Source organism: Urocampus carinirostris, chromosome 17 (assembly GCF_059441175.1).
Source record: "Urocampus carinirostris isolate Australia breed hairy pipefish chromosome 17, RoL_Ucar_1.0, whole genome shotgun sequence".
Classification (NCBI taxonomy): domain Eukaryota; kingdom Metazoa; phylum Chordata; class Actinopteri; order Syngnathiformes; family Syngnathidae; genus Urocampus; species Urocampus carinirostris.
Window position 1 is genome coordinate 15,337,844 of NC_142365.1, and position 141,103 is coordinate 15,478,946.

General features: G+C 40.9%; 9 protein-coding genes across 20 annotated transcripts in view; 5 read left to right on the top strand and 4 right to left on the bottom strand.

Moving 5' to 3' along the window:
• The first annotated feature begins 574 nt into the window (after positions 1–574).
• LOC148349321 (rap1 GTPase-activating protein 2-like) lies at positions 575–36,421 on the top strand. Of its 8 annotated transcripts, none has more exons than XM_088320402.1 (24): positions 575–811; positions 9,630–9,665; positions 18,856–18,940; positions 19,089–19,124; positions 20,106–20,153; positions 21,245–21,277; positions 21,400–21,612; positions 21,794–21,897; positions 22,418–22,496; positions 22,649–22,702; positions 22,777–22,860; positions 23,338–23,438; positions 23,563–23,692; positions 24,416–24,571; positions 24,650–24,721; positions 25,777–25,863; positions 25,939–26,085; positions 26,767–27,035; positions 27,103–27,207; positions 29,075–29,162; positions 30,825–30,891; positions 31,003–31,073; positions 31,141–31,172; positions 34,829–36,421. In XM_088320402.1, exons 1-23 carry the CDS (start codon positions 768–770, stop codon positions 31,150–31,152), a joined length of 2,121 nt encoding a protein of 706 aa, XP_088176528.1. In that variant the 5' UTR covers positions 575–767; the 3' UTR covers positions 31,153–31,172; positions 34,829–36,421. The 8 variants fall into 8 exon arrangements, with proteins under 8 accessions (XP_088176528.1, XP_088176527.1, XP_088176522.1 ...); XM_088320401.1 differs by lacking the exon at positions 31,141–31,172 and having other exon boundaries at positions 26,767–26,871; positions 26,944–27,035; XM_088320396.1 differs by lacking the exon at positions 31,141–31,172.
• Positions 36,422–37,280: 859 nt separating this feature from the next.
• ncbp3 (nuclear cap binding subunit 3) lies at positions 37,281–48,198 on the top strand. Its single transcript, XM_088321421.1, has 13 exons — positions 37,281–37,511; positions 39,642–39,707; positions 39,781–39,886; positions 39,979–40,104; positions 40,194–40,301; positions 40,375–40,502; positions 41,553–41,661; positions 41,729–41,828; positions 43,104–43,210; positions 43,277–43,580; positions 44,668–44,816; positions 44,996–45,172; positions 46,795–48,198. Exons 1-13 carry the CDS (start codon positions 37,326–37,328, stop codon positions 47,091–47,093), a joined length of 1,965 nt encoding a protein of 654 aa, XP_088177547.1. The 5' UTR covers positions 37,281–37,325; the 3' UTR covers positions 47,094–48,198.
• Positions 48,199–50,539: 2,341 nt separating this feature from the next.
• On the top strand, positions 50,540–61,444 carry pcf11 (PCF11 cleavage and polyadenylation factor subunit). The gene is made up of 17 exons (XM_088320973.1): positions 50,540–50,875; positions 53,839–53,964; positions 54,163–54,345; positions 54,463–54,630; positions 55,157–56,157; positions 56,219–56,390; positions 56,483–56,786; positions 56,867–56,998; positions 57,070–58,280; positions 58,353–58,410; positions 58,496–58,597; positions 58,663–58,771; positions 58,840–59,023; positions 59,113–59,268; positions 60,599–60,691; positions 60,776–60,811; positions 60,883–61,444. Exons 1-17 carry the CDS (start codon positions 50,651–50,653, stop codon positions 61,102–61,104), a joined length of 4,482 nt encoding a protein of 1,493 aa, XP_088177099.1. The 5' UTR covers positions 50,540–50,650; the 3' UTR covers positions 61,105–61,444.
• A 1,374-nt stretch (positions 61,445–62,818) lies between these two features.
• ccdc90b (coiled-coil domain containing 90B) lies at positions 62,819–70,081 on the bottom strand. Of its 2 annotated transcripts, none has more exons than XM_088320925.1 (9): positions 69,814–70,081; positions 69,627–69,746; positions 68,239–68,342; positions 66,452–66,553; positions 66,339–66,377; positions 64,504–64,575; positions 64,386–64,439; positions 63,208–63,322; positions 62,819–62,983 (listed from the first exon to the last, which is right to left on the bottom strand). In XM_088320925.1, exons 1-9 carry the CDS (start codon positions 69,863–69,865, stop codon positions 62,928–62,930), a joined length of 714 nt encoding a protein of 237 aa, XP_088177051.1. In that variant the 5' UTR covers positions 69,866–70,081; the 3' UTR covers positions 62,819–62,927. The 2 variants fall into 2 exon arrangements, with proteins under 2 accessions (XP_088177051.1, XP_088177050.1); XM_088320924.1 differs by having other exon boundaries at positions 66,339–66,380.
• A 739-nt stretch (positions 70,082–70,820) lies between these two features.
• On the top strand, positions 70,821–85,364 carry alg8 (ALG8 alpha-1,3-glucosyltransferase). Of its 3 annotated transcripts, XM_088320805.1 has the most exons (13): positions 70,821–70,968; positions 71,347–71,425; positions 74,506–74,699; positions 74,765–74,874; positions 76,714–76,781; positions 76,847–76,973; positions 77,874–77,977; positions 78,057–78,177; positions 79,424–79,563; positions 80,250–80,389; positions 82,000–82,097; positions 82,225–82,297; positions 85,056–85,364. In XM_088320805.1, the coding sequence occupies exons 1-13, from the start codon at positions 70,880–70,882 to the stop codon at positions 85,282–85,284; spliced, it is 1,572 nt and encodes a 523-aa protein (XP_088176931.1). In that variant the 5' UTR covers positions 70,821–70,879; the 3' UTR covers positions 85,285–85,364. The 3 variants fall into 3 exon arrangements, with proteins under 3 accessions (XP_088176931.1, XP_088176929.1, XP_088176930.1); XM_088320803.1 differs by lacking the exon at positions 85,056–85,364 and having other exon boundaries at positions 78,063–78,177; positions 82,225–83,269; XM_088320804.1 differs by lacking the exons at positions 70,821–70,968; positions 71,347–71,425; positions 85,056–85,364 and adding an exon at positions 72,998–73,091 and having other exon boundaries at positions 82,225–83,279.
• Positions 85,365–86,947: 1,583 nt separating this feature from the next.
• On the bottom strand, positions 86,948–94,654 carry guca1d (guanylate cyclase activator 1d). The gene is made up of 4 exons (XM_088321296.1): positions 94,187–94,654; positions 92,814–92,963; positions 88,901–88,988; positions 86,948–88,834 (listed from the first exon to the last, which is right to left on the bottom strand). Exons 1-4 carry the CDS (start codon positions 94,379–94,381, stop codon positions 88,710–88,712), a joined length of 558 nt encoding a protein of 185 aa, XP_088177422.1. The 5' UTR covers positions 94,382–94,654; the 3' UTR covers positions 86,948–88,709.
• Positions 94,655–96,026: 1,372 nt separating this feature from the next.
• On the bottom strand, positions 96,027–105,242 carry dub (duboraya). The gene is made up of 7 exons (XM_088321313.1): positions 105,066–105,242; positions 103,087–103,170; positions 100,760–100,828; positions 99,661–99,726; positions 99,362–99,598; positions 97,319–97,688; positions 96,027–97,248 (listed from the first exon to the last, which is right to left on the bottom strand). The coding sequence occupies exons 1-6, from the start codon at positions 105,093–105,095 to the stop codon at positions 97,365–97,367; spliced, it is 810 nt and encodes a 269-aa protein (XP_088177439.1). The 5' UTR covers positions 105,096–105,242; the 3' UTR covers positions 96,027–97,248; positions 97,319–97,364.
• A 5,414-nt stretch (positions 105,243–110,656) lies between these two features.
• On the bottom strand, positions 110,657–132,158 carry LOC148349328 (stromal interaction molecule 1-like). Its single transcript, XM_088321312.1, has 14 exons — positions 132,014–132,158; positions 129,662–129,769; positions 126,276–126,406; positions 126,097–126,211; positions 125,914–126,025; positions 124,772–124,887; positions 123,990–124,164; positions 121,768–121,945; positions 119,751–119,918; positions 119,535–119,635; positions 118,355–118,590; positions 115,678–115,764; positions 115,502–115,565; positions 110,657–113,505 (listed from the first exon to the last, which is right to left on the bottom strand). Exons 2-14 carry the CDS (start codon positions 129,765–129,767, stop codon positions 113,130–113,132), a joined length of 1,965 nt encoding a protein of 654 aa, XP_088177438.1. The 5' UTR covers positions 129,768–129,769; positions 132,014–132,158; the 3' UTR covers positions 110,657–113,129.
• Positions 132,159–133,952: 1,794 nt separating this feature from the next.
• The window catches only part of rhogb (ras homolog family member Gb), an 11,804-nt gene continuing 4,653 nt past the window's right edge, over positions 133,953–141,103 (top strand). Inside the window, exons 1-3 of one of the 2 annotated variants that reach the window (XM_088321635.1) lie at positions 133,953–134,100; positions 138,393–138,473; positions 138,541–138,681. In XM_088321635.1, the coding sequence (XP_088177761.1) occupies positions 138,553–138,681 (129 nt within the window). In that variant the 5' untranslated portion in view covers positions 133,953–134,100; positions 138,393–138,473; positions 138,541–138,552. Of the gene's footprint in view, positions 134,101–135,413; positions 135,545–138,392; positions 138,474–138,540; positions 138,682–141,103 lie in introns of those variants that run through there. The other variant, XM_088321636.1, reaches the window with a different exon arrangement.

The following is a 141,103-nucleotide window of genomic DNA, read 5'->3' on the forward strand; positions in this document are numbered from 1 at the left end:
AAGTCAAAGAGGTGAAAAAGATTTCTGTAGCTCGTTTTTCGGTTGCACTACACTACACCATACAGTGGCATCTAGTAGTTAAATAATACACTCTGTCCCTTTAACTCAGTCACAAGGCATATATTCATGAAAAAAAACAACAATGTTATTTAAGATATTTTGATTGAAATCAAATATAAATGTAGTTTTGCCAGCCAGACTCAACAACTCATACATAGGTTTTTGAGTTCTTCCTTGCCCTATTGCGGGTTTCAGATCAGGGGATGTTGTAATAGTAGCCTGTGCAGCCCTTTGAGACTTTTTGAGATCCAGGGCTCTACAAATAAACATAAGTTGACTTGACTTCAAATGTGTTTGGTTGAAAGTTAAATGGGTGAAAAGGATTTTTGTAGACAACCCCCCTTCCCAAAAAAACAAAAAACAAAAAAAAACCTTGACTTATTTATGTCTGAGAGAAAAGTTCTCGCAGCATCTCTGCTGCTATTCTGCTTAGTCAGGGCGGGTCAAGAGAGAAGGAAAAAAGCTTCCACTTGTCTCTTTGTGTCTCTCCCTCCATTCCCTCCTCCCTCCTCTCGTCTCTCTCTGCTTTTCTCTCCAGGCTTCGTGCTGTGAATTGAAGTGAAAGAAACATTAACGGCGGGTGGAGACTCGGCTGAAAGTGTGAAGGAGGGCTTTTCTGCGGGTATTTAAAGCCTGGCGGGACGAGGAGATGGGACGATAGATGGTAGCTGCAGGACACCATTGCAGAAAAAGAGGACAAAGAGACGATGCTGAGGAGGAAGAGAAGCGTCTCATTTGGAGGATTCGGCTGGTGAGTGGAATGTTTTGGGTTATTTGGGCCTTGTTTTGGTAAAATTTGGGGTCTTTGAGTTCATTTCCAGGATGAGTTGTGCTGCAGTGACATCACTGTGACATCACAACACAACATCTTGGGTCGGGTATGCCCCACAATCTCATATCCATCCCTGCCTCTTTCAACACAAACTAAGGATCCAAACGAGTTTGGATTTCATCGTCAGGAGCTTTGCTGTTCTTTATGAATAATTCAGCAGATGTACTCATTTATTACACCACCTGCCATGTATGGAAGCCCACGAGTGCCAAAATACAATAAACAGGAGCTAAGTGATTATTTGTGTAGCCATTAATCTCAAGAAGTCTTAACAGGCTGCACATACTACCTACTTGAAACCAAGGAAAATCTCTAAAACCTCAGGAAGAGGAAAATGAAGAAACTTTGAGTAGGTATGAGGTAATCCCCAATCCTGGATGACCAGATATTAAACAGACATTAGCATTAACTCTAAGAGCTAAAAACATTTAGCTCAATAACATTGGAATGCCCGTAGTGCCAAAAGATAATAAAAAAGAGCTTTTCATTTCAAAAACATTATTCTAATAGCCACAAATGCTAACATTATGCTTTTGACATGAACGCTAATTATGCGAATAGCCACAAATGCTAATATTATGCTTTTGACATGAAAAGCTCTTTTTATCTTTTTAGTAAAAAAAATAAACATTTAGTTATTCAGCGCAGTGTTTTTTTACATTAAAAGCTGATTTTTTTATGTATTTGCACTCTTGAGAATCCATAATTCCATCGATCCATTTTTTGCAAAGCTTATCCTCATTAGGTTCTCTATGGAAGCCCGAGAGTGACAATATGCAAACAAAATAGGTGATTTTTATTGATTTTGCTAAATAACTTTGGAAGCCCATGAGTGCAAAAATATATTTAAAAATTAGCCCCTTTTTAAGTATATTCTGGCTTTCTTGGGCTTCCATAATTGTTAAGCGAATTGTTATTGACCTGAAAAGCTCCTTTTTTGAAGTGCAAGAGTAGCAAAGTGCAACAAACAAAACAAGTTAATCTATGTCAGAAACATTTTGCTTAGTAACCATAGCAAAAAACGATGGAAACGCAAGAGTGCTAAAATAATATTTTTGCCAAATAATACTGCATTTTAATTGATGAGATCCTTTTCAATGTATTTTGTCTATTTTGGGCTTCCATAAATGTTAAGCAAAATATTTTCAACCTAAAACACTCCTTTATTGCTTTAGTTTGGCACTCTTGGCTTTCTGTGTTAATATGTACGGCTAAGCTAAGCATTTATTAAACTTGATGGAATGTCACGCATATATTTACAAATTTGCTAAGTATGTAACTTAGGAAAATGTGTTTTACTTGAAAAGCTCCTTTTTATTTGGATTTTGAAATTCAAAAGCCCAAGGTAACCGAAATACATTAAAAAAAGTATTTTATCAATCAAAGAACAGTTTGCTAAAAAACCATGGAAGCACTACACAGCCAAAATGCAATACAGAAGGATCTTATGAACAAAAAACCCTTTTTTAAAAATGAATATGGAAACACCAGAGTGCCAAAATACTGTACGTGAACAAAATGATCTTATTAAGTAAAAATATATTTTTTTAATAAATATGGAAGATTAGGACTGCCAAAATAAGACACCTTTTATAAAAACAAATTCCTAATATACAGGAAATTTGTCATTTTTTCCCCCTCAAATATATCATTTAAAATGTATCAAAATTAAATGTTTCCTAATGTTGATATTTAAAAACATGATACTATTTATTATTATGTTTTTTATTTAAATTAAAATAAATATATATTAAAGAAAATGAATACGTATTTTATAATAGCGACACTCAAATTAGCCTTTTGGATGGTATTTTCAAGTAAAAAATCTTTGCTGGGTAAAAGTCAATTGACATCATTTTTAAAATACAACATGATTGTTATGACATGTTGTCTTAAAATTATAAAACATTCAATTTTGATGATTCTTCTAATTAATAAAAATAAAAGAAAATAAGTACTGTACACATTTCCTGTGAATTAGAAAGATGTTTTCAAAAGGTTTCTTTTGTTTTGGCACTTTTGGGCTTCCATACTAATCAGGTAACATGGTTATTCAGCTTTAAAAAAAGTGTAATTATTATGAAATATATAAATTGTCCCTAGGTGTGAATGAGCGAGCGGGTTGTCTGTCCATGTGTGCCCTGCGACTGGCTGGCAACCAGTTCAGGGTGTCCCCTACCCACTGCCAGAATATAACTGGGATGGGCTCCAGAACCCCTGCAACCCTACTGAGGATAAACGGTGCAGATAATGGATGGATGGAAGTTGTTTTTATTAGTAGAGTTTTGAAAGCTTTTTTAATGGAAATAAAATTATTATCTATAATTATAAAATACCTGAGTAATGCTCACTTTAAGAGGTTGTGAAGTCCCACATTTGTTAATGTCAAATGTACACAGATTTTATGTTCCTACCTGCCACTAAAAACCACTTTTTTAAAAATTCCGGAAAGGCCAGTGTCAAAAATTAAAACGTTAAAGTTTCTGTACATTTTTCAGCTAACTCTTGAATTGTAAAGACATTTTTATCATAGAACGAATTTCACACAGCTGGACTGTGGGCGACTTCACATGTGGAAAAATGTGTAAATAAACAGCTTCGAGCAATCATTTGCATGTTTACTAAAGTGTTCTATTGAAAGCTTTGCACATGGAAAAAAAGACGCTTTTGTGGTTAATGAGCAACTTAATTTTTTTGGAAGGTGAGACTGAAGGACTGTTGCTTCCAGTCTCTACATTTTCTCCCTTGTTATAAAAAATACAGAGCGTTTTCCTCTCAGAACACCTCGGAGGTAATCGAGCCACTTTATTGAATAATCCAGGAGCGGCTTCGGGGAAACTGCTCACGGCAAAAAGTCGATTTGGAACGCCACTACAGCTCAATTTTAAATTCCTCTACAGCACTTTTCGTCAGTAAAGAGTGTTGTTCGAATTCTAATATGCATTGAAAGGAAAAATCTTGAAAAATTAACAGTAAAAGCCACAATGTGTATAATATGGTGACCCTTAGTGGTGTAAAAATACTTCCTTCATTTGGAAAAAATCCTATTGATTCAAATAATAAGCTACTATCTGTTATGTTTTTGGCTGGTGGACCCAAACACTGAGAAGCAGGAGGCTGCTCGAAAAACAGATTAGGTTTGACGGCAAAACACGAAAACAAAGTAACAAACAAATGGTAAAAAATAAAACTTTCCGAACTATAAACAAAAAACAAAGCTCAAAAACCAGGATGGTATTGGTAACGTTGCGTTGGAAATGTTAATGATAACCCGACCCAGTATTCTGTCCAACGACTTAATACAGGGTCTGGGTAATCACAACCAGGTATGGAGAGATTAGGCACAGGTTGTCAGAACCTGAACAGATAGTAGACCCAAACGCGTAACGTTTCACACAAAGCTTTATTGGAGAATCGAGCAAGTCAGGTGCGGGGAAACAAACAACAGCGATCTGGTGCTTGCTGGGCAGGAAGAGCCAGGAGCTCACGGGATCGGAGCGTGGTCGATGTGCAAAAATGGGTCAAGTAGCCGGAGGGGAAGATCAGAGTGTGGTCGGTGGGCAAAAACAGGTCAAATGGCCGGAGCGGGAGATCAGAGCGTGGTCGATGGACAGAACGGGTCAAGTAGCCGGAGACGATCGGAAAGTCAGGGACAGACGAACAGGATACAGTTGAGGGTGGGGCAGACGGGAGCCAGAGTCAAATTGGGCTTGCCTTGCGTATGCAGAGGTTCGTTGACGGAATGACAAGGAGTGAATGGAGAACTGAGTTTAAATAGGAGGGGAACCAATCAGGCAACGAGCAACAGCTGTCGCCAAACGAGTGGGCACAGGTGAGGGCAATGGGTAATCATGACACAGGTGTGTTTTGTTTAGCATTCGGTTAACAGGGGAAGACGGTGTGCCATGTGCAGACAATCTCATTTCTATCTCACTTATTTCTCACTGTTTCCTTCTTTGGCCACTCATATCAGCCACTAGACTTCAGGCTATGGCTCGCTGCTAGACCCTATTGTTATTATTAACAGCTCTGTATCACTCAAGCTTGCTTCATCCTTCAGTGTTAGCGACCCTTAGTGGTGTATATTTTGTATTAATTTTAATAATATATTCATAAGTCAATCAAGGAGCAAACCACATGGCTGGCTGCTAGCTGCTATTGTTAATGTCAGCTGCTCCTGCTTTGTCCTTCAGCAGTCACTCGCTTTCAAAGCTGCCTTTGCAAGCAAATGTTGCTGAGTTTCCTAATCCAGGCATCTTCTATTGCTCCTAGAAGCAAAAATTGCCTAGTTCATTGATTCAGGCATATTCTCCCACTTTTTTTCAAATGTTTCCTTCTCTAGACACACTCACATTAGCTACCTGGCTGCAGGCTATGGTCCAACACTAGCTGCGGTTGTTATTGTAAACTATTTTGTGAAAATAAAGCTTGCTCTTGCAATCTTTTGCTGGTCTGCTTATAAGTTTCTTACGATAGTTTCTAAAGTTAGCCACTTCCACCTCCTCTGAAGAACCCCAGGTATAGAGGGCTCCGCGCTTTGTGCTAAAAATAGTAACACGGCTTCGTGCCGCCATCTTGGAAGTCTGTCGATTACAAGCGGTGATAGCGAGAGGAGCAAATATTTACTCAGTTTGTCCATTTATTTACTCAACTAGCTTCGTTTGTGTACGGATTTTGTCCATCAACACTATGGAAAACTACGTGGAGAGTTTAAACAAGCAAGCACGCGAGCGGTACGCTGCGAAGTTGCATTTTATGGGAAAATTGGATCCCTACAAAATTAAAAACAAAGACTGGAAGTCTGATCCCGATTTGTTGCCGTGTGTGACTTACATCGAACTTGTTAACTATCTTATTTTCCACCCAAGTCCCTTTTGTGAACTGAAGGATTTTCAAAATTAGTATGGAAGCCTACGACAGATTTGTGTCTGGTTGGGTTCGGGATGTGTCTGTGCACACAAGCGAAGGTGATGAAAACAAGACTGTGAAAGGGAAAGTTCTACATTCTCAGAGTTTGTCTCAGCCAAGTTTACAACCATGGATCATTGTTGACAAGTCATCATCGATTCTGTGTGCCCCTTGCAACTGTGTTGCAGGTTTAGGGGAATGTTGTTCTCATGTTGCTTCCCTTTTGTTCTATGTTGAACAACCCGGGAAAGGCAACGCTTCTCCGAACGGCGCACCGGTGGCTAAGTTAGCTTAGCTTTCGGGGGCTTTAAATCCTCTATTCACGCGAGTTGACTGAGGAAAGGAGACTCTCTTTCCCTGAAACCGCGTTGAATTTCTCCACCAAAATAGTGTACGAATGAGAAACAGAGTTTTGTTCGGTTTTTAAATGTCGTTTTCGGCGAAATACCTCACATATATGTTATAAAAGTAGTTTGGGGTCGTCGAGCTGTTGTCATGAAGTACACATGTCCCATAACCTTTTTAAAATTTATTTCTACATCATAAATAATTCAATTTACCTGTCAGAAAGTGGTCAGAACAAACACAAACCCAGTCAAGCTTTGGCAAATTCGACCGGTTGATAGCTGCCAGCCACATTCGTCTTCGCCGTTCACTTTTCTCCTGAACTTCAATCCCCTGATCGTAAACACACTTCGGAAGTCTAAAGAAGCCCTTCCCACCCTTTTCCCCTCGGCTACAACAGCCAACAATAACGCACGTATTCGGCATTACAATGTAGAATATAACTGGTTCGCTGAACAATAACAATGAAGTGAAAAGCTTTGTAGACTTCCAAAATGGGCGCCAGCAATGCATTGTGGGTAATCTTAGGACCTCGAAGCACTCTATTGTTTCTTTTCAGCAGCTCCGGGTGGATCAAGCTGGCTTGGTCTTTTGTTGTCGCTAGCAGGGTTTAACACGATCTTTCATGTTCTGTTGCCCACTAGAATTATCTTTGCTCTCACAATCAAATCTATCCTTTGTGTTTCCATCGTGTTGCTCCATTCTTAACTACAACGACCTCTAGTGGTGAATTATTACATACTGTCACTTTGAGTGATTTGTTCTTGAAAAACTTTATTGATAATATCTATTTAGAGTTGGCTTGTACGGTTCCATATGTGGCAAAACAATTTTTGTCTTTGCTAATGCAAAACAAAAGTGTTAATAGGTACAACCAAGTTAAACATCCAACACCTTCTGGAGATTTTGACACTTTATGGAAGCTCGCGAAATGTCCCGCATGTTACCAAAACCATGTAAGAATTCCCACGTGCATCTCAGTTTTCCTTACATGTTTTCAACAAGCACCTTAAAGTATTTATGGAGATTTTGTAATCAAACATATGTTTTTAGTCTACCTCAGCACACTCTATGTTAAATGTCCACACAACATATAAACCTGTCGATTATACAAATAATGCAGCTAATTCAGCTAGTTAGCTAGCTTGCTATTTTGCAAGAAAACTACTGTAGCTGCCAACTAGCTAAGCATTTTGATCAATCAATGGTTCAATTAATTGATTTCAATACAAATGTAAGAAATCAAGAGTTTGTAGCGTAATGTTGCTTTAATAATATGTAAAATATAAAACTTTACAGATATTCATCTGAACTGAAATCTCGATATAGTTAAGGGAAATTTTATTTGCATTTATCTTATGCATTATTTAAAGTTTTTCTCTTTTTTAGCTCTCTAAGAACAATAAGAATAAAGTATTTACAGGCATCTAATATATAAAAGTTACTAGCTAGACAGAAGCTATTTAGATGTTGGGTTAGCAAGCCAGTTATATGGCTGGATAACTAGCTAGTTAGCTAGCTAGTTTGATTTTTTTCAATGAACTCATTTCTAGACAAACGTGAGAAACTAAAATGTCATGTAGCTTTAAAAACTATTTTGCTAATAAAATAAACGTGTAGTCCAGCGGTGTCAAACTCATTTTAACTCGGGGGCCACATTTAGAACAAACATTCTCTCAGGGGCCAGACTAGTAGATTAGAGAGAAAGAAAAAAAGAAACAAATAAGAGAAAGAGAGGGAGAGAAAATTAGAGAGGGTGGGACAAAGAAAGAGAGAGAGAGAGATAAAAGAGCGAGAGAGGGAGCATGTGAAACAAGAGGTAAACAGAGAAATAGTGAGAGGGGGGAGAAAGAGAAAGAATGAAATCCACAGAAAAATAGAAAGAGAGAAGATAAAAGAGGAGAGAATGAAAGAAATAGTGAAGGAGAAAGCAAGAGAGAGAGAGAAAAGAGAGAGAAAATGAAAAAAGGATGAGAGGGCAAAAGAAGGTAAAAAGACACAGAGAGATAGAGACAAAAAGGAAGAAAAAAGAGAAAAAGAGACACAGAGAGAGTGAAAGAGAGAGAGATAGAAAGTGAGAGAAAAAGGGAGGAAGAGAGAAAATGAGAGAGAGAGAAAGAAATACAAGTAGAGCATTTGTGAGAGGCACCTGGTTTTGGCAACATCAAGTGGATATATTTCAACCTGCACCTCTTTTTTCTCTTGCGCTTCTCTGAGCATTCTCGCGCGGGCCGGATTCAATCCCTTAGCGGGCCTAATCCGTCCCGCGGGCCACCTGTTTGACACCCCTGGTGTAGTCAGTACTTTATATGCATTTATTTATTTTTTTTGCAATTTTTTTGTCTAGCTCACTAATAATGTATTCAGAGACATCTCGTATATTAAAGCTAATGTAAATTTTGCTAACTAGTTCCTTATAACTAGCTAGGTAGCTAGCTATGCTCATCAATTCATTAATCAATAAATTGATTTTTATACAGAGGTGAAAAATTAGAGTGTGTGTAATTATTCATCTTGAATATAAAACATGAAAAATTAATCTCAAGATAATCAAGGGACTGTAAGTTGCTGCTGCTCCTTCAGCCAACCAAAACTGTCCTTCAAGCTAACGTTGCTGAGTTGCCACTTTTTCCACTTTTTCCTTTTCTGGCCACTCACTTTAGCCGCCTAGCTGCCGGCTATGGCCCGCTGCAAGACGCTATTGTCATTGTTAGTAGCTCCGTGTAAATAAAGCTTGCTCTTGCAATCTTTAACTAGCCTCTTTAGTAGTTTAGTTCATATAATAATAAGAGACATCAAGTATGTTAGAGCTAATAGATATTTTGCTAGCTAGGTCCTTATCTAGATAACGAGCTTGTTAGCTAGCTCGTTTTATCAATTCATTTATCAATCAATTGTGAGAAATAAAAGTTTGTACTCCTTTAGTTTTAAAAACTATATTAGTAATAAAACAAGTAGTCTCTACTTTGAAGATTTAATCTCAAGATAATCGAGGGACTACATTATTTCTTTTTTTAATTTTACAAGCACACATTAAATAAATCAAGGAATGAATGTAACATTCTTAAAATTTATATATATATATATATATATATATATATATATATATATATATATATATATATATATATATATATACAGTATATATGTGTGTGTGATTGTGTTATATTTTAAGACCAAATGTGTGAATATGAAAATAAACCACACACAAAAAAAAGAAAAGAAATCTTGATGTGACTTTCTTCTTGTGTTGTTTTGGGCTATCTTCGGGATGTTGTTTAGTAGAGAGAATCACTCGAATAAATAGTTCCTTTCATTGCCTGGCGCCTCCACAATCGCACTTCTCCTCCACTTTGCTGCTAAGGTTAATCGAGTATGTGTGGACGTCAACGCGTCCTTCACACTTCAGGACCGGTCTTAATGGACATCCTTCCGAGTGTTTGAGTGCAATTGACTTTACTTGCATGTCTTTTTCTCTCTGCAGGATCGACAAGTCTTCCGTCAGCGCACTCAGAGCTCGGTGAGTGGCATGTTTTTCCTAAGAAAATTGAGTATTTTTGAAAGTCTTGCAGTCTTTCTATGTCATATACTGCAAAAAACTTACATAATACAGTCATCCCTTGTATTTTACAGGGTTGCGTTCCATAGACGTCCCGCGATACTCAATCCCCGTGAAAAAGAACCCTTTATTAATTTATTCTATTTTTTATTTATTCGTTTATTACGTAACAACAAACCAAGTGTGCAGGCTCAGGTATTTGTTTAAGAAATAAACGTACTGTACTTTAAGCAGTACAGTAAACCTACAAATAACTTGTTTACGGTCAAATTATGATTTAAAAAAAAACATTGCTGTTTTATTGCACAAATGTATGAATTAAAGGACACAATCCACTTTACTTTACGTGATACTTTTCCGCAATCAAATGGACGTTATGGAAAACTGCATTTACAATTTGGTTCTGTCCTATTGAAACCATATATTCTTCTTTTATCAAACACTAGGGAGCACCAAAGACCCGCATGTGACTACAGACTAAGTTCAGCGGGTCGAAAAGTCCAACTTTGTTGGCAATAGAAAGCATCATTCTCTGTTTGGCAAATTGATAATAATTCAATTTATTTGGTCGCTTTAGAGAAATGCGTTTTCATCGACTGTATTTGAGGGGTACAGTCAGTGCTGTCACAGCAGAGCGTGCCCCAAATGACCTTTTTACAGCACCTGGTATTCCCAGGCGGTCTCCCATATTAGTATTAACCGGGCCTGACCCTGCTTAGCTTCCCAAGACCAGGCTTTCTCAAGGTGGTATTGTCGTAAACAGGTCAATAATAATGCAGAAGGCATGATAAAAATCCGCAAAGTAGCGAAACAGCGATAAGTAAACTGCAATACAGCTGGGGATTTCTGTTCTGGCATCCAAGCGCAAGCTTTTTGTAGTTCAGCCTCCAAACCTCCAGGGGTCACTGTGTATTTCCTTCTTGAAGTGATTTTCATCAGTGGTTCCAGAGAGGGACATTTTTCTTTTCGTCACAAAAATGTTGTCATCATAAAAAAGCAATATCAGAGCAAGTTAACTATCACAAAAAAATTAAATGCTATTTTGTTATTTACTCTCAACTTTTTCTGGTATTTTGTCTCGGAAAGGCCGTCTGAAGTTAATCATTTTGCGGATTGATTTGGATTTGCATCTGTTGCTTGTAATTCAATTTGGCGGCCGTTTCAAGGGTCACGTGACCCGCGTAAGTCTCTCTTCAGGTGTTGAAAATAATACAGTTTTCATTGCACAATATTTTCTCTCTCAATAAGTATGGACCGTTTAGGTGCTGAGTTATTTCCATATTGGAGTCGGTTAGTTGTTCCTTCCATGTTTTCTTCAGTTAAAGTTAGTTGGTTAGAGTTCCAATAGATCCTGGGTTGTAATCCTTTCGTGTTTTGTTCAGTTGAAGTCAGTTTATTTTTTTTAATGATGTTTCATGGTCTCGTTGTTTTGGTACTCTTGTTATTGTTCTATCCACATGCTGGAATGTTTCCTGTGTTGCCTCTTTTTCAAATAATGTTCATTTAAAGTAAGTTAGTGCTTCAACAGATGTTGCGTTGTCTAAATTTCATGTTTTGCTCAGTTAGAGCCACTGAAAGTCCCAACATCATCGTCTTAGCACCCTTGTTATTTTTCCATCCATGTGTGGAAATGTTTCTTGTGTTACCTTGTTTCATGTCTTGTTCAGTTACCGTTTTTTAGTATTCCAACATGTCCTGTGTTGACTTCCTTTCATGTTTTGGTTCAGTTAGAGGCAGTTAGGATGTCAAAATATTTCATGGTCTCGTCGTTTGCGCACTCTTGTTATTGATCTATGCAGGTGTGAGTACACATACTTCTTCTTTACTTTCATGTTTTGTTCAGTTAGAACTAGTTGGAGTACCTGCAGTGTATTCCATGGTCTCGTTGTCATGACACTTCTATCCACGTGTGGGAAGGTTTCTTGTGTTGACATCCTTTCATGTTTTATTCTGTTAGAGCTGCTCCGTGTCGGAACATTATATAGTTCTATCTATCCGTGTGTCCCCTAAATCTCGTTTCTTTCATGTTTTTTGTAGAATTCCACCATATCTTGTGTCGTCTTCTTTTCAGGTCTTGTCCATTTAGATCTAATCTGTGTCGGAAGCACTTCCTTCTTGTAAATGATCAATGTGATGTCATTATTTGCAACTGGTCACTAAAAGAAAGCAATAGAGGGAGAGAGAGAGTGAGAGAAAGAGAGAGAGGGAAAGAGAAAGGGAGGGAGGAGGTAAGCTGCATCTCATCCGAGAGGGATGCTCAGTTACCGATGGCAACAGAACAATGCTGCATGACCACTGGTGAGTCTGGCATGAGTCCTCGTTTCCCATCTGCGGACATTTGTGTTCTTGCTTACATCTAACAGAAAATGTATTTTGAGCATGTGTGGTGCAAGAGCTTTTTAGTATTGTATGCAATATAAAAACTTTAGGGTGTGTCTAACTACAAAGCAGTGTTTTTTCCCTGCATCTTTTGTTATTCAGCAATTCTTTTGCATGTTTTTAACTGAAATATTTAATTTTGGACCTTAACAATCCCAACAAAGACCCCAAACGGTAAATAAAGACAGAAGGCGGGCACGTCACGCCTGCAGGTGTATCAGATTTACTACGGCTGAGTGTTGAACGTGCGTGGCCGTGCTCCAAAAGTGACATAATTTTCTGTGCACGTGTATGCGCACATGTGATGCTTGACTAATTTGAGGAGAGGGAAAAAAGTAAATCATAAGGAGCAAAAATATCTGGCGTAAACATTCTTATGGCTGTATAGTGGAAAGGATTTCGGGGGCGGTTGGATTTATCCTTAAATGCATGACCTTTATCATGCTTTTATTTTTGTGTAATGTTGTAGAGCTTATATTTTATGTTACTGAACGCGTCATGCGTGAGAATGAGACCTTTAAATACAATCGGACATCTGAATGATGTCATTACTTTTTTGCTTTAATCTTGTATATTAATAGATATTTGACTACATTCTTCGTCCACGACCAGTTTTTTTTAGGAGCAGTCAATTCATAAGTAACTTTATTGCCTACGAAAAAAAAAAATATATTGAAGTATTCCCAAGAGAGATAGGCAGGTACAGAGAAAAAGAGATAGATAGTTGGACAGACACAGACTGACAGACAGACTATTGACCCTTTATTACTGTTTTAGTCTGACAAAATAGCGTGCTGCCTTTTAGTAGTTACTATAAAAATTACACCCAAAAATAAACAAAAGGCAAAATTGATTGGAGTTATAACTGTATTACAAAATTGAAGTTAGCCAGTTGTTGTTTATGATATTGAACAAAGGTCATGATCTTGGTCGAGAGGCCTTCAGGAAAATTTTGACATCCCGTTAACACGTGAAGTCGTTCGAACATGACGCGATTGGCTGTGACACGCGGCTGTCAACGGAAATAATGAGACATGACTTTAACGTGATTTTAATCGTGATATCTCCAACACTAAAGCTGGTTCCGAGGAGACTTAATGGTTGTTGGAACTACCTGATCAAGTTTTCTGTCGAAGTGAACATAAAACAGAGTGTGTTGAAAAAGAAGGTCAACCCACAAATTGTGGGATTATATTTTTTACAAATTATTCAAAATAAAATTAAATAATTGTCCTGCTGTGTGTCTATTTCCTGCATTGCCGGAGAAGCGAATCCCATAAGACAAAATATAATTTCATAAAAGGATTTATTTACAGAATTGGAATAAGTATTTCATAGTACAAAGAAACAGAACAATGAAATTTACTAGGATCTTGAGAATTCAAAAACATCAAAAGCTACTCCAACACAGGCTTGACTACACATCCCTGCTACGTCATATAAAAACCCTAACTAAATCTAACAGAACAAAACATAAAAGTTGGACGACGCAGTGTAACGTGGAAAACAAACTGGTTGTAGCGCAACAAAACACAAAAAGGACACAGTGGACAAAACTGGATAAAACAACTACTTGATGTTCTATCACAAACCAGCTCGAGCAAAACATTACAAAAAAACACTAAACATTCAGAATGACGAGCGTGCCATGACATCAAGACCATGAGACATCATGCGGGCACTTTAAGAAGCTATAACTGAACAAGACATGAAAAGCAGACTACACAAGAAACATTACCACACGTAGATAGAACAATATCAAGATTCCCATGACAACAAGACCATTAAACACAATATAAGAACACTAACTGTCTCTAACTGAAAACAAAATACATAAAAGGAAGACAACATAAGATATGTTAGAACACTAACTAACTTAAAAAAACATGAAAGTGAGACAACACAAGAAACTTTCCCATTTTTGGACAGACAATAGAGTGCGTTTTCAACCACTGTGACGCGGCACAGTAGTGTGCCGTGAGAGACCGTCAGGTGTGCCGTGAGAAATTATCCAATGTCACTTTTTAAAATTATAAATTTTATAAAACATTATGAATCATTTTCTGCAAATATTATGTCATTGTCAAGTGTCTGTGCTGTAAAAACAGGGGGTATTATAAATTATATTGTAATTAAACATACTGTTCAGTGCCATTTTATAACATTTTTGGTTAGTGGTGTGCTGCGAAATGTTTCCAATGTAAAAAACGTGCCCTGGCTCAAAAAAGGTTGAAAAACACTGGCCTAGATGACGAGAGACATAATGAGACATCATGAGAATAACCGGACATAAACATAAAAGGAGGATGCCGCAGGACAAAACCAACGGAACCAAACATTAAAGTCTACACAGGATATGCTGGAAAACTAACTACCTACTACTTAACAGAAATATGTAAGGAAAACAACACAGGATATTTTGGAACACTAACTTTAACTGAACAAAATATGAAAAAGAGAACACCACTAGAAACATTGCCACTGTTGGACAGAACAATAATGAGAGTGCCAAGACGACAAGACCATGAAACATAATGTTGGAACGATAACTGGCTCTTCCTGAACAAAAACAATGTTATTAACCATCTAAAAATAATGATCAAGTATTAAATGACTTAAATGAATAAATCCCCTTATTTCTTTAATTTAAAAATAGGTTTCTTTAAGGATTTTGATTTTTTTTTGCTGCTCCAGACATATTTGTTTTTTTGGTCGTTATGGCTCTTTCAACGTTTTGGGTTGCCGACCCCCAGTTGTTCATTTAATTACTAACTGAACCAAAACATGTGAAGGACAACACAGGATATGTTGGAACATTAACTATCCTTAACTGAGCAAAACATAAAAGACAACACTGGATATGCTACGACAGTCAAACATGAAAGAATGACAAAGCAAGATGTATGCAGCTCTAACTAGTTCTAACTGAACAAAATGAAAGACTTATCTGTTTAAGTCTGATCGGGGGTGTAACTATAGAAATGGCTGATGTGTAAGTGACACAAAGAGCATCTGAAACTGGACTTGTCTCGGAAAGTGTCAAAACAAATCCTGCGGTGTCCTTTTGGAGCGCCTCACCATGCCTGACCTTTTCTCTCCTCATGTCTCCACGGTTGCCTCCCAATGACCTTTTTCTCATTATATTTTGAAGTCGTCCTGATCCTAATCGGTCATACTGTCTCTCTATGAGATACATGTCTTAACATATATACATGTATTTAGATATATATTTACATATATATTTTTCTCTCCATTTTTTTAAACTCATGCTTACGTCTCTTGGTTACTCTCATATTTTGTCCAGTTAGAGTAGTGCTTATAAACCAATTTCTGCCACGCCCCCCTCGGAAGAAGAAATGCTCTCGCCCCCCACCCCCTTTCGCAGTACCCCCCCTCATCCCGGTTAGTTATTATTTGATGGGGTCACTTCGTGCTCAATGGTTTTACTCTGTGCCATATGCACGGAGTGGAGGTTAAATGTCAACAAAACACTGCCAATGAGAGCGCCATTGCCTTAGTATAAGAGTGTTCTCTTGTGGTTAACATGTAAATTGTTTGTTGCTAAAATTTATTTTAGTGGTGAAACCAGTGTCTGAAACTCATGACAAAAGCCATAAAGTTGCCCGCCATTTTTCACAAGAAACAGAATAAGACGATTAATCGCAAAAAAAAATATTATTGCAAAGTATTAAGGATTGATAATCAGAATATATAACAGACCAATTAAAATTAAGTTAATTATAAATCTACTTATAACATTCATTCCATGTTTATGACATTGCTGTTTTCCATCTGCCATCAGTATGTACCTGTATTCACTCATCTTGATTTATGCAATGTTTGCGTTGCGTCGTCTGCTACAAGCCACGTGAACTCTTCTTTCCACGATGCTTTTAATGGACGTTTATGTTTTGTAGCATCATAAATTGTGTTAGCTTCTTTTGAATCTTTCTTCTGGGGCTGAGGTTTTGGCTTGATTCCTAACCACTTCTCCATTTTTCTTGTGTTCTCTGTGCGTCTACTTTGGAAAATGATATACAAATGCACGACCTTATAACGCTCGGGAGAGTCCGGAAGCACGAAGTTATTCTATGCAGGCTTCTGATTGACTGCCGAGTATGCAAATTGCCAAACAAACCGAAATTCTGAAATTTCCAAACCGAACGAACATTTCAAAATCAGAATAAAACAAAGGTTTGATTTGAAAAAAAAAAAAAAATTTTCTTGAAAAAGTTGTCCGCCACCTGGGCAAAGACGTTTTGTAAGTTGTACGCCCGACGTAAAAGATACACGCCACGGCGTCCCAGAAGACGTTATTTCAGACACTGGTGAAACCAGATGTCCATCCATTCATCATGTGCCCCGCTTATACTGACCAGAGTCGCAGGGGTGCTGGAGCCCATCTCAGCTTTTTTCGGGCAGTGGACAGGGGACACCCTGAACTGGTTGCCAGCCATTCGCGGGGCACACATGGAGACTGACAACTCACTCGCTCATTCATACCTAGGGACAATTTGAACTGGCCAATTAACCTGACATGCATGTTTTTAGAAGGTGGGAGATAACTGGAGTGCCAGGGCGAAAACCACACCAGGCACGGGGAGAACATGAAAACTGCGCACAGGGGGGGTTGAACCTATGACCTTAGAACTGTGCCGTGGACGTGGTCACCACTCGTCTGCCGTGCAGCCTGAAGCCATATCATAACATTTTATGTTCTATGAAATAAATCATAAAATCAATTTTTTTTCCAATTAATATATTAACATGAAATAGCAGTGATGCATCGTCCAGCGTGTGTTGGAGTAGCTTTGATGTGTTCAAATTCTAACGATCCTAGTAAACCTTCTTGTTCCGTTTCTGTACAGTATAAATAAATCTTTTAAAAATAATTTATTATGAATCTGCTCTTGTATACAGAATCTATTGTTGAAAAAAAACTAGTAATCGAATCCATGCATGACCTGAAAAAAGGGGGTTGGCAATTAGTCGGCCTTTCAGTTGAAAAAGTCCTAATAAGTAGATGGTCCTTCTGGCTGGTCGGAGGACTTGATTACACCTTTTTGTGTGTGAGAGTATGAAATTATCCGCAGTTGACTCTCTGGGACAGATTGAGACACGATCTTCAGACACACTCATTGGTCCAATGTGACAAGCATAACAATGATGTGAAACGCTCCGATAAATCGGGAGAAATTGGAACTTCTACATTCTAACAAAAGAAAAATAGATTTGTGCTTTTGAAGGTCTGCTTTTTTTACCTTTAAAGCTGTCCATAGCAGGAACTCTACAACGGATCTTTGACATCTGGCAGTAGGTGGAATGTAGGGTGGGTTCATTGCAATGACGTCATGCTCGTCTCCACGTTTTTTCACGGTTTGCTGGGGTGCTTGAAATCCTTGAAAATGCTTGAACTGTTGATAAACAAATCCGGTCTGCACGATGTCGACAGTCACTGAAATATGTCATACCACATATCATTGGAAATCTTTAACTCTTGGGATTCAAAATATTATTTTCACAGAAACATCACAGATCGTGGGTGTCGCTGCAAGAACAAGAAATATAAATTACAGTGTTCACAGATCTCTCAAAAAATAAAAAAACAAAACGCAAGCATTTTTAGATTTTACACACTAAACCGATTTAAAGTCGAACAACAACACAAAAATCCTGAAAATGCAAAACAAAATATACATGAAAATATTAACTTTTCGGTGCAATCAAAAAGTGCTTGAATGCAAAAATGGAAAACTATTTAATTCTTCAGATATTCTGTAAAACACAAAAAATATAGATTAAAATAGTGTGACTGGATAAGTGTGAAGCACATTGTAAAGCGCTATGGGAGGTCCTCAGTGACTTGAAAAGCGCTCTATAAATGCAGACCATCTATAGCTGCCAATGGGAGCTTAACTAAAATGGATCTTTGACGTCCAAAGTCGTTTATGGCCGCCTAGCTTAATTGGATCTTTGGTGTCTAAAGCTGTCTAGGGCAGTCCAGCAAAAAATTATCTTCTACATCTAAAAACATAAATGCAAGCCCAACAAAAATGGATCTTTGACGTCCATAGTCATCCATGGCAGCCGAGCTAGAATAGCGCATATGCATCTAAAGCTGTTCATTGCAGCCCAGGTAGATAAATCTTTTATGTCTAAAGCTGTCTATGGCAGAATAGAAAAAACGTTACTTTGACGTCCATAACGGTTAATGGCAGTCTGGCTAGATTGAATTTTTGGCGTCTAAAGCCGCCTATGGCAGCATAGCTAGAGTAGATCTTTGACATCGAAAGTTGTCTATGGTAGCCTAGCTGGAATGGATTTTCTGGCAGCCAAGCTAGAATGAATCTTTGCTGTCTAAAGCGCTCTTAGGCATCCAAGCAAAAATTCATCTTTGACATTTTTGAGTGTTTATGGCAGCCAAGCTAGAATGGGCCAATGACATCTGAAGTCTATGGATGTTTGACATCTAGAGCCATCTGAAGCAGCCTAATGAAAATTGATCTTTGATAGCTGCTTATGGCCACCTAGGTAGATTGGATCTTTGATGTCTAACGCTCTCATTGGCAGCTTAGGTCTAATGGATCTACAGTATGATGTCCATAACCGTCCGTCCATGGCAGCCTGGCTACAAGTTTTTTTTTACATTTATGTCTGTCATTTTACTATTTTCTTTTTTTCCAAAATTACCAAAAATAGAATCAAGTTACGTGTTTTTCACATGACCGCAAAGATGATAGAAATACCTAAAAGCAGCTGATCTATGTTTCAGCAAAGAGCAACACCAAGCTGACGCCAATGGAGCCAAAGGCGACTGCCCCCCTTCGCCCCCACGCACTGCGCCCCCCACCACCAAGGTAAAACGTTCCCCCAGGTCCCATAATTATAAATGTCCCCTCAGAAAAGAAAAATGGACACGAGTTGCCATGGCGACGGGGGACAAGGGAGCATTTTGTCACCGAGGAAAATGACGATAAAATCGATCGTGTTTTTTTGTGTCCTCAGTCAGCCCATTTCTTTGACATGATGGACAAAATGGAGGTAAGCGTCGCAATTTCATTATGTTTTTGATGCTACGTAGTATTGAGACTTCCAGTAATCGTCGAACCTGTTTGTAAATGTGCAAATGTACTTGAATTATTTTTTTATTCATGCAGTTGTTTTTCTGGAAACTTAAAATAAGAATTGGTGACAAAAAAGTAAAAAATTATGAGAGGCCATTTGAAAAGCAAATCATACTTGCTCTCCCATGTAACCTCCTACTCTCACATTGCACAACTATACTCTCATACAGACATAGTCATACCCATGCACAAGCACCACTATATTCTCTGATACACACCACTCAATTCTCTCACACATACTATTATACTCTCATATTCACACTACTATGCTTTTACACACATTCTACTATTCTCTCACACATACTGCTATACTTTTATACACACATTCCTATGCTTTCACACACATCCTACTGTACTCCCATACTCACACGTTATTATAGACTCACTCACACAATTTTATCCTCACTCACACACACTTATATACTCCCACACACTCACTACTATAGACTCTCTCACAGGTATTATACTCTCATACACACACTACTATATTGTCTCTAAACATATTACCATACTCTCATAGACACACCACTATGATTTCACACACATACTATACTCTCATACACGTACTATTATAGTTTCCTAGACACATTCCATTGTTTTCACACACATGCTACTATACTTCCAAACACACGCTACGATAGACTCATTGACACACTTTTATACTCTCTCACACAACAACTTTCCCACTCACTCACTTATATAGACTCTTACACACACACACACACACACACTATTATACTTTCTCAAACACACACATTCGTCTGAGCGGCACCATTTATAAACACTTATCATTTCACATAATTGTTGAATAAAGTGGGACAGGGTTTGGGAAATAACAGGCGGCAGAGTTTATTTCAAAAGAATTATCAGCTAAAAAAAGCTGTGGTCTTTGATGCAGCAGGTTCCAGAAGCTGCCGAGCTGAAGGCCGTTCCTCCCAGGTTCAAGGCACGTCTCTCCGTCTGTTTCTTTAATTTTTTTCTGTTTTGTTTTTTTATGTTTCATTTTTTACATTTTTATTTTCAACTTGTTTTTCTTTTTTTTCACTCATTTGTCGATTATTCCGTCCAGTTTATATGTATCTTCAGGACAGAGGCAGGACATAAACAGGACATTAAAATGATTTCGTCTCATCACATCTCATGATTTTTTAAGAGGATTATTTGAGCCTCTATGACCTATTTTTTGTTGTCATCATTATATACTTTAAGCCAGGCATGTCAAACTCCGTTTAGTTCGGGGGCCGGATCCAGACTTTGGGATCTCAGGTGATTTTCATGTTTGGCATTGATTTTTTTTGTTTAAATTGTTTGTGTATCACAGTCTAATAGATGCAGCTTTACACATGAACCAACTTACCACTCAAACTCAAGTGGAAATAAGCTTGCCTCAATTGCCATACTGCTTTGAAATAAATAGAAATAAATACAAAATTAGAACTGTAGTAGCGAACGAGAAAGAACATTAGATACAACTACTAGGCTGGGCCTACTGAAGCTAAGAAAATACTGCACAATACTGTCTTTAACATGAAAACAGGTCAATCTCATTTTTAATGATCTGTGCAAACAATGTTGTGCCATCAGACCTTTCCCCCTCCCTTATTGCACTCCTGCTGCTGTTAGCTCCTGAAACTTGGCATCTTTTTGCCTTTCATGTTTCAAATGAGTAGCAGCAAATTTAACAATGTCACTCAAGTGTTCGTTAACTTTGAGCACTCTTTGTTTTATGACTGTTCATCAAAGAGAACATCTGTTCCCAAAGATAAGTAGTTTCAAACCTGGATAGAATATTTGCTGGACATCAGCTCTTTTACACCTTTACTGCCCTTTAGCGGCCAGAAGTAACATTTGGTTGTAGTTATATAATAATAAATCATAACTTTTAATAGAAAAAAGCTAGAGACTCGCCGGATCCATCCAACGGACCATATGTTTGACATGCCTGCTGTAAACCATGATAAAATATCAGATTGTTGCAATCTAAGACACAATAAATCTCACAAATTAAATGTATAATCTCCCTTTGGTCTCAAACAGGACGACTACATCCCGTACCCAAGGATTGAGGAGGTGAGAACATATAAATTCCTATTTTTTGAAGAAATAAGACTGCTCCCCATTTTGGTGGGCCACCCTTGTATCAGCCAAACAGCTCTTGTGAACTTTTTTAACTCAATAATTTGTTTCTTAAGGTGTTGGAGAAAGGAGGCCCTTACCCACAGGTCATCCTACCTCAGTTTGGAGGTTACTGGATTGAGGAGCCTCCTCCGCCTGCACCGCCCCCAGCTGGCCAGGAGGCCTGTGGTGGAGAAAAAGATGAAGGACCTGCCTGGCAGGACTGCCAATATCGGCTGGAGGAGACCAACGAGGCCGCTCGGGCTTATAGAAAATACTTCTTGGGGAAGGTGAGCTGCAGCAGTCACACTCTATATCTAGATTAAGTAGTGCTTTAAAACGTTGAAAGTAATCCTAATTTGTTCAACGTGTAAAATGTGAGGAAATACTACATGGAGGACTTCCACATACTGTACAGTGCATTTTGGAAATATTTATTCACATTTTCTTATAATTTACATTTTTTTTCAGGAGCATTTAAACTTCTCTTGCCCGTCCAGTAGTGTCGGAAATGTCTTATTGTCTGTGAGGCATGAAGAGGAGAACCAGCAGGAACATCTCCATGTCATCGTCAGGTACATTAAAAGGCTTGACGTCAAGTTATTCACTCCTGCAAGAAAAAATCACTAATAATCCTCCAATTTAGTTCTTGAAGGGCTTGACGTTAGATTCTTCAGTTCTTAGGGAACATGCTGCCAAAAGCATTAGAAATGTTCTTGAAGGGGTGGGCGTTAGGTTCTTTAGTCTTACAGGAAAAGCCCTGATTCAAGTTCTTCAGTCCTTTGCTCAGAGTCATCCAAGATGTTCTTTAAGAGCATGACTTTAGTTTCTTCATTCTTTCAGGAAAATGCCTGAATTCAGGTTTTTAAGTCTTTTGGCGGAACACCACTCAAAATCATCCAGGATGGTCTTGAAGGGCATAAGTTAGATTCTTCAATCCTTCAGGAACAGCCCTGATGTCATGTTCTTCAGTTCCAAGAGAAAATACTGCTCAAATTCACCCAAAATGTTCTTGAATAGCCTGACGTCACGTTCTCTAGTTTTTCAGGAATAATGATTTAATACATAAGCCTGAACCTTCTTTTCTGTCTTTAGGTCCCGTGTGAAGACAATCTACCAGCGACTGTCCGTCACAGACCTCCCCGATATACCAAGCGTACAAGAGTTAGCTAAGGTGTGGTCTCTTCTGAAGGTTTTGGGGAATTTTTCCTTCACCCACATTTTCGTTTGACATCAGGGGATGATCCTACAATTTTAACTGCAGTTTTATGTGATTGATTACACGTGACTTGACTCTTGTGTCCATGTTCTTGCCTGATCCTGCAGCTACTGTGCGATGACGCAGCTGCTCTTCGTTTCAGCCCTGTCCTCTACCCTAAGGTAAAACATGCTGGGCACTCCAGTTTTTGATTGACAGGACTGAGGGATTTTGTATTTTGCTGTCCTATCTCAAGGCGTCTCAACTCATCGTCAACTACGACGAACACGAGGTCAACAGCACCTTCAAATTTGGAGTCATCTTCCAATGTTTTGGACAGGTAAAAAGATGGAATCGCTCAGTACAGACAATTTGACTCATGAAATGATCTGCATTTATATAGCGCTTTTCAAGTCAATGACTTCCCAAAGCGCTTTACAGTGTGCTTCACATTTCCCAATAGTGGCCGTGATCTGTGCAGCCATGTAAGGCGCTAACCAAACTCGTCTCTCATCCACTTTAAACTCATCCACTTTATTTTGTCCTTCGAATCTCGTCTTCCTGCTGTAGAGAATTTTGTGGTGAATAGTTGATTGGTTAAATAAACTGAATAGACAAATTCATTATTTCTATTGAGATCGTCTTGTGTTTCAGAACACCACATCCATTTTTAGATCAATCTTCAGGTGACCCCATTCTGGGGGGCCTCAGGATTTCCTAAAGTTGAGGGCAGTTACGAGAGTAGACCAGTTAAAGATGGTGTTTTGTGAACACTCTACACCGGCGTACACTTAACACTGCATAAATAATCTTTTAGGTGTCTGAGGAGGAGCTGTTCAGAAACAACGAAGAAACGCCGGCGTTCCAGGAGTTCCTGAAGCTGCTGGGTGACACAGTGGAGCTGCAGGACTTTAAAGGGTCACTTGAGCTCTCGTTTTGGACTATTTTGTCCAAGGGTGGCCAACCTGGTTCCATAGGACATGTGGCTCTTGAGTACCGGGTTGGCCAGTGATTCTTTCACTTGGAACTGCCTCTGTCACAGGTTTCGAGGAGGTCTAGACGTGCTCCATGGCCAGACTGGTTCCCAGTCGGTCTACACTGTCCACAGAGAGCAGGAAGTCATGTTCCATGTCTCCACCAAGCTGCCATTCACTGAGGGAGACACTCAGCAGGTATTGACAACCGAATCCAAAGTCGTATATTTTATCTCAGTAACATTAGAGCCACTAGACTAGAGCATGGGTGTCCAAACTTTTCAGAAAGCGGGCCAGGTTTGGTAAGCTGAAAATGTGTGAGGGCCGACTATTAAGCCTGGCATTCTTTGAACGGACTTTAATAAGTTCACCCTCCGTGAAAGGTTTGCACTGCTTGGCGATTAGCGTGGTGACCTTGTAGCTCGCCTTTGTTCATTTTCATTGACTCACAGGTTCACGTAAAAAATGCGCTGCCGTTAAAACAGCTTCCTGTTGCTTCAACTTTTCACAGCATTTGTTTCCAGTTAGCTTTTTGTCATCAGCATGTTTTCTGTGGAAGTCCCTTTTGATATTATATTATTTGAAAAAAGCCACAGTCTCTTTGCAAATTAGGCAGACGCGGTTGTTTTGAATTTCCGTAAAAAAGTACTCCAGTATCCACTTGCCCTGGAAGCGGAGGCCCTTTCAGTCAACTTTTCTTGTTTTTACTTCCAGTCGCCATGTCGGAAATGTCGTGGGCTAAAATTCTCACATCTCTTGAACACCTGTTGAGAACTAAAAGCAGTACTAGGACAAGCTAGTTTGGCAATATCTGTATTAGCAAGATTGACCCCAGACAAAGCTACTGTACATTCTCAAAGGGTGACTGAAGTTGAAAAATAATCACAAATTTCCCCCATCTTGTGGTTTCTCTAACTTCAGCTCCAGAGGAAGCGTCACATAGGGAACGACATTGTCGCTGTGGTGTTTCAGGAGGAGGCCACGCCCTTCGTGCCGGACATGATAGCATCCAACTTTCTCCATGCTTTTGTGTTAGTGCAGGTGGAGGATCCGTGTTCGGAGAACACCTCCTACAAAGTAAAGCCAAGTAGCTCAAATCATTTTTTTTCTGTGACAAAAAAAAGTACATTTGTTTTTCGACAATGTGATTGACAGGTGTCCGTTACTGCCCGAGAGGATGTACCGTCATTTGGCCCGCCTCTTCCGAATCCAGCTGTGTTCAAGAAGGTGAAAATATAACAACAATGGCCTCCAACTGTTCAATTGTGGGAAATTTGGGACCTGCTGCCATTTAACATTTGAGAACTGCTCAACATTGCTTATGCGGTGCAGTAATCAATGAGAGACCTCCAAATATTTCATATTTATTACAATTTGTTTTCAGTTAAATGTTTTGCATTTTTGAGTCAGGTAGATCATTTTGAGTCATTTTTTAAGAGGCTTGCATGCTAAAAAAGTGTAAGTAGCTCATATATTAAGTAGCTCAAATTATTGTCAGCATTCAATTGCGCTACATGATTTTTAATGCTAGACTTCATTTACATTTTCATTCCTTGTAGTATTTTTTTCTCGATATTATGCATTTTTAAGGTAGGTTAATAATTTAGCTGTAGATTTTTTGGGGAGTAGCTTACAAAAAGGGAGAGCACCCCTGAATTATGGACTGTACCAAGAATCCTTAAAACATTCAAACATAATAAGAGGTTTTTCTTCCTATTGTGTGGGTAGATTGCTTTGACTCAGTTAATTTTAAGTACCGGGTAGCTTGCATTCTGATAAAGCGTGTGCACCTCTGAATTAAAAAAAGTCCAAATAATCTATAAAAAATGTAATCATAATGAGATGCCTTTTTTTGTGGTAGCTGAGTCGATCATTTTGACCTGCTTACTTAGTATTTACCCTGCTTAATCTAAATAATTTTCACCAGGTCATTTTGTAAGTAGCTCACATTTTGAAAATGCGTGAGCCTCCCTGAATTAAAAAAAATGAACAGAGAATCCTTCAAACATTTCAAAATATAGAGATGTTTTGCACATGTTGTGGGCAGATCATTTTTACTCGGTCGTTCTTCTAAATAGCTTGCATGCCGAAAAAGTGAGAGCACCCCCGAATTAAAGAATGCACAAAAATCCTTAAAAAAATTCAAAGATAATGAGATGTTTCACCTTTTTTGTGGTAGATAAGTAGATCATTATGGACTGTTCATTTTGTAAGTTGCTCGAATGCTAAAAAAGTGTCCATATAGAAGTTGATTATGAAAACCAATTCCTTTATTGCTTCAGGGTGCAGAGTTTCGTGAGTTTCTCCTCACCAAGCTCATTAATGCCGAGCTTGCCTGTTACAAGAGCATCCGCTTTTCCCGACTAGAGGTAAATGTACTATTTTTGATTATTATAATATATTTTTCCATAGTGCTCACCTAATTTTATTTTTATTTTTTGCAGGAGCGGACCAGAGCGGCACTGCTGGACACCCTCCATGACGAGTTACAGAGACGCTCGCAGAGAATGCTAGGATTAACGTCTGTTTTTGAGGAGGAGGGGCGGGCTGAAAATGGACATGCCCATGGAGGGCTACTGGAGTCTTTAAAAGTACGTCAATGATTATCGAAATTAGAAATAAAGAGTCAATAATGATTCATTTTTAGCCATGCTTTAAAAAAGACCTAATAATGAGTCACTAGACACAACACTAGAATACTCAATCAGCGACACTGTTTTTTTTAGAAAGATTCCAAGCATTTTTGTTTCTCATTCGAACATTTTTTCAACAACTTGGTCCTTTCTCCTTACTACCGTTTCTCAATGTCAGGGAGATACTGGAGAGTCATGATAATGATTCCCTTTATTATTCAATCAGCTGATACGAATTCTTAAAAAGAATTGAAGTATTCATCATGCTCAGTAGAATATAATTGGATTTTCTATAGAAGTAACAGCACAACTTAGCCGTGTTGCATCTCTGACTCTTTTTAATGTGCATGAGGCACTGGAGAGCTCAGTCAGAAGCATGGATGTGTACTTCTTATCATTTTAATGTTCTTCATTAGAATGAATTTTGATTTTATTTGTAGAAGTAACACTTCAAATTGGTGGTGGCTCCTCTCTAACTCTTCTTAATGTAGGCGAGGCACTGGAGAGCTCAGACATAATTAGTCGCATTGGCTCTGGATGTTTTGGTTTTGTTGTGTAAAAAGAAGTTATTGGTATCGGTTTCCAGACACAGGATTTTATTGGTAAATTTGGGACATATATGTAAATTTGTTCTCCCAGAGGGCAATGCGAGGACGAAGCGTCTCAATGGAGACAATGTCAAGAGGCGGAAGCGGTCTTCCCACCAGTTTGAGTGGAGGTGGTTTGGCACACATCAGCGCTGAGGTACGTAAAAATCCGATTCATGATCGACAATTCTCGATTTGCGACTCGATTGTCTGCATTTCTTCCTTTCAGTGTAATGTCAAATCTCCAGTGAAACGACGATCGGGTCTGTTCCCTCGATTGTTGAGTATTGACAGTCAAACGGACAAGCATGGCCACAAAAGGTAAGTGATGGTTTTCCCCCAAAATTTAAGCCTGATCGAATTTCATTAAATAAATTCCTGGAATCAGTTTCCTCGGTGACCAGAGGAGCTTCGATGGCTGCCAGACAATGTTGGAGGTGAAATCTGAGCTGCCGTCCAATCCCAGCTCTCCAGAGGCGGGGCATCGGGACAGGTTTTTCTGTCTTTGTAATATACCCCAAAAAATGCCACTTGATGAGAATGAATAATCTATTTATTTCCAACCAGGTCATGTGTGACTTTCAGTGTTGGAGCACTTGTATCATGTTTACAAGTGATGTAAAGTTTTGAGGGTGGACTCATATGGGGGCGAGGGAGGCAGGAAACTGAGGCAGGAGTCCTCAAAAAGAGGGATGGTATTTATTAACAAAACCAGGAACAATAACAAACAAACAAGGGGGCACAAAACAAATGACATGTCCAAACAAAATCAAACTTGGCAAAGCCCAAACCAGAAACAAAGAACAAACTGGAAATGGAGATGAAAGTAACAAGTGGGCACTGAACAACTAAGAAAATGTCCATGAGTTAAAGTCAATCATTATTAAAACCATTTCGTGGCCATATTTACACAAATAAAATACATATATATTGTTAAAATCTAATCATACCCAAGAGCAGATTTTACTCACGTCCTCCATGTGATGTTGATAAGAAGGGAAAGAGACCGCCCCCAGGGGGGCGTGGTTTATTTCACGTCAGTTTAAACATTAAACACATGAACACGACTTTAAAATAAAAGAATATAAGATTGATAAACGTACAAGAGATGCAATTAGACTGATTATTGAAACGTTACTTCATGTGTGTGTGTGTGTGTGTGTGTGAAAGATTGTTTTTATATTTTGGAATATAAAAACAAGTTATATTCACACAGTGAATTCTGAGAAATATTACAACAAAACGACCAACCTATCACCTTGTCACTTGATATCAGACAGACCCAAACACAAGACACAAGGAGTCCAAAAATGTGGATGCAATCAAACCCCAACAGGAGGCATTTATTTATGAACAATATGAGGCTCACCAAAGCAAGGAAGAGCGGGACCGGGACTACGGAGGAGGGGAATCTTGGGACAGTAACTTGGGGAAGTTGTCTTGGGGGAGAGGTCTTGAGAATAATATTTTTAAGAAAATGAGGAATATCTTGAGGACAATACCTGGGAAAGGATATCTTGGGATGAAGTCATTGTTGTCTTGGAGAGGGAGTATCATTAGATGAGTACAATGACGAACCAGCAACATGGAGTGGGAGACCGGGGTATTTGTAGCTGATGGTGGCAAACATTTATGTACCACATCCAAGAATCCGCAACAGCAATTCTTCGTCACAAAAAAAACGAAATGAAGGCCTGGATATCTCCGAACATCATCACGCCCGTCAGTCAAACTCAAGCCTTTAATAATAGCGACATCAACTACAAGCAACTACGTCGCCAATCAGTGCGGTCAGCCTGTCTAGACTGGAATAAATATTGGTCAGAAATCGTGACTTAAATGGAGCAAGTCGCTGAAGTAGGGGACTCTCAGAAACTCTACTAACTTCTCAAAGCCTCATCCAAAGGTTCAAAAGGACTGAGCAAATCCCCACTCGACAAACAGGGCAACTTGATTACCAAACTCGACAACCGCACAGATAGGTGGAAGAAGCATTTCGAGAACCTGCTAAACCATGACCATCCTATCAATCGCCCCTCTAACTTTAGTTGCTTCGTGCCTTCTTATTTATTTGTCAGTTTGTTGATTGAATTTCCATTTAAGGTTTAGGTCTTTGTTTCTGGTTTGGATTCTGTCAGGTATGGTTTTGTTCGTACATTTTTTTGTTTTCTGACCACTTGTTTGTTTCCTACTTTGTACCTCCTTTTGTTATCAAATACCATTCTTATTTTGAGCACCCCTGTCTCATTCCTGCTTCCCCCTTAGGGGCCACCCTTAAAACATAAGAGTTGTATTTTCACATTATTATCAATGTGCACTTTCTTACCTGATTTTTTTGTCTTCTATGTTTACATTTACAGAATTTGCATGAAGAAGGATTGCAGTAAAATATCCAGATCCACCTCCAGTACATGTAGTTTTAGCCTTCCCACGGATGACACTCACTTGGTGAGTCTTAACATTATCTTTCGTCAAATAAACTACTTGCATACCTGCAAACCCTGATTGTGGGTGTGGATCCCTTAACCACTGGGTCGTAGGGGCACCATTTCCTGTGGTGTCTCTAGGGCAAGTACAGCCTGGTGGCGCCCATCCCTCTCCAGGCTAACAAATTATCTACCCGGTCTTGAAGTAACATGTGCAAAAGTCGAGCTTAAAAATAGTATTTTTCTAAATACTATTTTAAAGGTATACCTTTAAAATCAACTAGAACAAATTATATCTGCAAGGACCTTTTACCCAAAATGTCTGCAAGGACGCACTAAAGACTAACAAATCCAAAGACAGATGTCACTTTCTTTTCAAGAAAATAATGAATACAGAACTTTTAGATGAAGAACTGGCATACTTAATGATTTTGTACAAACACAAAAAGAGTTAAACCAGAGAGTCTGAAATGTGCTGTGGCACTCATGTCACCACTTCCACAAGACTAAATGATGCGCATGTCTGAAGGAATAGCAGGGACATCATCAAGTTCTCTCTTAAAGGCACGGTATGTTTAAGAGCAAGGAAATCTGCACGGTTGTCGATTAAATAATTCACAGAAGAACTATGAGATGAAGAACTAAAATACTTAATGATTTAGTTACACACAAAAAGAGTTAAACCAGAGTCTGAAATGTGCTGTGGCACTCATGTCACCACATCTGCAAGACTAAACGATGCGCATGTCTGAAGAAATAGCAGTGACATCATCAAGTTCTCTCTTAAAAGCACAGCATGTTTAAGAGCAAGGAAATCTGCACGGTTTTTGAGAAAAGAATTCACACAAGAACTATGAGATGAAGAACTAGCATACTTTAAAACTCAATTACGGACAAAAAAGATCGAAAGCACAGAGTCTGAGAGGTGCTGTCACGACTTCCGCAAAACTGAATGATGTGCGTATCTAACTGGACAGCAGTGACAGTATCAAGTCTTCTCTTAAATGCACAGCATGTTTAAGACCAAGGAAATGAGCTTGGTCTTAAATCAAATAATTCACACAGGTGTTTGAGATGAAGAAGTAGCGTCGAGAATCAAGATAAATGAGTTAGAACCAAGAGACTGTGACGTACTGTGTCACTTGCATCACGACTTCCGCAAGACTGGATATGGCAAGAAACAGTGTGCGTGTCTAAAGGAAAAAAATGATTAAAAAAGGGATCAATTGATTTTTGGGACTGTTTCACAAAACCCACCCAGCTGTTTGCCTTGTTCTATAAAAAAATAAGACCCAGACTATTTAGCTTAAAAGGAACCGGTTCTGAGAGCGTTATTTTAAACAATGACTTGTTTTGCAGAATTTCTTCGTACAAAGAGAGGAAAACATTACACAAATATTGTGTTTTCTTCTGCAAAACAATATCAAACCAATGATCACGCTGTCACTTTCTCAACTTGAACTTGATCGTGTGACATCATCAATTTTTCCCTTAAAGGAACAGTGGTTTAAGTCAAGGGTAAATCAGCACAATATGCAATTAAATAAACAAAATAATGAAATAAATGAAAACAGTATTAATTCTTTCATATGTTTGTATTGAAATATTTTTGCAAAAAGTCATACTAGAAGACTTTGCCTTTGAACATACTCGATTTCTTTCAAATGTTCCTTTTTTTCTGCAGCTTGTCCATCCTCCGACGATAGAAATTCAAGGTTCACCTTCGCTCTCTGTCTGCCGAAGCCCGACAGGTCGACAAACCTCAATTTTTCTGCTCTGTCTCCAATTTTTTGCGCATCCTTGCCTTTAATCTCATTGTTTCCATGGAGACTTTGAATTTTTTCCCATCTTCTTTGTTTCAGAGATGAAAAACAAAAACTCCCCGCGATCCAACCTCAGGTTTCGCTTTGACAAGCTGAGCCAATCTGCAGCGGTAGGTCCGATTTTAGAGCATCTGTTGACTTTTATTGATGTTATTTTGTTTTCATCTTCGCTGTTAGCAAGGACACTAGACGGGGAGATTAAGGGAAAGGTAGGCCAAAATTTATAGTCACTGTATTTTGATTTTTTTTAATAGGAACAGTGCCTGGCAAAAGTATTGGGTCTCAATAACTTTATAGTTTAGGCTTCAAACTTAAAGCTAAAAAGCTGAAAAAACTTTTCAAGAATCAACAACATGTGAGAGACAATTGTGAAAACAAACCAATTTTATTTGAATTAAGCATATTTTTACTTTATCCTGGACCTGTCTGGTTGGTTCTTTGGTCTTCATAATGCTATCTGTTCTCCGGTGTCTCCTTTCACAGACCTCTGCGCACATCACAGAGCCTGTGCATTCAAACACGGGTGAACTCTGTCATTGTTAGTCATTTAGGTCAACATTGGATAATTCATAAGTCATCAGCGACCCTCTGGAGCTAAGAAAACAAGGGGCTGCATTTTTGCAACACCTACGTTTCAGTTTTTATGTTGTAAATATAATAAATAAGTAAAGTGTTGAAATCATTTGAAATGGGCAAATATTTCTGTTTCAAGATGTGCAAAATTTATAGACATACCCAAAAAGGCTTGTGGCTGTGATTACATCAGGGGTCAATATCTTTGCAACATCCACTTTTCATTTTTTTTTGTTAGCAGAATATAAAGTGTTGAATACATTCGGTTTCTTTTCACAATTGTTTCTCACATGCTGTTGATTCTTAGAAAAATACGTTTTTTATCTATAAATTTGAAGCATGAAATTTGGCAATATGTCAAAAGATTCTTGAGGAGCCAATACTTTTGCAAGGCACCTTATGTGTCCTATTGTACATATGTAATGTAGAAGATAATACACATTAGGGATGCACGATAGCTGTTTTTCCTATAGATACTAACCGTTTTAGTCTGCTACAGTGGACCAAAAACATTTTAATTTTAACTGCATGCAATTGTTCAGACATGTCAAAAATACGGCCTGCGGGCTGGATTCGACCCATTGAATGATTCAATCTGGCCCTGAATCAAATGTACATTTCTGAGTATGTAAAAAAAAAAAAAGCAAGTCTCTAGTTCATTTCCGTCACAAGTTATACTATTTTAAAATAATACGAACCAAAGTACTAAAAAACAAAGCTAAATGTTTGACCTTGTCATTTTTTTTACTGAGCCGGCCCACCTGAGAACAGACAGTCTGGATCCGGACCATAAAGCCTGAGGGGCCAATACTTTTACAAGGCACTTTATGTATCCTATTATACATATGTAATGTAGAATATAATCCGCATTAGGGATGCACGATAACAATTTTTTCCTACAAATACTAATCGTTTCAGTCTGCTTCAGGAGACCGTTACCGAAAACATTTTATTTCAACTGCATGTTATAACAATTATGTGACTATTATCGTTAGTATTATTAGTATTATTGGTATCCAAATAATGTAAATGAGCAGAAGCCTTATACAGTCAATAGATGGGTCAAGCTAATAATTAAGCTTATTATTGTTGCAACGACTTTCATGACTATTATGTTTATTGTAGTTGTTGTTATTATTATTATTATCAACTAAATGTCTATTCTTATTGCTATTGTTAAACATTGTTATTATACAACTGTTGCCATCATATTATGGAAATCTATCACAATCTGGACCTAAATATGGTGGATGGTGGAAAACAAACAGAAACTAAATAAATGGGGATAAAATCACATCGATATACATCTTAAGAATAACATAAAACATGTTCTGCATTTTGTCTGAATTTATATAGCACTTTTCAAGTCAATGAAGAACTCCCAAAGTGATTTACACTTTTCTTCTTACACAAACTAACTAACCGATAATTAGTTAGTTTGCATAGCCATGCAAGGGAACTATCAGCTCATGGGGGCATTGGGGATTCAAGGACACTTAGACATACAACATGGAGAAGCCGTGAATCAAACCTGTGACCTCTCGATCCCAAGACGAGCACTTCATCTCCTGAGCTACTACCGACCCATATTTCATATGTAGCAGACATAGTCTGAACATCTCATAGTTAGGGCAGACAAGTTGGAGCTTGATGCTGGAGGCATCTGGCTCATGCTCCTGTACCTTGTCTTTTAAATGCACTCAAGAATGGTGGTCCTGCTGCCTGGGTGCAGACCCCTAAGGTAGCAGGTCTAAAGATACTTGTATGACAGAAAACACAACCAATAGCAGTCAATTTCACCATGACCACCAAGGAGAACTATGTTACCATAATAGATACTCTTATTATACAGTATGCTGAAAATGTACGGAGACAGAATGATGATAATGATGGTGGTAAAAAACAAGTAATGTTTTTTTGTATTTATATTTCAACACGTGAATAGTTGGACATTGTTTGATCTCGTCTTGTAAATTGTTCCAAAGTTTGACTCCACACACAGACACCCACATACTTTTCCTGGTGGTTCTCACCTTTGGGATTTTGAATTTACTACAGCCCCTTAAGTTATAATTTCCATCTTTCCGAGTGAATAATTTTTGGTTGTTTTCTGTCACTGTGTTTTTGTTGACCTTAAATAGCAGTTGTGAAGAGAAAAAAATGACTAAATTTTAATAATTTGGACTGCAAGAATAAAATTAGTATGATCCCGATATCCAGCCTGAAGAGACTGTGTATCCACAGAGCCAATATAAATATGTATATTCATGAGGTGCTCGTTATGTGTGAAGGAAGTTGGTGGGTAGGATTTAATAAAAAATATGCTTCTTCCCACTCCCTTTCGAACATGTACATTTATTAACATCTTTTGTGTGTTTTATGTTATTTTTTTGATTTGTTGTTTAGTTTTTGTTTTGTCATGTTGGAAATAAAAGTTTCATTCATTCATTCAAAGCTGACTTATAAATACTATTGAAAAGGCATTTGATGATGGGTGTGTAAATGTATCACTTCTAAACATGATGCTAATAATCCATGTCAGGACCAGAACGGAGTCAGGACCCAATTGCGTAATGTTTACCAGAAGTTTTATTGAAAGAAAGAGGAAGGGCTGCGCCCACGATCCGGTGTTTGCTGGACGCGGGAAGCAAGTCGCTCTCGCACTCGGATTGTGATCCGAATACGGAAGTAGATCTTCCGTAACGGGCGATGGCGGTGTCACGGACGGAAAACTGGTCGGTAGCCAGGACAAGGAGAGCAAAAACGTGGTCGGGTCGGAAATGAGTCGTAAGCCAGGACGGGAGAGTAGACGTAGTCGGGATCAAAAATAGGTCGTAAGCCGGGACAGGGTAGCAGACGTGGTCGGGATCAAAACAGGTCTTAGCCGGAGACAAACGGGAGCAAAAACAGGACAGGCGGGAGTCAGGGTCAAAAAAGGCTTGCCTTGTATCAACAGAGGTTCGCAGACGAACCGACAACCGGAGAGTGACAGGACTGGGTTTGAATAGGGACAGGGAGCCAATCACAGCCCGCAGCGGTTGGCGCCAAATAATCGGGCAAAGGTGATTCACATCGGTTATCATGACAATCCAGTTCCGAACGGCACACATGCCTTGGCGTTCTTATCAGTTGGTATTTGCTTAGCTGCTACTTGTATGCACGAATACACCCCCCACACTGTACATATTAATACCTATAATAAATAAAAATAAATTGGTCCGGTATTTATCGTGCATCCCTATTACACATAGTTATTGGGATTTTTTATTTACTTTATTTTCTCCAATTTCAGATCATGGAGAGGGATCGTCAGCAAGAACTGAAGACTTCAGCTTCATGGCTTCAATCTAATACAAAGATTGTGATTCATCCCGTGGAGAATCGTGAATGAATTTGTCTGTTAAGCAGAAATAATTATCACGGCGCCACCGTTGGTTACGCAGCACTGTTTTTTTTTTTCTTTTTCAAATATATTGTACAGTCATGCCCAAGTACTGCAATACAAGCACCTTAGATAATGCAAAAAAGCGACAAATCATTTGATAAAAAATGAAGTTATGATATTAATTGATGGACAAAGTCTGTTGAATTATCAGTGATGGAAACCAATGAGAGTATATGCAAAAAAACGTTTTTTTTGTAGGAGAAATTAAAATTGAGAACCAGCACGTTCCCTTGCAATATTAATACTTATTTTTGTCACTCATATTCGACAAATTTTCCTACAATTCTTTTCCCATTTTGTTTTAATCGTGCAAAAAAATGTTAGGCTGGCATTTAAAGCTCTTGACAAAAGATTCATTGATAATTAAATTGCACTAAATATGTCATGAACCGGAACAGGAGGAGAACCCAAATGCGTGACGCTTCTCACACAAGCTTTTATTTTACGGGAAATGGGGCAGTCATGCACGTTAACCAAAACGCCAGTGATACAGCGATAGTCGGGCGGAAGACGTAAGGCAGCAGTCTGCCGTGGAATGACAGGAAGCCAGCGGCCGATGAGATCGATACCAATTGCACAAGCAGATATCGGACAAATGGGGTAGATACCGGACAGGACAGGACAGGATTGATATCAAAACTGGATATCGAAATTAAACAGGGCCAACTAGACGAGAACGATACCGGAAAGGAAACACAGGCAGGAAACCGGACAGAGTCAAAACCCCACATCTTGCGGGTGCAAAGGTTCGTTGACGGACTGACAAAGGGTGAGTGAGAGCACTCAGCTTAAATAGAAGGGAAGCCAATCCGTCAACGAGCTGCAGCCGGTGCAACACGGGCGGGGCCGACTGGGTGCCATGGCAACCATGACAAAATAAGCAAGTGGTTCTTTGCAATGCTGGTTCTAAAAAATCTAGAGTCTACAATGCAGAATCACGTTGGAACACAGAAAATCATAATAATTCATACAATTTTCCCAAACTAAAGATGATGTCAATTATTGAATCTTAATTCAAAATTAAACACGACCAATAATTGATCACAAAATCTTTTGCCAACGAACCGAGGTTGAGAGTCCCTGGTTGTGAATTTCAATGATATACAAAATTCTCTCTTTGCACTGAAAGCACCATCTTCATAAATGATGCGTTCACTTTCTCTTATGATTTTCAGATGTAGCACGTTTGTTTGTCTGGTGTCCCTTCATTCGATTTAAGATTGTTATTGTTAGTGTGTTTCCTTAAACAAATAAAGGTTTTGTGTTTTTTGTTTTCTTGTTTTTTCAAGAATACACAATGTGAAAACTGGCAATATTTGTGTGGCATTGTCTTTCTTAATCTTTTATGATCAGTGGGTAAAGAAAGAAAGAAAGAAAGAAAGAAAGAAAGACACTTTTCATTCAAGTCCCTCTTTTCCCAAAATAAAACTGTCAATGCTGCCCGAGTGTCTGCGTTTGGGTTCAACTGCCAAACTTGAGAGGAAGGAAGGAAGGGAAGAAAAAGAGAAGCAAGAAAAAATGAAAAAAATGAAAAAAGAAAGAAAAGAGGAAAAAAGATAACAAAATGAGGAAAAATGAGACGACCAAATATAAAGGAAAATGATAAAATAGAAAATCAAAGTAAGATAAAAAATGCAAAAAAGAGAATTGAGGAAAAAGCAAAACAAAAACACCAACAGTTTTTTGGCTTTTGAGGGTTCCTGTAGCAGCAAGATAGAGGCCGGTCACGTCCACCTATGAGAACGTAAAATTGCATGTTTCTATCATAGTTCATGTATTTTAATTTTTTTCAGTGTTGTTTTTAAAAAGCTCCAGTGTGTAACATTTGACCAGTAGATGGCCCTGTTGTCTAATGTGAAGGAAAACCAGGGCCACGGCATGCAACAAGACGGCAGAAAAACATGGCAGCAAACTAAGTAGGGATTCCACAGTGTAAAAGACATACACATTTTTTGAATAAAAACAAAATTTGTATGATATTTTACATATTTTGCCCAATATTAAAAGCAACGTTAGGAGGCACTGAATATTACACACTGCCCCTTTAATTTTTTTTTTTTACTACTTCGAGGTGCAAGATAACACACTGTCTCTTTAAGCTTTTGCATTAAAGCGGAGGCCTCAGACTATCATTTTGCAGGCATTTGACCCGGGGGACGGTGGACGCAAGTTTAAGACCCCTGCTATAGAACGAAGAAAGATATGCGGGGGTAAAATAAATAACGAGGAATTACGTTCCAAACCATTTGGCGCGGTAAAACGTCATCATACCCAGAAAAAAACAGCGAAGAAGAACTAGAAGAGCCAACCACATCAGCGGGAAGCTGTTGGTAGCAGAAGTGTCATGGCGGCGGCGGTGCGCAGCTTGCGGCTGGCGGAGAAATCGGACAGCGGCTCCGACCGCTCCGACTCCGCGTCCGACTCTGAGTCGGATGAAAGCGCTCGTGAAGCCGAACCCATGGAGGTGGAGGATGGCGAATTGGAGGCCGAAGACGTCTCCGTCAAGCGCTCTGTCAAGGAGCTACCGCTGGTAGGTTGTGCCGGGCTTAGGCCTCCATAGACGCGGCGCTGGCGTCTCTGTTTCCCAGGGAAGTGTGACTGCAAAGTAGGCGAGTTTTTACAATACTTGATGTTTGTTGTGACCGTATTCTCGTTTTATAGTACAGTAGAATTCCGTGATACGACGTGAATCTTTTCTGATCGGATATTGAATGGCGGGAGCCCAGGTAAAAATATTAAAACATTAAAAAAGTTCAAAGCAAGCTCTATGAAGACATGTGTAAATGATTAAAGAAACATGCAGTAAATACACATGTATCGGAAAATCAGCTGATCAAATAGGTGCTCGAAAACCTTGAGGATGCTTGAAATGTAATGATGTAGTTTTCAAGGGTTGAAAACTCCTTGAAATTTGGGGAAATTGCTTCAAATGCTTGAAATTGTCATGTGTCAAAACAAGTCTGCTTAAAAATGAAGCCAACACTGCTCCTTGGTGGCTTTGCTTCCCTCATGATGAACGGCGGATGATATTAGTTTGTATGGCATTGTCTCATGAAGGGTTATCGCTCTCTACTGGTACACCTAAAAAGGAACTACGAAAGGAGTATAAGTGGAAATATCACAAATTATCACGGGGATTTATGATGAGCAATGCAAAAAATTAAAATGGCTTTTCTCAGGGGTAAATTGTAATGGGGAAAACTTCGTGCTACTGCCATAGCTTTTCAAGTCAAGTCATGTTTATTTGTATAGCCCTTAATCACTAGGAGTCTTAAAAAGGAGATCGCTCTTGGACCTGCGGTTTTCCTCTAGGTTCTTAGAGTCATTAGTAGACCAGCATTTTCTGAGTGAAGGGTCATAGCAGGAACATAGGGTGCAATTTAATCTGAAAGATATGAAGGGGCAAGTTCATGCATAATTTTTTTCGTTACCAACAGAACCTTAAAATTACATCCCAACGGTTGGTCAACTAAAAGTTTAGTAATGTGATCAAACTTTCTCTTTTATGAAAGCTTCGCTGCAGCATTTTTATACCAGCTTCAAACTTGAAGCTTGACATCAGAAGATCAAGGGCTATATAAATTAACATGACTTTACGTGTGACGTTGAGTTGAACTGGTCGAGTAAAGTAGCAGATGGATTCAGAGGGAGAAGATGGCGAAAGCCGATTGACCATGAAACTTTTTTAAAACTTCTACTTGCGAGGGTTGTCCTGCGCTTATCAGATATCCTTGCTTTAATCACCTAATTTTTAATATTAAGCGTGATCGTCGATTGACAACGGCCATGCAACTTGACGGGAGTGGTGATTCTTGTGCCATCTTCGTATACTTTATAATTGCACACTTTGTTTCCATGGTTACGTTTTTGCTTTTTCCTTTAGCATAACTGCAAGCCTTGGACCAAAAGCATCTTATTACAGTACAAAAAAGGATCACTGATGCGCAAAGCCCTTACACTCTGAACAGAATAAATATACTGAAAGGCATGGTGGGAAGTAGTTCACCCATTAGCATATAAAGGTTATCATGATAATGATACGCAGACGGGTATTTTAATGACGTTATTTCTCATCCACACTAACACCGCAAAGTTTAAATTTGATAGGTTGTTGTTATGGTGTAGTGGGGCAGATTATGTTATTTCTATCTACCTTGGTCATATCCCTCAAGAGGGGTGACCGACAGCAAGACACACACATACAATAACAAAGAAAATAAAAGGGAAATAAATAGCATAAAAAACACACAAAAATTTTTGGACCATGGCCAACCCAATTGCCCAAACACCCAAACAAGTTAGGCACCTCGGCACCCAAGTTGGTCATGCTTTCGTCCCTCCAGATGAAACGGGACACCAGAAAGCGGCCATGTCACTCGTGTCAGCGTGACACAACACACTCTTTTGTTCAACAGCAGGGCCCGACAGCTTTCACTGGTTTACCCCTGCCGCATCATACGGGTGCCCAGCCCATCCTTAAGAACGCGTCCACAATCCCACTATCTTTTCACAACACCTCTCCACTCCTTTCTATCACCAACAAGAGCTCTAGCTTCCATTATGATGTAAAGAGGCAACAACGTCATACGGCAGGATTTTGGGGGTTAACTGTTTATTTTTGTTCCCTCTCACATCCTACCTGTCAACTTTCTGTTTGCAGGACACAGGCAGACGGTACCAAAACAAAGCTGGAGCCTTCATCACTGGGATTGATGTCAATTCAAAGGTTTGGAAAATAAAAAAGGAAAGAAATGATCAATTTTAACTTCCGATAGTTTGAAAGGTTTCATTCCCACCAGGAGGCAATCGAGCGGAAAGAGAAGCGAGCCAGGCGTTTTCACTTTCACGGAGAAGTGAGTCCAACTCAGTGCAACATCTTCCTGGATAAAGATGCTGTCAAGAAAGGTAAGCGAGACAACGGCTTTGAAAGAGGAACTAGCGTGGTTTTCATTAAAAATAATATCCAACAATATTTTGTTCATTGTACATGATTTTAGCAATCCCTAAAGTGCGCTTGGAGGCCGTCCATGTCACCGGAGTGGATGATATGAGCACACAGGACATCTTTGGCTATTTCATGGAATATCCCCCAGCGCACATTGAGTGGATCGACGACACTTCCTGTAGGATTGCTCGCCTTTTCCACCCGCTCTACGAAATGTCAGCAATCGGGGAGGCGCCTAAAACCCTCGATATTTGTCCATTTCCACAGGCAACGTGGTTTGGCTAGATGACAACACAGCCATCAGAGCGTATATTAACACCAGCCGAATGCCTGAACCTCACGCCGCCGCCACAGATGAGGAGCGGCCCAGCAAAAGTCAGTCAAGGACCGAAACCCTTTCTCTACAACTTCTGGGAGTTTTTTTTTTTTAAAGGAGCTTTGATTGCAGGTGGCCTGAGTCAAGAGTCAGACGACAACGAAGAAGTGGGTGACGTTTATGAGGACGTGAAAAAAATCAGCGAGGAAAGCACGAAAGACTGCAAAGAGGATCACATGGCGAAAGTGGAAAATAGTCAGGTAATAAAGTTCAATCACGACATGAGATTTTAACTGTTTTTCTCCTATTGATACTGATAAAATCATGCTTGGGCAGACCAATACTTAAGAATAATTACCTTTTAAAGTATATTTCAAAGAAAAAACAAATGCACAAAATCACATTATTTTATGTGTGTCTTTATTTTTGCCTATAATTAAAGTAGAATTTTACAGCTCCGGTAAACGTTTCCAAAAAGGAGTGTTGGAGAAACTATCGCTTGACTTAATCAATCGATCAATACTTGTCTGTCAGTAATACCTACAATAACAAGATGCTCTTATAAGCAACATAACACTTATGTATAGATATTGCCACAAGTGTGTATGATTATGGATGTGTTGACAATCTGAAAATAGATCACTGCAAAACATAATACAAGTGCTCTAATAGTGATTTTCAACCACTCTGTCGCGACACACTCGTGTGCCGTGAGAGATCGTCAGGTGTCCCGTGAGAAATTATCCAATGTCACTTTTTAAATTTAAAATTTTATAAAACATTTGTGAATCATTTTCTGCAAATATGATGTCATTTTCAATCGTCTGTGCTGTAAAAACTGGGGGTATTATAAATTATATTGTAATTAAACATACTGATCAGTGTCATTTTATAACATTTTTGGGTTAGTGGTGTGCCGCAAAATTTTTCCAATGTACAAAACATGCCCTGGCTCAAAAAAGGTTGAAAAATACTGCTCTAATACATATCTTGGCTAAAAAGAATCTATCACTCATTCTTATCAGGTGATATCATTTTAGCTCTACACTGTAGTAGCTTAATAAATTAAAATAAATTTACAAATGCATGTATAGTGTGACGGATCATCGGGTATCTTTTTCTAGCAGGACAATAACTATGTCATTGTTTTCTGTTAATACTTTGATAATTATCAGCCCGATCATTATTTTACATCGCGAACGATGGTTAGGCATTTGCAAAGCAGAAAAATATAAAATGTTGCTAATATTTTCTGAAACTGGATAGCAAACCGATAGATTGAATGAATATTTCTGTGGATTTGTCATCAGGGAAGGGACTTGTCTCAGGCCGAGAGAGATTCTCTGCTGAGAAATGAGCCGCGCCCGGCAATCAAACCTTTCAAAGGAAACAAGATCGTACTTCGCTTCGCTACAGAAGGTCTCCTAAACCCACACTTGACAATATTTGGCTGCTGAACTTCAACTTGAGTTTTGGTGTTCTTCAGATGACAAAAAGGAGATGGGTGCCGCTCGGCGGAGTCGCTATTACATGAAATATGGAAATCCCAACTACGGAGGCATGAAGGGAATACTCAGCAATTCCTGGTGGGTCCTCATCATCCTAGTAATGACCAGGCAAAAATTTCCTTTGCAATAGACCCTCGGGATATAGCAATGCCGCCTTAGAATGATTTCACGTTAGAGTCTGGGGTAATATGTTTTATCTGAACTCCTCTAGGACATTGTCTGCACTATTTGACCACGGAATGATTGTTGGTGCACTAAAAAAATCAAGTTTTGCAGTTCTTACGTATGATGAGGTACATCTTTTAGATGACTGCATGCAATCGTTCAACGTCATACTAAATGCCGATATGCTATTGGATGTGGATACATAATGTGACTGGAACTTAAGGGCGGACCTTGAAAGGCAGCTCAAGTTCCCAACAGAGATGACCGTCACCTCTCTGAGGCCAGACGCCATTCTGTGGTCCCCTGCTATCAAGACAGCGATCATGGCAGAGTTAACCGTTTCTTGGGAGGCACAAGTAAAGGCTGCATATGAAAGAAAGCGAGAGAACAATACAGAGCTGGTACCCAAGTGCCGAGAAGCGGGTTAGGCAACATTCATCCACGCTGTAGCGGTTGGCTGCAGGGGCTTTGTTGGAGCACCCACCCAATGCCTCCTCAGGAGGATTGGAGTGAAACTGAAAAGGGCAATAAGGGACCTGGCTGAAGAGGTGGAAAGAGCCATCATCTGGCTGTGGCTAAGAAGTAAGGACAGGTTGTGGGGGGGAAAGGGGTCCTAAGGGTAACTGCATGGGGGAGCAAAAAGACGTCCCTGCCGTTGCTCCACCACCATGTTCCGGGATGAATGGAGAAAACATCAATGAAGGGTAGCTCCCTGCTGATTACCCTGCAGATTCCCCCTGCCCCCATTTGTCATTGTCGGAGGTGCATCAGGCAGAAACCCCATGCATGTAGTAATTACTTGTGCTTTCATCTTAGCTGAACTACCTCCCACAATACATTTCTGTTTGTAAATAATTGGAGAATTGGCGATTACAATACAATATTTGGTCTCCTGTATTTATTGGGTAGGGGTCCCAAGGCTTGCAGTGATGTTAAGGTAAGAAACAAAAATGTGATAACCGTGGAAATGAAGCTCATGATTATCAAGAATTAAGAACATGGCACACAATTTGCTACCCTTGCTAAATAGCAACTCATTGACGAAAAATCTTACTGCGATTTTACTTTGCGATTCTAACCTCAGAATGAAATTATGTTGCATCCCAGGGGTCTATTGTATGGATAGTTTTTAATAAATGAAAGTTTCCAAGTCCAATCCACCTGACATCATGTTTGGTTTTCTTTTAGGAAAAGGAGGTTCCACAGCCGGCGGGTCCAGCGAGACGTCAAGAGCAAAAAGCCTCTCATTGGGGACAGCATGGGGCACACTCCACCATATACACACAGACACTCTGGTAAAAAAAAAACACGAAACAAATCTTTTAAGGTTAGGACTCACTTAAGCTTTCCACCTTTCGCAGCCGATCTGGTAAACCTGCCGGAGGAACCCATTAAGGAAGAGGAGGAAGAAGATGAGGAGGACTACGGCGATGAGGATATGGACTCCGACGACCGGTTGGTGGAATTCAAAGAGAAAGGAGAGAAAAACATCCTGTCACGGCTGTCGTCGCGGCGTAGCCGACTGGAGCGCTCTCCATCCCCGTGGTCTGAATCGGATGAGATGGATTACGATCTGGAGCTTAAGATGATCTCCACACCGTCGCCAAAGAAAAGCAAAAAGATGACCATGTATGCGGATGAGGTGGAGGGTCAGCTCAACATCAGGTTAGAACAAAAGCATCTTTTTTTATACCAGTAGGATTAGACCTTGGATGTGTTTAATCATAAATTATTTTATTAAGCTTCCCAGTGTGTATTTTCACCCTACAAAATCTGGCTTGTATTCTGAAAAGTTTGGACACCCCTTCCTTACAGTGTAAAAATACCAGTAATGAATTATTACACACTGTCATTTCAAAATTTATTTTTTCCAAAGAGGTCCCATCTGTTTAGTACTGTCCTGTTTCATTATTACCAACTACGAGCCACTTTTTTTCTACATTTTAACACTGGCTTACAATACGATAAGGTTTATTTTATTTTTTCCGTGAAGGGATGGTCGCAAGGGTGTCTGCGGCGAATTGGGGCACATGCTGGGCTCTTCTCGCAAATTACCCCAGCTGCAGTGCCTGACAGGGCCCCGGGTCGATGAGTTGGCGATGTATTATTTGGTGTGTCGCCTGGCCTAGAACTGGTGCGGACTAGGAAATTGGACTGTTCAATTTTTATAAAAAAGCATTGCAAGAGATGCAGGCGGGTGTTGGCGCAATGTGATTTCTGCCCAGTACTCTGAATGTAAAAGTGAGCACTTGTATGAAGCGTGGGTAAGCGGTATATGATTCTTTTGGTAGACAAATATTGCGTCATCTAATTAGATGCCAGCAAAAATCCTACTACACTTTTTTCACTTACCCGACGAAGCGAGAGGGAGAGCCCGGCGCTGGCTCTCTGTTCTGATTCCAAGCGCGGCGGCGGGCAGGTGAGGGGCATAAAGGTGGTGGGATAGGGGCGCAGCAGCAGCGGGAGGCACTGCACATGTACTTGTAGTTGGCATGGTGCAAAGGTATGTATACAAACGTATGCTATATTTCAGGGTAGCCATGTTTTTTTAGTTTTTTTTTTTTATTGTAAGAAACTGATGTGAATAAGTCTGTTGTTATGGCTGCGGCTTAATATCCAATTGAAAAACGAAGTTGAGTACCTTCTTTAAATTTGCATGCGGCTTTCAATCAGGAATTTACGGTATCTTTTTTTTTTAATGATTGTGAACAACATAAGTCTGTGTTGATCCAGCGTCCTCTCTTGTGAACAGAAACCGGGTGGGCCAGTCGGCATCCCAAAGCCGGGTCAAGTCCCCGTCACCCACTCGGGTAACAGACGTGCGACAGCTGCTGGAGGAGAAGAGGCTGGGGCTGACGCAACACAGGCCGCCTCCCTCAGTGGTCAAGAGTGGCAAGACTGGTAAGTCCAGTCAATCTTGCTTCAACACCAATTGCAAAATGCCCTAAGGATGGAAACATTCCGTAATTTTTTCTCAATACTTTTCCCATCACGTCCCACAAATAATAAAACACAAGCGTGAAATGTTCCCTCTGCAATAAATGTCACGACGTCAGGCTGACAAACATTTCTTTCCCTAGATGTCCGACAGCGGCTTGGGAAGAGGCGCTACTCTCCCGAAAGGGGCCGCTCTCCCTCTCCAGTCTCCCGAAAAGATTCTGCCCCTCCTGCCAGAGAGCCAATCAGTAACGTGCACCGCAGATTGGGGGTCGTAAACCGAGACAGTGGCAGCTCTAAGTCGGCTCAAGACAGAAAAAGTAAGTACATGAAATATTGGAACCTGTCCATTTTTTCCCTCTGCATGATTTTGGAATCTACAGTAACACTCTTCTCATGAGCTGAATAAATTCCAGGATCATGCTCGCAGCTCATCGCTTGTGTAACGTAGCTATAAAACACATATTCCTGATCACTAAAAACGAAAGAAAATACAGTAATAAATTAAATAAGATGATAAAGAAATAAAATGCGAGATAAATATTTGTGCGAGTGCTACTGAGGAAGGGTAGGGGATGGTTGCAGATAAAGGTCACAGAGATTGCAAACCTGTCCAGGTTTTCAGAATTTTTATCATTTCACATATACTTTCTATACCAAATTTTACACGGGATTTCTTTTTTAAAAACAGGCAGATTTCATCTTGCCTATTTTGGCTCCTATCGGGATACTATCCGTCCCTGGTAGCAGACGACAACGTCTTCATTGATTACTAATATTGTCACAGTATTCTAGTCCGTCATGCTGTGAGTAGGTGCCACATTGTCTTTGTATGGTCTATCCATCCATCCGTTCTTTGCACTGCGGGATGCCGGAGCGTTTGTGTCAGGTTGAAAAGGATGTCTAAAAGATTTAAGAAACTTTTAAGTTCTAATCAAACTTGTTTATTAAAGAAAAGCAAGCACATAGAAACAAGGCAATTTTTTGTTCTTGAATCGAAATGAAATGCTTCCGCCAACTGAAGTGTGCGCCTCTTTTTTATATGATCTTCTGAATTCTGATTGGAGGACACAGTAAGGTTTTTGATTGGTTCAGACAAGAAATGCAGTGTATAATGTCGGTCGCTAGATAGCGTGCGATTATAATCAATGAACATTTGAACTTGGGAGTCAAACTTCCACAGAACAAGAAGTACCCAGCGGCCTTTCAAGTTGGAGACGGTTAGCAAGAGAGTTCCGTGCACCTGTTTGATAACATATAGGAGTCTAACAGTGAGTGTCTGAATTGAAGCCTTTTGGCTTGGGAACCTCGTTGTCCTGACCTTGAAGGTGCCCGCTCCTGGGAACAACTTGAAAGCTTAACTGGTTTTGAGTACAATACAGAAATACCTAAACACACAAAGATATACAGACGAATAAAGATATATAAACGTATGAAGTATGTATTGGGTGTATAATATAGAATATAGTATAAAAGGCACACTAGGACCATAATTTCCCTTATAGTAAGGTCTAGTGTTGTTTTATTAATAAAAAGGAGTTTAAATAATTAATAGGAAGAGCAGTTGGAGGAGGTTGACCGGTACGAGATGGAGAGACTGTTTATGATATATAAGCACATACTTTACACCCAAGATTAAAGTTACTGTAACTTTAAACGAACGTACACATCAAAGATTTTGTAGCACTATTGCTTATTATGAATGTTCAAACTGGACAAGCTGATACTGGCGATGAGCAGTCACGAGCTGTGAGCGGTCTCTAATGGTAGCCTCTGGGACTGCTCCTCAACTGGATTTTTCTTTGGAAAAAAAAAAACCTTGTGTATCGAAATTATCCTGTTTAGAGGTGCTCGTATAAAGAGGTACCACAGTACAATACTTTTAACATGAACGTACATGGCGCACTTTTTGAGGGACTTCGAATCCTACTTCTCCTCGTAGGCAGCCTCTGGAGCCGCTTGGGCGACAAAGAAGAGAAGACTGCAGAGCGCGGGTCAAGCGGCGGCTCTTCTGGACACTCATCCTCGCGTCGCAGCCGGAAACACCGCGGAAACGAAGAGGAGAAACCGGAAGAGCGAGGCACCGAAGAGGACGACTCGGCGCTTCAGAAGGTGTGGGGCGCCATTATCAAGCAGAAACAGGAGCGCCTCAGCCACAAGTTGAAGAAAAGCCGCTTGGACAGCCTGCCTTCGCTACAGATCGAGATTAGCCGGGACAGCAGCGAGGACTCAGACGCTTGAGACGCTTTGGACTATCGTCTGGATTTTATTTTGGTGAACTGTAACGGATGACTTGCTAAGAGAATTGTGCTTTGGACCCACCTGCCGTAATGTGTTACCGTTCTTTCAATAGAAAATATCTAAAAATGGATTCAGGTCAGTTTTTTTTTTTTGAAAAATGGTCATGTGGAACATTTTTTTAAAGGAACAAGCGTGTATTATTTGGCACCTCCTAGCGGTAAAAACACCTTTTCTTTTAAATACTCAATGGTCAAAAAACATGTTCATACGAGCCTCACCGTGAGGGAGATGGCCTTGTAAGAGATGACATAATTGTCATCTTGCTGCTACAGGATCATGAAAACCTCATGAAAGGCTTAGCCCCAACAACAATCGAGGAAAAACTGGGATTTCATCACTTAAATCCTCCCTAGTTTGTATTTGTCCATGTACTTTTTAGCATCTGTTTTCAGTGGCATGGCAATACAGCAATATTTGGTTGTCAAATAATACACACTGTCCTTTTAAAAGTAATCAACAAACAGATTAAAAATAAAAATCCCACCTCTTGACTAGAAAAAGGTTTTTTCAGTCTAAAATGCTTCATTTTCTTTAGGCCTTTTTTTAATATGCAAAAGAAAGTTTGCAGTAACTTGCATTTATATTTGGAACTCATGCAAATTGCAGCTGTGTGGCTAAAACGTTTCTAATGTATCTCCCAAAAAATATCAAGATTCTAAGAATTCAAGATGCACAACGTCAATGGATTACTTACAGACATTTCTGTTCCCGTGTCACTTCTGTGTTCATTTCATTTTCTCTATGTATCAGTAAACTATTGCAGATTCCCACACGGCATTAGGACTATGGCAATGTCTTATAAGATACACTATTAGCAAACCGTTATCATTTGAGTCGAAATGTATGTAGGATTTGGAATCATTTTTACAGATTTCATGACTTGTTTATTTCATCCCCCAAAATATTTCATTTTAATTGTTATCTCCTGGACAAAAGAAACTGCTTTGACAAGGTCTTGGAATCCACTGCAGAACTACACGAGCTGTCTCTCGGTTTATGTTCTATTCTGTATTTTCTTTATGTAAATAAAAAAAAATGATCATCAGCGCTTTTTTTTAACCAAAACATTCGTGAGTGTTTCCAAATTCCATATTACTAAAGGACCAATTGCAGTTTGGGTAAAGTTATATAGTTCTAAAATAAAGCAAGATTTGAAAAAGAAATGTAAAGGTATTAAACAAAAAAATGGGAGAAAATGTTTTTTGAGGTAGAAAGAAAATACAAATTTGTGTCGTAATTCTTTATAATGCAAACGCCAAAAACATAAATTAAAGAAATAATGAAATTATTTCAAGATTCGTTGGCACATGCTACAGTATATCTTACTCGTGCCACTTCTTGCTCTTTAAAGCCCCCACACAGGTATGTGTTCTAAATAAGCCTCTGTGACGTCTTTGACAGGGGTTTAATTTTATACACGAGGAAGTGAATGGTCTGTTGAAGAGATGGGAATTCCGACTCTTATTGGATAACCGGCTTTTTCAGCTCCGCTCACTTAAAATGTTTGGTTCTTACTGCTCCCAAACGGCTCTTTAGGTTTTTGTTGTTTAATCCGTATATTACCATTTATTATGTATTAGAATGAATGATTAGGGGGGGGATTAAAATTAGCACTTAAATGATAAAACTTTTTGGGGAGGGAGGGCTGATCAGGATCATAAGGTGTGATATGCTTACACATGGTTACATCCATGTGCTGCTGCAGAAGACCAGAATTTTCCCACTATATCTCCTGCATGACAAAAGAGGCGTCTAAAAGTGGCAGAGCAAGGGGGCTGGAAATCCCCTCCTCTGAATCAACCTCCCACAACGAGTCAATGTCGCGCAGAGGGTGAAAGACTTGAGCCTCGGAGTGCTGAATGTGCGTGGTTGTAGTACAATTGAGAAAAAACGAGGTGAGATAGAAGTTTGTTTCTGAGAAGGTTGGATGTCTTGCAATTGCATTGAGGTAAACTAAGTTGAGAGGGGGTGCTTAGGTGTGTTTTGGCGATGTGGAAGGCAGAGTGTCAAATGTGAGTGAGTACAGACTGAAGAGATCTTTTCTTCCTCATGCCATGAGGCTTTTTAACTCTACCCGGCAGAGTAAAAGCCCACAGTAAACCACACCACCTTCATTGCATATTACCGAATCTTATTGCAATATGTATTCTGTGTAGCACTATTTAGTTATTCTATATAACACGCTACAGTGGGCATTTGCACGTCACACTGGGTATTTGTATATTGTATTCTTTTTGCTTTAGTATTGTATTGTTCTCAGCGAAGGGATGCTGCTGGAAATGTGAATTTCCCTTCGGGGATGAATAAAGTATCTATCTACATGGAGAGCTAGGAAAGGTATGGCTTCGTTGGTGAGTAAGAGAGTGAAAGAGAGTACTGGAATGGAAGGAGGTGTCCTTAGAATTGATGTGGGTTCAGGTAAAGTGGGGAAGGAAGATGTGGGTGTTTCTGGGTGTGTATGGTCCAGGTACTGAGGGATTTGAGGAAGAGAGGAATTAAATCTTGAGTGATTTGTCAATGTGTGAGATATAAATTAAAATATTTATAAATCAACAAAGAAAAAGACAAAATACAAAACAATTTTAACATTTTATACCCAAGAAATGCAAAGTCGGCCGCAAAGAATCCCTGAAAAAAAAATTGACCAATCATAAGAGAAAGGGGATCAGTGGATAGGAGGCTCATAAAGCTCATTTGTTCGCGAACAACCGCAAAGTCAAATGTAGGGCTCACATTTTTTGCAACGTAGCCCTCATTTGCCTTTTCTTTAAGCGCATTAGTAAATACTGTAAAAGTAATTGCTATCTAATTTTAAGTTAAGTGGTTTTTTTTAATGGTGTTATGATCTGAAAATACACGACGTAAACATCTTGAAGGGGCGGGGGGGACAGAGCAGCTGAAAACCGCCATGTGTGCAGGGGCAAGGCGCGGTTTATATTCTGCAGCCAAAGGCGTCGACACCAAATTCCCCCACGCGGTTGGCGTTAGGTGTGCGTGGGGCTCTAATGGGTGCTTCCGTGTCTGTCACAAAAAACAACCAATTACAATCGATTATTCGCTTCCTTAATAAAAAAAAGGCCAATAGGCATTCGCGGAAACATTCGCTGTTAATTTCAAAGTTTTGACAACCTAATAACTTTACAAGTAAATATATGAGAAAAATATTTTCAATACTTTTACACACAAAATTCCAAATTAATTATTTGATTACATAACTCTTTGTTTTAACATTCGTCGTCACTCATTGCGTAAGTCGCGCCACCCCTCGGTATTTTAATTGGGTTGTTGCCATGTCCGTCACGGAGCAGTAGCCAATGAAAATCATATATTTGCTTCCGTTTAAATGAAATTAACCAATAGCCACGTCTCCCAAGCTCTTTCTGTCTGAGACGTATGAAGGCCGTTAGTCCAAGACGCCATTTTCTGATCGGCGTCAACGGGCTGAAGAACGACGCCGGAAAAAAACCCGTTTTAAAATAACCTTGTCTGTGAGATTAATGGACTGCATGGTGCCTAATGCCTCCAACAAAGTGGTAGCTTCACCTTGCTTAAGGATGGCCGACAGTGCGGCGAGGAAGGACGCTTGCAGAGAGTATCAGTCGTCGCTGGAGGACCTTACCTTCAACAGCAAGCCGCACATCAACATGCTGACCATTCTGGCCGAGGAAAACGTCAACTTCGCCAAGGATATCGTCGAGATAATTGAAGCACAAATAAGCAAGGTTTCTATGATAAGAATATTCTTTTAATTTTGTTCCAAATTTCGCTTGTATTTATCAAGGTGCGGTTAGCCGCTTTGCTAGCTTAAACATGGCGTCCACGATAGCAAAATGTCGGTCGTATTTACTCGTGGTACTTTTCGTATTGTCATTTTTTTCTGTAGTTGTATATTAAAACATACATTCGTGTTTTTGTCTGTTATTCTCACGCTGATTAATAATCACTTGTTCCAACGTGAAGCAAAGTCCGACATAAAAATGACACAATTCTTTGAGAGGTTTTGGTCGAGTGACGTCGACTATCTTCAATCTACTTTTTAATAATATATATATTTTTTTAAATCCAAATTTTATTTGGCTCTGTTAATTGAACACGTATTGTTTTAAAAATATAATAAAACAAATTTGCTGACAATTTTCGACTTGCCTACGTCATCCGTTCACCTGTATATGTGACATAATGCTGCTTTTAGAATACTCTTCGTCAGTGATATCAATATTGTATGCAACGAGATTAGACCGATTGTTCTCAGTTATTTTCGATTGTTCTCAGCTTAGGGATGCTGCTGGAAACGTGAATTTCCCTTCGGGGATGAATAAAGTATCTATCTATCTATCTAGACCTGGCACTCCACGGTAAACTTGTAATATTTATTTTTAGGAGTAAAAGAGATGAGATCATCAAAATAAAGAGGGGGTAGATATTTACAACGTGTTTAGGGACTGGCCTTTGTTAAAATTCTATCTACCCTGGTCCTATCCATTGAGAGGGGTGACCGACAGCAAGACACATAACAAAACAAAGAAAATTTAAAAAAAGGAATAAAGCAGCAAAAAACACGCAATTTTTTTTGGACCATGGCCAACCCAAATGCCCAAACACCCAAACAAGTCAAGCACCACTGTACCCAAGTTCGTCATGCTTTCGTCCCTCACAAGAAAGTGGCCATTTCACTTGGGTCAGGGTGACGCAACACACTTCTGTTCAACAGCAGGGACCGACAACTTTCACTGGTTTACCCCTGCCGCATCATACAGGTGCCCTGCCCATCCTTAAGAACGCGTCCACAATCCCACTATCCTTTCACAACACCTCTCCACTCCTTTCTATCACCAACAAGAGCTCTAGCTTCCATTATATTTAGACCTCTTTCCTGCAGTGCACTCATAACACCATCCATCCACGCCAATTGCGGCCTTCCTCTTGGTCTCCTTCCATTGACTTCTGCTCTGTAGATCCTCTTCAACATTCACTCCTCATCCATCCTCTCCATGTGCCCAAACCATCAGAGTATTTGTTAAATTAAGTCAAGTTTATAGATTTTAATTACAAAAAATGCTCAATGGGCTGCATGACCATTAGTGCAACAACAGAGAATAGTGCATTGTGATAAGACTTAAAAATAAAATTCTATATAATAAATATTTTCTCAGTTTCGTGTGCTTGTTAAGGATGGTGATTGCCCAGGGGATGAAATTGTCTCTGAGCTTGTTATAGTTTTAAGGGACCTCAACCTTTTTGGGAGTAAACAGGTTCTAAATAGTTTATTTGAGGTTTACATTTTTTTGGCGTGCCCCTTTTGATACTGATTATACTGCATTCTGGAATACTTTGCACACTTTTCCCGACTTGCTTACACATTTTGAAGCAAGTTGTCATCCGACTGGTTCTAAATGCTTACATGTTCACCCTGGAGTGCCATGTCTAATCTTGCTGCATACAATGTTTCACGACGTTTATCGATGACTGTGAAGACGAGTCAATATTTTTTTTTTGTTTTGTGTGCTTATTTATGGCAGTAATGGCTCTAGGTAAGAAATTGAAATAGATTTTGATCCTTTCATAGTTGTTTAATAACCTCCATGAATTTCATAATCTCACTGAATGTTGGACAACAGGTTAATATTTGACCAAAGACAACTTAATATTTGCAATGTAATTTTAGTTAAAATTTGTTTAATGTAATGTATACATGTTTGTTTTCTATCTAGTTTAACACAACCTTGATTTGGTGCTTCCGCCTTGAGAGCAGTACGGGTAATGATTGCCCAATGTACCAAAGCAACTAGTGATTTGTTCCACAATTCTGTCATTTTTATGGTGGATTTTTGCTTCATAGGTTTGCGTTTGTTGAACCTGGAACATTGTCTATGTGGTCAAAGTTCATAATTGAAAAGATGGTGCTTCGTATCATAAGGATTTTTTTTCTCACGTCTTTTTAATGTGACAAATGGAGTTAATAAATAAAGTTCCGTTAGCAGTGTGCCCTGATGCTCATTGTTTGCTTTTGACGCATGCCACTGCGCAGCCCTGATCCCATTAACGTGAAATATGATACTGTTCTTGAATGGCTAAAATGTTTAATAATAAAAAATGTGAAATGTGCTTTTGTCATCTTTTATTTCCCAATTAAATTTTATTATGGCAAGTCTGGTTATTTTTGAATGTCTTAAGTTGAGTTTGATTCTGACTTGTTATAAACAATAACATCGATGCTGTGTGGTTCAGTTCTCCACTTGAGTCACAGCAATTTGAAAGCAGCTGCATTAAAATGGTTCCAAAATGAGTTGTGTAACTGTTTTCAATGCCCCCCACTCCCAATAACTGCAAAATGTGTCAAGAAACAAGACTAATAAGTCCCACGGTAAAGTACAGAGAGTGGTTTGATTATGGGCAAGAAACCCTCTCTGGAGGTAAACTGCTTCAAGGATCCAGCAGACTTTTTTTACACCACGCAAATCCAGGATTTTCCTTTTTTCCATCACTAACTTGGACTTGTCTTCGAAGGAGTTTTTTTTTTTCCTCCTTCCCAGTTTGGATATATTTTACAAGTGAAGTTGGGTGTTAGTCCTTCACCATCCCAAATTATAGTTTTTTTTTTTTTTTTTGTCAACACGTTTCATTTGTTGTGAAATGTTTTAACCCCTGTTGTGTTCTAAACTTGTTGAGTTTTCTATCGCTCTAGGCCCCAGCAGCCGAGAAGCTTCCAGTTTTGTACTTAGTGGATTCCATAGTGAAGAATGTTGGAGGAGAATACCTTGCAGTGTTTGCTAAAAACCTAATCGCTTCATTTATATGTGTCTTTGAAAAGGTAATTTATTTTTCCTCTTTTGCCACTTTCCAATTGTATTAGTGGCCACACTTGTTGCTTGCATTAATTGGCTACTCAGGTTGTGCTCTTTATGTTTTGGACTTAATCTTTTGATGCCATAACCTTAACAATTTTGTTTTTTTATCATTGATCTTTTTTCGAAACCAAATGCCGACCAACGATGCATTTTGCCTGTAGGTGGATGAGAACACTAGAAAGAGTTTGTTCAAGTTGCGATCAACATGGGACGAAGTGTTCCCTTTGAAGAAACTGTATGCGCTAGATGTTCGTGTCAACTCCGTGGATCCAGCGTGGCCTATAAAGCCGCTACCGCCCACCGTAAATGCCAGCATCCATGTCAACCCAAAGTTCTTAAAACAGGTGTGTAGTTAGTCAGTTTGATAATTATTTATTTTAGCCCGGGGGAGCGGATTTTCTTCATTGGTCTCTAATTGGTCTATAATTTCTTTTCCTTATACACCCGTTCCCAAACATTAGTCTGAGGAGCCCCCTCCGCCCCGGCCTATGCCAACGCCACCGGTAGTTCAGTCTGGTGTGAACCAAGAGCAAATGATCAGGCAGCAACTGTTGGCCAAGCAGAAACAGCTTCTTGAGCTTCAGCAGAAGAAGATAGAGTTGGAACTGGAGCAGACCAAAGCGCAACTGGTAGGCAAATGTTGCATTCTTAATGTCTATAAAGATTTTGTTTATTGTGTTAGTATTTGAAATAAATTTCTGATGAATGTTGTCGACAATTTTACCCAGTTAAGTCCATCCATTACAGCAATAAGAGGGATTACAGTTGATCTTGAACGTGAGTTAGTTGCTCCAAATGTTGCTGTGGATTATATAATGTCTGCAGTTTTCTTGTGAAATCTGTACATATACATAATGCTGAGCTCCAATTGGTTATTATCCCAGAAAATGTTTTTGCTTTCAGCAAGCCGTCGGCTGGATAAAAGAATTCTGATTCTTTATCCGACTTCCACTTTTTTTTCGTGCTACTACTCAATAATGTAAATATCATAAATCTGTTTTGACTAATATCTGACTATAGACATTGTCAATCTAGAATGGTTTACAATGTTAATTATGAATCTTTTCCTTGCTCAGAAGGTGACCGGTTTAGTGTTTGAAATAAGCACACTGTCAAGAAGTTGCTTGAATCACTTGTGATATATTTGTGTTTCAGGTGGGGGGATTTTCATTAACACCAAACCCAGCACCATTCACAGCATCCCCTAAGCCGGTCGGCCAGCCCACCCCTGTGGTTCGACCGCAGACCACGCCTCAGCTTCAAAGTGACCCAAAGTTGCCCACTAGAGACCCACGTCTAAACCGCTTTGGACCCACTGTAGCCCCTAAAAGCAAAGAGCTACCTTCGGTTAGAAAGGAAGCCTCTCCTGCAATTATACATCCTGTTGTCGCAGCAGAAAAAATGCTCCATCCAGAAAAAGGGCGAGTTCTGAAAAAGGATGAGAAGCCCAACACCAAAACTCCTTCAGTGACTAAAAATATGCTGTCCAAAAACAAGCATGTTGAGATGGAGAACCTGAAGTCTACAGACAACTCTAAAAAAGATCCACGGTTGAAGAAGCGTGGACCTGACAAGGCAGGAGAGGACAAAGACGGGGAGCAGAAGGAGAAGAAAAGATTCTGCGATAAGCGAGACGATTCGCCACGTGTCGCGGAACTTCCAAAAGCCTATAGGGGGAGGCTACAGAATGGTGCTCTTATCAAACGTGATCACGTTGAGGCCATGGAGAAAGTTGGGGGTAACGCTCGGTCGCACGCCAAGAGGCGGACTCGCTCCAGGTCCAGGTCGCACTCACCGGCCTCGGCTGCACGGAAAGGCAGGAGGTCGCCCAAAAGAACTAGGAGCATTTCTCGTTCCCCATCGCCAACACTTAAGGGAGGAAAACAGAGTAGGGTCAGGGGTGATCAACTGATACATGGAAAAAACACGCGAGATGAACGACCTGCATTCAAGAAGAACCAGGCAGAGAGTCGGCACTCTAAGACACCAGTAGACGACAGGCGGCCCAAGGCTCTTGTGGACGACCGGCGCTCCAAGACTCCAGTGGACGACCGGCGCTCCAAGTCCAGAGACTCTCCACGGGGCCATGACGGGGGTGGCAATCAGAACAGAGACACTCCTCTTCGCTGGAGGAGCGGCTGGGATGAAAACAAGCAGTGAGTAACTCATTTTCCTTAGGTTTCAAACCAATCTCAAACTTTGTACGACCTCTTTCAGTTTCAAACCAGGGGATGCTCATGGCAAGTTCGGGCCCCAGAGGCATAAAATGTACAGTACTCCAACACGACCCACAACCCCACGCACCCCTAAACACCGGCTCAGTGTGGATGCCAACCTTCAGATACCCGAAGCCCTCAACTCGGCATCCAAGAAAGACCTGCTCAGACGGGTATATTCCCTAGACAAATGCAAACTTTTACCACCACACAAAAATATTCTTTTTTTGTCATACCTCGTTTTTTTTTTCTTTTTAATTTGCAGGCGAGCAAGAGTCTGGAGAGTGGCGAAATTTCACAGGAGGACTTCCTTAACATGGCCCACAAGATTAAGAACTTTTTCCAGTATCAGGAGGAGAAGCAACAGCGTCCCGAAAGCTGGAATTCCTCTGCCAAATTTCCTCAAAAGACATTACTGCCCACGGGTGCTGAGTCCTTGGACCAAGCTCAGTTGACTTATTTTGAGCACAAATCCAAGTTGAAGAAGACTCAGGTGGCTCACCGTGCCGACGAAGATTGGGAAGGTTCGGAAGAACGCGAGGAGTTGCTCCCTGAACCACTGGAACTCGGTAACATAATCATTTTCATAAACGAGCAATGGCGGTGTGGTTTAGCTTGTGTCCATCTAAAGCTCTTGGTTTGTTAACAGGAGAGAGAAGTGTAGAACGTGAAGAATCCCGACAGCCACTTGCCCCTATGGTAGAGGAGTACAACCATGGGAAAGAATTCCCAGCCCTCACAGGCCTTCGCTTCAGGAAGAGGGCTGATCCCAGAGAGTCGAGTGAGTGCAAAACAATAATTGAGTAACTTTGTTTTGTGTAATTGTGCTACATTTTTGGTTTTTATTTCTAGGTGAAAGAGAGTGGAACTCCCCCTTGACGGAGCGTCAACGCGAGGAGCAAAAGAGCGGCTACGACGCACCACGGCGGTACATCCCATCGGGTGACTCCAGACACCCTGACCCTCGGCGTCTGGACGGACCCCCTCACTCGAGCACCCTCCTTCTCAGAAACTGTCCTAGTCCGTCTGCTATGGAGAGCCAGGTGCCCATGTTAAAGCGCGAACGCCTGTCGCCGCTCCACCAGAAAGACTCGGGCGACATGAGTCCTGTCCCCCGCTTCGAGAGTCCCAACAGTGTGCATTCCGATGACGGGCCCCTCCCGCCTCAAAATATTCTGAAAGGCCCCTTGCTCCTGTCAAATATTCATCAGTCGGGTAATTCCCCGAGAAACACCCCTCCACATGAAGGCGGACATGCCCCTGCCAGATTTGACGCGCGAGGACATATGGGCTTGTCCATAACACACCCCGGGGGCTGGTACAATGAGCCTTCCCATTTTGATGGTCCTCCACAAGGCGGGCCCCTTCAGCACAACATGCCAGAGCGCTTCAACAATGAGCCTTCCCACTTTGAGGGTCCTCCACAAGGCGGGCCCCTTCAGCACAACATGCCAGAGCGCTTCAACGAACCACACATCCCACACGGACCACTTAGGGACAATATGGGCACGTTAGAGGGTCCTTTGGGTCATCAAGCTCCCCTGAGGTTTGACGTGCCAGGGCATCCGGTCCCAGTCCAGTGCTTTGACAATCTGGGCCATGTTCCTGGGCCGATGGGCTTCCAACAGCATCAGCAACAACCAATGCACTTTGAGAACCCCGCCCTGCGGCAAGAAGTCCCCGCCGGTCCACTACGTTTCGATGCACCCGGACCCCCGGGACCCTGCTTCAATATACCTCCGCAGGGCCCACGCTTCGATGGCCCGCCCCACCAACAACCTCCGCTCGGGTTCGCACCTCAACTCAGCATCCCGATGCGGCCGATGCCCCCTCCAATGTACGACAACAATCTCCCGCCCTTGCAAAACTTTCCAATGGCTACTCAAGCTTTCCAGGAACCCCTTAACCCTCAGTTTCACCAGGGAGCCGTTGGGTTTCCTGCACCACCCAACATGCAACCCCCTGCCAATTTTAACGTCCTACCCCCCGCCCCTCCCTTCAGCCAGCCGGGCCCTGTCCCCTTCTTCAACACCACAGTTCCTCCCGTCAATATGCAGCAACCAGTGAGTCCACTTATTATTTGGATCACACCAGAGGGGAAAAAAACAATTTAATATTCTTGTTTCTGTTCTCAGGTGTTGAACATGAATCAACCTTACCTGCCTCAGAACCCGCCACCTTTTACCCAGCCAGGTAAGCTCTCATTGACTCCTCTGTATATATGTGAGAATAAAATGAATATTTTGTGTCCCTGCCTCCCCCCCAATGCCCTCTGCAGAGAACCATTTTGGTCAGGTGGATGTCAACGACTTACTTTCCAAACTAGTCTCCACCGGCATCATCAAAGGGTCACAGCCTGAAGTGACCGTGACCACCAGCGGTGAGTCCATGTTGGAACTCGCAGTGAGAAACGTCATTTTCTGAACGTTTATTTCCAATCAATAGAGTTGCCAATACCAGCACCAGAGGTTCTTCCTGTAGAGGAAGAGGAGGAGGAGGAGGTGGAGGACGATTTCCCTGACCTCACCAACTTCAATCTGGAAGACATGAAACAGTGAGGACTCCTTTGAATTTTCTCAAGCAGTAACAGTTTGAATGACTCTTCCATTGTACCTTTGCCAGACGTTACGAGAGCGTGGTGACCAAGCTGTACTCTGGGAACCAGTGCTGCCTGTGCAGCATGAGGTTCACGGCTGCGCAGACTGACCTCTACGCCGACCACCTGGACTGGCACTTTCGGCAAAACCACGCCGGCAAAGTGGCCGGCAAAAAGATCACGCATCGTCGCTGGTATTACGGACTTGTGGTAAGAAATGGGACACCCTCTGGAAAGCGTGATGCTATCGCGTCTTATTGATATTTATTTTAAAAAAAAATCTATTTTTAAATCGCTAGGACTGGATCGAGTTTGAGGAGATCGCCGACCTTGAGGAGCGAGCCAAGAGCTTGTTCTTTGAGAAGGAGAATGAGGAGGAGGTTCAGAAGACCCAGGCGGCAGCTAAGGAGAAGGAGTTTCAGAGCGTTAAAGCCGCCAAAGACCAAGTCGCTGAGGTGGGTTGGCTTGGGTCTGAACATATGCACTAGAGCTTCAGGGTACGACATTATAGGTCTGTTCTGATGTGGGAAGTTAAGTTGACGAATAGCAGGGGATAGAAAACAATTGTAATGCCTTCTGAACCCCCGCTACCACGGATGAAAATATTGGAATAACAAAATGGCATATAGTTGGTACTATTTATTTATTTGTAATATGCGAGTGCAGGGGTCAAACATGGTGCCCTCAAGCAGGTAGCCCCTTGCGGACAGAATCTGAAAATAGCTCAACAGTGATGGGTCACTGCAACTTTCAAGTACATTTTTTATGGTTGAGGTGACTTATAATAATAATAATAATAATAATAATAACATGGCAACAACATAGTAATAACAAGCTATTTTAGAAATGTATATCAAAATGGTAGCCCTTGGCGCCAATTTGTAAGGAAAAAGTAGCTCTGTATTTGAAAAGGTTGACCGCTGTACTTGTGCATGTGACACCATATATCTTGGGACAAAATTCAACAAAACCCACCAAATTGGAGACAAAAGCCTATTCTTGAGGATATTGTTTTTTCACTGTGATGTTCGATTCTATATAATGCTGCCAGAGGCCGTGTCCCATATCAACAAATACACCACTTAAATTTCAGATCTGCTCACACAATCAAATTGCTGTGGGTGCTTGGCTGGCGTGTTCAGGTGTTTACGGTTTGTTCTGTGGGGTTTCATCTTAGTGTCTCACAGTGAACATAAACTGTTAAATAAGCTTCCATATAAAAAAAATCCTTAAAGAAGTACAGCCCAAAAGTGGTCCGTTGGTGTAACGCCGTGAGTGTAAACTGTTATTTGAAACGTTGCCCCATACACTCCAGACCGAACAACTGGGATACGGTACTGCTTCAAATGCAGTCAAATTGGGAATGTTCAGTTAGTAATAGTGCTTTAATGTTGTGTTTTTAAGGATTGTAAAGTGCTTGGATTTTGGGTGCAGTGGTTGGAAATGCTTGAAATTGTTTGTTTCCTAACAAGTCTGGTTAAAAATGCAAAATTGCTCTCTGGTGGCATCGCTTTACTATTGCATTCTTTTGTAAAGCTTTATCGTTACTGGGGTGTTTTTTTTTCTAATTGGCTTTGAAAGTCCTCAAAAAGTATTTAAATTAACCATAATAAGTGTTCGAACCCTGCATCTCATTCCGCACTGTAAACAAGATGTCACAAGGCAGAGTCACCTTATCCTGGGTGTCTACCGTATTTGGAACCATCGTAAACTAAAGATCCAACGTCGCCCCTCCAAAAATATTTGGCTTTCTTTCCTAATGCTTCAATGTGACTACGTCCACAGTTGTGCGAAATCTGCGAGGAGCCGTTCGAGACTTACTGGGTGGAGGAAGAGGAGGACTGGTTCCTCAAGAACGCCATCAGAGTGGACGAGAAGGTGAGCTTCATTCCTTGGGGGGACAATTCAATATTTAACGCAATATCCGAAGCGCTGACTCACCACATTTTTCTCTCGCCGCAGAACTTCCATCCTTCCTGTTTTGAAGATTATAAGAATGTAAGTACCAAAAGAAACCATCGAGTGGGTGGCTTCTGTGGTCTGACTTGCAACTTTTGTCTCTCTCTCAGACGTCCTTGTACACAGACTCAACGCCGTCGCCCAACAAATTGCTCAGCGAACACCCGCTCGGCGCCTTCGTCAAGGCCGAGGAAGACGGAGAGTCTGAATCGTGCGCCTTCGCCGCCTCCGTCAAAAAGGAAGACGTTCCCGAATCGAGCGAAGGCGCCGTGAAGACGGAAGAAGAGGAGCCGCTTTTAACAGACGTGCAATCGGACCAGAAGAATCTCTGAGGGGCTTCTCCTTGGCGCTTTTTCTTTGTTTTGAAGGGAAAAGTCTTCAGTCGATCGGCGATTGAACTTGAATACGTTTTAGTATTTGTGCCGAGTACCTAACGCTGCTGCTGCTTTGATACACGAGCCCGTTTCTTGCTCGGGCTCCATGTGTAAAATGATTTAATTTATACATTAAAGTATTTTTGCAATCTCTGGCGCACCGCTGATTTAAGTTGTAGTTTCGGGAAATTTTGAGTTGGCCACGATGAAGGTAAGCATCAAGCCCCATCACCTGCGGGTTTCAGTTGCAGGCGCTCGTTTTTGGGTGATAAATTTCAATAAAGGTTGAGAAACTTTGTGTTGATTGTTCTTTGGTTTAATTGTTATGGTTTCAAAGCTAACAATAAAGGTTTGGTGAACATACAACCGGTTTGGGGTGATTATTTACTGGAATAACAAGAGGGACAAATCTGCGTGCCAAAAATCGAGGCAGACGGGAAGCACAATGCTTCTATTTTCATCTACAGTAAAGAACAGTGCCAGGTTCTGATGAATGGTTGAATTTTAACTGTTTTTTGAGGGTTGAAAAGTGCTTGAATTTGGGGTGGAGTGTAAATGGTTGAAATTGTTGCCACGGTTCACTAATCTGGCTTGATAAACCACACATTAAATGAAAAAATATATATAAACATGTCCACTGAAATAAGTTTATTCATGGTTGTCTAAGAACTTAAAACTCACTTCTACTCCATTGCATACGAATAACCTACTCCTCTTGTCGGTTGAAAATAGTTTGTGTAATATAGTGTAACAATCTGTGAAGCCCTTTGAGACTCTTCGTGATTTAGGGCTATACAAATAAAAATGACTTGACTTGCACATGCACCATGATCTGACAGTCTGCAATCATGACTTGAGGCCAAGAGATGGCAGCAGAGTTAATGTTACAAATTTCGTATAGCTTTGATCTTTAAAATAATTAACTTTACTTGCACCTTAAGTACATTGTTAGTGTTGGAGGGATCAATAACAATACATTCTTTGAACGCTACAGGAGAAATTCAAAAATTGACTTTGAAAGTCCTAAAAAGTGCTTGAATTTGGCCATGAAAAACTAAAAACCCTGCAACTTACAAGTGTAGTGTAATAAAGTGGTCTGCTACAATGGCAATTTAAGTCTACATGAACTGAAATAACTCACCTAATGAGTGGAAAAGAGCTACAGCCAAAAATTTAAACATGTTACTGTTCCTGAACAAAAACTTGTACATCTTGTCACGATGACAACAGAGCTACTTGACACTTTACTTAGATTTCCGACTTTTCCAAATACTGTGTAATGGATGGCATACTAATTCTTGAGTTGAAATTGTGCACAATACATGTTTTCGTTACATTGCTTCTTTTTGATTTGACTCTTGGCTTTTCTGAAACAGTTGGAATAAATATTTCTATTTCTAATACAATATAGTTAAGTGTTTTTTGTGCATAGAATCTTTGTGCTTAACTCAAGGGGGAGGAATTATTAATTCAATGATCATGACATTGATAAGCAAAAAGTATCGGAATTGATTGATATACCATGTATTTCCATGGATCGAAACAATACCGACATTTTTTGGTATCAGCCACCATCACAAACCACAAAAATAATCAAACCTTTTCTCGGAAGACAACAATTTCCTATTTTGGTTTAACGTTTGTGAACATAGAAAAATATGGCAGTCAAATATATAAAAAACAAGTTTATTCAGAAACAACTCCAACTCCACATTAAAGTATGTTAATAAAAGAAACTCATAATTTATGAAGCATTAGTAAATGTCCCGGTTCGTAACGCTTCACTTCCACAGTCGGTAAACCCCCAGAGCGATGGCGAGGCAGGAAAACACCGTCGCTATGGAAACACAAAACACACAGGGTTTATTCTATTCTAGCATTATGTTTTTGAAAACAAAAAACACAATGGTTAGTTTGTTAGATCCGTTAACCACTAGGGTTGTAGGGGCACCATTTCCTGTGGTGTGTCTTGGGCAAGTACAGCCTGGTGGCGCCCATCCCTCTCCAGGCCAACATACATACAAATACTATGTATTTTTTTTACATTTAAACGGCATTTACCTGCAAGATAGCGAATAGTCTCCAACTTGAGTGACTCCAGGACGGTTTTGAGCGAAGCGACCCTCAGGTCCATCTTTTTGCTCGTCTCCATATTGTCATGTTCTAATTCGGCTCTCTAAAGAACACACAACATCATATTAGACCGGGGATTCAAATGGTAGCACGATTTATTCTTACGGGGGCTGGACTAGCAATTGAAAGCGAAATAATAAGAGAGAGAGAGGGAGGAAAAAAAAGATGGGAAAGACAGAACGAGCAAGAAAAGTGGACACGTGGGAGAAAAAAAGGGAGAAAAAGTAAGAAACAGGGAGACTGAGAGAGAGGACAAGCAAGAGAAAGAGAAAGAAAGTGAGAAACAAAGAGAAAAGAAGTAAAAAATAAAGAAATAGAGAAAGAAAAAATCATAAGGAGAAAGGTAGAGAGAGAAAGGAAGACAAAAAGAAAATGGTAGAAGAAAAAAAGAGAAAAGTGAGAAAAAAGACAAAGAGAGAGATAGAAAGGTGAAAAGAGAGCAAGAAGATGAGAGAGAGTCTAACAGAGTGAAGTAAGGGAGAGTAAAAACTACAGAAAAAGAGAAAGAGGCAGAGAAAGAAATGGAGAGAGACAAAAGAGACTGAGAAAGAGAGACAAAAGAGACTGAGAAAGAGAGACAACAAGGGAAATAGAGGGACAAAGAGAGTGAGAGAGACACAGATGGAGAATTATAGTAAAAGAGAAAAATGAGAGACAGAAAGAGTGAAACAAAGAGAGAATGAGACAAAGAGAGATAGAAAGACAAAGAGAGAGAGAAAGAGAAGAAAAGAAAAAGATGCAGAGAGAGCAAAAAATAAAAAAAAACTATAGAAAAAGGAGGCAGAGAGAGATATAAAAAAACAGACAAAGAGTAAAGGACAGAAGAGAGCGAAAAAAAAGAAACGGGGAGAGAAAGAAAAACAGATACAGTTGTTTTGTAAGTCGCTCAGCCCAGTTTTGACGACATCAGATGAACATATTTAAAACTGCAGCCAGTTTTTCTCTTGCACTTCTCTCAACGCCGTCTTCCGAGCCGGATTCAACGTGATAGCGGGCCAGATCCAGCCCGCGGGCCACATGCTTCACATCCGTGTTAAACTTTTGGTTCTTCTTCACAGATGATCGAACTGCGAACTGATTAAAAAAAAAGATGCATTTGAACTGACCCTTTGATGAAAATCTGTGCTGGCCTCCATGAGTTTCCTTTCCTGTTCCGTGAACTGAAACCGCAACAGAACTTCAGCGGACTTCATACGACGCAAGTTTAAAATCGCACAGAATCACCATGTCGGAAACGCGGCTCCTCTCCAGGTTGATGTCCAGTTTCGTTTCCGCTCGGACTTTCTCGCTCTCCTCCTGAAAAAGAGTCAATTACACAACATGAGGGCCGCCGGAGATCGGTTCCCATTGGGTTTCCATAAGAGAAGCTCCGATAAATGCACGGAGTAAAATTTTGGGGTCTTTTTTGCAGATTCCGAAACTCAGGAATATATAGCGCAAGGTGCATCTACAGTCCTTCAAGCTTAAGTTCGTCAGCAGCTGCAATCTTCTCCCCGCAATTAAACAAAAAAAAAATGTGATTACAGTGCAAATAAAGAAACTCATCAAAAATGACATGCAAGGTTCACCCAGTCTTTTAAGCTTCAATTCGATAGAGGTCGCGATCTCCTCCCGCCAGATACGCAGTTGAAATAAAATAGTTTGTGATTACATTAAAAGAGAAATAAACTTGCCAAATGTCACATTAAAGGTGCATCCACTATCCTTTAAGCTTCAGTTCAACAGCATCGCCATTCCCTTCCCCACCCTGTCCCCGTGGCACCCCAAGTTAGAAAAATATTTTGTGATTACATTGCAAGTAAAGAAACTTGCCAAACGTTTCATGCAAGGTAAATCCACTATCCTTTAAGCTTCAGTTCAACAGCTTCACAATTTCCTTCCGCACCCTGTCCCCGTGGCACCCTGAGTTCAAAAAATATTTTGTGATTACATTGCAAGTAAAGAAACTTGCCAAACGTTTCATGCAAGGTAAATCCACTATCCTTTAAGCTTCAGTTCAACAGCATCGCAGTTTCTTTACCCAACGTGTCCCTGTAACACCCCAAGTTAGAAAAATATTTTGTGATTACATTGAAGGTAAAGAAACCCGCCAAACGTTACAGGCAAGGTGCATCCCTGGTCCTTTGAGCTTCAGTTCAACAACAGTCAAGCTCTCCTCCCCAACCCCGTGCCTTACAGCACCTCAATTTTAGGCAAATATATTGTGATTACATAAAAATTGCAAAAGATAAAGGGGCAAGCTGCATCTACTATCCTTTAAGCTTCAGCTCAACAGTGCTTTCTTGCCCCAGCCCCTGCTGAACCTCAATTTAAGTTAAATATTTTGTGATTACATGGCCAAAAAAAAAGAAAAAAATCCAAAAGTTACATGCAAAATGAATCCATGTTTAAGTTTAGAATATTTTGTGATTGGTTGGTTGGATCCCTTAACTGCACTGTTAGTAGGGTAGTAGGGGCACCATTTCCTGTGGTGTGTCTTGGGCAAGTACGGTCTGGTGGCACCCATCCCTCTTCAGGTCAACTAACATAGGTTTCCACACGGTCTCGTACTGGGAACCTCTCACGCGTTACATTAGGAGAGGGGAGGAAAAAAAAAAAAAAAACTCACCTAATGTCACATGAAAGGTGCCTCCACTATCCTCTAAGCTTCAGTTCGATAGTGAGAGCAATTTCATCGCGGCATATCAATTAAAGTCAAACATTTTGCGACCACATCGCAAATAAAGACCCTCGCCAAAACCGATATGCAAGGTGTATCCACAGTCCTTTAAGCGTCAGTTCGACAGCAGTCACGATCTCACCTGCCCTTTCGCTTGTGTTTCAATTTAAATAAAATACTTTGAGATAACTTTGCAAAATAATGAAGTGGTTCATGAATCCAATCAACTTATTGGTTGAAAATAATAGTCTGTGATGCGTAGATGGCCCTGGGGGCCTAACCAGGAAGTAGCTCGCCGATAATATCGCAGGGCAGACATACATAGAATATCATCCCGTGGGCCACATATGGCCCGCGGGATGCGGGTTTCAGACCACTGGTCCTCACTCGTGTGACTCACCTTGAGTCGGTTCTGCAGCTGCTCCAATTCTCGCTTCATCTTCTGAGACAAAAGGAGCAAAACGTGTTTGATTTTGAAAGCACAACTCAGATCTAAGGATCTTGAAATCGTACGATGTTCTCCGAGCGCAGATTGGCAAAGTCGCTCTTCTCCAGGATCACCATGTCCTTCCGGATGGCGTCCAAGTGGCCCATGATTTGCTGCAGCGCGATTTCCTGCCGCAGAGATAAAATGCTCTTACGATGCCTAGCGAAAGTATAGAACCCCCACCCTCCCTCTGAGAACTTTTCGACATATTGCCCTATTTCAGGGTTTAAACTCAAAGTTAAAAAACTGAAAATAGTTTCTAAGAATCAACCACTTGGGAGACACAATCGTGAAGTGCAACCGCATGATGTCATTACGTCTCAGTTTGAATGCACCTGCTTTGTGATGAACTCAACTCTGTGAAAGGAGACACTGGAGAACAGACAGCATTAAGGAGATTAGAGAACACACCAGGCAAGTTGTGGAAAAGTTCAAAACAGGAGTGGGATACAAAAAGGAGCCTGGAGCCCTGTGTGAGCAATGCTGTCAAAATAGAGAGAATAAAACCACTGTAGGTTTACAGACCGTCCCTCTAAACTTTGGGCCTCAAAATAGAGAAAACTAATCACAGAATCAACCAAGAGACCTATGATCACATTGGATGACCTGCAGGTATACACAGCTGAAGTGGGATAATCTGTGCATAAGACAGCTATTAGTCATATTTATGGAGAGATCGTCGTGGGGCGTCGCCCCAAGAAATACGCAGAGAGGAGATATGGCAAAAAGGGAACGCGCTTTATTGCATTCAGGACACGTTCAAAGTTCCAGACGTTACACATTGGCTTTTATAGTGTTCTCAAATAAAGATATCTCCTGAAAGTCGTACGCCCCAACTCCCTCAGCATATCAGCCTGTGACTTCTTGCAACGTCATCCCACGATCTTCACCAGATGACTACATACTTATCATTAGTTATTATCCACATTCCACAACAGTATTCTGCATAAATCTGCCCTTTATAGGAGAGTGGCAAGTAGAAAGCTCTTTCTGAAAAAGTACCATTAAAATGCCTGTTTGGCGTTTTCAAAAAGCCAAATATGACATGTGGAACAAGGTGTTGTGCTCAGATCGGACCAAAATTAAAGTCTTTGGGGTAACACCGTCGCTATTTGACGTAAGAGTAACACTGCACATAACCCTGAAAACACCACCCCACTGTCAAACATGGTGGTAGCAGCATCATGCTCCTTGACTGCTTTACTTTAGTAGGGGCTGGGAAAACCGGGAAGATGGGTGGAGCCAAACAAAATGCAATTCTGGCAAAAAGTCCTGAGAACAGGGCTCAGGTTCACCTTCCAATTTGACAACAACCCTAAACATAAATTAAAATCTACAAGGTAATGGTTAAAAACTAACAATATAAAGGTGCTAGAGTGGCCGAACCAAATTCCAGACCTCAATCCTATAGAGCATTGTTGGAAAGATGCTTAACAAAACCTGTGCACTAACGATCACCATCAAACCTTAAGGAACTTGTGCTGTTTCGTAAAGAAGAATGGGCAAAAAATATGTTTTAAGATGTGCAAAACCAATAGAGACATACTCAATACGACTGCAATCGAAGCCAAATGAGGTTGCATAAAGTATTACCTCAAAGGAGGGAAATAATTTTGCAACACCAACTTTTCCGTTTTTTCATTGTAAATATAAAATGTTGAAACGATTTGGTTCCACCTCACAATTTTGTTAATTCAAAGATATTGTTTTGCGTTTTTATCAATAATATTGAAACATGTCAAGAAGTTCTTGGGAGGAGGGGACAATAGTTTTGCAACTCTCCAAGGAGAACGGAAACATGTCCTCTTCCCACCTGATGCGATTTGGTCACCATGTCTTTGTAGACGATGTCCAAGTTAGCCGTCGCTAAGGTCACCAAGGCGGAGACGATCAGTTCGGCCTGTTGTTTGGCCAGACCTGGATTCAAATGACAAGCTAGTACTGCATTTTCCTGACTACAAGTCCCGATAACTGTAAAATACATGAAGAAAGAGGACAAAATTGTCGCACTGGAGATAAGTCGCACCTGTCACAGAGGAATATTTTAGCATAACTTTCAACCTGTACGTTTTTGCCGTACAAATTACGTTTATTATGCATTTTAAGACGTGTACGACGTACAAGAAAATCTGTACGGAAAAACGCAAATTTGTCAATTATGGGTAGCATCCGGTATACACAGACTATCACGAAACGGCGAATCAATCAAGTCAAACAAGTTCGCCGCGGTAGCCTCTATCTCGGTATCGTTTTTTTTTTCCGTTGCAAACGAAACGAGCGGTTTGATGCTACTGTGCGCATGCATCTGCCACCTGGGGATTTCCCATCATGCATCATTCCCAGGTAGTTGTGTAGTGAAAGGAAGTCCGTCTCTTTTTAGAGAACCGGCTTGTTCGGCTCAACTCATTAAAGAGAGCCGGCTCTCCAACGGCTCACTTGCTTTGATGCATTATATTATGAATTATTATTTTGTTTAAAGACGTTAAGAAAAAAAGGAAGTATAAAAGGAAAAAATGAAAAAAGACAGCTTTCCGGTTATCCCTTTAATCAGTATATTACCAACAATAATTTAATGGAGAAAACAAATTAATAATTGTAATAAGAAAATGTATTATTCTACTTAATTATATTTGCATGTATTTTTCCTTCTACGGTGAACGTCCAAGCGACTTAATTTTTTAACCTATTTTATAATAAACCTCATTCATGTCGGGCAACTCAGTATCTCACAACAAAATGTTAATTAACAATATATATGATATAACGAAACACATGTACAATATAACATGTTAAACTACATACATAAACATGTTTGGGAAAACAAATATGGTGTAAGATTATTTTGTATTTTGTAAGGGGAAATTACAACATTTTGTAAGGGCATGGAGCCCTGGAGCTTGACAGGTATGTTTTAGGGTTCGTCTGATAGCTCGGGAATTACGGTACTTTAAGTCGTTTTGGTTGCACTTTTTGGAAATATGTGAATATTCACTACTATCTTTGATTTTTACTGCGCAATCCTTGCAGTCGATAAATTAAAGAAGTATTTATTTTTTCTTGATTATAATCGCAGTTTGTCATTAGGGTGATCACACCCGTTGAGGACCATTGTTTTAGAAGACGTGCAATGAGCTGCAGTCGTGTTGCAGGAGGAAGTCTTTGAAAAGGGGCAGAAATGACCCCATAACTCTTTCCCCTCACCACTATTCTCCAGCTCCGTCACCATGGCGTGAGAATCAAAAGTTAGTTTTCGTTGTTCCAGAGGCGTCAGATCAACTTTTCTGACGTCAAAAGTCGTCAACGGGACGCCGACGTGCAACTCTGTCACACAGATGCAAACTTCAGTTGATGTCTTTTTATTTAAATTGTTTTATTCTGCTTTTATTACCTCTCCATTTTGCGAAGCGCCACAGCCTGCAGCTCCGCAACAATATGTTCATTTATCTTTTGAGTCAGATTCGTACGATGTTGAACTTGAAAGCAACACTTCCTTGTTATGAAGGGGAAAGAATCCCGGATGAGAAGTCCGGAAGTGCTTTCTTTCGTTTTTTCTCTCTCTCTCTCTTATATAAAACATTCGAAGAAAAACGTATTTTTGAAAACAAACATGATTTAAAATATACGAGAAGATTGTTTCACAAACGTCAGTTTGTAGCCTGTATTATATCTCAATGTGTCAATGGACACAGCTCATGACGTATATCCGCTAAAATTCAGCTACAAATGTCATATTCCCAATTTTTCTGTTGTTTATTTTTATTTACTGGTATTTTGGATTTTTTGTAAAGTTTGGTCTTACAGTTAACGCAGCATTTCTGCAAAATTGGTTTTGGTAATGTTTATGTATTTCCCCCAATAAAGCATTTTTTTCTGAAGTCCACTTCCGGCTTCCTGTCAAATGTCACAGTATAATAATAATTTTCGGTTATAAAATAAAAAAAATGTTTTTAATCGCTTTGCACACATTTGGGAAATGAGAAACGAATGTAACAACGTGTCAATTTACACTACTTGACGTATTTTTGGAACATTAAAAATGGCGTTGATGCCATAAGTGTGGAAGTACATCTCAATGATTGTTGGCACATCGCAGGAAATGGTGCTCGGAAAAGAAAACCGGAAGTAGTTAATGCAAAAGTGATGCGTGTATAAGTTTTTCCCCCTTTTTGCTTTTGAACGATTGACAATTGCAAATACAAACGAAATTGGCATAGAAATATCCCCCCAAACAATACAGAGTAAACATTTTTAAGAAAGCACACGGTGCAGTAGAAATACAGATTAAAAAATAGAATAAATATGTGTTTAAATAAAAAAAATGGTGATATTCTTGATTTTAGACACCAAATAGTAGTTAAATATATGATATAATATTCTTATAAACACCAAGTCATAACGATATATTTCATTTATGTGTCAATAAAGTTTTCATTTCAAACAAACAAAGAGCCGTCATGGCGGCCACCGCGGTGTACCGAGGGAGCTGGTTTCCACCGTTAGCCGTGGGGGTTTCCCTTTTCAAAGCTTTGTTTATCAATTCCTAGTGCGTTCACTATCTCTTAACGATTATATTTTATGTTCTTTTCGTTCCTTTGCCCCACAATGTGAATTAGAACTACTCCGGACACTCTGTTAGCATCCGGCTAACTCCTATTGAGAGGCTACAGAGCTGAACATTTTTGGTTATAGTAATTATACGCATATTATTTTTTTAATTTAAATGTTATGTTGACTCGAAAATGTTCTGTATTCAACATCAGTGTGTTTATTCATTCAACGTTGACCTGCCGTTTACTTACATGGATGTTATTTAGCTAAACAGACACTAGACGTCGCTGTTTAGTTGAAACGCGATGTTCACTCGTTTTTGCACACCGAATGTTTAATAGATTGTCGTTAATTGTTTCGTTTTTATGCATAGTCGCTCCACAGACTTTGAGGTGCACAGGAACTGGTTGGCCATCACGCACAGCCTGCCAGTGTCCAAGTGGTATTATGAGGTGAGTTTAAAGCACGTTACTTCTTTGATAGGTTAATTTTAAGTCAAACCAAGTCAAATGTATTATTATAACCCTCGATCACAAAAAAATCTCAAAGGGCTACATTACCAGGCCAATTACCAGTAAGTGGTCTGCATTGATATAGCGCTTTTCAAATCAATCAAAGCGCTTTGCAATGTGCTTCACACTTATCCATTCACACACACACACACCAATAGCGGCCATGCAGCCATGCAAGGCGCCGACCTGCTTATTGGGGGCATTAGGGTTTCAGTGTCTTGCCCAAGGACACTTCAACATATAACACGGAGGAGCCGGGAATCGAACCTGCGATCTCTTGATCCCAAGACGAGCTCTACCTCCTGAGCTAATGCCGCCACAAAAACGCGGTATCACGTCGCCATAACAATAGCGCCCCTGCAATGACAGGGTTCGTGCTTGAAATGCTTGAATTGTAATGTTGTGTTTTCAAGGATGGAAAAGTGCTTGAAATTTGGGTGAATTGCTTATAAATTCTTGAAATTGTTTCCATGTTTCACAACAAGTCTGCCTAAAATGACACTTCTTTCTGTTGGCTTTTCTTTGCTATTGCATTTCTTCCTTCTTGATTATCGGCAGTTGTCATTAGTTTGTGCGGCATTGTCCTATGAAGCTTCATTGCCCCCTTAAGGTCGTGCCCAAGAGGACTGGTGCTTGCTATACCTAAACAGGGCCCCATGTATGTATTAGTGCAGAGATTATGTATAGATCATCGACATTTGTTATGGGGCATACAAAAAATGTAAGTAGCATTCCCTGTGTTAAATTGAAATGGGAAGAACTTCCTGCAACTGAAAATGCAAGCTATATACTGTATTACTGTCATTTTTACCCAACAACTATATGGGGAGACATTTGTCTCAAAAATATTTGCACCTGTATTGTGCAGTTTCACAAATATGTTTACTATTTACTCAAAATTCAACAATAAAAATGCACATGCAAGATCAAAAATAGCATGTGTAAATTGCATCTATATCATTGGCTCCGCAAAATCTATCATCTGCATCTGATTTTTTCTTTTAATGGTACTGGAGAAATTATAATATTGGCTTTGAAAGTCCTTTAAAGGGCTTAATTTTGGCCATGAAAAAGTTGTACAAACCCTGTAACTACCTTAATATTGTGGATATACTCAATGCCTTAATGTTCATTATGGTCCAAAATTCCTCTTAATATTTCTGCATTTACAACCCCTAGCAAAAAGTTTGGAATCACCGTTCTTGGGCAAGATCACATAGATGAAACAATCGTAAGGTCATTCCAAAGTGCAACATATTGGCATTTAGATACACTAAAATAGATTAAGAAAAATCATTGCAATGGTAAGTAAATATTACTTTTATAGAGCAAGTGTAGGGAAATAAATGTGGAATCACTCAATTCTGAGGAAAAAAATAGGAAGCAGAGCATTTAGAATAGAAAGTAAGGACACACCCAGTCAATTTCCTTTCCTTAATTGGGCACCTGGCTTAGATTAAGTCTGCTTATTAGTCAGCTGTTAAAACCAGTGCAATTATTGCACCTTGGAGGGCTCATGGACTAAATGGATTGGCAAGAATCATGGCTCCAACAAGAGAGATGTCTCTTGAGACCAACGACAGGATTGTCAAACTTCTTGAAGACGGTAACTTTACTCGTATGGTTGCCAAAGATATACATAGCCACAGTCTGCTCTATTAAAGATTTGGACCAAGTACAAACAGCATGGGGAGGTTGTTAAAGTCAAGCGTACTGGTGGGCCAAGGAAGACATGTAGGCATCAAGATACAGAACTAAGGCCATATGTCTTGAAAACAGAAAATGCACAACAGGACAAATGAAGAGGATATGGGAGGAAGTTGGCGTCAATGTATGGGACAGAACTGTGCAAAATCGCCTAAAGGAAATGGGGCTTTCATGCAGTATAGGAAAGCTAAACGGAAACCATCGTTGACACCTAAAACCAAAAGAACAAGACTGCAATGGGCTAAGGAGAGGAGAAGCAATCATGGACTGTGCCTGACTGAATGAAGGTCATCTTCAGTGATGAGTCAGAAATCTGCATTGGACAAGGTGATGATGCTGGAACTTTTGTTTGGCGCCGTTCCGGTGAGATTGACAAAGAGGACTGCCTAAAACATTCCCACAGTCCTCAATGTTATGGGACTGCATGTCAGTCAAAGGCACCGGGGAGATGGCTGTGTTCAAATCTGCAATAAATGCACAAATTTGGGCCAGCTTTCTTATTCCTTCAATTAACACAATGTTTGGGGATGATGAACTAATTTTCCCAAGATGACAATGCATCATGCCACAGAGAAAAGACAGTGAAAGCTTACCATGGAGAAAAACACATCCAGTCAATTTCATGGACTGCAAATAGCCCAGAGCTCAACCCAATTAAAAAACCTGTGGTGGAAAGTGAGAAAAATTGTCCACAGCAAGGCTCCGACCCGCAAAGATGGCACCAGATTGATGGAGAATACTGTCACTCATCATGTACGTGCCTCAGACACTGCGAGTTGTCATAAAAAACAAAGGTGGTACAACTAAATACTAGTGAAATGTTTTGATTGCCATTTCTTTTTCACGGTTTCATGTTTTTTCCTCAGAATATCGTGATTCCATATTTACTGACCATTGCAAAGTTTTATTCATTTCTTTTAGTGTTTCTAAATGCCAAGAAGTTGCACTTTGGAATGACCTTACAATTGTTGTATGTTTGTGATCTGAGTTAGCTCTGAATAAAATGTCAGAGTGAGTACTAGTCAAAGACTGATGATTTTATACATTTTGATAGGGGTTGTAGTAATCAAACAAGCAAACACTCAATAAACACCATTAGCTACCTCAGCATTCTAGCTAAAACTGCTAATCAGCACCAACTTGAAGCAACATAACAAAAGAGAAAAAAGGTGAAATGTGTGTTTTGTAGGTGCTCAAACTCACCTTTCTGACATTAGTGTTGCAGAATTCAGGCAGTCTGTGATTTTGAGGGCTTTTTGGTGGGCGGGCTTTCGACAAATGCTAGCTGCTTCAAGAATGACATATCCTTGCAGAACACATCAGAGTGGACGCTGGACTACCCTCCGTTCTTTGCCTGGTTCGAGTATGCACTCTCCTTCGTGGCTCGCTACTTTGACGACAAGATGTTGGCGGTGGACAACCTGAACTACGCCAGTCCAGCAACGGTCCTCTTCCAGAGGCTTTCGGTCATTTTCACAGACATCTTTTTTATTTATGCCGCCAGAGAGTGAGTACGCCTTTCGGGCCGACTGAATTTATTCGGCAGCGATTGTAATTTGGTTGTGTGTGCAGATGCTGCAGGTGCGTCCGTGATCGGAAAGGCACTCGGGACATCTTCAATCGATCGTCTTTCGTCCTGGCCGTTTTGCTGCTCTGGAACTTTGGCCTCATGGTTGTTGATCGTATCCTTTGTGTTTAAAAAATACAGGCGTGAAAATCTTTCACCTTGACGAGAACGTCATCCGTTTTTAGGTCAAAAAGGATGACCAACGTGACTTGTATTGATCTGAGGAGAAAATGTTTTGAGGTGGTATTGTGAGATTTCCCAGAGTGAATCACGCTTTTGTGGTGGTGCGTTTGAATTAAAATCAGTGTAGTTCACGTGGGCAGCAGTACTGTATTTATTCATGTGTAAAACACATTTGATTTTATCTCATTATCACACTTTTTTTATTCATGGTACCAGAGACAAATTTTAGAGAATAGAGAAAACAGATAGTCGTCCTGAAAGATATAAACACAAAAAAAGCACGAAAAGGGAAATGACGCTTTGAGAGAAATTTGAATGATACATAATCACTTACATAAATACATTGTAAATGTTTTCAATAAATTATTTGAATCATTGCTGCAAGTATTCAACAATGTTTGTCACGTTCAATGGTTGGTTTGAGCCAAGAAAAAGTCAAACTAAATTTTATATAGATTTTGATATAAAATCAGGGGTGTTATACACAAATAAATATGGTATTTCCTCCACACTCTTCTCACCTTTTCCAGCCTTGACCCATTTTCATGCCTGAAAATATTTTGAGGGCTTAAAAAAAAGCAACGTTGAATTGTTTGGGATGCAGACACAACGTCATGTGTGAAGCTGCAGGGTTTTGCTAGCTCAGAGCCTGGATAACCTGCAATCACTAATAGAAAACAATATTCAAAAGTTGAACAGGAAGTAAAGCATGAGGTCGTCCGTCAGCTAAAAAGGGGATGGATGCCCGTAAAGGGACAATAATCCAAAGTACAGAAACAAATAAACTTAAGAATGGTTTCAAAAAAATCAAAATCCAGACTTACAACCCATTGAGATGCTGTGACAGTGATACATACCAAAAATTCTAGTTTTGTCAAGATATATGGGCCAAGATTAGTTGAGATCGACGCACCAGGCTGTTTTACTGATTTGCAGCTACAGGACATATCTGGTTGGAGTTATTGGTACCAAATGGGGCTGGCACAAACAATGTGTGACCCTTCCTTTTACTTATTCCTCCCCCCTGTCATTATTCGCATGAAAATACGGACACATATAAATGTTTGGGTTGTTTTAGATACGGCAGACACTGTTTTTTCTTCTGTTTCATTTTACATTGTTCAGTTAATTATTCCTCCCCTTTCTGTCATTGTTTTTCCTGGTATCATTAAAAAAAGGAAACCAAGTATATGTTTATGTGGTTTTAGTTGAAGCAGACACTGTTTTTACTAATCTGCAGGTACAGTAAGGGTACGTTTGAAGCTATTGCTGCCAAAGAGTGGGCCACAAAATATGAAATATGACAGTTTGGTTACTTATTCCTCAGTTTGGAACAGGTGTTTGAACTGACGGAAACAAAGTTTATATTCGTATTGAGTGATATCTAACTTTCTACAACACTCCCCCATCTGTCATTGTTTACATGCTGTCCTCATTGAATTATGGAAACTTATTCAGGTTTGGTGAAAATTGGTTTAAATTGCTCTGATTATTCTTAGGCAGAGGATTGAGTTACTTGTTTCTCCCCCTTCTGACAGTTTCCATGCTATCCTCATTCAAATATGGACACCTCTAAATGGCTGGGTGGATTTCGCTGGAGCAGACAGTTATTTTTCCTCTCTGTGATTTTGACAACGGTCAGATCACATTTGATGCAGAATTAACCGAAATTCCAAAAAGTTGCATACTTTCTCATACCCCTGTAGGATTCCAAGAGGAAAATAACAACATGAATGAACGATGAAGTGATTCCTTGATTTGCCTTCCCCAGACATTCATTTTCAGTACAATGGCTTCCTCTCTGGCTTCTTGATGCTGTCCGTCGCCAAGCTCTTGCAGGTAAAGACTGGAAAAAAACTTCAATTCCACTACTGAGGCTTTTCTTTTTGGTCTGTCACAAACAGGCTCGGTACCTGCAAGGGGCCTTGCTTTTCTCCATCCTGCTCAACCTGAAACACATTTACCTCTACGTGGCCCCTGCTTACGGCGTCTTTCTGCTCCGGAGCTACTGCTTTAAACAGAACAACCAAGGTAGATGCAAAATATCTAACTTGCATTTACGGTGACTAGCGATATAGCATAATGTCATATTGCCTAATTTTAGCCTTTAAACTAAAAAAAAACTGAAAATATTTTCTGAGAGTTGTGAAGTGGAACCAAAATATTTCAACATTTTATGTTATATTTACAACGAAAAAACTGAAAAGTAGGATTGCAAAACTATTGGCCCTCAGTTCTCTCAGCTCAGCCAACTGACTCCAGAACTTTCCTGATGACTTCTGAATAATCCAATGTCCATCTAAATGACTTAATAATGACAGAGTGCACCTGTATGTTAAGTCTCATTTTAAATGCACCTGCTCTGTGATTGCCTCAGAGATCTGTGAAAAGAGTCACTAAACAGACAGTGTTATGAAGATCAATGAACACAACAGGCATGTCCGGGATAAATTACAAGAAGATTTTGCAACATTTACCATCTCCCGGAGCAATGATGTAAAAATGAAGCGAGCATAAAACCACTGCAAACCTCCCAAGACCTTGCCGTCCCTCTAAACTTTCAGCCCAAACATGAAGAAAACAAATCAGGGAAGCAACCAAGAGGCCCATGATCACATTTGATGACCTGTAGGCATTGCATATACAGCTGAGGTGAGAAAATCTGCATAAAACAACTATTAGCCATATTTTGCATAAATCTGCCTTTTATCAAAGAGTGGCAAGAAGAAATCCCGTTCTGCAAATATACCATATAAAGGCCGGTTTGGCGTTTGCGAGAAGTCACATGCAAGACACAAATAACACGTGCAACAAGGTGCACTGGTCATAGGAGACCAAAATTGAACTGTTTGGGCTGAATGCAATATTTTTTTTTTCTTAGGCACTGTAGACGCAAAATATCTAACCCGCCAATATTTCCTGTCTTTGCAGACGGTTCGATAAGATTGAGAAGCTTCAGCCCCTTCCGCCTACTTGCCCTCGGCAGCATCTTCATCACGGTGTGCGTTCTTTCTTTCGGACCGTTTGTGGCCATGGTGAGTCCAGCGGAATGAAAACCGGCGCTCCAAAATGAAAAAGAAAATAGATAAAAATACTTTTCTGAGTGTTGTGCAGTGTCAGCTCCCCCAGGTGCTCTCTCGCCTCTTTCCCTTTAAGAGGGGCCTTTGTCATGCCTATTGGGCCCCCAACTTCTGGGCCCTCTACAACGTCCTGGATAAATTCGTGGCCATCCTGGGTAAGAAGCTAAATACTTTTAAAACCCCTGTGTGCATTTTATAGTTATCCCTAGTGCTCTATAATAATACTTCATTTAGTTCAATAAAGTACAATTGATTCCAATAACCTATCTCAAAAACAGGAATTTTTCAAATACATTTATAATCATCTTACACAACTTACTACTACAGAAGCCCGAAAGACCATTTTGCAAGGGTTCTTGTCCCCTTGGTGTTTCTTTTTCCATTTAATGGACACTTGCCGCACACAGCTGAGTCTCAAATATGATGGTCGCCAAGTCCTGTCATTCTTATTTTTTTTTCCTCCACTGTTTCCCTCTCTAGCCACTTTTTTAGCTACTCGGATGCAAGCTTATGTTCTCCGCTGGCTGCTTTGTAGCTCCGTCTGCTTTGTCCTTCAGTGTCACGCTCCCTCCACAGTCAGGCATCAATCTTTCGTATCACTTTTTTCCCTCTCTAGCCACTCTTGTTAGCTAATTGGCTGCAAGCTATGGTTTGCCGCTAGCCGTTATTGTTAGTTGCCCTGCTTTGTCTTTCTGTGTTTTTCGCCTTTCACAGCTGGTCATGCAAGTGAACATTGCCAATTAATGTGATTCCAGTATCTATAGCGTTTTTCTCTGCACACTTTCTTTCTTTAGCCACTTGGCTGTAGTATATCACTTGCTGTTAGTCGTTATTGTTAGCTGCTCCTGATTTGTCATTATGTGAAAATCACCATCCACAGCAGGTCTTGCAAAAGATTTTGCGGAGTCCTGTGATTCTGGTGTATTCGGCTTTTTTCTGTTTTCTTCTCTAGCCACTCATGTTAGACAATTGGCTGCAGGTAAGGGCTAACCACTATTGTGACTGTTTGCTGGGCCATGTGAATAAAGTTTGCTTTTGCAATCTTTTACTGGCCTTTTTGGTAGATTGTCCCGCTAGCCACTTAATTTAGCCACTTCTACAGGCTCTGACCAACTCTAGCTATTGGCTTGGTTGAGCCGCTCCAGGTGTATCCCGCCCGGACTTTTGTGTTATGCTGGAGGTTGGAAATCATCCCGCTCACTTGAGAAACCCTGGAACTAAAATTCTGATTTTTGTAAAGTGGTTACCATTGAGCTTTCGTAGTTTGTGAGTGCACACTGTCACTTAACGTTATCGGGAAGAGTATCATTAATATATGACTATCGGTAAAGTTTATTGTCATAGTGAAAACGTGAAGTTGCTATGAATCAATAGCAAAGACGTATTACGTGTTATTCGCAGGTGTTCGTTTGAATCTTCTGGAAGCGGCGTCGCTCCCTCAGGCCTCTATGACGGGGGGCTTAGTCGAGGAGTTCCAACATTCGGTTCTTCCCTCCGTCACTCCAGGGGTCACAATCATCTGCACGCTGCTCACCATCCTGGTCAGTCTGGATATTATTTTTGGCTTTTCAATGCCTTTATAGCACTCTCTTATCCTTGAATACGACATTTTAGGAGTACTGTAGCAGGGTTCCCAAGGATCTTTGAAAAGTCTTAAAAGGCAGTGAATTCATGATTCTAAAGATAAGGCCTTTTTTGGCATCAAAACGTCTTAAATCCAATTTTTGAAAGTTTTATAAATACGACCATATTTATTTGTAAGATTAATATTTGTTGGAACTAAATGATTTAATAATATTTATCATTTGTATTTTTTGATGAATCACCTATTTACTTTAGTGGTAACATGGCGTGACCACAACAAAGGAACTATCAAAATGGTGATGTGGTTTCAGTCGGGCCTTACAGAGCAGACTCATGTCTTAGGTCTACCCACAATACACAAAGCAACTTCGGACAATGGGAAATTGTAAATTTAATGTGAAGTGACCGTCCAACAAACCTTTTTGTCATGGGTAAAAGCTGTGCCAGGTAATGTGTACAAAACACAATGTATTGTGTGCTAGAAATATTCACGTTTTTTGTTTGTTTCATTTGTGTTTTTTGTCAACTTGGTCTTAAATCTGATTTCGAAAGGCATTAAAAAGTCTTATAGCTATTGGTGGGAGAATATGAAAAAGAAGGAAAATAGATACCTGATAGTCTTTTTTTTTTTCCCCTCATTTAGCCGGCCTTGGCGTCCATTTGGCGGCAACCTCGGGGTGCCGACCGTTTCCTTCGCTGCCTGGTGCTTTGCGCCCTGGCCTCCTTTGTGTTCGGATGGCACGTCCACGAGAAAGCCATCCTCATGGCCATCCTGCCTCTCAGGTGCAAAATTCCTTCCTCTAAGTCATGTACTGTAGTTTCCGCACTATAAGGCCCCAAAATAGTGTTCTGTCACATTTTTTATACATAAGGCGCACTGTACTATAAGGCGCATCCAATTCAGACTATAAGTCCTGTGCTAAGATGTGTTAAACCGTTGGGCTCTGTATACACTTAAGGTATTTATAAATATGTAACTGAAATCGAACCCATGTCACTGCAATCTCCATAAGTGTGCAACATGGCGGTGAGGGCATAGCTAGACAAACTAGTGGTAGAAATGACAAACAAAAATGCATGAGAAATTATCTAATTATAATACTGTTTTTACACGGTGCCAGAAAAGCAGATTTGCGGAGTGCATTCTGATGGGGGAAACTGTCTCTCCACTCCCTTACCTGTGGGTCAATAACATCGTGGTTTGATATGTAGATGTATGGTATAGTATTTTATTGAAAGTTTTTCTGTTTCTGACATTAGCAAAGTAAATTACGTACAGGTGAAGAAGTGGATACCGTTTATAACCAGAATAATCAGAATGCACTATGCAAATCAGTGTTTCTGGCACGGCAGGTAAAAATAGGGAGATACTCAGATTAATTCTAATGTCCTTTTTGCATGTGTTCTGTACAACTGGTGGGTTAGTAGTAAAGTTTCAGCGCCCACGCTGTCACGAGCCGGTTCGAATCCCGTTGCATACAATGTATTGCGATTGGCAGCAGCAGCGATGCAGTAAAACCTCTTGTTAGTAATGCGCACCAATAAATACTCTTCTCCGGAAACTGCGTCTTTTAAACTTCGCTAAGGGGCATACACATAAATCTGCCAACTTTTAAAACGGCATCATGGGAGGTTATGCGCGTCCCCGCTCTTTCTTTTGTTTCTGTTTGTTAGCGTAGCGTGAAAATGTTGAAAATAAGAAAAGGCCTGCTTCAAGTAGAGACCAAACATCAACCCAAACGCCCAGAGTTTATTCAAGCGCGTCTAAGAAATGGACTTACATGCACGCGCATCATGGATGAGCTGAATGAGGCTGCAATGATGACTCAAGCGAGGAGATGGCGGCAGCGAATAAAAACATGCACAAATTCTGTACACCCCTTTTAAATAGTGTGTGGAAAAAAATATTTTCCAAACATCCTGTCAGATTTAGAAAATTACTAATAATGATTTAATTTATGTTACACCGGGAGTCCCCTGAGAACAGCTGAGTAGCCCAAAAATAGCTTACCAGTGATGGGGCAATGTGATTTTCTAAGAAATACGATTTCTAATTGGCATAAGACACAATCAATCAACTCTGCCGAGACTATTTTGAAATAAGCTTATAATTTATAAATGTAAAACAATCAGCCCCCTTATATAAGGCAGATATGTTTTAGAGGGTGAATGAGCCTTTCTGGTAATGACATGCGATTATCGTAGAATAAACATACCAACGACATGATAAATTCTTTTTTTCGAAATGTAAATTTAAAGTAGTGGCCCTTGGAGCTATTCAGTAATAAAACATAGCTTTGAGATTCTAAAAGGTGGGTGAGATTTCCTGTGTGCCAAGTACATTTGTCTCTTTCAAACCTGCCGGAATTTTTCCCCCCATTTTCGTCTGACAGTCTGCTGGCAGTGGAGAGTAGAGAAGATGCCGGCATCTTTTTGATTCTGAGCACGACGGGACATTACTCACTCTTCCCGCTGCTTTTTACCCCACCAGGTACGTAAAAGGAAGATACAATTGAACTTTGACAATTGTACAACTATGTAGAGTGATACTATTCATTTTCTTCTTTCTCAAAAACTAAATAAATAGTCACATGTTGTTATACGTGATTTTTTTGCAGAAATTCCCCTCAAATGTGCTCTAATGCTGATGTTCACCATTTTCTCTTTTGTTGCCCTGGGAAGACTCCACAAGTGCGTTATCTGTAACTATGGCAATGGGCTAAAAACACGATGAGAAATGACAATACATTGGTGCCTCTTCATACGAGCCAAATTTGTTCCAGGATTGTGCTCCTAGCTTGAATATTTTGTGTCACGAGCACATTTTCCCGATATGAAATTATTAAGAGCTAATTTTTTCTGCTCTCATCCACTTCCAAGTGAACCCTAAATAGCTATAAAACACATATTTCCGTTAACTAAACACATTCAAATAGTAATTAATCATAAAAAAATACAGAAATAAGATTTAGACAAAATGAATCGAGTTTATTATGAGGGTCTTACGATAGTGTGCGCATTCTCCAGAGGAAAGGGGAGGTGTTTGCAAGAAGGAGTCACGGAGATCGCATACCTGTAAGCATATACTTATATATTTATACGGTTTGTGATCCTTTCAAATTGTGTACGCTGTCTTAACTTTTTTATTCGGAAAAGAAAACCTCCCGTCTTGCCCATTTCAACGTCGTCGTAGGTTGCTGATATTGTCGCGGTCTTGACAGTCTGTCTTGCTGTGGGTGAATAGACGCCACCTTGTGTTTGTAAGGCGTATTATTGCCTAATAAGGATGATATGCAATCATTAATAAGGCGAGCAATTGGTGGAGAAAGACCGGTTTGTGTGACATTTTTGTCATGTTTTGCCTGTAGCAGTTTGCTTGCGCAAACTGCACGAGCTGTTGCGGTCTCTAGTGGTAGCCTCTGGGACTGCTCCTGAACTGGAAGTTCCATCGTATAGCGAGCAAGATATTCATATAGTAATCCTTCCTTTGTCGTGTGTGATACTCCAGCAGTAGTCAAAACCCTTGAAGTAGAAATATGTATTTATTTGATATCAGTAACACATAATATTACAACTGTAACAAAATAACAACTATAGATGTAGAAATAAAAAGACAGAACACAGAATTGCAATCGAAAGAATGTACCGTATTTTCCGCACTATAAGGCGCACCTAAAAGTCTTAATTTTTTTCAAAAGCTGACCATGCGCCTTTGAGTGTGCCTTATATATGGCTCAACATTAAATCACAAGGTCTCACAACTTACGCAACAGCCGCCGTCTCGATTTTCCCCCGAACGTGGAGTAGTCCGCTGTGTATGCTGTGATTTATATACCGGCGTTTCATTGGCTAACCCATGTGTCAATCATCATTTGAATCGATCACTATTGGCTAAAGTTATTCGGAGCCTTGGATAGGCTAGAGGGCCGAAACAAACCCTGCAATTGGCCGAAAAAGATGTGTCAATCATCCGTTAAATCGATCGCTATTGGCTGAAGTTATTCGGAGCCTCGGATTGGCTAGAGCGCCAAAACAAACCCTGCAATTGGCCGAAAAAGATGTGTCAATCATCCGTTAAATCGATCGCTATTGGCTGAAGTTATTCGGAGCCTCGGATTGGCTAGATGGCCAATACAAACCCTGCAATTGGCCGAGTTTAGCAATGGCGTAGCAAGCTTAGCAAGCTTGCTAAAGTACGCCATAACGAAACATGTTTCATTAGTCTGTATTTGCAAATAATTTACTCTCCTGGATTTACTTTACTCACGGTTGATTGCGTATCATTATTGAACGTGAGAACTTAGGTGAGTTATGCGGCTTTATATTTTCCCGGTATCTTGTTTTAGAACGATCTTGATGTTGCTGTGATGAGTTGAGTGAATTAAACTCAATTCCAAGTGTTTATTGTCATATGCACAGTAAAGTTGCGAGCGAAAAAGAAAATAGAAAGTAAGGAATGGTTGGCATTTCTTGAATTCCAAGACTTTAACCTTCCGAATGATATTTGAAATGACGCATTTAAGTGACATCGTACGGACACCGCATCCGCACGTGTCTACTTCACGTATTTGCTTCTTTGCAAGCTTTGGGAATGTTAAGGGGGTAATCAGTTGGACTGAATCATCTGACTGTTATGTCGACGTTCCCATTGTAGCGCCTTATAATCCGGTGCGCCTTATCTATGGAAGATATAGGACCAAAAACTATTTTTTGGGGTGCGCCCTATAACCCGGTGCGCCCTATAGTGCGGAAAATAGGGTATGCATTTTATTTATTGACGTTATACAATAGTACTAAATTGGAGGGCTTCTCCTTTTCAGTGTAAGAAAGCGATATAGAGAGCGGCCAGCTCGCTGCATGCTAGCATAGAGGATCCTCCGGTTGAGCCAGGTCTCTGTGATCATTAAAATACAAGAGTCACAAATGTGGTAGGGACCTACGAGTTGTAGCTCCAGGTCATCCGTTTCATGGGTAATGGATCTGGCGTTGATGAGAGTTGTTACATAGCCCCAATTTTGATTCCCTTCCCCTTGTCCTCGTGTCTCTTCCTGTACCGAATTACAATCCACTTTGGGCTCTTCTTACTTTCCCCTAAGTTCGATTCAATAAATGAAATTCTTTCAATGTGACAGGCTCCTTAAATACTAGCTCTTGCCATGCCTAGCAGTTTGTTTTTGGTGGACATGTTGGCTTGTGCGCCCACCCTGCTCCATGACTGACAGCATACGGCAGCCGATCACACCCACCCAACAGACACAACCTGCCTCGTGATAGCATTTGCTGTGTGTCGTCTGCTGCAGAACACAATGCACGATGATAATCAGTCAATTTTTCACCGTACACAAAAATGTTAGTGTTCAGAAAGGCTCGTGTAAAGAGGTACCACTGTAATTTAAAAAATAATGACTGCAGACAGCACAGAAAACTAGTAACTGATGTTTGATTTCAGCGGGCGGGGCTCAATGGTCAACACCTTGGAGTCGATCTACCTGTCAGGTGTGGCAGTGGTGGGCGTGGCCTGCGAGCTGCTGTTTCCTCTGTCGCCGTGGCAAGAGAACATGCCCTTCCTCCCGTTGCTAGCCACATCCGTCTACTCCGCTCTGGGAATTTGTTACTGTTTCCTGCGACTTTACGTCACTATGCTGCGACACGACAACTTCATCTTCAAGCAGGAATGAAAGATGTTTGGCTCCTTGTGTCGTTATGTCGTTCAAAAGTATTTCTACTTCCTCTTTTAAATAAAAACGGACTAAAACTGGGGTGTTTCGTTTATCGTAATATTTTAATATGTGCGTTTAGATCAATCGATCAATTTTTTTGTCAGTTACAAAAATGCTAAGAATTTTTTTTGTCAACCCAGGTGTACGGTGTTTATAAACAAAGTTTAAAACAGGATACAATCAAATCCACTATGTCTTCATAAAAAGGAAAAGACGACCTACATATTCTGTGTTGTATATGTTCATCATCCTTGAAGACTAACATGCTAGGAGAGTCATCAATACTGCCTAGAAAATCATGAGCTGCTCTCTACCCAGTCTGGAGGAGAACATTTATCAAGGACTCCCCAGACCCCACCTATTCAAGGGGCGTAAACAATAGTGAATCTAAGAGGTCATGATTACTATTTTGTTTTGTTTAAATGGTGAGACTGCATAAGTATAATGTCTGATTTTATTTTATGATGAAAATATCTTCGGAGTACACGCTAGATCAGGGGTGTCAAACTCATTATCACTCGAGGGCCACACGACAGAACAAACATTCTCTCGGGGGCCAGACTAGTAGATTAGAGGGAAAGAAAAAGCTAGAGAGAGAAATAATAAAAAGAGGGTGGGACAGAGAAAAGGAGAAAGAGAGGGAGAGAAAAGAGAGAGAGAACAAAAGAGATAAGAGAAATAGTGAGCAAAGGGGAAAGAAAGAGAAGGAGAAACAAAGAAAGAGAAAAAGAGACACAGAGAGCAAAAGAGAGACAGAGAGCAAGAGAAAAAGGGAGGAAGAGAGAGAGAAAGAAATACAAGGACAGCATCATTGCGAGAGGCACCTGGCTTTGGCAACATCAAGTGGACATATTTCAACCTGCAGCTTGTTTTTCTCTTGCTCTTCTCTGAGTGTTGTGTCTCGGACCGGATTCAATCCCTTAGCGGGCCTGACCCGGCCTGCGGGCCGCCTGTTTGACACCCCTGCGCTAGATGTTGAGAAATTGGACCATATTGAGAAATATATTTCATTAGCATTTGTATACTATGTATGTGTCTACCATTTTAATTTGTTGTGATAGTATATTTTTTTATTTGATATATAGGTTGTAGGGGCACCATTTCCCGTGGTGTGTCTTGGGCAAGTACAGCATGGTGGTGCCCAGGCCAACAAATATTATTCTTACATCATGTTTAGTAAAAAGAGAACTCGAAATACAAAAATTTTACCATTATCAGCCATACCATATATCAAAGACTGTATTATTCGGAACCTTCTAAAAGTACGCTATGGTGGAATACAAATACTTGAAATGAGTAGAGAATTCTGCCCAAAGAACTTCATATTTATTTTAGCTTTTATACTATATTGAATTATCTCATTAAGGGTCAAAACTGTTGTAAAATAAACTTATTTTTAATGATTAGCCTTCTTTATGGAAATTATGATTTCTTTTTAAAAATTATTTTTTATTTCCATGGGAAAAGTTTTATTCTTTTATACTTATCATTTTGAATCTTGTGTCTGATTTTATAAAATGTTATGAATGTACATTCATTGTTTCCTGTATTCATGTTTAGGTAGTTTAAAACCAACCTTGACTAATTCAATAGTGTTCATTTCTTAAGATGGAGGTTCAAAAACAAATACAAAATCATGTTTATTGGATAAGGCAACACAACAATTTGATTATTTACAATCATCTTTGATTATTCACTGTGAAGGAAATCAATCGAATGGACCATTAGCAACTTAGCACAGACGCTAACAAGTTCAGCTATACGAGTTATGGCTAACTCAAAACCATGAAAAAAAACGTTTTTTCCCCCAAATAACAAAAAATAAATCTTCAGTCACTAGTATGTTAACAATTCAATTGTTTACATCCCTTCAACATTATTTTCAAGCAATTAAGTACAAATCTGGCAAATCAGGATTAGCTACTGTAGCTAACAAGTTAAACTATCAGGAGGCAGATCATTTTTGATCTATTTTCATCGAAGAATATGATTCAAATTGCAAATTCATTCAACATTTGTCTTCTCATGTAATGGCAAAACAAAAAATAATAGAAACATAGAACATTTTCCAACTCTTCCAATAGAGACAATTGACAGAAAATGCAACAGGGGGAAATGGTCTTCTACATGTTTGCTCTCGTAAAAAAATGGTTGTAAGATCGACAAAAGTACTTGGAAATATTCCGTCACAGGTCAGTTGCTTGATTTTTAAAGGGACACTGTGTAATATTAGACCACTGGATGTCGCTGTATTGCGTTCTGCAGCCGAAGACGAGTGATGCTAAGCACAATTAAGAATACAAACTACGAAGATACCAAATTGTGCTATTTACTTATTTTTATGCCCAGCGTTTGGTGAAAAATAAAATTAAATAAAAAGGGGGGGGAGACTGGGGTATGAAAAGAAAGAAACAAAAAAAGAGTAAGAAAGGGGAATGAAAAAAAAGGAGAGGAAAAGAAGGAAATAATAAAGAAAAGAAAGGAGAAAAAGAGAAATGGGAAAACAAAGAAGAAAAACAGGAGGGGATAAAAGGAAGAAGAAAGGAAAAGAAAAAAAGACAAGAAACATGGTAAAAAAGCAAGAATTAAACAAAAAATAGAATGAAACAACAACAAAAAAACAGAAAGAGAAATGGGAAATGAAAGAAAAAAAAGAAAAAAACGAAAAGAAAAATGGATTAAAAAAATAAAATAAAATTGAAGGAAGAAAAAAAGAAAGCAGAAAAGTTGAAAAGAAAAAGTGCTAAAAAGAAAAAAAAGATAACAAGAAAGTAAGAAAAATAATGAAGTATAAAGGTGAGAAAACAACAAGAAAAAAATGAAAAAAAACAGAAGAATAGAAGGAAATAAAGTAAATATAAAAAAGAAAGGATAAAAGGAGAAATGGGAAAATAAATTAAAAAAGCAGAAAATATGGAAAAGGAAAAGAAAAGAAAAAAAGAAAATTAAGAAAAAAAGGTAAAAAAAACAAGAAAACAACAAGAAAAAAGCAAGAGAAGAAGAAAATAAAGAAGGAAATAAAGAATAAAAAAGAAAAGGAGAAACAGGAAAAGAAAGAAAAGAGAAAAAGGGGGAAAAGGAAGATAAGAAAGTAAACAGAAATAAAGAAAAATAATTGTTTAACCACTAGGAGTTGCTTAATAATACACACTGTCCCTTTAAGAGGATCAGAGCAAGAAATGTGTCTCTAAATACACTTTAAGTGTGAAATAAACATCAAAATGAATCACAAAAAATACTTTTATACATTATTGTTGTAAAGAATCATCTATTGTTAGGCACAGCAGTTCATTTTTAAATCCTATTAAACAAAGTAACAAACTTTTTTAGGTCGATTTAGTGTTTTTTTGTTTGTTTGTCCTCCTCATCTTTTTCCACAGTTTTCATTGCTTCAGCCCTTCTACAATGATGACCAAGACGGGCGTCAAGTCCATCAGGTTCTTCAGCATGTCCATGATGTCTTCGTGATCTTTGGCACCCTCGATGAACTCCTCCAAGGTCAACTCACCTGTGCCAAGTAAATTAGCTTAGCAGGTAGCACGTTTCATTTTTAAAAAAAATCAGTTTTCTTTACCTTCCCCCTTCACGTCGATTTTCTCAAATATGAGCGTGACGATCTCTTCGGGGTCGATGTCTCGGTTTCGTGTGATGTCCTGGATGGCCTTTTACGGGGGGAAAAAAATAATGATCGAAATTTTCAGATTTTATCGGAATTTACGGATTTTATCGGAATTTATGGATTTCATCGGAATTTACGGATTTTATCGGAATTTTCATATTTGGTTTTTCGCCTCTCTTCTTTGTGAAAATATTCGGTACACATCAACACAAAAACAGTGGTGAGAGTTGTTATGTGGGCATTTTGGCTAACCTGCGCATTGTTGGGCAAGTTAGGGCCCACGGGCCACATATGGACCCTCAATCTTTTTAAGCTGGTCCACTGAACTTTTTTTTTTCAAGTCATGGTTATTAGTTACAAATATGAAGTGGTAAAATCTTCCTCCGTAATCTAACAGTGGCTAACTTCTTAGCACAGGGATAGGCAAACTACAACCTGCGGGCTATATACGTCCCTCTGGGTTTTTCAATCCGGCTCACTGAATGAAATATTTTGAAGAAAAGTAATGGTTATTATGTTGCAATATGAAAAGTGATAAAATAAAACAGTGGCTCACTCCTTGCTGCAGGATGGGGAAACTACAGCTACGGGCCACATACGGACCTCCGGGCTTTTTAATCTGGCTCGCTGAATAAAAAATATTTTAAAAAGTACTAATTAATACATATGCCCTGCGATTGGATGGCAACCAGTTCAGGGTGTCCCCTGCTCACTGCCCGGAGATGGCTGGGATGGGCTCCAGCCCCCCCGTGACCCTAATGAGGATAAGCGGTACGGCTGATGAGATGAGATGAGATGAGATGAGATAATTAATACATATAGTTGTTGTTTTGGGGCAACGCTTATCACCAGTGTTGCTTTGTGTCCATAAAAATGAATTTTTAATAAAACGTTGTGAAAAAATTCCGGTTGTGGACCCAACTGCAGGGTAGTCGGAATGGAGGAAGGTGTGCTCAACAAAAGATGGTGTTTATCAACAAAAAACAGAAACAGCAAACAAAAACAACCCAGGTCTCAAAACAACTAGCAAAGTGTCCACAACAGACCTGACATTGTAACACAGTGTTTCAATAGTTAAGAGGTAGAGGTGTGATTGGAGGGTAATCAGGACACATGACACCAGCTATGGGGTGGAAATCAGAGCTAGGAAGTTAATGATCAAATAAGGTAAGGGCAAGTGAGCGGGAAAAGAGAGGGAGGTAGAGAAAAAGAGGAAACTAAACCTGAGTGCAGGATTGTGACAATAAATATATTAAATATACTTTTTCAAATTCTGCATTTTCTCTTTTTCCATTTTTTCATCACATATTTATCAAGATTTCCTATCAAATGCCATGTGAAATAAAATAGTTTTTCAATACATATTAGCAAATTTAGTGCTTTAAAAGAGGCATTATATATTTGCTTTAATTCTGAGTATTCCGAAATTAATTCGATAAAACAGTGCATTTATAAATAAATATAAATTAAAATTTAACACGCAAGTATTAATGTTTGAAAGTATATTTATTTTAAGAAAAATAGGATATTTGTTTTCTTGTGGATTGCCAAGGTATTGGACCGAAATCGAAACAATGTTTTGGGCTCCTGGCCCCGCCCCTCTAAAGTTTTGCCCCGCCCACCTTAGCACCAATACTAGGTCATTGCGTTTTCTTCTCCCCACTTCCTAAACAATTGACCTTATTCAGCAGATTAGCAGAGAGCTGACTTCACTTGTAATCCTCCTGTCTTCATGAGTAAATCACTTTAAACTTGAAAAAAATATATATAGACACACATTTTACAGATAGAATAAGTTAAATAGAATAGAGTCGTTTTTGTATTTTTTTTATTTATCATCTGTCATTGTGCAGAAAAAGTATGGAGATATTTGACCCTGAACACCCAGTTTGAAACTCTTCTGTTGCTTTAACCAAAATCAAGTATTTAAAAATATCCCCCCTTTATCTGAAATCATTTTTCGTTAAAGGAAATACAACAGCGAAACATTGTTTATTTAGAAAACCCACGATAGGCCGAATCATTCAAGCAGAAATCTTTATTTTACAATAACTTTCCAATCAAGTACTCTGTTATGAGCTGAAACCAAATAACAAACCGTTTTTATAGTGTAGTGAAAAGGGAGACTCTCTGGAAGGAAATTGCAAGCACCGGCTGGAAATGAAAGAAGGCTTTGTTGACCTCAGTTCAAGTAGGTTGGAAGGAGATTTTATGGTTGGTCATATTGAGTCTATTCAATGGACAATTGTCTTTTACAAAAGAAAATGGTGAACGCACACGGTTTCTCACTCACAAAACATGTTAGATTTATCTTAAGTGTGAGAGATCCTAAGTGGCTAAATCACCGGGCTCAAGCCTTATTTTAACAATTATGAGTAATGTATAAATGTTGTTTCTCTTCAACAAAAACTGCTTGATAAGATTATTCTCTTTTAAATATCGGACAGACGCAAATCATGCCAATTTCTTATTTTGACTATCATTGTGCTCTGTTGTTTGTTGTATTGACATCATTGACAGACTTCTGTCACAGTCTTGTTCCACGGACAGACTGAGATCATTTCTCCCTCATGCCATCAGGCTCTTTAACTCCACCCGGGGGAGTAAAAGCCCACATTAAACCCCACCCTCACATTTGCATATTACCCTATTTTTATTGCAGTGTGTATTTTATGTAGCACTATTTAAATACTCTATATCAACACGTTATATTGGGTATTTCTGTATTCTATTTCTTTTATTGTATTATTATTTTATTTTTCAACACAAGGATACTGCTGGAAGTGTGAATTTCCCTATGGGGATGAATGAAGTATCTATCTATCTATCTATCTATCTATCTATCTATCTATCTATCTATCTATCTATCTATCTATCTATCTATCTATCTATCTATCTATCTATCTATCTATCTATCTATCTATCTATCTATCTATCTATCTATCTATCTATCTATCTATCTATCTATCTATCTATCTATCTATTTATTGAGCTATCGAGCTCTTTATCTCTCTATCTCTCTATCTCTATTTATCTCTAATTGTCACCATCAGCCAATCGTGAGAGAGAAGGACGTATCGGGATGAGTCAGTGGACCTGCACCTTGACCTGAAGCCCCTTGCCATCATCTGCATCGACAAGCCGTGTGAAATGGGAAGCTTTATTGTTGCTGTCATGGATTTTTTTCAACAATTTTAAATATTACTTAGGTTTTTTATTGATGTTCAATATATTTTGTGTTTTGTGACATCTATTGCAGCCTGGTCATCCTGGTAAGGGGGATTACCACTTGTGTGGCCCCTTCTCAAGGTTTTTTATCTTCTCATGCTGAGGTTTGGAGTTTTTCCTTATCCGCATGTCAGTTTCAGATCAGGGGATGGTATAATTGCGGCTTTTGCAGTCCTTTGAGACGTTTTGTGATTCAGGGTCATACAAATAAATGCGACTCTACTTGACATGTTGCTGTTCTTTGATACCCACACCCTGTAGGACTGATCTGTTTTTATAACTGTGAAGGTTTAGTTAAATGAAGTTTGTGGGGCAGAAATAGGGAATGGAATTCTCTTATGTGAAGGCTTCTCTCTCTAGTATCCTTGCAAATTCAAAATCCATTAATGTCCTCTGTCCTTTGAGTATCTACTAAAGTTCTAAAGTTTAAACTTAACACTACTATACTGTCAAATAATACTTTAAATGTGGACTGAAAGCCAATCAGAATGCAGAACACAATGCACGATGCAAATCAATTATGTTAGAGAGTCATTCGTGAATAAGTTCACTGTACATGTCCGTTTTTTTTCAGGCTAAAAGTAAACAAAAGTGAGCGAATTTCGGTTCAAGATACCGAACCATGACGAATTCCTCTTACCGAGAAGATGGTCTCCAACTCCTCTTTGTCGATTTTCCCGTTTCCGTCTTGGTCAAAGAGTTTGAAGTACCACTTGAGCTTTTGGTTGATTTCCCCTTTTAGCATCAGACTGATGGCAGCGATATATTCCACAAAGTCGATATATCCGTCCTGGTGGGTGAGAAAAGGTCATTTCCAAACATTCCACCTACAATTGACCTAGAATATTTAGATCTTTTGGGTATTAACTGAACTTGAGACAAGCTAAATCACTCTTTCAGACCCATGAGTCCAGGAGACACTGCTAGGATAATGAGCGTGCATGTGATTGCTCTAAAGCCAATTAGACAATGAGCTAACCGATCATTCTTTCTGGCAGTGGCTCCACTTCCAGAGAGGGCTCAGGAAGAACAGCCTGGACCAGAAGATTGTGATGTCATTCTATGGAAACCACAAAGGAGAGCGCTCTGGTATCATGGTGTGTAATGTTGGGAGAAACTTACAGAGAGTCATAAACACTGCCAAGACAATCATGGAATGCGCTTTTCCCAGTCTGAAAGACATTGCTAACATCATTTTGGACTCTCCTTTTTAACCTGCTGCCTTTTGGCAAGACCTACAGGTCCCTTAAAACAAATACTAACAGGTTCAGTGGGTTATCAACACAGCCCAGAACAGCATGGGCTGTTTTCTACCCAGTCTGGAAGACATTGCCTACCACAGTATTACGGACTCCTCTCACCGCAAAAAGCCCACACTTCTTTGACAAGCGCTCTCTAATAGACGCTACAGGTTCCTTAAAACAAAATCCATCAGGCTTTGAGGGTCATAAACACATCCCAGAAAATCATGGTCTGCTCTTTACCCAGTCTGGAGGACATTGTCGACAACATTATTATGGACTCCTTTCACCGCGAAAGGCCCCCACTTCTTTGACCAACGTCCTTTGGCTGATGGTAAAATTTCCTTAAAACTAAGACTAACATGCTAAGAGAGTCATTAACACTGCCTAAAAAATCATCAGCTGCTCTCTGCTCAGTCTGGAGGACACATTTATTAAGGACTCCCCAGAACCCACTTATTTGATCTGCTGCATTGTGGAAGAGCTACAAGTCCCTTAAAAAGTAGACTAGCAGGTTCATAGACATTTCCTAACCCAGAGTTATCACCACCTTAAACAGGTACACAAAACTGTAGAAACTAAAGGGATCTAGCCAATGCATAGGAACATTTAAATTCCAATGTTCTTTCTTCTTGTTTTGCACAATGTTGTTGCTATTACACTCCAATTCTATTCATTTGGAACTCATGATTTCTTAAGGGCAAAGTTATTGTATTCCTTCAAAGATTTATGAAGTAATGTACAAGATTTTATTGCAAGAAGATGGTCTCACCCCATCCATGTCGAAAGTGTAGAAGACCTGGTCCACGTAGCTGTTGGCGTTCTCCGTCATCCCCTTCAGGCCCAGGATAGTTTTCAGCTCGAACAGAGTAATGAGGCCCGACGGGGAATCTCGCATGAACTTATTGTACCAGTGGTGCATGTCCTCGGCTAGTATGTCATCCAGGTTGGAGCCGTGGTTGCCCATCCTCCGATCCAATCCGGGGGAAAAAAACCGAAGCGGAGACTTTGTCTTAGAGAATCTTCTGCCAGTTGAGTTGGATGAGCTTAGGAGCCTTTGGTCTACATCGAAAGAGTCGTGCAATGAATCTTGTGCTGAAGAAAATGTAATAGAGGCCAGAAGTCCATGGCGGTGAGACCAGTAGACTCCAGGACGCTCAAATGTCCCCGCATGAGCGCCGGCAGAGAGCAAACATTAGGACTCTCTAACCCTCTTAGGTCTTGCTGCAAGACTAAAGAAAGCTAATGAAATAAAACCTCTAATGGGATCAGGCTGCCATGTCGCTGTGTCCTGACCCCGTACCCGCCCTAGTCCTGATTATATAATCAACTCACCTGGGTTGGATAGAGAAGGTCCTTAATGGGCTGCCTATGCCGGTGCCTTCGTGAGTCTGCAATTTAACATTGAATTGGGTTTTGAGATTTTAGATCCACAAAGAGGATACAAGGTCACTCGATTTTAGTTTTGTATTCTTTTCACTTCAAATGGTAACCAAACAGTCAGGTTCTGGTACCGCAATTTCTTCCTACAGGGCGCCAATCTCAGGCTAGAGAGATCTTACCTGCGCATCATCAGTCCCCACACCTTGACCTCCGACTCTTAAAGTAGACTGGCTGCACCTAAACCTTAACAAAAAACTGCCCATCAAAGGACCCAAGGAGAAGCCTCCAGACCCTTGTGCTGGCTCCGCTCCAGTTTCTTTAGGATAGACCCTCTTTGGAATCTGCAAAAAAACCTTCGCTCAGGTTTAAAATGACCTCTGTTTTTCAGCCGAACTCATCTCAAACAGATTGTAGACATGGTTTATTGTTGAGGTAACCAGTACAGTAAATGAAGGCAGGCAGTCAGATGGTCTTAAACATTTCTCAGATTAGAAATGACTGTGGGCTGCCTGGGGATGAAGTTAGGGTGAGAAGGGGCTGGGTACAGTTTTGGGCCAGGCTTCAGCAAGGCTCCGTCCTGTGGCGGTGAACTGGGTGGATGTCCTGGAGGTCTTTCTCCAGACTCCACCGCCGACCCCCAGGTGGTGCTGCCAGGGGTTGACAACGGCCTGAATTGGGTGGTTGGGAGCTTAGGAGAAGAGTGTATCCTCACCGGGTCCGGGACAACAGCTTCGCACCCTTTTGATACATATTCCTTGCATTCTAGGCTCTTCCACCACACCAAAACCTACGAAAATTCGAGAACGTAAACCCCTCCCTATGATTTTTTAGAAAACAGATGCTGGTTTACTGTGGTTGACACTCTGCCTTTGTTATTCTCACCCTCATTTCTCTTCTGGTTTCTGAAGATAGACCCTAACCCCGGTGAAACTTTGATAAAGGAACATGGACTGGCAAACTAGGGACGCCTCAGCCCCTAATACGGGTGCTTTCTTCAAAACCATCAATATGTAGGCAGTCAAAAATAGATCTCGAACCCAAGATTTTATGATGAATATTTAAAAGACAGAAACCCTGTCTGTGTCAAATTTCATGATCAAGAAACACCTAACGATAGACCCACAAGGTTCAATGCCTGGTCCTACTTTGGAACGCACGGTTGCTCACCAAGACCACCACAAACCCTTCCGGCATGCCCTTGACCCTCGGAATTATAGGTCAGTGGAATGTTGACTTTGCACCTCTATGTTTATTTCCAGAAACCGTGACAATGAAAGTAGATCAGAGTGCTTATCAAAACAAGATTAAAGGCAAAGGGAAAGGGACAGGTTTCCCTTCTAATGCGTTACCTTAAATTAACCCTCTTGAGGATTAAGAGTGACCAAACTATTTGGAATTATGCCACCTTAAGGGCAAATCTCTTTGCTAATGGAAAAGGAGATCCAAGTCGTTGAATGACAATGCCGTAAATAGTTGGACCGCCTTTTCTGTCATGTCGGTACTTTCAGACCATCGATGTTTTTGGTCCATATGTTGGATTCTCGTAATATTGTTTTACAGTGTGATAAATTATTTGTTTGGTCATTGGGAAATTGTTAGGATTATCATACATTTGTAATGCACTTACTACAGAGTTAAAGAATGGAGGGACCTTACAGTTGAATCGAGTATCATCTTTGCTCCAGAAAGCCTCGAGTTTCTGGTAACAGGGACAGGAGTCTATGTTTGCTTCCCCCATCTTGGCATTCAGGAATGTGCCCATTTAAGCCCCTCCCCTCAAGCTCTATCTGAATTTTAAGATAAGACTGGGTGTGGATTGGCTGAGTCAAATGGAGTCCAGGACCTGGGCTGATTACATCTCCTGATGTGTTGAAATTGATCTATTATTGTGTGTTTTATACTAGAAGTTGACTGACAGAAATTTGGAGTTTGCAAACATTTCTTTAACTTTGAAAATCTGAAAAATCGGATGCGTTTGGTAGTGTACTAGAAAGTGGGCTAACAATAAAATAGAACCGATGTTTGTCAGGATCTGGCATTCCATTTCCACCCTAGAGGAGATTGGCTGGAGAGCGGCTACCTGCACCTGATCAGTGTCCAAGGTTTGTTTCTTGTTTGGACAAAATTTGGTAGTTGTCTTGAGTCCTATTGTTATAGTTTGTTTGTTACTTTGTACCTGGGTTTTGTTTTTAAACACCATATTTTTCAGCATCCATGCCTCGGATCTTGCTTCCTCGCAAAATGCTCCACTTACGTAAATCGTGACAGTAGTTAATACAAAAAATAAAACTGTTAAAAACTGATCAACTTCAGAAGTCTTTGTTTTATGCAGTCTTTGAAATATAAAGGTTGATGAAGGCCAGGAATTCTTTGACAGCTCTTTTGGAGGTCTTTGGTCCCCTTGGAGTGGTTCAGAATTTGAACTTTGTTGAACTTCTTATGAACTTCACCCTTTAAGAAAGACACAATCTTTTTAATGAAAACAAATATACCATAAACACTTTTAGGAAACTCAGTTGACCTTTTTCACCCTCTTGGTTGTTGTTTGGATCTTCGACCGGGGTTTCCTATTGGTTCTCCCCATCTGTGCGTACTCCATCTTGAGTCGCCATCTCCTTTCTATCGTCCTGTTTCTTGTGTTCTTCTCCCAAAAGCTGAACTTCACATTTGGTCTTATTGTCTTTTGGGGTCTCTCCTGATTGGTCGTCCTTCAAGTGATTTCTGTTCTCGTCACTGATGACGTCTCCTCCTGCTTCCCGGGTTGTTCTGTGATCCGGTTGGTCGGTAGGAGTGTCCCTCTCGTCTGTGGCCACACCCCATTCTTCTCCACTACCGGACTTCCTGTGACGGCGGGAGGGTGGGCGTCGCCGGAGGGAATGGCGAGCCCGGCTCTAAAACAGAAGGGAACGGAATTGTTTTTATTGTCATTGATAACAATTATATTGTGGGGAAGAAATGCAAAATGTGACTGTCATAAAATATTAAAAATTATTATTATTCATCTTAATTGAATGCATATTGTACAACGTGGACATGGACAAAAGAGAGGCCTACTCTTAACTTCGGAACAAAAGAGTTTTTCCCGACTGATTAATGATCGAGTATCAAGATTGTTCCACACCACAGGCTGTCAATGCAGAGGTTCGGCTAGTCTCTGAGGAGCAGGATTGCGCTTACCAAAAAACAACGGCGACCAAATGATGAAGGTGCTGTATCTGAGTCAGATCAGGAGGATTCTCTTACTACTGGTAACCCTGGAAACTGAATCTGTTTTATGTGGGAAAGCAAACTGCTATCCCAAAACGGCCTGCAGAGTGATGGGCCCCGCCAGGCTGTACTTTCCCAAGACACACCACTGGAAGTGATACTCTTACAACACAGGTGGTTAAGCTGTTCATGAACAATGAACCTCCATTTCCACCCTATAGGAGAGTGGCTGGACCTGCACCTAATCAGTGTCCACATCTGCACCTCATTATTCTGGCTTCGTATATTGACTGGACAAGGTTTGTTTCTTGTTTGGACATTTTGATAGTTGTCTCGAGTCCTCTTGTTATAGTTTGTTTGTTACTTTGTACCTGGGTTTTGTTTTTAAACACCATTTTTAGCACCCATAGGGGTGGCAGTAGCTCAGGAGGTAAAGCGCTCGTCTTGGGATCAAGTGGTCGCAGGTTCGAATCCCAGCTCCTCCGTGTTATATGTCGAAGTGTCCTTGGCTAAGACACTGAATCCCTAATGCCCCCCCATAAGCTGGGAGTTGCCTTGCATGGCTGACGCTGTGTGTAAAAGGGAAAGTGTTAAGCACATTGTAAAGCGCTTTCGAAGTTATTCATTGACTTGAAAAGCGCTATATAAATGCAGAACATCTGACATTAGAGCAGCCAATATTTTTGGGGGGTTGTGTTTGTTGATAAAAGTTGGTCAGGTGTACTGGGTATTGGTAGGATGTCTCGTTGCGTAGGAACAAATTTCAGAACACACCTTTCTCTCTCTCTCTCTCTCTCTCTCTCTTTCCCTATTGCGTGCCCTTACCTTATTTGGTTACTCACTTCCTGGCTCTAATTTTCACCCCACACCTGGTGTCACTTGTCCTGATCACCCCCCAATAACACTTCTCCCACTTTTCTATTCAAACACTATGTCTCCTTGGCCCAGTGCTAGTTCGTTAATTCCTTTGTCACGTTCCAAGCTTCATTGTCACAGACTTTGCCTGTAAAGTTTATCGACCCCTCACCTGGCCTTCTGGATCCCAAGTACTGCCTGCCGGATTATTGGATTGCCACATTTGCTGCCTGCTGGATCACCGACCCTACGCCTGCCTCTTGGACCACGGCGGCTGCATTTGGTGTTCTAGATATTGTTGCCTCAAAACCTGACTCCCTTTGTACCAAACTGCCCAAAATAAACACAGCTGTCTTAATCGATTTTCCTACATTGTTCCTCTGCAATACCCGAGTGGGGCCCTGACCTTCTGAGAACCCTTTTAGATACTGAAATTTTGGGTGAAAGGAGGTCACATGTGAACTTAATGAAGTTGTTACTGATGGAGGAAAAGTTGTCTAACCTTGTTGATGTTCGTCAAGAGGGATCCCTCCGCCGCTATGGGAGGAGCTTCAAATGACGTAGGCCCCTCCTCCTCAGTCATCTGATTGTTAGAAACAGGGCTAGAGGGCGTGATCGTAGATGAGGGGCTGCCTGAGGTGGGGCTCGGCGAGGATGGCGAACCGAAGGGCGGTAGCAACCGGAAGCTGGGACTCTTAGGCGAAGGCAGCAAAGTGGCCGGGGAAAGAGCCAAGTTGGCCTGGGGGAAAAAAATGTTGACGTAAACGTGACAACAAAGTTGAGGACGGAACTTTGACCAACCTGGAGCTTCTCGATCAGGGCTGAGTTCCTTTTGACCTTGACGGGAGAAGTCAAAGCTGTGGGAGTCTGAAAAATATCAACGTTTATGTTTCTGATCATTGCTCCAAAACATTAAGTCATCCTTCCAGGTACTCCCAAACAGAAGTTTTTTTTCAATTAGGCAAAAAAGGTGTAGTGTTCCTCCCCATAATGATGCACATACGTTGCTAAATATTCGACATGCTGGACTTCAAGAAATTTAGTATCAAAGTTGATCCATCTGGCTTGTTTTCTGTAGAGCTCTGACATAATTAAAGGAACACAACACTTTCAAAATGGCAAATCCTATTAACACAACATGTGAGGCTAACTCTGAAACAGACAGCGATTGCATACAGCTCAATTCTGTTTGGAGGTAGGTGATTGCGGTTTTTGGTTTGTGGTTTTTGCACCGTGTGTCGCGATTGCTATGATTTTGTCAGGCTAGTTACCCGCTAGCATTGGGGCTTCGGAAGGCTTTCCTGTTTTGTTTGCTCCCAGTTGGTGCGCGTTGGTTCCCCACCGTTTGTTGTTTGGCCAGCTAGCCTAGCATTAGCACTGGTTTTGCTATGTACCTTGGATTATTCTAGGGAGGTTTTGTATTTATCGCTGTTGCCGCTCTCAATTGTAGGTTGCCGATTAGCCTGGTTGATTTACTGCATGCTTTATGATCTGCCCTGGTTAGCCCTCAACGTGTGTGTGTTTTTTTCAAGTTAGCCCCATTTGGCGGATTGCCCTTTTTTGTAACATTACTGCATCCACATGTGACACAATGCCCAGGCATTCTCCACAAAAAACACCAAATCTTTGCTTAAAACACTCGTAAACCTCTTTCACTAATTAACACAGAAAACAAATCGAAGATTAGCTTTCTAGGGTGCTGGTGTTCCTCTGATGACATCACAGCTCAGGATGACAAGACAAGACATACTGTCTTCAAAATGCATAATCGTAAAAATGATTTCAGTGTACCAATAAAATATACAAAATAATTATGCAAAAAACATGAATTATTTCCTCGCCTTTTGCATGATCAAAAATTAAAGATTTCCTTCTAGATGATTGTAACATTTTGACTCACCTCCTGCTCATCTCCATGCATTTTGGGTAGTTGTAAGGAACGAGGAGGTCGACGTCTGACCGGCTTTTCCTGAAAGACATTTTTAGTGGTTCTTTACCTTTTTACATTGTCTTAAACTGACAGCATGTCACCACTAGAGGTCCCTGTAGCTTTAAATAGAGCTGAGGAGTGTGCATTTGAAGAAGAATCCACAATGGATACCACTTGCGTAAATTCAAAAGCCTACTTTCAGATTTTATCAAGTGAGCAAGGATGGATTTCAGCCAGTGAAAGGACATAAAAGCAACAACAAATACGGGAGTGAGCTTGTAAGCATGGAAAGCACCAATAGCTGGAGTCGGTCAAAGCTGGTATAGGTGGCTAACTTTGGCGGGAAATGCTATTAAAAGACCAGTAAGAGATTGCAAGCGCAAAGCAGAACGTGTTTAGCTTTGGGAACCTGAATCCCAAAACTATGTGGCTAGAAAAGGAAACAGTGAGAAAAAGTGAAAGTTGCTTGAATTGCTGGATTCAATGTAGTGTGAGTGGCTAACATTCACAGCTAGCATGAAATGCTACTAAAAAGGCCAGTAAGAAAGAGAAAGCTTTATTTACAGGACACATTTAGCAATAACATTAGTAGCAAGCTATATCCTGCAGCCTAGTGACTGACATGAGTGGCTAGAAAAGGAAAATGTGGAAAAAGTGTAAGATGACGGGACTAGGTGCATTCGCTTACACGACCAGGGGTTAAAGGCTGATGACACTGAAAGACAAAGCAGGAGCAGCTAACGATAGCATGTTGCTACGAGCCATTGCTTGTGGCCAGGTGGCCGACACAAGTGGCAAGAGAAGGAAAGAGAGGTAAAAAGTGAAAGATCCCTAAATTAAAAGGTTGGTTGCAAGAGCAGCTGTGGAAGGCAAGTCACTCTAAAAGACAGCAGGAGATCCTGAAAACACCATAGCAGCTAGCAGCGAACCATAGCCTGAAGCCAAGTGGCTAATATGAATGGTTAGTGAAGGAAACAGCAGAAGATGGCCGAATCACGGGACTCGCCGATGCATGAGGAACTGTGGGAAGCAGCTGACACTGTAAGATGAAGTATGAGCAACTAACAATAACAATAGCAGCTAGCAACAAGCCATAACCTGGAGGCACGTGGCTAGAGAAGGAAACAGTTGGGAGAAATGGAAGATGCCTCAAGGTTTGGATTTTAAAAATGTCCATTTGGGCTTCTGAAGTATTAAATTGGCCCACTGGCCGACACACATGTTACAAATTGTGAATAATATCAAACATTTCAAGACCTTAAATCTGGGGTGTCAAACTCATTTTAACCCGGGGGCCACACGATAGAACAAACATTCTGTCAGGGGCCGGACGAGTAGATTAAAGGTAAAGAAAAAGAGAGATAAAGAAATAAGAGAAAGAGGGAGTGAAAAGGAGAGAGGGCGGGACAAAGAAAGAGAGAGAGGGAGAGAGCGTGAGAAACAGAAGAGATAAGAAGTCGTGAGAGAGGAGGAAAGAAAGGGAGCGGAAGAAAGAAATCCAAAGAGAAATAGAAAGACAGAAGGAGAGAAAAGAGAAAAGAAAGCGCGAAGGGTAGGAAGAGAAAAAGAGAAAAGAGAGAAAAGGAAAAAAGGAAGTTGGAGCAAAAGAAGTTAAGCAGAGAGAGAAAGAGACAAAGAGCAACAAAGGAAGACAAAAAGAGGACACATAAAGTGAAAGAGACAGAGAGTGGGAGAAAAGGGGTGGAAAAGAGGGAAGGAGAGAGAGAGAGAGAGAGAGAGAGGGAAAGAGAGAGAGAGAGGCAAAGAGAGAGAGAGAGAAAGAGAAAGAGAGAGAGAGAGTGAGAGAGAGAGAGAGAGACAGGGAGAGAGAGAGGGGGGATGAGAGAGAGAGAGAGCAAGAGAAAGAGAGAGAGAGGGAGTGAGAGAGAGGAAAAAGAAATACAAGTACAGTGTTTTTGTTCAAGGCACCTTTCTTTGGCATCATCAAGTGGACATATTTCAACCTGCAGCTTGTTTTTCTCTTGCGCTTCTCTGAGTGTGGTCTCGCGGGCCGGATTCAATCCCTTAGCGGGCTTGATCTGGCCCGCGGGCCACCTGTTTGACACCTGTGCCTTAAATCATGTTTATGAATTAGTAGCTTTTGCTTATTATTTGAATCAACAGTCTTTTATTTCACCACTAGGGGTTGCTGTATACATACTGTGGCAAAATACATGATGTTTTCTAATGTGAATGGATGGTACGATTGCTAAAATCTCTTTTTAAAAATAAACGTCGGTATGTGTGCATTAGCAATAGCAATTCAGTGATGACAGGATGAATGTTAAGAGACTCACCGTCGTGCCGGTAGGAGGAGGGGATGGAGCTTTGAACTTTCCGGCGAGTTCGGCCACGGAAGGCCTCGCCACCTCCGCCTTTGCCTGAACGAACCAAGGCGTGAAAGGTCGGACATCGCTTGCATTCATCGGATAATGAAATCATCGCGCAGCCCGTAAGACGCTTTGTGTTCTATTTTTACCAACTCACTCGGAACGAGCAATTTGTCCATTGAGGACCGAAAAATTGCACTCAGTGCAGTCACCCTGAACCATCTCACAATTAGCTTTCCGAATGTTTCCATCCATCCATTCATTGTCTGTACCGCTAATCCTCAGTAGGGTCACGGGGGTGCTGGAGCCCATCCCAGCCATCTTCGGGCAATGGGCAAGGGACACCCTGAACTGGTAGGGAACACAGAGACAGACAACTCACTTGCTCATTCACACCTAGGGACAATTTGGACCGGCCAATTAACTTAACATGCATGTTTTTGGGAATGTGGGAGTAAACCAGAGTGCCCGGAGGAAACCCACGCAAGCACAGGGAGAACATGCAAACTCCACACAGGAAGGTTCGATCTCCTAACCTCAGAGCTGTGCCGCGGACGCACCAAACACTCAGCCACCATGCTACGCTTTCCAAATGTTTCCATTTGAAACATATCTTTATTAAAACTGACATTCCTCAAATCACAAAAATATGTCAATAGTACATTCATTAAGTGGTCCGCAACCCTTGGGCCGCAGACCGATACCCGGCCGTGAGTGTTCTCAAGAGCGTTCTCCATTCAAGCCCCAGTGTTGTGGAATGCTCTGTCCCCTGAGAATTGATCTGTAACCTCAGTGGAACTAAATCTAGGCTTAAAACGCACTTCTTGTCACAGTTGCCATGGCGCCCAATTGGCCCCACCCGTGTGGCGCCAGCTGAGGCTCGTTGACAGATTGGCTTTTTTCTATTTAAGCTCAGTGCTCTCACTCTTCCTTTGTCAGTCCGTCTACGAACGTCTGACGTGGGTTTTGACCTTGTCCAGTTTCCCTGTTGGTATTTCCTGTCCGATATGGTTCCTGTTTATTTTGTCCTGTTTGATATTTGTTCCCAGTTTCGTTCCCGTCTAGTTTGTCCTGTTTAATTTCGATATCCTGTTTTGATATCAATCCTGTCTGTCCTGTCCTGTCCGGTATCGACCCCATCTGTCCGATATCTGCTCGGGCAATTGGTATCGATCTCGTCGGCCTCTGGCTTCCTATCTTTCCACGCCAGACTACTGCTTAACATGCATGACTCCCCATTTCCCGTAAAATAAGAGGCTTGTGTGAGAAACGCCACGCATTTTGGTCCTGATCCTGTTCCTGTTCTTGACACTTCTATTCTATAGCTTATTAATGACTTTGGTTTCAAGTTGAGGATGCCAGTGTATTGAAACATCCATTGCAGCCTGGTCACCCTGGAACGGGGATTACCTCACGTGTGGTCCCTTCTCAAGGTTTCTTCATTTTCCTCATGCTGAGGTTTTTGAGTTTTTCCTTGCCTTCGTGTAGGTTTTAGATCAGGGGATGGTGTAATAACAGTCTGTAGTTTGCAATAGTCTGTAGTCTGTGCAGCCCTTTGAGACTCCTTATGATTAAGGGCGTCACAAATAAACACGACTTGACTTGACTTTTAATTAACTCTACATAATAACCACAACATTCTTTTTATAAACTTTTAGGTTTAGCGGCTGGATTAGAAAGCCCGAGGGGCCCAATCTGGCCCGCTGACTGTAATTTTCCTACCCCTTGGTTTAAGTGTAAGTTTCCGTTTAATGCACTTTTTCGAATCAAGGCATTTTAAGTGTTAAAACAAGACGAAAAAAAAAAACAATAGTTTAATCATATCGTTCAGTATAAGCATTGGCAAGTTGGTAAAGATTGTTAATTGAATTTTTATATTAGTAAAAAAAAATGTTTGATCTCTAAAATGTTTCCTAGACATAGAAGAAAAGGGTCAAAATATTTACCTCCGTGTCTCCTTCACGTCCCTCTTCCATTTTGGTCCCCAACTACTTCTTCATCAAATCAATGGCTTGTAAACCGTTGTATGGTCTGTTAGGAAATAAAAAAAGGGAAAATATTGGAGACTTTAAAAGCATTTGTGGAGACGCGAAGCAAATGCGTCCCTCAACACTTGCAGGAAGTAAAAGTCAGCTCGGCAGTTTGCTATTTCATCACTTTCACACACAACAACGGTTTTTCTGACAAACTGAGTAATTCTCCTGATGTTCTCATTCAATGCGAGATTCACCAATCAACAGAGAAATCTATGCCTTCAATCGGAGGTGATTACGACTGATCTAATCATGATATAAACAAAATCTTGAAAGGAGCCAGCTAAGGTGGCTTGGGCATCTGGTTCAGTGTCCTCCTTGACACAACTGGTCGGACCTGGCGGACCCAGAGAAATTTTTAGGGTCTGTGGAAAAGCTCAGGGGGACTCTGTGGAGAGTAGATGGTGAGAGGAGCAAACTGAGGTGGCTTAGGCAACTGGTCTAGATGCCTCCTAGACACCTCCATGAAGGAAAACACATGTTTTTAAGTTCTGTGGAAAAGCTTGGAGGAACTCTGTGTAGAGCCGCTGTGCTTTTATATTTTGGAGGAGCCAAATGAAGTGGCTTGGGCATTTTGTCTGGATGGCTCCTTGACATCTCCGTGAAGGAAAATACCGGTCATACCTGGCAGTCTCAAATGTGTTTTTAGGTTCTGTGGAAAAGCTGGGAGGGACTCTGTGTACACCTGCTGTGCTCTTAAATTGAGTGGAGCCACATGAAGTGGCTCAGGCATTTAGTCTAGATGCCTCCTTGACATCTCTGTGAAGGAAAATATTGGTCATACCTGGCAGACTCAAATGTGATTTTACGGTCTGTGGAAATGCTTGGAGGGACTCTGTGCAGAGCTGCCGTCCTTTTAAATTGTGGAGGAGCCACATGAAGTGGCTTGGGCATTTAGTCTGGATGCCTCCTTGACATCTTTGTAAAGGAGAATACCGGTCATACCTGGCAGACTCAAATGTGTTTTTAGGATCAGTGGAAAAGCTTAGAGGGACTCTGTGAAGAGCCGCTGTGCTTTTAAATTGTGGAGGAGCCACATGAAGTGGCTCGGGCATTTAGTCTGGATGCCTCCTTGATATCTCCGTGAAGGATAATACTGGTAATACCAGGCAGACTCGAATGTGTCTTTAGGGTCTGTGAAAAAGCTGACAAGAGGGACTCGGTGTAGAGACTAAGCATTTTATTTTGTGAGGAACCAGTTACGGTGGATCCGGCATCTGCATATCTTTGTGCATTTTGGGCTTGCCCCACCAACCGGCAGGATATCCAAACCTGCTTCTAGTGCCTGTGGAAAAGTTAGCTAGTAGGGACACAGCATTTCATGTTGAGAAGAGCCAAATGAAGTGGCTCAGGCACCTGATCTAGATGGCTCCCGGACTCGGTGGACAACAAGTGCAGAGTATGAGGTCAACCACACTTAAAAGCTATAGAATAGAATATCCCTAGATTTAAACACTTCCAATGAGGTTGGAGATGTGGTCTGTGCAGCCCTTTGAGACTCCTTGTGTATAAGGGCTATATAAATAAACATGACTTGACTTCACTTGAGATTGTATTTTATAAGGCAGAGCATTCCACAGCACCAAGGTCCAGATGGAAAACGGTCTCAACCTGCAAATTTCTTCTTGGCTCTTGGAATCGCTAGTAGACAAGTATTTTCTGAGCAAAGGCTCCGAGCAGGAACATAGGGGGGAAAACAATGGCCAGACCTGGCAGACACAACCATGTTTTTAGGGTTTATGGATAAGCTCGGAGGGACCTTGTATAGAACCCCTGTTTTTTAAAGAGGAGCCAGCTGAAGTGGTTTGGGCATCTGGACAGCTCTGTGGATAGGCATTTTGGGCTTGTTCCACCCACTTGCAAAAAACCCAAATGTGTATTCTTAGGGTTTCTGGAAAAGCCTTGTCATCTAGAAAGGACTCAGTGTCGAGCTGTTGCTCTTTCATGTTAAGGGAAGACAGCCGTGGTGGCTAAGGCATCCGAACATGTCTGGTGAAGGTCTTTTGGGCTTCTCCTACCCACCGTCAGGAGACACAAACATGTTTTTAGGGTCTGTGGCAAATCTGAGTCATCCAGGACGAACTCTATGTATAGTTGCTACGTTAACACATTCAGAAAAGAAAGTTGAGATGGCTGGGGCATCTGGATATCTCTGTGGAGAGGCATTTTTGGCTTGTCTCGTCCACTTGCAGGAGAACCAAATGCGTTTTTAGGGTCTCAATGTTGTGTTGCTGCAATTATATGTTTTAAAGAGTAATTTGAGGTGACTCGGGCATCTTTTCCAGAGGTGTCCTGGACATTTTCATTGAGGAAAATACCGGTCAGACCAGTCAGACTCAAATGTTGTCTTCAGGGTTGGTGGCGAAGCACAGGCATCCACAATGAATGAATAGCCACTGTTCTTTCGCATTGGGAGGAGCCAGCTGAGGTGGCTCGGGCATCTGGACACCTGTGCAGAGGCAATTTGGCTTACCCCACCCACCATTACGAGGTCCCAGGCTTCACCCAGAACACGTGGAGCGATCTGGCCCGGGATTGTCTCAGGATCCTTTCAGGTGAGTTGGATGAAATGGCTTGGGATCAGGAAGTCTGGGCTTCTCGACCCGAGATCAGCAGAAGAAAATGGATGTATCCCGTCAATTTTGAAAAAAATGAATAATTAATCTTGAGAGATGTTGCTGCCCCGAACCGCTTCAGAGGAACTAAAATGTATTTGCATTCCCAATTTTGAATAACAAAAGACGGAAAAGCACGCAGTTAAGCAAAAGACGGGAAAGTTTTACCTCCATCCTGCAGTTAACTCGTCGACTGCTCCACGCGAAGTATGTGCCAGAGAGAGGGAGCAGGCCGGCGGCTTAAATATAGAACACTACAGATACACAGCGGCTCATGTTCAGTCACATGTTTATCATTTCTCAGATGCACAAGCGACTCCTTGTGCATTCTTTAATTAACAACCCAGATTTTTAATCGGGAAATTTTATCAGTGGAGATTTACTCCTCTCCATTTTTACTTTGAGCTACTCACTTGCAGTGTTTTACAATCATTTCTCGTTCATCTAGAGCAGGGGTCTTCAACGTTCTGCTTGCGGGCACCAGGATGCCCATGAAGGACAGATGAGGTGCCTGCGTACCTGTTCTGAAAATAGCTCACCAGCGTTTGGTCATTGTGATTTTCTAGTCAAATGGTTTTTTTTGTAATTGATTGAATATGTTTAACCCTAATTCCAATAATTAACACTGGAATAACATAGAAAAACCGAGAGAATATATAGAATTTTGGAAATGCATAGCAAACTGGATGCCGTTTGCGCTTATTTGTAACGACAAGTAGCTCTCTGCTTGAAAAAGACTCTAGACTTAGAGAGTTAATTCTTTTTACTAGAAATCCTTGATAACTGTTTTTTCCCCCTACCAATACCGATAATCAAAACATCCTGCTTCCAGAGCCCAATAACGATGAATTAAAAATCCAATTATTTTTGGAATGTCTTTTGTCGCGATTGCCCATTGCCCTCACCTGTACCCGCTCGTTTGGTGCCAGCTGCTTCTCGTTGCCTGATTGGCTCTCCTCCCATTTAAACTCAGTGCTCTCTCACTCCTTGTCAGTCCGTAAATGAACCTCTGCACTTGCAAGACAAGCATTTTGACTCTGTCCGGTATCCTGCTCGTGTAACCAGTACCCGGTATTGATCCCTGCTGTCCCGTCCGGTAGCTTGTTTGTGCATCCTGTATCCGGTATCGATCCCGTCAGTCCCGTCCTGTCCGTTATCTTGCTCGTGTATCCAGTATCCGGTATCGATCCCTTCTGTCCTGTCTTGTCTGGTATCCTGCTCGTATATCCAGTATGCGGTATCGATCTTGTCTGCCCCTGGCTTCCTGTTTTCCCGCGCCTGACTTCTCTGCCCCACTTCTTCTGTCCAGCGATCGCCAAATTCCAGGCGTTTGTATTCCCGCGCATGACTGCCCCGTTTCCGTAAAATAAAGCTTGGTGTGAAAACATTACGTGTTTGGGTCCACTTCAGTAATACTACAAAACTATATATGAAATTTAGTGCCTAAAACAGGGATATGATAGATGATTTTGCCTTAACATTGGGAGTGCTTCAAAACAAATTTTAATGACGAATCTATTTAAAAACAAATATAAAGATGTACAGTATAACATGTAGATGTCAGCATGTATATTTTTCTTGGATGAAAAAATTGAATAGATCCCAACCAAAACAATAACATACACAGTTTCGGTAAATGTCTTTCCAAAAATTAGCGTTGGGGATGAGAGAGCTTGACTTTTTTGAATGAATGATTGCATGACTGAATGAATGAAACTTTATTTCGAACATGATAAAAACAAAGGAAAAAGTCAAAAAAAACAAAAACAATGTTAACCTAACTTACCCTGTCAGGAAAGGAATAGGAAGAGACATATGTGTCATGACCCGTACAAGCAGGGGACCCAAATGCGTAACGTTTCACACAATGCTAGCCAGTAGGAGCGGGAAGCCTTCGCTAACGAAGCGTGGTCGCAGATCGGAACAAGCCGGGCAGCCGGGATCGGAGACGGAGCCTGATCGGAGATCGAAACAAGTCAGGTAGCTGGGACGGGCAGGAAGTCAGGGATCGATACAGGCAACGGAATCGGGCAGGGTACGGGTAGCCGGGACAGGAAAACAAAGCTTGGATTGGGGATAGATACAGGAAACAGGTCGGGATCAAAACCGGAGCCAGTGTCAAAAGTGCTTGCCTTGCACGCGCTGAGGTTCACAGGCGGACTGACCAGGCGTGCACAAGAATGACGTATTTAAATAGGAGGGGAACTACTTAGGGAACGTGTGGCAGCTGGGGCTGAACGAGTGAGCGCAGTTGAGGGCAATTGGCAAGTAATGACTATATGCTGATTTAATCCTACCCCCTCGACTACCTTATTTTTTGTGTCTTACAGCTAGGTCTCCTGTGTATTTACATGTAACAAACACTTCATGAATATTCATATTTACATAGGTTGCAATGAGCACCATAAAACTGGCATAATGTACAGATATTGAAAAAAGCGCATTATTATGATTCTAGATGCGTTCAATATAAGAACATACGTCACTTTTAAACAATATTAAAGTTCTCCAATACTGAATGCCTTGGTTAACACAAATAGATCACTCATTCTTAACTAGTGGCATTATCTCTGCTGTCCACATCATTACCTAGAATAAATACACTAATGAATAGACTTGTGCTACATTAAATCACGGTGCACGAGAAGCAAATTTATAATAATAATTTGCTGAAGGAGTGCAAAACATTAAACCAAACACATCAGTAACTATGTCGAGAAATTTCTCAGATGGTGTGAAAAATGTCTCTCCAATGGCAGGATATTGAGTCACAACAGAAAAGCTGAGCCAGCTTTCACTTCTCCTTTTCTTTCCTTTAACATGCGGCCATAACATTCATTGAGCTCGGTGATTTTCTAAACAATAAATAAACAGACTCATAAACTGTCATCTTTTTAGTTCGCTATTTATTCAATTTAGAAAATATTCTTTGGAAAATCTACAGAAAAGAACACGAGTAATAAAGGAACATAAATAGTCATATAATTTACGTATCGAGTGGAAAAAGTTAGATCATGTCCACACACTTAACTTGATTTATGACTTACTTCATGCGTTTGTGCTTATGTACCTTCAAATATCAACAAACTAGAGCTAGGTGGTTTAGCTCGTTGCTTTTCGTATCGTAAGTTCTTATTGTCCGATAAAACACTGGAAATGTGTATAGGAACATCAAACAGGCGTACACAGCTACTCTCCCCTAATCTGGAATGATCTGATCAACTCTGTCTTTCTGTGACCTCCAAATACACACTCCTACTAAAGGAAACAAAGCCCGGACCTAGTGTGTAGCAACAAGAAACATGCATACAGAGGTAACCCAATCCCCCACCTTGATGGATCCGATCACGTCTGTCTTTCTCTGAACCTTAAATATAAACACTTCTGGAGGAAAACAGTCTGGGAAGTATGTATAGAAGTACTGAAAATGCACAGAACTAGAACTGAGACAATGTGTACAGCAACATCAAATGACCCCTGTTCCTACTTACATGGATCCGATCACCTCTGTCTTCCCCTGTTAAACCAATTTACCCCCGTCCGGAGGAAATTGAACCCTGTGATCAACTGCAGTATTGTTTCCGATAGACTTTGCTGGCATGTGATTGAGAATGGGGCCCTACAGGAGAGAACTGAAGCTGTACTTTCTTAAATTAAAATCAGTACGGACAATGTCACAGTAAATAGAAAAAACAGTGGCTTTCCCAAGCATAAAGCCAGGATGAACAGTGAATTTTGTACTCTCCACTGCAACACCACTTCTCAGGCAGAAGACAAGGATCTTTAATCCATGGTTCTGTAAATATTTCCCATCTATTGTTTTATTATCGTATTGTCTTCCTCTTTAAAGTATTTTATTACATATTTCTCCTGGAGTACCACGTCTTATCAGGTTGTGAACAATGTACACTATGTTGTAATTAAAGACAATAAAAACGATTCTATTCTATTCTTGCAGAAGTCATGATGAGCAGTGTTAGGACTAACTCAATACAAAGGAACACAATTACTTTTGTTGGTAACGAGTACTGTGACACGTTATCACGGTAATCATATTTTGTAACTCAACTGTCGTTACAACATGGTAGGTTACTCAACTACTTCACAGTGTTCTCTGATTGCTGACGGTTTGCCCTTCTATTGTGATATCACATTCAACCGTCAATCCAACATAGAAGTTAAAAAAGGTGGACATGTTTATCTTTACAGTTATGGTGCTGCCGTCTCAAGCACAGAGAACGCTGAATTTCTCCTCATAGAGATATTCTCCCTACGGTGTATACCTGTGTCTAAGAGGAATTTAAACCTATAAAGTAAAATACTGAAATCAGGGGGTGAGTTTATATGCGCACATTTGGTTGTGTGTCACCTGTAGCAAATGGTAGTAAACGCGTGGGCAAGGGCTTATTTATACAGGGACGACAAAATCAATGGGGCAAATGTGAGCACAGGATTCATGTGAAACGTGTGCTGATTTTTGGTATTTTCATTAACAAATGTATTCTTGCAGAAAAAAAGTAAAATGCCTCAGACAGCACCCAGATATGGAGAAGGAAATCTTGGAGCGGTTTGAAGCCCAGACACAAAATGGATATGGAGTGTTTCTGCTTAGTGTTGGTTTGCAAACTCTTTAAAATTGCACAAGCTAAGAAATATGAAGGCTTCACACAGGTTGGTGTATGCTCCATCCATTATCTGCAACGCTTATCCTCAGGAGGGTCACGGGGGTGCTGGAGCCCATTCATGTCCCCTGCCCACTGCATGAAGTGGGCAGGGGACATTCTGAACCAATTGCCAGCCAGTCGCAGGGACAGACAACTCATTCACACCTAGGGACAATTTGGATCGGCCAATTGACCTGACATGCATGTATTTGGAATGTGTGAGGAAACCCGAGTGCCTGGAGAAAACCCACGCAAGCACAGGGGAGAACATGCAAACTCCACACAGGAAGGTTCGATCTCATGACTGTGCCGCGGACGTGCTAACCACTCAGCCGCCGTGCTGCCTGGTGTACGCTTTTTCTGCTGTTTATATTATTACAAGGCTATTTTAAAGCAGTTTCAGGAGGTTAGCTTCAATGTGGGTAAACACGGTAATTTGTCACTAAATAATTACTCTCTGAGTAATGCGCTATTTTTAGGTGTCACCTGGGGGGGGCATATGTAGGTTAACGGAATTACTTTATAAATGAAGTAACTGTAACTAATTACTGTTTTTCTGTTGCTTGCCCAACACTGACGACGAGTGACACAGCACCTCTCAGACTTTACTAAAATTCTAATTCAATTGCTCCCTGAATTCCTAAAAGCAATCGTGTTAATGACATTGGTGAACTTTTTAAAATGTTTGTGAAGCGACATCACTTCTTCTTCTTGAAGATCTTATTAAAAGCGTTTCTACGCCGGCCTCCCGCCGAGGCCTCCCCCTCCTCTCGCCCGTCCTCCGCCGGGCTCCACCGGGTGTGAACAGCCGAGAAGATGCCGGTTCCGTCCTCGGACGACATGCAAAGAGAGCGAGTGGAGCAAGAGGAAGCGAGCACGGCGGCCGAAGTGCCCCTCAACTCCCCCAAACTCGAGCTCTTCTCCATGTTTCCTCCTGCTCTCATCCTGGAGCTGGGACCTGCTTGGAGGTGGAGCCTGTTGGGGGAGTTTAGGGTCTTGGAAGTGTGGGGGCTTCGGGATTCTCCGGGAGTGGGCGGGAGGTTGGAGTCCGAGTCGGAGCGATCCGTGACGTCCCTGTTGGTGGAAAGGAAGAGTTAAGAGGATCGATGCTTTAATGCAGGGGTCGGCAAACAACGGGCCGCAAACCGGTACCGGGACCTGGGTCCTTTGCTACTCGGCCTGTCATGATTACCGATTCAGACCACCTGCGACTGCTTAATCGGCACCGACAGCCCGGACAGCTGATTGGCAGTTGAACTCCTTTTAAAGCCCTGACTTCCAAGAGATCCCTGTCAGATCGTTTATGCGAACCGATGCTCCCAGCTCGGCAAGCTCTTACGTCAGACTCCATTCCTGCCCTGTTTTCTCTGCCTCATCCTCGTTGCCAACCTGTTTCCGGACCTGACTCTGCCACGTTCTGCCTGCCCGTTATCCGACCTGTTTCTCCCTGCTACCTGCCTGCCTCCCGTTGCCGACCTCGTTTCTGAACTTGACACCGTCCTTTCTCTCCAGTCCCGGCTAACGACTTGTAAATCCTGCCTGTCTTCGACCCTCCTCGCCAGACACGGAAGTGTCACTTCCGCGTCTCCTGCTACACTTGTCCGTCGATCCTCGGATCGTGGAAGCAAGCCCTTCTCTACGTCTTATCAATAAAACTGAGTAAACGAACGCTACTGGGTCCTGTCTCCGTTCCTGGTCCGTGACAAGGCCGCACAGAAAAAAAACTAAATGCCTTATTTCTTTGCTGATACCGTATTTATTTGTGTATAAAGGTATTTTTTCCTCCCCCAAAAAACTCTCTAAGTTTGGGTGCGCGTTGTACCGAATATTTACGCTAGTATAATACCATAATTGAGCAATGATAGATCAGTCGACAAATATCCCGGTTCTCAGCATTGGACGCAATGGGAATCAAACCCAGATGGCAGTGGTAAGAGGGCCAAATCCTAATCACTATGATACGAGAATTATAGATGACAAAGGAAAAAGTATTCAATTTTATGTCATGAACCGGAACAGGATCAGGACCCAATCGCGTGACGTTTCTCACACAAGCTTTTTATTTTACGGGAAATGGGGAGTCATGCACGTTAGGCAGCAGTCTGGCGTGGAATGACAGGAAGCCAGAGGCCGACGAGATCGATACCAATTGGCTGAGCAGATATCGGACAGATGGGGTCGATACCGGACAGGACGGGACAGACAGGATTAATATCGAAATTAAACAGGACAAACTGGACGTGAACAAAACTGGAAACCGATATTAAACAGGACAAAATAAACGGGAACAATACCGGACAGGAAATACCAACAGGAAACAGGACAGAGTCAAAACCCACGTCTTGCAGGGCAGAGGTTCGTTGACGGACTGACAAAGGAAGAGTGAGAGCACCGAGCTTAAATAGACGGAAAACCAATCCGTGAACGAGCCGCAGCTGGCGCCACCCGGGCGGGGCCAATTGGGCACCATGGCAACCGTGACATTTTATCCCATCATCACACTTTATTTACTCATTGTGTCACATTGTACAATGTTGTAATGGAGCATAATGGGAAGGAGTGCTGCCAAAATAATGTTGTACAACATGGTACTGTTGGCAAAAATAGTGTGATGATGATATCAAATGTAATGCCTTTTTCTAAGTCATTGATATATCTGGTAGTCTTTTGATGACATAGTGGATTATAGGGGTTAATTCTTTTTATTATCATTAATATTATTGGTATTTTTACTAATTTAATCCCTCACTGGAGCAAGGTTTACTTTTTTCACTACCTCACAGATTTGCATTGCCCATTGTGTTCTGCAGAGGGATGTACCCCTGGCCACCAGCGGAACAACATCCTCTCCACCTCTCCGTCACGGACCACGGGACGAGCAGATGAGAAAAGTGAGATGTTCCCTCAACGTTGGATGGTTTGGAGGATAGAATGAGATGGTAGAAAGTGAAGACACGAAAAGGATGAAACACGGAAGGGTAAGACACAAAGAAAACGAGATGATGGCTTGCGAGGAGAAGAATTCCAATAGAGCGGGTGGACTGTAACTTTCCTGTGGATGTCTACCAACCTCTGAGAGCTGAACATCATTGCCGAGTCTCCTGTCCTTTGCTGCAGTGGCATCAGACTCTGAGCTGAGGGTATAAAGCGTCATGTGGACAATAGGCATAAAAGTAATCCTGAAATTCCACTCTTAAATCCGATATTCCGTGAGAATTGTTCATAAATGGTAAAATAGTTTCCAACCAGAACGCTTCCAGGGCGACTGGTTGTCCGCAATGGTGCTGAGTGGCCAAAGGTCACTGACTCTTCGGTCCATCTGCCAGGCTGCATCTGGAGGGAAACATTATTTGAAATTCCTCTTTTACTCATCCTAACTTTTTTTAATATAAATATTTAATCCACTGAACAATTTCCCAGCAGTTGAATAAAACAACCCAACTCAAACCAGGGCCACAAACCCGAAATTTTATTCAATTTCCTGTTTAATGCTTTTATATTGTTTGCACTTCCGGTTTGTCAGTAGTGTAACAATCGAAAGTTTGATATCAAAGGACGCTGGAAAGTTTGCTACGTGGTTTCGAAAAACAATCTGTAAAGAGTCAAAAAGGTACATTTTGTATCACTTCCATGTTTTAAGTTTAGAATCTAAGCAACTTTAGCAAATTTTTTGGGTGTTTGTAATTGTTTCAATTCTTAACTGTCATGATTACTGATTCGGGGCACGTGCGGCTGCCCCGTTGGCGCCAACAGCCACGGGACCTGATTGGCTATCGGACTCTTTTTAAACTCCCGTCTTCCGAAAGGAAGCCGTCAGACCGTCTGCGAACCTATGCTCTCAGCTAGGCAAGCTTTTGTACTCTCCAACATTATCCTGCCCTGTTTTCCTGCCTGGTACCTGTTGCTGACATTTTTCTGGACCCGTTTCTGCTTGTGTTCCTCTGTCCTGGCCATCGACCTGTTTTGCCTGTTTCCTGCCTGACACCTGTTGCCGACAATTTTCTGGACCTGTTTCTGTTTTGCTCCCCCGTCCTGGCCATCAACCTGTTTTCTCGCTGTCAACGACTACCCTCGCTCGACACGGAAGTGCCACTTCCGCGTTCATGCCAGCTGCTACCCGTGCTCGACGATCATCGGATCGTGGATGCAAGCACTGCTCTCTTTCTTAATAAAAACTGAGTGAAATGAACGCTATTGGGTCCTGTCTCCGTTCCTGGCTTGTGACATTAACGATTAATTGTGCTCAATTACAGTGACGCGAGTGATTTACGTTCACACAAGGAAAATTACACTTTTTACGCCCATTAAAATAAAATGTAAAACTCATATCAATACATATGAATGTAGAATTATCTAAATAATCACACATTTAGGCAACTTTAGCTAATCGTATATGTGGCATTCTTTTAACCCTTTCCAAGAATTGTGATCAATTACAGTGACGTGAGCGATGCCCATTCAAATTATGAATTTCACAGCTAATATTGCTCATCAAAATTAAATCTAAAACCATTAGTAAAGTATTTTCGGTACACAATCGACCTAAATTAGCCAGATTAAAATAAAACCTCTAATTACTGACAAATGTACTTGTTACATCCATCCATTATCTGCACCGCTTTTTCTAGTGATTAACATGCACTAGGTAACCCCTACTTCCAATATTTAACCTGGTGATTACATGGTCACTTAGTAATAACATGATAAGTTGTTACTTTAGAAATACAAATAAAACTGGGTTTCCTTTGCAGTGATTCATTAAAATAAGTAGGTTGGAGAATCCTGATTTAAGATGACTCTTGATGCTTCCGAGTGTCACGTGACATTTGAGACGGCCGCCATATTGGATTACAAGCAGTGATATTGATAAAAGAGTGACTTTAGAGTCTAATGTATGAAAAATGCAAAACTTTTGTTCTGTTTATGGATGTGGGGATCGACACAAGAAATCTTTCTATCGTTTGTAGGCTATGATCACAAAAGATGTGATAAAACAAGAGAGCTTTCTATCAAATCGCGTGAAAAATAGCTCTCAAACAAATTCAAATGTACCAATCCAAGAACTAAATAATCATCACGACTGATTTGACTTCTCTCGGCCAGCCACTAACAAACTGGTCATATGCTTGATGGCTTTTATAGAATCGAAAATCTTTGAAGGTATAAGAGCATGGTTGCTATATCAAGTAGTTTTGTCAAGACCAGAACGGAGACAGGACCCACTTGCGGTGCGTTTCATTGCGTTTTATTGGAAGAATGGGAAAGGTTTGCACCCACGATCCGGTGATTGCTGGACGCGGGAAGCAGGTCGTTCTGATACTCAGATTGTGCTCCGAACTCGGAAATGGATCTTCCGTGGCGTGCGATGGCGGGGTCGGGGACGGAAAAACGGGTCGGTACCTGGGACAGGGGAGCCAAAACGTGGTCGGGTCGGAAGCGAGTAGTAGCCAGAATAGGAGAGAAGACGTGGATGGGGTCAGAAACGGGACAGGTGGGAGTCAGGGTCGAAAAGGGCTTACCTAGAGTTAACTTGCAGACGGACTGACAAAAGGGGACGGACAGGACTGGGTACAAATACTGATCGGGAGCCAATCAGGACCCGCGGCAGTTGGCGCCAACGCAGCGGGCAAGGCTGAATCATATCAGTAATCATGACAAGTTTACAATGTCTGGTATGAAACAGCAGGTAAAATGCCAGCATCCGTCAACAACTCTTTGATTAAATACGGGTTAATATTGTTAAATAATGTACTCTCAACTTTCCTTCTCATCTAGCCCCCGAATATCTGTCTTAACTTATAAAGTAGCAAAACGATTTAGAATTGCAACCTCCTCCATTTTTGCTTGTTCTCCAATATGGAGGCTTCTTCAAGAGTCACTTAGAAGCTTCAATATGCAAGTTAATATTTGTAATTGCACTTACATTTCAGGGTCCCGGGTGATAAGATGTCCTCATCCATGTCGTCCAGATCATCGGACAAAAGGAGGTGTTGTGGCGTTGCCGGTCGCAAGCCCAAGAAGGCCGGGTCCAAATTGAGGGCGGTGGCCAGCGCCCCCAGGCCAGGATTGGTGACCAGACAGAAACCCGTCAGAGACTCGATGTTCTGCCAGCGGTGCAGCTTCTCTCGGAGAGCCGCTGTCACCTCGGCCAGGGCCTGTCTGGAAGAAACGTCAGCAAGTCGATTCTAGTGAAGCATGAGAGTATTTCAACATATGCCTCACTTTTGGTAATTCCTGCCCTCAACCCAATTTTTTGTCTTGGCCTTCTACCGAATTTCGTCTTCTAAAGAAAAAAATACCAAAATGAAAAAGTAGTGAAAAGCTGAGAAAAAAAGAAACAAAAGGAAGAGAAAAAAGAAGGAAAAATTTTGAAAAAAGACAGAAAAAAAGAAAAGAAAGAAATGTAGAAAAAAAGTAAATAGAGAACAAAAAGAAAAAACAGCTCGGAAAAAATAAACACAATGAGATTTTTTTTAAAGGAATTGAAAAAAAGAAGAAAGAAAAAAACGGAAAAAAGAAGAAAAAGTTTGTGTTGCATTCAAATAATTTCGAATTATATCAAGTGAATCTTGTTGCCAACATTGTACTTCCACTAAAAAATGTGATTAAGTACAGTTCTGTATCTTACAACCGACTAAATAAGCCCCCCAAAATTTTAATATTATGCGACAAAATATATCAGGAAATAAAAAGAAATGGATATCTTGTGAAAGAATTGTAAGAACAAACGACGTTTTTAGGCCGTACAACCTTTGCAATAGTACATGAGTCAATTCATTCAAAAGAGAAAAATAATTTTGCCTTCCCGGAAATTCAGCAAAATGTAACTTCATGTCAAGTCTTGGACATGTTTGATCATTAATTATCTTGCCACACTTGGGATTATGGTGGCTCACTGTTGTTTCAAGCGCTGCTCACCGACTTTGTGTGAACGCTCAAACCCCTGGAAAATTAGAGGGAACATTGTTGTTGAGTTATTGTTTTTGTTCTGTTTTTATCTTAATGTTCGAAATAAAGTTTTCATTCATTCATTCAACCTGGAACGGATTAAGTTCAAAAACTGAGGCACCACTTGATATGAACAGATTTCTAGCAGCACTCACTTGGCAGATAGGATCTTGTGATCAACGTCGTCTAGCGACGAGCTGTGGGCTACATGAAATGTCCCAAATAGAGAGCTCCTCTTCTTTTTGATCTTCTCAGCCTGAAATATCAACCAAATGAGTTAGGAATGCCGATGGAGCAGCTGATAACATCAATACATTCCTGTGTCTAATGTAGTGTACGCCCTCACGTGGTTGGAGCCCGCATTTACTCACCCCTTCTCTGGCTTGCAGCAGCTGCCTCTCGGCGCTTTGCTTTTTCACGTTGTAGTATTGAACTTCGATCTCGTGCGTCAACTGCAGCCACAACTGCAGCGCTTCGGGCGGCGACCAGCGAGCGCGCGATTCCAGCTCCCTCTCGGCTTTTTTCAAGGCCATCCTCACCTGTGGGCGCGCAAAAGGTCAAATCTGGCTTCTAGTCGGGCTTAGGGAGTAATGGAATACATAAAACAAACAGCATTATGACAATAGTAAACGAAAAAATGTGATTGTTTTCCGTTACAGTTATAGTAATCAAATTTAAATATTTTGGAGCTGTCATATCACAAGAGGGGTCAGAACCAGAAATCATAGCTAGGATAGCTCATACCACCGCCGCACTGAAGCGGGACGAGAACATAGCAGTGAAATCAAAGATCAGACTCATAGAAGTGCTGGTCACTTCCATTTTCCTCTACACTTGCACATACCTGTCAACCTGTACTTTTTTGCTGTACAAAGTACATTTATTATGCATTTTAAGACGTGTACGACGTACAAGAAAATCTGTGCGAAAATCTATAAATTATGGGTACCATCCGGTATACAACGAATATCACGAAACGGCAAATCAATCAAGTCAAACGAGTTTGCCGCGGTAGCCTCTATCTCTGTATCGTTTTTTTCCATTGCAAACAAAGCGAGCGGTTTGATGCTACTTTGCGCATGCGTCTGCCGCCTCGGACTTCATGTGGTAGTTATGTAGTGAAAGGAAGTCCGTCTCTTTTTAGAGAACCAGCTTTTTCGGCTCAACTCATTAAAGAGAGCCGGCTCTCCAACGGCTCACTTGCTTTGATGCATTATATTACCAATTATTATGTTGTATAAAGAAGTTCAGAAAAAAAGGAAGTATAAAAGGAGAAAGTGAAAAAAGACAGGTTTGTGGTTATCCCTTTAATCAGTATATTACCAACAATAATTTAATGCAGAAAATGACAATGACTACAAGCCATCGTGAACCCCTCTTTTCACGATGCTTTTAATGTAAGTTTACGTTTTGTAGCGTCATCAATTTTGTTAGCTTCTTTCGAATATTTCTTCTAGGGGTTTTGGCTTGATTCCTAACCACTTCTCAATTTTTTTGGTTTCTTAGTATGTCTACTTTGGAAAATGATGTGCAAGTGCACGACCTTATAAGGCTTGGGAAAGTCCGAACACACAAAGTTATTGGATGCAGGCTTCTGATCGGCTGCCGAGTATGCAAATTCCCAAACGAACCGAAATGTCCGAACCAAACGAAGATTTCGAATTCGGAATAAAGCAAAAGTATGATTTGAAAAAAAAAAAAAAACTTGAAAAAGTTGTCGGCCACCCGGGCGGACAACTTTTTGTACGCCCGACGTAAAAGATGCACGCCCCGGGCGTCCGGGCAGACGTTATTTCAGACACTGGCACAACACCATCTGAGGGCACGTTGGACCCAACTGTGCGCAGACAACAACTACAGTGGTATGGTCACCAGATTATTAGGACTGACCAAGATAATTCTCCAGGGCACAGTCCAAGGGGGCAGGAGGAGAGGAAGAATGAAAGAAAATTGGGCTGGCAACATTTTGAATGGACCGTTGCCAACTTTTCCATGACCGGAAAACAGACAAAGAACCAACAACAATGGAGCAAGCTGTCCAGAGTTGCGTCCACATTGCTGCCCCCGTCAAGGGATCCTTGACCCGCTATATTTACAAATAAATAATGTTCTGATAGACGGATTGTGTCTATCTTCATTTGAAAAACTGACACTAAAGAGAAAGAGATAAAGCGTGCTCGTGGATCCTAGTAATGTCTGTATCTGTTCTGCGGATTGACCAGAGTGCATTTTGGTCACACTGTGTTGCAGGCAAAATCACTTTTCTTTTTTTCTGTTTTCTATTTCTCCTTCAATGTAGCACTCATTTTGTTCAATTGGTGCAAGCTTGCAGTTTTGCGGGGCTTTTTACTTGTTTGCCACACACAGTGATGTGTTTATGTTCTCAACCTGCACAAGTTCTTCTTCGGCATATTTCTGGCGGCTTCTCTCGTTCTCTGTCCCCTCGCGAAGCTCACGCAGCCGCTGGGCCTCCTGCTTGGCCGTGTTGATCTCGTTTCTCAGCTCTTCTTCTACTTTGACTTTCTCCACCTGAACGCATCGCTGGTCCTCCCGAGCCTTTTGCAGCCTCGAAACAAAAACCGCAGACATTTTTGTCAATAAGATTAGCTAACACTTGCAATACATTATACAGTAGACCCTGGGATATGGTGACCCCAACATATGACATTTTCACTTTACGATGTGGAATCATTTTCGGACCCTCCTTACGGCATTTTCCCCACCATACCACGTCAACAACAAATTATTTTGCGTGCCTAAAAATGTGTAAAATTCAATCTTTGCATTGTTGGTGCGTATGACGAGATACGTCTCCAAGATGCTTGTCTAATACCTGTCAACTTCAACCAGTTGCTCCTCTTATTAATAATTATAATCCCCCTTAACAAACCTTACAACACAACACGGCGCCTATTTACTCATAGCAAGCCAGACTATGTCAAATACTGACACAATAGTAGCAATTTTCGATGATGTCGTCTGCTACTAGTGACCGAGACGATCCAGATTAGAGCCGAAATCGGCAGACGAGACTGATCTTTAAAAAAAAACAAGTTTAAAAAAAAAATCCTGTACTAAATTGCTGTACTGAAAATTTGAAATGATCAAAAGTATGTACAAAATACAAGGAATACGTATTAGTTGACAAGGATGTTGTCTACTATTGGTCAACGTCATCAAAAATACTGGTCTGCTTTGTTTAAGGCATGACAATGCTAATATGCGATTGGCCGAACAACCTCCCCACAATGCCTTTCTCTTTCTTCATTCAGTTCCTAATCTAAATATTTTGCGAATTGGCAACACGATAGACTATTTTTTTCCTGGTTTTTTTTTGCTTTGAGTCAAAGACTTGCAGTGATACTAAAGGGAGAAGCAAAAATGTAATAACCATGGAAATGAAGCTAGCGATGATCAAGAAATAAGAAACATGCACACAAAACTCTATCCTTACTAAGTTGAATGGCTGTAACTTGGGAATGTCACATTCAGTTTGGCTGTAAGAAGGGATCCAGACTTTCTGTTCTGAGGAAGGCCAGATCAGATTTATTCACAAATAATGTGGAAGAAACATTTTCATGTTTGTCATTGAATGTGTTAACTGGTTTATTTGGAAATTTAAGTGAAAGCAGTTTTACACCTGAACCAACCTACCACGCTATGCAAACTCAACACTGCCCTCAAGCAGCTGGAGAGAGCATTTGGTTTGCATTCCTTTTAAAAAGATTATAAGTTTAGAAAGAAATGACCTAAAGACTTGCTAATTCTTTTTTGACATTCTTGGACATTTATGGTAGGCCGGTATTAATCATCCAGGGGGCCTTATCCTGCCCGTTGGCTGTATGTTTGACATGCTTGCCGCAACTAATCAACGATCGGGACCATTATCATCATTATTATTATTAAAGCAAGGAAATCTTGTAAGGGCATAATAATCCTCACGAGAGGAAGTTTCAAAATCCGTTTGATTATTAATCCGCCATCGCCATCTCTTCTCCCCTGCATCCACATGCTACTCCACCGTACCAGTTCAAGTCACTTCATACCAAAGATAAATGTCTTTTTCCTTTCATATTTAACTTTACTTAATTATATGTACATATATCTCACATTAGTCACTCTTGAGATATACTTTTATGTTATTTCAATGCTTCCATGTGGGATGCCATCATTAGCTTAATGGCATATGTTTATTTCCTAAGCTGTACGGCTATTTGACTTTGCGATCCCCACTTCATGTTATTTCCTGGGTGTCTACTGTATATCTTTACACATACACAATAGGTAGCGCTGTGACCACTGTGTGTGAAATATATGAGAACACTCCACACATGGAACTATGTCACGGACACATCAGCACCTGTTTGATTCCTAATGACTGACACGAGATCGGCGGAGCAGCTGAATACACGACAATAGTACGTCATCGCAACGGATCAACTAGAAGAAGTCGCTAGCATTGGTTCTATCGTATGTGCTTGTGCAGGCAAAGGGACAGGCTGTAAAGCAAGCTCCTCATCTATCTGTCCTTAAAAGGAGCTTGAACTGGAATCTTCTTCACTGCTCATCTCCACCAACACACTCACACACTCCGATTCGGTTAAGCTCACTTCTCCTGCACGTCCAATAGGCTCTGCTCAGCTTTCTGAAGACCTTCCAGGTCCTTCATCAACTTGCCCAGGTCGTCCCTGGACTTCCTGGTTTGGACGTAGGCAAACCAGCAGCCACCCAGTGCCGCAAGGATGGACACGGCTAGGACCAGGTCCTTCCATCGGTTCTCTCGGACTAGTTTTACACACAAAATAGACGCACAGAGGAGAGTAATCAAGTGTTTCCTAAATTCTCATATAACAAAATGTCATTTAAGTACTGTTAAAGAAAATCTGTCAGACAACAGAGTGCAGTAGATAACATAAGACTGTTGAGAAATCTAAAATGCAACTAACGCTAGCAAGGTCTTTCTACTGAGTAAAGTTTTCATGAAAAATAAATAGCTTGTAGCTGATGCTTTGCACAATCCTGCTCTCCTCTCTTTTTGGAGTAAGTGTTTTTGGGGCGTTTTAGCTTTTAACGGATAGGACAGTGAATAGTGATAAGAAAACAGGGGTTTAAGCAATTAATGATAATGGTGAGGTAGTAGGCGCAACCGATTGCAACAAACTAATCACAATCGTATATTCAGCAAAGTAAAGTAATATAGTAAATTTTCCTTGCACATAGCACCAGTTGATCGACTTAGCAGACAAAAGGACTAAACGTCATACACAAAGTACATGTTTACGAATCTAAGTGCCTCGACTGAAGTAAGTCAGCATGTGAACATAAGTCAAAGCCTGGCTAGTGGAAGCATGGAACATACAAAAAATTTCAGTTTTCCTGAATGAAAGCATACCTGGTGGCGGTCCGAAGAGCACGGTATCCAATGCCTTCAGCTGCAATTTCTGAGCATGAGTCCGCTCTAGAATTTTCAACACCGATCCAGTCAGGGTTGTGTTTTTCACTGCCAGCCTGTGGATGAAGTCAGTGTTGAGGTCACGCCTATCTATCTATCTACCCTGGTCATATCCCTCGAGAGGGGTGACCGACAGCAAGACAAACACATACAAAAATAAAGAAAATAAAAGAAGGGAAAAAGTAGCAAAAACACACAAAAATGTTTGGACCATGGCCAACCCAAATGCCCAAACACCCAAACAAGTTAAGCACCTCGGCACCCAAGTTGGTCATGCTTTCGTCCCTCCAGATGAAACGGGACACAAGAAAGCGGCCGTGTCACTCGGGTCAGGGTGACACAACACACTCTTCTGTTCAACAGCAGGCCCGACAGCTTTCACTGGTTTATCCCTGCCGCATCATACAGGTGCCCTGCCCATCCCTTAGAACGCGTCTAAACATTCCACTATCCTTTTACAACACCTCTTCACTCATTCCTATCACCAACAAGAGCTCTAGCTTCCACTATATTTAGACCTCTTTCCTGCAGTGCACTCATAACACCATCCATCCACGTCAGTCGTGGCCTTCCTCTTGGTCTCCTTCTATTGACGTCTGCTCTGTAGATCCTCTTCAACATTCGCTCCTCATCCATCCTCTCCATGTGTCCAAGCCAACTGAGTACTCTCTTATCAACACGCTTGCTCAGTTCCACTACTACTCCAGTTCTGTCTCTCACAATTTCATTTCTCAATCCATCCAATTGTGTCACTCCTAACATACTCCTCAAACACTTCATCTCAAAAACATTTAATTTCCTTCTCAAATCTGCATTCAGGCTCCAAGTCTCTGCACCATACAACACAGTCGGCACAATCACACTCTCATACTGTCCCCCCTTAACATGCATACGCATACTCTTGTTGCTCATCACTCTCCTCAGAGCACCCAAAACCTTGCTTCCTTGATTCACTGTGTGCAATACCTCGCACTCTATCCCACCAACTGCAGCCACATCACAACCCAAGTACCTAAAGCTTTCAACTTCTTCCAGCACGCCTGAACTGGGAAAAGGTGCGGAGTGTGACAGGGGAGCATTACCTCGGTAACGCTTTGCCATCCAGTCCGTGTTTCCGGAAGGTTTCGGCGTACTGAGGGAGTTCCACACTGAGCTGCAGCCACTCCTCCACTTGTTCGCCTGTCCAGTTATACACTGAACAGGAAGACGATGACATTTTGTTGTTTACACCAAGCGCTGTAGATGTGTTCTCCTCGTCTTCTCACCCTCTGATTTCTTCCAGGCGTCCCACATGTCCTCTACGCTAATGTGCAGGTCCGCACGGTGGAAGTTGCTGTGCTTGGCTTTCGGGTCGTGATACTTGAGATCCTCTCGCAGGAACTGGCAAAGTCCAAACATGAGTCAGACATCAGCTGAGATACCTCTAACGGGGTTTTCTGGTCACCTCGTCCGTCTCGGCCGCGTCCACCGTGCCGTCGGCGTCGTCGTCCATTTGTTTATGGATGCTGCAGATGGCCTCGAAACTCAAGAGGGCGTTCTCGTCCTCGCACAGTTGCTGGTCCATCATGCATAGATCTATGAGAAATAATGGAAATGAAATAGTCCCCATGCACACTAGAATGCGGCATGGTAATTCTCAAAGTTATTTTAGGGCCTCGCAGGAGCAGAAGTTCCAAGTTAGCGTCCAGTCGTCACCTCAGGGCTTCCGCTGACTCGGTAGCCATGACAACGGCAGGAACTCTATGCCCGCATTTGGTCATTTGTGCCTCTTGAGAGAGTTTCTGGATGATCGCTCGACTCTGTGTGTGCTCGCATCGCAATCTATAATAGAAACTAAAAGGCAAACACACTTTCCAGGTTTAAAGTCATTACGATTCATCTGGGAAGCGAGGGAGGACAAAGCTAAACAGACTGTAAATCATATGATACCTTTACAAGTTGAGCACACTGGTTTTAGCAGCAACACTCCATTTATTTATACGGCGTATAAATTACATTTACGACTCACTTGGGAAATACGGGGATTCTTATGTAAGGAATAAAAAAGAAATATAGTTGTCTATTTGCAGTTATCTGCATTTTGGATCATTGCTTAAAAAGACTTTGGTGAACATGAAACGTGGAATGGGTGCAGAGGAAGCACATGCATGAATGATAGGAGAGGTGCGTCGCTTGAGATTCAAAGTAGAACATTTTCTCCAGCCCAACTGAGTTCAAAGAGCTTCTTTCTTACTTTTAGAAACACCTTACGGTACGTGCAACACGCTAGGAAGCAGACATGGGGGGACTGAGGGTGGAGTGATTACATGATTATGCCCGCTTATTTTTGTTAGTGTAGCTTGAGAATAATGAAAGTAAGAAAATACCTGTTTTGAGTACAGTCCAAATAGCAACCCAAACCCCCAAAAAGTTGGAAGAAGAAGAATTTATTTGAGTGCAGGCACCTCAAACAAAGCTTCACATCAGCTGCAATAATGACTTAAGCCAGAAGATGGCGTCCGCGAGTATAAATGTTTAAAATTCTGTATAGCACCTATAAATGTAATAGTTTGTCAAGCTTGTTTGTTTTTAATATTTTTGATTGCTAGTCTGGTTACACAAAATTGTATTTTCTTTCGTATGACGATAAAAGGGAAAAAAATGCAAATACAGAAAATTCACTGATTACATTAAAAATTGCATTTACATTATTTGACGGTACGCAGTATTTTATGAAACATGTATTTATATGGAGGAGAGGGCCTCAAAGGGACACTGGGGATTAAACAACGATTTTTATATGTAGTAAGAAACAAGAGAGTGGTTTTGTGCACAATAGAATCAATAATTAAAGATGGTTGTGAGAAAAAAACTGAGTATTTGTCTTAAGTGGTCCAGTATCTAATCGGGGAAAAGAGTGTCATTAATTAGTATATTGTCTCGGGACCGAGAGGTCGCAGGTTCAATTCCCTATTCCTCAGAGTTAAATGTCGAAGTGTCCTTGGGCAAGACACTAAACCCCTAATTCCCCTGATAAACAGGTAAGAGCCTTGCATGTCTGGCACCGCTATCAGTGTGTGAGTGAATGGGAAAGTGTGAAGCACATTGTAGAGCGCTTTGGGAGGTCCTTAGTGACTGGAAAAGCGCTATATAAAAGCAGACCATTTATTAAAAATAAATAGAGAGGACCAGGCTTTCCAGAGAGAAGCAGAAACTGAGTTTGACCATCGGCAGACCATCCAGATGATCCCAACTTCACTTGTAGATGAGAAAAAGCAAAAAGGTGAGGGTGCCTTGAGGTAAAGAAAGACACACAGGTATGGTGACACTAGCCTAGCGCTAGTGGATTAGCCTCAACAGCTGGGAGGATAAAAATAAAGAAGCCGCGGGAAGGACATGTCAAAGTCGGAGTCTGTGGAACAATGGCCTCATCTTTGAGTTGCATTTTGAACATTCAAAGCACAAATGTGCATGGATTAGCTAATAAACTTCCTAGCGACGTAATATATAAAAGACAATGTTTCGATTTAAGGAAGAATTTATATCGGTCACAAAGTTTCCTTCCTGTGTTGCTGTACGGAAGTTGTGGTGAGCTGCTACCCGCGAGCTATCGTCTTTGCACATGCGTGTCGTGTCATGTTAAGAGTTTCTTTTGAACTCAAACTGAAAATGTACAGGGTGTGTCTTTATATTTTAACGATAATAAAAGAGTTAGTTACAAAGTATCATTATTACTGAATTACCAAGGTGTAATATAACGACGCCTCATTGTGTAAAAATATGCCAAATAATCAGCAAAAACACATGAGCAATGCATGTGATGGTAAAAGTGACCAATATCTAGGCAACCTTTTTCTCTGCTGTTTCTTTCTCTAGCCACTCATGTTAGCCAATTGGCTGCAGACTATGGTTTACTGCTGTTGTCATTGTTAGCTGCTCCTGCCTTGTCTTTCAATATCAGTCACCTTCCACAGCTGGTTGCTAAAGGTTAGCCCCTTAAACCAGCTCTGACCAGCTCCAGCTTTTGCCACTTCTCAGCCGCTCCGGGTGTATCCAGCTTGTGGTCACTGGGGAGGATTTACAGCAACTCTCATATCCCATTGCTGGTTGAAATTCAACTTCGCTTACGTGGGAAAATATGGAAGTAGTCTTATGGAATTTTCCTTGGGGTATCTGTTGGGCTTCCATAGTGTTTTATTCCTATGCACACGCTTGTGTTTCTTTCTAAGATACAACAACTTCTAGTGGGGGATTATTACACACTGTCACTTTAAGGCTTATCTCTTTGTGTCAGGTATTTGATAGTCCCTTAAGTATCATACGACCTCCTTGTGGCAAAGGCACCCGCAGGTCAAGCACAATGGTTGAATTTGTCTTTCTTTGTAATGAGTTATTTCAATATTAAATTTTAACCAACAAATCAAGATTGTTGCAGCGTGGCAGGGCAGTGGTTAGCGCATGTGTGACACAGTTCTGAGGTCATGGGATCAAAGCTTTCTGTGTGGAGTTTGCATGTTCTCCCCGTGCTTGTGTGGGTTTTTTCTTCCCACTTTTCTAAAAACATGCATGTCAGGTAAATTGGCCGGTTCTAATTGTTTCTAGGAGTGAATGAGCGAGTGAGTTGTCTATCTCTGTGTGCCCTGCGACTGGCTGGCAACCAGTTCAGGGTGTCTCCTGCCCACTGCCCGAAGATAGCTGGGATGGGCTCCAGCACCCCCGCGACCCTACTGAGGATAAGCGGTGCAGATAATGGATGCACGGAAAACAAGATTGTTGATAACACAAATTCAGGAATGGACATGTATTTAGCTTATTATGGGCTTCTGTAAATGAAATCTAGTATTGTCCTACCTGATAAGGCGTGTGAATGCTGATGTTGATGGTCCGGATCGGAGTGGTCACCTTCACCCATGCGGGCACTCAGGACACACAACAGCCACAGACACACACGCGCCATGTCTAAGGATTGCGAGAAAAAAAAAATCATATAGACAAGTCGAGCAAAAAGAGTAAGAGGAAAAAAAAAAGCACAACTCAACTATAGTGTTAGAGGTGGGGTGCGTCGTTTGAGGTGTCCTGGAAGTTAAATATTTCCTCCATTTAAGTATGTGTTAAACAATGCCTGACTGAGTTCAAAGTACCCTTAGGCTTTAATTTTCACAACGCCGATCTCCCTTTATTTAATATCAGAGCTGTTCGGGGTGGAACACTATAAATCTGAGGGATGGGGGCTGTTGTGAGTGCTGGAGTGTGACGTCATGTTTGAATGGTGTAGAGCGGAAATGGGGAAATTAAGAAAAGGCCAAACACTTACCTAAACCCCAAGACAAAAAAAAACAGTTCATTTGAACATGTCTAAGAAATGCATATACTTGCAGGTGCATCATGAATGAGCTGATGAAAGATGCAATGATGACACAAGCCAGAAGATGGCAGCAGAGAGTAACAAGTTCCAAATTCCGTACAGCTCCTTTCAAAAGACTTCTTTCTTTGGTGAAAAAGTGAAAGTTGAAAAATTGCTTTGTAGGGCTAAATTTTGACAACTTTAGACTAGATTTAGACTCAATTTAACCCCGTAAAGTGACCTCTGGTTTGTTTGAGACATGATTTCGTCCCAAAAAGCTGTCTTGTTTATTTTAGGCATAACTTAGTTCGAATATACACCAGACGTAGCCCATTAATAGTTGTGTAGCTTGTTTTGGACATGATTTAGTCCCAAAATAAACCAGATTTAGCCCATAAATAGGCGTCTGGTTTGTTTAAAACATGATTAATTTCCAGTAATAATCTGCTCTTGGTTTCGAAATTATTTAGTACAGCGTAGACCAGCTTTAACCCCATAAATGGCGATTTGCTTCGATATAGACATGATCTGGTCCAAAAACAGACCGGATAGATATTTAATTTGTTCCAGACGTAATTTAGTAAAATAGACAAGATTTAGCCCATAAATAGACGTGTAGTTTGTTTTGGACATAATTTAGTCCCAAAATATTCTGTTTTGCTTCATTTTAGACACGATTAAGTGCAAACAATTGGCCAGATTTAACTCATAAACGTATCTCATTTGTTTTAGACATCATTTAGTCCAAAAATAGACCATATTTAGCCCCTAAATAGACGTCTAGTGTGTTAAAAACATGATTAATTTCCAGAAATAATCTGCTCTTGTTTGTTTTAGAAATTATTTAGGAAGGAATAGACCAGCTTTAAACCCATAAATAGGGGTCTGTTTTGATGTAAACATGATCTAGTCCAAAATCAGACCAGATCGATATATTTAATTTGTTTCAAACGTGATTTAGTCCAATAATAGACCAGATTTAGCCCATAAATAGACGTGCAGTTTGTTTTGGACATAATTTAGTCCCAAAATAGTCTGTTTTGCTTCATATTAGACACATCTCAGTCCAAATAATAGGCCAGATTTAACTCATGAACCTACCTAATTTGTTTACGCCATTATTTAGTCCAAAAATAGACCACATTTAGCCAATAATGATATGTTCATTTTGTTTCAGACGTGATTTAGTCCATTAATAGACCAGATTAAGCCCATAAATAGACGTGTAGTTTGTTTTGGACATAATTTAGTCCCAAAATAATCTGTTTTGCTTCATTTTAGATACGATTTGGTGCAAATACGCCAGATTTAACTCATAAACATATCTCATTGTTTTTAGCCATCATTAAGTCCAAAAATAGACCAGATTTAGCCCATAAAAAGACGTGTAGTTTGTTTTGGACATGATTTAGTCGCCAAATAATCTGCTTTGCTTCATTGTAGAAACAATTTAGTCTAAGTACTAACATCTAATTTATTTTATCCGTTATTAAGTCCAATAAAGGATTAGATGTAGACGATAAGAATACGTGAAGTTTGTTTTAGACATGATTTAGTCCCTAGAGTAGACAGTTTGTTAGGGTTGTGTTAAGGCCTTCCAAAGTGGACCAAATTGAGTCCAAAAATAGTACAGTATACTTCATCCTAAGTGGTCCAAATTTAGTTTCAGAAAATGGTCTTTTCAACTTTCACTTTTCCACCAAATAAAGACGTTGTTTTGACAGCAGTTTTCGCTCGAGTTTTAAAATAAAAAGGCGTTCTCCAAATATCAACAAAGTTTCCTAAATTTGCGGCGGAGCTCAGACTCGAGGAAGCGCTCAATCTCCACATCAACATTCCAGGCTGAAGTCATCACTCACATGTGCAGCGCCGTCGCCTCTTTAATCCATCCGAGGGTCAGCGGAATGTTCTCCGTATGCACGAGGAAAAAATCGACACCGGTTATTATGATCCGATTCTTACTCCTTAGGCGCAGTCAAACTGAAAAGACTGCTCAGAAAGAAAAAAAAAGAAAAAAAGAAAAAAAAATCCAGAGATCCGCCTGTGCTGCGTTCAGGGACCCTCACCAAACCTTGTTCTCCTGTCAAAGTAAAGTTCGAATTGAGTTGTCTTTATTGTCATTGATATCAACGTTGTAAAACATTTCATGCAACGAGATTGGACATGACACTTCAGCATAAACCTGCAATGAAGGCTTAAGCGAAAAATAAGAAAGTAGTCCTTAGAGACTGCCCTAGATTATAATAATAGCGCAAAAAGAATAGTGCATCGTTCCAGTAGTGCAGGGGTGTCAAACTCATTTTAACTCGGGGCCCACACTATATAACAAACATTCTGTCGGGGGCCGGACAAGTAGATTAAAGAGAAAGAAAAAGAGAGTGAAAGAAATAAGAGAATGAGCGAGGGAAAAGGACAGAGGGCGGGACAAAGAAAGAAAAAGATAGAGAGGGAGAGAGCGTGAGAAACAAAAGATGAAAAGTCGTGAGAGAGGGGGGAAAGAAAGGGAGAGGAAGAAAGAACTCCAAAGAGAAATAAAAAGACAGAAGGAGAGAAAAGAGAAAAGAAAGCACGAAGGGTATGAAGAGAGAAATAGAAAAGAGAGAAAGGAACAAAGGAAGTTAGATCAAAAGAGGGTAAAAGACTCAGAGAGAGAAAGAGAAAAAGATCAACAAAGGAAGAGAAAAAGAGAGACACATAGAGTGAAAGAGACACAGTGGGAGAAAAGGGGTGGAAAAGAAACAGAGAGAGAGAGAGAAAATAAATAAATACAAGTACAGTGTCTTTGTGAGAGGCACCTCTCTTTGGCAACATCAAGTTGACATTTTTCAACCTGCAGCTTGTTTTTCTCTTGCGCTTCTCTGAGTGTTGTCTCGTGGGCCAGATTCAATCCCTTAGCGGGCCTGATCTGGCCCGCGGGCCGCCTGTTTGACACCTGTGCAGCAACAACAACAAATCTCAAGTCACAAGATAAATACTTTCACAGTTTTGTGCGCTCGTTTATGGTGGTTATGGCCCTGGGGGAGACACTGTCCCCGAGCCTGTCAGTTCTTAAATCGAGGTACCTGTATATATCTATATTTACATATTCAAATAAAAGGAAGTGGTGGTAACTTTATATTCCTAACAAATTAAGTGAGTGTTTTCAAGGTTAAAAATACAATATTTTCTTCCATCAAGAAAAAAAAACGTTCTTTCCCCATACAGTACGAGTGTAAGAGTTAGACTCTTAGAAGTTTTTTTCTGACACCATTTTCAATGACATTGTTTTTATTGTACTAAATATCTAAATAAATACATCAATGTTACTGTCACAAGACAATAGCTATTTTATTTGTAACTCTAAACAACTCTTCAAATATGTTATCCTCAAATAAAACGCATTTAAAACCCCAGTAAAATATACAAAGATAAATTATGAAGAGAAAACACGTTTCCCTAAACATTGGTTTTTCCAAATACTTGAAAAATACACTCTTTTTCTTTTCAAAATACAGGACTTTGAGTCTATTTGCATCCTAAAAAGGAGAGAGAAAAAAATCATACTCAGTTGTAACAAGGTTTTTTTTCTATCAAGGTTCTCCCATTTCCTACAGCAAGTAATACTTGAAGGCATCATTCCAATCATTCAGCAGTCAGATTTCGCCTCCTAGAGGTCAAAGGTAGGACATGCACCTCATGATACCTGTACCAACAAAAATCTACTTTCTACTTATTTTAAGGAACAAGTAACAAGATATGGGGTTTAAAAAATAATTATAAATGGATTTTGATGGCAGCTTTTTCTATTTTTGTGCAATATTTTCAGACTTTCTTCCAAGCTTGAAAAGATCTGCACCCAAACGACTCAGGGCTGACAATAAGTTTCCTCTTCCTGCTTTTCTTGCTTCACCCATCGACACTCACGCAAACGTTTCAAAGCAATGCCGTGGGAAGGGACCCATGACCGGTGAGTGCCGTTTCGTTTTCTTGTGTCTTTGACATCTTTCCATACATTTCCTTAATACTAACATAATGACTTATCAATAGGGATGCACGTAATATTGGGCTTAACATGAGGTCACAGTTATCAGCATGATAGGAAAAAAAGAGCCAAAAATGAGTCATATATCAAATTAAATCAGCCAACTCAACCTGTTAGAAAGATTCCAAGCATTTATGCTCCACATTAAAATGTATATATAATATATACACAGATATGATGTCTTATTGTTACAAATGTGTACAGCTAATATAATGCCACTTGATAAGAGTGATCTATTTTTCTCAGACAAAGCATGTTTCCCATTCAGTATTGGGGCACTTTTATAATGTTTAGAAGTGGTATATTTTAAGCCATGACCAGATGCGTAGTTATGTGCACTTTCTACAATATTCGGTGCTCATAACAATATCTAGTTATTATAGTTATCTGTCAGGACCAGAACGGAAACAGGACCCAATCGCGTAACGTTTCTCAGTTTATAGAGATAGAGAGAGGAAGGGCAGCGCTCGGGATCCGGTGCTCGCTTAGACGCGGGAAGCAAGTCGCTCTCGCAATCGGATTGTGATCTGAATACGGAAGTGGATCTTCCGTAGCGGGTGATGGCAGTGTCAGTGACAGAAAAACAGGTCGATAGCCGGGACAGGAGAACTTAAACGTGATCGGGATCGGAATCGAGTCGTAAGCCGGAACGTGAGAGTAGATGTAGTCGGGGACTAAAAGAGGTCGTAAGCCGGGACGGGAGAGCAGACGTGGTCAGGATCAAATTGGGTCGTAGCTGGAGATAGACGGGAGCAAAAACGGGACAGGTGGGAGTCAGGGTCGAAAAGGCCTGCCTAGAACACACTGAGGTTCGCAGACGGACTGACAACAGGGGACTGACAGGACAGGGTTCAAATAGTGACAGGGAGCCAATCGGAACCCGCGGCGGTTGGCGCCAAATGAGCGGGCACAGGTGAGTCTCAAGATGCGAGGCACCTGAGTCGGCTCCTTTGGCGCCAACTGCCTCAGACGCTGATTGGCTGTTTTTCCTCTTTTCAAACCCCGTCTTCCTGTCACCCATTGTCAGTCCGTCTGCGAACTTCAGCCCACGCTAGGCAAGCCCTTTTCGACCCTGACTCTATCCTGTCCTGATTCCTGTTCGATTCCCGGCACCGCCCCCTTTTCCTGAACTCGATTACGTTTCTGCTCCACCGCCCCGGCCATCGACCTGTTCTTCCCCCGCTCTCAACACTGCCTTCGCTCGCCACGGAAGGGCCACTTCCGCGTTCCGAGCGATCTGCTACCCGTGACCGACGATCACTGGATCGTGGGTGCAAGCCCTTTCCTCCTTCTAAATAAAGCTGTGAAAAACGAACGCAAGTGGGTCCTGTCTCCGTTTCTGGTCTCTGACAGTTACCAGCACAAAAAAGTAAGTATTGATCGTTTCATTTATAAAGTCTAGCTATAGTTTCTCCAACACGTTGTTAAACAAAGCTAAATAATGTTATTGTAATTGCAAACAAAAATAAAACCCATATCAAACATTTTTTTCTATATAAAGGATACAGTTAAAAAATAAAATAATGGTACTGGTCCCTAGAAGGAGGTTTTTATTCTTTATTGGTATTGGAAGGAGAAATGAAAGTGTTTTTGTGATTCCTTCCTTGTTAACGTTTCACTGATAATGAATGCTATTTCTATCCTAATATCATTTCATGTTTTATATGGTGATTTAAATACAAAAAAAATCCTGCAATTAACTCAATCATTGCCAGAGATGTATTTTCACAATTTCTTTCACACTCTCAGGTACATGGAATGGATAGTTATCCTACATAAATTAAAATACATACATAAAAATACATACATAAATACATACATAAATAAAATAAATAAATTAGTAATAATAAATAAATAAATAAAATAATAAAATAAAACAAATAAATAAAATAATAAATGTGACATAAATTAATAAATAAATAAAGAAATGAATGTGACATAAATAAATAAATAATGAATGTGACATAAATTTGCTTTTTTTAAACTAAGTTTGATTGAAATGAATTAAGTAGAATACACAGCAGGTTTTAAGGTCACGCAATAAATAGACAAAATTTATCTTAGATTTGTATAAAAAATTAGCCTGCCGCATCGGTTTCCTTTCTTAACCCTAAGAGTGAGCGACGTCATCAAGAATTCACGTCAAAAAGCCCTGACGGAAGGAATGATTAAACCGAAGAAAGGGGAAGTGTTGCCAGCGGGGGAAAAAAATGAGGAAGCAAAAAGAATATCAGTCAAGCGCAGCGGCCAAAAGTGAATAATGGTCAACAAGTTCATTATGTCAAAACGCAACTGCAAAATGATGATAAATGACTATACCGATACCATGTGGCGATGTTGACAAGCTTTCAAATGGGATTTTCGAATGGGAAGTTAAAATAAACTCCACACTTCCATCTCGTCCGCTGAGCTGCCCAATTTGAGGAACTGCCTCATCCAACCGACAAATGCTGGCTGGGAAATTTTTATTCGCGTAAACGCAACGTTGGCTTTTTTTGCAAGTACGTCATCTCTATTTTTATGTTCTTGCAATCGAGCATAAATCACAGAATCGGAGTTGACATTTTATTGACGAGAACCAACTCTGACCAACTCCAGCTATTGGCTCTTTTCAGTCGCTCTAGGTCCATCCAGCCCGCTCCGCTCTGTCTTTTGTTGTTGCTGGCCGGGATTCACAACAGTTTTCATGTCATGTCGCTGGCTGAAATAAATCTTTCACTTTTTTCACTATTTCCTTCTCTTCCCACTCATATTAGCCACTTGGCTGAAGGCTTTGGCTAGCCGCTAGCTGTGGTTGTAATGGCTTCTTCCTTCGGTGTCGCTCGCCTTCCACATATGGTCAAGCATGCGGACGTCGCTGAGTCTTGTAATACAGGCATCCAGACGCTTGTCATCTTCCACTGTTTCCCTCTCTAGCCACTCATAGTAGCCACTTGGCTGTAGGCTATTGCTCGTTGGTAGCTGCTATTGTTATTGCTTCATTCTTCAGTGTCACTCTCTTTCCTCAGTGGACATGCAAGTGATCCCCATGATTTAGGCATCTGGTATTTGCTATCTTTGTCATGTGAATCACCTGTGCCCGCTCCTTTGGCGCCAACTGCCTCGGACTCTGATTGGCTCCCTGGCCCTATTTATACCCACTCCTATCTGTCCCCTTTTGTCAGTCCGTCTGTGAACCTCAGTTAACACTAGGCAAGCCTTTTTCGACCCTTACTCCCACCTGTTTTTTGCTCCTGTCTGTCCCCCGGCTTCGACTCGTTTTTGATCCTGACCACGTCTACTCTCTCGGCTTACGACCTCTTTTTGTCCCCGACCACGTCTACTCTCTTTTCCTGGCTTACGACTCGCTTACGACCCCGACCACGTTTTAGCTCTCCTATCCCGGCTATTGACCTATTTTTCCGTTCCCGACACCGCCATCGCTCGCCACAGGATATCCACTTCTGCGTTCAGAGCGACCTGCTTCCCGCGTCCAACTATCACCGGATCATGGGCGCAACCCTTTCCCTTTCTTCTAATAAAACTTGTGAGAATCACAACGCAAGTGGGTCCTGTCTCCGTTCTGTTCCTGACAATCTTTCACTGTTTTTCTACTGTTTCCTCCTCCAGCCAATTTTGATGCTGATTTCTGCAATGTTAGGACCCGGCGCTTGACAAATACCCTTATGTCCTGTCACTCACTGAAATCCATCCTTCCATTCTAAGCTACAACGACCTCTCGTGAAAAAATATTACACACCGTCACTTTAATTTTACACTCTCAATATTTTTCAGACTTTTCAAGAAAAAACTATTTCCCATTTCGACACGAAACTGCCTAAGAACAGCTTCCTTGTTCACAGCTCAAAGTTTCGACATGGCATTACAACACTCGCCTCTCAATCGAATCCAACCGCCTTGAGTAGAAACTGCAATGTCAATTGCGATATTTGACGGGTAGGAAAGTTGAGCAAAACTTGTAGAAAATTTGAAGACGGGTCAAAATATTAATAGGAAAAAGAGAAGTTGAACGTTTGTCTAGGAAATGAGACGAGCCCAGAATTCAATGAGGGCAGGCCTACGTCCCATGAGACTGGGCTGAGCCGCATTCTCACAGTTTGTATTTCATTCTTTGGCTGGGATAACATGACTGCTTTTCCTCAATCTCAATGTGTTCTCATAGGGTAATTAGCCGCATGCTAAGGAAGTTAGCATTCATTTCAAAACTTTTTTTTCAGAAAGCAGACGATGGGGCACAACATGTCTCTGAACAATTAGTCCAATCCTGTAAGGCAGACGAGCTATTTTATCTTCTGGAGGTAAACCTTGGTCCGATCACTTCAAGAACCTCTCCTGAAAATCTCTGAGCAAAACTGCGTGTTGCAGGCGGTTGCCATCATGCAGACAATCAAATGTGTAGTAGTCGGCGACGGCGCCGTGGGGAAGACTTGCCTCCTCATCTCCTACACCACGGGAGCTTTTCCAAAGGAGTACATCCCCACTGTCTTCGATAACTACAGCAGCCAGGTGAGTGCTCGTCTTGCTTGACTTCTGCATATATCTATCTATCTATCTACCTTGGTCATATCCCTCAAGAGGGGTGACCGACAGCAAGACAAACACATACAAAAACAAAGAAAATAAAAAAGGGAAAAAGTAGCAAAAAACACACACAAATATTTTTGGACCATGGCCAACTGAAATGCCCAACACCCAAACAAGTTAAGGACCTCGGAACCCAAGTTGGTCATGCTTTCGTCCGTTCAGATGAAGCGGGACACAAGAAAGCGCCCATGTCACCCAGGTCATGGTGACACAACACACTCTGCTGTTCAACGGCAGGGCCAGACAGCTTTCACTGGTTTACCCCTGCCGCATCATACAAGTGACCTGCCCATCCCTTAGAACGCATCTAAACATCCCATTATCGTTTTATAACACCTCTCCACTCATTCCTATCACCAACAAGAGCTCTAGCTTCCACTATATTTAGACCTCTTTCCTGAAGAGCACTCATAACACCATCCGTCCTTCCTCTTGGTCTCCTTCCATTTACTTCTGCTCTGTAGATCCTTTTCAACATTCGCTCCTCATCCATCCTCTCCATGCGTCCAAACCAACCGAGTACTCTCTTGTCCACACGCTTGCTCAGTTCCCCAACTACTCCAGTTCTGGCTCTCACAATTTCATTTCTCAATCCATCCAATCTTGTCACTCCTAACATACTCCTCAAACACTTCATCTAAAAAACATTTAATTTCCTTCTCAAATCTGCGTTCAGACTCCAAGTCTCTGCACCATCGAACACAGTCGGCACAATCACTCTCTCATACAGTCCCCTCTTAACATCCATACTCATACTCTTGTTGCTCATCGCTCTCCTCAGAGCACCCAAAACCTTGCTTCCTTGAGTCACTCTGTGCAATACCTCGCACTCCATTCCACCAACTGCAGCCACATCACAACCCAAGTACCTAAAGCTTTCAAATTCTTCCAGCACCTGTCCATGCAACCTTATTTCTAACGCCATTCCCGTTCCATCACGTGAACATTTCATCACCTTACTCTTCCCAACATTCACACATAAATTACGCCTATCATACACTCTTCCAAACTCCATTACCAACCTTCTCAATGTTTCCTCAGAATCAGCCACAAGCGTTGTGTCATCGGCAAACTACTGACTTACCTGCCATACTGTTATCCATCATCTCTACACCTCTGCCAAATACTCTTGCATTCACCTCTCTCACCACGCCATCCATGTTCACGTTAAACAGCCATGGTAACATCACACACCCCTGTCTCACACCAGTAAACACAGGGAACCACTCACTTGTCTCACTCCCTACTTTTAAATGCCACTAGTTATGTTCAAATGATAGAGCAGGATCGCTTACCTGCAACTGGTGTGCTTACACCAGTTGCAACTGGTGTGCTGGTGTCTTTTAAATGCCACTAGATGTCAGTCTCACTCTCTAGGGAGTGAGACTGACATCTAGTGGCATTTAAAAGACAAAATGGGATTAATTGGAGCATTAAATCAGGATGTAGGGCAGGGGTCTCCAACCTTATACATTTGGCGAAATGTATATTGTTATATCTATGTTACTACCAAGTTATTATGATTAGGAACCAACGGTGTTGTGAGAATTGATTGTTCTTAATCATGTGACAACATCCAGGCAACCCAAGTATTGGCGGCCATGCTGGATGGGTGTAAGCCACTAAGTTTATCTCATTATTATACCTTGGCATTGAAACACAGGGACACCTCGCGACTTCACGCTCGAGTTATTGCGGGTTCACTGCCATCTTTATACATTTAAGTGCGAGAGTTCTTTTTCATTCAACTTGACAATTTTGGGATTTTCTTTTTCGAAATTGCTGAAATTTCACATAATTTTATGAATATTATATATTTAATAATACAATTAATATGTAATGCATTCCCGGCTCTTCTAAGTTAAATGTGGAAGTGTGCTTGTGCAAGACACTGAACCCTTAACTCCCTCAATAAGCAGGTAGGCGCCTTGCATGGATGACGCCGCTATCGGTGTGTGAGAGTGTGTGTGAATGGGTAAGTGTGAAGCACATTGTAAAGCGCTTTGAGAGGTCTTCAGTGACTTGAAAAGCGCTAAATACAGACCATTTACCAATTAATGATTGGATGGGGTTAAATAGGCTTAGTCAACCACCCAAAAAAAAGATTTGACTAGAAAATACCAATAACCCAGCACTGGTGGGCTGTTTTCAAATCAGCTCCGGGTTCATTTCATCCTCTAACATTCTGGCAATGTGAGTAAAAATAGTGGGATGATATAAATTTGAAAGCCTTTTCGTATGTCATCTGTATAACGGGTGGTCTAGCGATTAAGTGTCGGCACAGGTTACATTCCCGTTGCATACAATGTTTTGCGATTTTTGTAGGCGATGTCATTCGATTGAT

Excerpts from the sequence above, each read along its gene's own strand:
- LOC148349321 (XM_088320396.1), top strand. The coding sequence starts at position 768 with ATGCTGAGGAGGAAGAGAAGCGTCTCATTTGGAGGATTCGGCTG. Across the intron at positions 9,666-18,855 it reads GTCAGCGCACTCAGAGCTCG|CAAAGAGCAACACCAAGCTG; the intron begins GTGAGTGGCATG and ends TCTATGTTTCAG. Across the intron at positions 21,278-21,399 it reads CGTACCCAAGGATTGAGGAG|GTGTTGGAGAAAGGAGGCCC; the intron begins GTGAGAACATAT and ends TTGTTTCTTAAG.
- ncbp3 (XM_088321421.1), top strand. The coding sequence starts at position 37,326 with ATGGCGGCGGCGGTGCGCAGCTTGCGGCTGGCGGAGAAATCGGACAGC. Across the intron at positions 37,512-39,641 it reads CTGTCAAGGAGCTACCGCTG|GACACAGGCAGACGGTACCA; the intron begins GTAGGTTGTGCC and ends TTCTGTTTGCAG. Across the intron at positions 44,817-44,995 it reads GGTCAAGAGTGGCAAGACTG|ATGTCCGACAGCGGCTTGGG; the intron begins GTAAGTCCAGTC and ends TTCTTTCCCTAG.
- pcf11 (XM_088320973.1), top strand. The coding sequence starts at position 50,651 with ATGGACTGCATGGTGCCTAATGCCTCCAACAAAGTGGTAGCTTCACCT. Across the intron at positions 58,411-58,495 it reads GCCACCTTTTACCCAGCCAG|AGAACCATTTTGGTCAGGTG; the intron begins GTAAGCTCTCAT and ends TGCCCTCTGCAG. Across the intron at positions 60,812-60,882 it reads GTTTTGAAGATTATAAGAAT|ACGTCCTTGTACACAGACTC; the intron begins GTAAGTACCAAA and ends TCTCTCTCTCAG.
- ccdc90b (XM_088320924.1), bottom strand. The coding sequence starts at position 69,865 with ATGAACATATTGTTGCGGAGCTGCAGGCTGTGGCGCTTCGCAAAATGG. Across the intron at positions 69,747-69,813 it reads GCGCTTCGCAAAATGGAGAG|AGTTGCACGTCGGCGTCCCG; the intron begins GTAATAAAAGCA and ends TCTGTGTGACAG. Across the intron at positions 62,984-63,207 it reads GACTATTCGCTATCTTGCAG|CGACGGTGTTTTCCTGCCTC; the intron begins GTAAATGCCGTT and ends GTGTTTCCATAG.
- alg8 (XM_088320805.1), top strand. The coding sequence starts at position 70,880 with ATGGCGGCCACCGCGGTGTACCGAGGGAGCTGGTTTCCACCGTTAGCC. Across the intron at positions 70,969-71,346 it reads GCTTTGTTTATCAATTCCTA|TCGCTCCACAGACTTTGAGG; the intron begins GTGCGTTCACTA and ends TTTTATGCATAG. Across the intron at positions 76,782-76,846 it reads CCGTCGCCAAGCTCTTGCAG|GCTCGGTACCTGCAAGGGGC; the intron begins GTAAAGACTGGA and ends TGTCACAAACAG.
- guca1d (XM_088321296.1), bottom strand. The coding sequence starts at position 94,381 with ATGGGCAACCACGGCTCCAACCTGGATGACATACTAGCCGAGGACATG. Across the intron at positions 92,964-94,186 it reads ACACTTTCGACATGGATGGG|GACGGATATATCGACTTTGT; the intron begins GTGAGACCATCT and ends CTCACCCACCAG. Across the intron at positions 88,989-92,813 it reads AGTTGGAGACCATCTTCTCG|GCCATCCAGGACATCACACG; the intron begins GTAAGAGGAATT and ends CCCCCGTAAAAG.
- dub (XM_088321313.1), bottom strand. The coding sequence starts at position 105,095 with ATGGAAGAGGGACGTGAAGGAGACACGGAG. Across the intron at positions 103,171-105,065 it reads GACGTGAAGGAGACACGGAG|GCAAAGGCGGAGGTGGCGAG; the intron begins GTAAATATTTTG and ends TGGTTCGTTCAG. Across the intron at positions 99,727-100,759 it reads TGCATGGAGATGAGCAGGAG|ACTCCCACAGCTTTGACTTC; the intron begins GTGAGTCAAAAT and ends GATATTTTTCAG.
- LOC148349328 (XM_088321312.1), bottom strand. The coding sequence starts at position 129,767 with ATGGCGCGTGTGTGTCTGTGGCTGTTGTGTGTCCTGAGTGCCCGCATG. Across the intron at positions 126,026-126,096 it reads CGCCTGGAAGAAATCAGAGG|TGTATAACTGGACAGGCGAA; the intron begins GTGAGAAGACGA and ends CTTCCTGTTCAG. Across the intron at positions 118,591-119,534 it reads CACAAGATCCTATCTGCCAA|ACAGGCCCTGGCCGAGGTGA; the intron begins GTGAGTGCTGCT and ends CGTTTCTTCCAG.